At 36.7% G+C, this 137,201-nt stretch overlaps 18 protein-coding genes and 3 pseudogenes across 33 annotated transcripts in view; 14 read left to right on the top strand and 7 right to left on the bottom strand.

Annotated features, from left to right (window-relative positions):
* Positions 1-19,634: 19,634 nt before the first annotated feature.
* LOC112087847 lies at positions 19,635-21,892 on the bottom strand. The gene is made up of 2 exons (XM_024157889.1): positions 21,596-21,892; positions 19,635-21,536 (listed from the first exon to the last, which is right to left on the bottom strand). Exons 1-2 carry the CDS (start codon positions 21,890-21,892, stop codon positions 19,635-19,637), a joined length of 2,199 nt encoding a protein of 732 aa, XP_024013657.1.
* Positions 21,893-28,108: 6,216 nt separating this feature from the next.
* Positions 28,109-30,010, bottom strand: LOC18010320. The gene has a single exon (XM_006392061.1). The coding sequence runs from the start codon at positions 30,008-30,010 to the stop codon at positions 28,109-28,111; it is 1,902 nt and encodes a 633-aa protein (XP_006392123.1).
* Positions 30,011-48,471: 18,461 nt separating this feature from the next.
* On the top strand, positions 48,472-59,248 carry LOC18010023 (probable aldo-keto reductase 6). Of its 2 annotated transcripts, XM_006392063.2 has the most exons (7): positions 48,472-48,500; positions 48,951-48,973; positions 57,744-57,970; positions 58,050-58,253; positions 58,440-58,612; positions 58,699-58,801; positions 58,910-59,248. In XM_006392063.2, the coding sequence occupies exons 3-7, from the start codon at positions 57,749-57,751 to the stop codon at positions 59,246-59,248; spliced, it is 1,041 nt and encodes a 346-aa protein (XP_006392125.1). In that variant the 5' UTR covers positions 48,472-48,500; positions 48,951-48,973; positions 57,744-57,748. The 2 variants fall into 2 exon arrangements, with proteins under 2 accessions (XP_006392125.1, XP_024003909.1); XM_024148141.1 differs by lacking the exons at positions 48,472-48,500; positions 48,951-48,973 and having other exon boundaries at positions 57,749-57,970; positions 58,699-58,805; positions 58,910-58,920.
* On the top strand, positions 50,072-51,785 carry LOC18010238 (annotated as a pseudogene).
* A 1,183-nt stretch (positions 59,249-60,431) lies between the features above and the next one.
* LOC18010015 (probable aldo-keto reductase 4) lies at positions 60,432-62,196 on the top strand. Its single transcript, XM_006392064.2, has 5 exons — positions 60,432-60,686; positions 60,866-61,069; positions 61,358-61,530; positions 61,610-61,712; positions 61,789-62,196. Exons 1-5 carry the CDS (start codon positions 60,468-60,470, stop codon positions 62,125-62,127), a joined length of 1,038 nt encoding a protein of 345 aa, XP_006392126.1. The 5' UTR covers positions 60,432-60,467; the 3' UTR covers positions 62,128-62,196.
* LOC18009935 (probable aldo-keto reductase 4) lies at positions 61,951-64,654 on the top strand. Of its 2 annotated transcripts, XM_024148134.1 has the most exons (6): positions 61,951-62,210; positions 62,816-63,078; positions 63,285-63,485; positions 63,616-63,788; positions 63,878-63,980; positions 64,066-64,654. In XM_024148134.1, the coding sequence occupies exons 2-6, from the start codon at positions 62,857-62,859 to the stop codon at positions 64,402-64,404; spliced, it is 1,038 nt and encodes a 345-aa protein (XP_024003902.1). In that variant the 5' UTR covers positions 61,951-62,210; positions 62,816-62,856; the 3' UTR covers positions 64,405-64,654. The 2 variants fall into 2 exon arrangements, with proteins under 2 accessions (XP_024003902.1, XP_006392127.1); XM_006392065.2 differs by lacking the exon at positions 61,951-62,210 and having other exon boundaries at positions 62,742-63,078.
* A 330-nt stretch (positions 64,655-64,984) lies between these two features.
* LOC18009914 (probable aldo-keto reductase 3) lies at positions 64,985-66,913 on the top strand. The gene is made up of 5 exons (XM_006392066.2): positions 64,985-65,337; positions 65,435-65,635; positions 65,910-66,082; positions 66,165-66,267; positions 66,362-66,913. Exons 1-5 carry the CDS (start codon positions 65,116-65,118, stop codon positions 66,698-66,700), a joined length of 1,038 nt encoding a protein of 345 aa, XP_006392128.1. The 5' UTR covers positions 64,985-65,115; the 3' UTR covers positions 66,701-66,913.
* A 4,496-nt stretch (positions 66,914-71,409) lies between these two features.
* LOC18009740 (probable aldo-keto reductase 5) lies at positions 71,410-73,701 on the top strand. 3 transcript variants are annotated; one of them, XM_024149679.1, is made up of 5 exons: positions 71,410-71,729; positions 71,932-72,135; positions 72,688-72,860; positions 73,082-73,184; positions 73,293-73,701. In XM_024149679.1, exons 1-5 carry the CDS (start codon positions 71,511-71,513, stop codon positions 73,485-73,487), a joined length of 894 nt encoding a protein of 297 aa, XP_024005447.1. In that variant the 5' UTR covers positions 71,410-71,510; the 3' UTR covers positions 73,488-73,701. The 3 variants fall into 3 exon arrangements, with proteins under 3 accessions (XP_024005447.1, XP_024005451.1, XP_024005455.1); XM_024149683.1 differs by having other exon boundaries at positions 73,082-73,201; positions 73,288-73,450; XM_024149687.1 differs by having other exon boundaries at positions 73,082-73,201; positions 73,293-73,450.
* LOC18009900 (probable aldo-keto reductase 3) lies at positions 73,386-76,019 on the top strand. Of its 2 annotated transcripts, none has more exons than XM_024149667.1 (6): positions 73,386-73,701; positions 74,294-74,566; positions 74,650-74,850; positions 75,094-75,266; positions 75,339-75,441; positions 75,544-76,019. In XM_024149667.1, the coding sequence occupies exons 2-6, from the start codon at positions 74,345-74,347 to the stop codon at positions 75,880-75,882; spliced, it is 1,038 nt and encodes a 345-aa protein (XP_024005435.1). In that variant the 5' UTR covers positions 73,386-73,701; positions 74,294-74,344; the 3' UTR covers positions 75,883-76,019. The 2 variants fall into 2 exon arrangements, with proteins under 2 accessions (XP_024005435.1, XP_006392133.1); XM_006392071.2 differs by having other exon boundaries at positions 73,577-73,701; positions 74,304-74,566.
* Positions 76,020-76,080: 61 nt separating this feature from the next.
* On the bottom strand, positions 76,081-79,923 carry LOC18010035. 5 transcript variants are annotated; one of them, XM_006392069.2, is made up of 9 exons: positions 79,602-79,923; positions 79,279-79,492; positions 78,784-78,883; positions 77,810-77,866; positions 77,515-77,620; positions 77,327-77,394; positions 77,097-77,158; positions 76,885-76,981; positions 76,081-76,600 (listed from the first exon to the last, which is right to left on the bottom strand). In XM_006392069.2, exons 2-9 carry the CDS (start codon positions 79,470-79,472, stop codon positions 76,544-76,546), a joined length of 741 nt encoding a protein of 246 aa, XP_006392131.1. In that variant the 5' UTR covers positions 79,473-79,492; positions 79,602-79,923; the 3' UTR covers positions 76,081-76,543. The 5 variants fall into 5 exon arrangements, with proteins under 5 accessions (XP_006392131.1, XP_024005465.1, XP_024005458.1 ...); XM_024149697.1 differs by having other exon boundaries at positions 76,081-76,558; positions 77,327-77,409; XM_024149690.1 differs by having other exon boundaries at positions 77,327-77,409.
* A 2,335-nt stretch (positions 79,924-82,258) lies between these two features.
* Positions 82,259-83,161, bottom strand: LOC112087848 (glutathione S-transferase T3-like). The gene has a single exon (XM_024157900.1). The coding sequence runs from the start codon at positions 83,159-83,161 to the stop codon at positions 82,259-82,261; it is 903 nt and encodes a 300-aa protein (XP_024013668.1).
* Positions 83,162-83,912: 751 nt separating this feature from the next.
* Positions 83,913-84,456, bottom strand: LOC112087849. The gene is made up of 2 exons (XM_024157902.1): positions 84,262-84,456; positions 83,913-84,182 (listed from the first exon to the last, which is right to left on the bottom strand). Exons 1-2 carry the CDS (start codon positions 84,454-84,456, stop codon positions 83,913-83,915), a joined length of 465 nt encoding a protein of 154 aa, XP_024013670.1.
* Positions 84,457-88,799: 4,343 nt separating this feature from the next.
* Positions 88,800-89,494, top strand: LOC18009877 (cytochrome B5-like protein). Its single transcript, XM_006392072.2, has one exon. The coding sequence runs from the start codon at positions 88,939-88,941 to the stop codon at positions 89,302-89,304; it is 366 nt and encodes a 121-aa protein (XP_006392134.1). The 5' UTR covers positions 88,800-88,938; the 3' UTR covers positions 89,305-89,494.
* A 159-nt stretch (positions 89,495-89,653) lies between these two features.
* LOC18010045 (glycine-rich RNA-binding protein RZ1B) lies at positions 89,654-92,786 on the bottom strand. 3 transcript variants are annotated; one of them, XM_006392073.2, is made up of 4 exons: positions 92,734-92,786; positions 92,358-92,497; positions 90,141-90,637; positions 89,654-90,043 (listed from the first exon to the last, which is right to left on the bottom strand). In XM_006392073.2, the coding sequence occupies exons 2-4, from the start codon at positions 92,481-92,483 to the stop codon at positions 89,794-89,796; spliced, it is 873 nt and encodes a 290-aa protein (XP_006392135.1). In that variant the 5' UTR covers positions 92,484-92,497; positions 92,734-92,786; the 3' UTR covers positions 89,654-89,793. The 3 variants fall into 3 exon arrangements, with proteins under 3 accessions (XP_006392135.1, XP_024013267.1, XP_024013261.1); XM_024157499.1 differs by lacking the exon at positions 92,734-92,786 and adding an exon at positions 92,611-92,725 and having other exon boundaries at positions 90,174-90,637; XM_024157493.1 differs by lacking the exon at positions 92,734-92,786 and adding an exon at positions 92,611-92,711.
* A 139-nt stretch (positions 92,787-92,925) lies between these two features.
* LOC18010046 (ribosomal RNA processing protein 1 homolog A) lies at positions 92,926-94,803 on the top strand. 2 transcript variants are annotated; one of them, XM_006392075.2, is made up of 8 exons: positions 92,926-92,970; positions 93,073-93,293; positions 93,408-93,637; positions 93,754-93,840; positions 93,933-94,046; positions 94,140-94,253; positions 94,346-94,405; positions 94,487-94,803. In XM_006392075.2, the coding sequence occupies exons 2-8, from the start codon at positions 93,101-93,103 to the stop codon at positions 94,574-94,576; spliced, it is 888 nt and encodes a 295-aa protein (XP_006392137.1). In that variant the 5' UTR covers positions 92,926-92,970; positions 93,073-93,100; the 3' UTR covers positions 94,577-94,803. The 2 variants fall into 2 exon arrangements, with proteins under 2 accessions (XP_006392137.1, XP_024003640.1); XM_024147872.1 differs by lacking the exon at positions 94,140-94,253.
* Positions 94,804-95,762: 959 nt separating this feature from the next.
* Positions 95,763-97,900, top strand: LOC18010053 (inactive leucine-rich repeat receptor-like serine/threonine-protein kinase At1g60630). Its single transcript, XM_006392076.2, has 2 exons — positions 95,763-97,077; positions 97,155-97,900. The coding sequence occupies exons 1-2, from the start codon at positions 95,766-95,768 to the stop codon at positions 97,805-97,807; spliced, it is 1,965 nt and encodes a 654-aa protein (XP_006392138.1). The 5' UTR covers positions 95,763-95,765; the 3' UTR covers positions 97,808-97,900.
* Positions 97,901-98,502: 602 nt separating this feature from the next.
* LOC18009568 (putative FBD-associated F-box protein At5g56560) lies at positions 98,503-100,415 on the top strand. The gene is made up of 3 exons (XM_024149361.1): positions 98,503-98,587; positions 98,985-99,298; positions 99,600-100,415. The coding sequence occupies exons 1-3, from the start codon at positions 98,503-98,505 to the stop codon at positions 100,413-100,415; spliced, it is 1,215 nt and encodes a 404-aa protein (XP_024005129.1).
* A 14,126-nt stretch (positions 100,416-114,541) lies between these two features.
* On the top strand, positions 114,542-115,858 carry LOC112087851 (annotated as a pseudogene).
* A 436-nt stretch (positions 115,859-116,294) lies between these two features.
* Positions 116,295-117,637, top strand: LOC18009567 (annotated as a pseudogene).
* Positions 117,638-119,140: 1,503 nt separating this feature from the next.
* Positions 119,141-119,602, bottom strand: LOC112087854. Its single transcript, XM_024157909.1, has one exon. It carries the CDS (start codon positions 119,600-119,602, stop codon positions 119,141-119,143), a length of 462 nt encoding a protein of 153 aa, XP_024013677.1.
* A 15,598-nt stretch (positions 119,603-135,200) lies between these two features.
* LOC18009723 (probable BOI-related E3 ubiquitin-protein ligase 3) overlaps positions 135,201-137,201 on the top strand; it is a 2,508-nt gene continuing 507 nt past the window's right edge. The window contains exons 1-5 of one of the 4 annotated variants that reach the window (XM_024148965.1): positions 135,201-135,251; positions 135,747-135,824; positions 136,338-136,520; positions 136,610-136,974; positions 137,053-137,201. The exon at positions 137,053-137,201 is cut by the window's right edge and continues 507 nt beyond it. In XM_024148965.1, the coding sequence (XP_024004733.1) occupies positions 136,412-136,520; positions 136,610-136,974; positions 137,053-137,201 (623 nt within the window). In that variant the 5' untranslated portion in view covers positions 135,201-135,251; positions 135,747-135,824; positions 136,338-136,411. Of the gene's footprint in view, positions 135,252-135,373; positions 135,653-135,746; positions 135,854-136,337; positions 136,521-136,609; positions 136,975-137,052 lie in introns of those variants that run through there. The other 3 variants (XM_024148971.1, XM_006392080.2, XM_024148974.1) reach the window with 3 other exon arrangements.

Here is a 137,201-nt window from a genome sequence, read left to right on the forward strand (position 1 = left end):
TAACGTTAACCTAATGACCCATTAACCGAGCTTGAATCTAAGCCTTATATCTGTTATATGTGCTTGGGATATGACACAAGCAATGATCAGTACAAGATTTTTCGCAAGGTGAGGAGAACCCGATTTGGATCTGTTGAACATAGTGTGTGTACGTTGAGAGGAGGCGGAGGCGAAAGAACTTCCTTCTCCTTGTGGAGGCGTGTCGAAAGTAGTATCCATTATTTTCATCGTACTAAACCATTATGCATCAATGGAGTTGTGTATTATGGAGCTAGTGCATATCCACCGACCAGATATCTGATTGTGAGTTTTGATGTTGGATCTGAACGGTTACTTCTCATGGAAGGACCACCTAAAGAAGAGATGTTAGTTCATCTAATAGACTACCAAGGGAAAGTGGCCTGCTTTTGTGTCACCATTGATAAGAGTTATAGTTTGTGGATTCTTGATGATGTTAAGAAGCAGCTTTGGTCCAAGACTTAGTGTTTTTTCGCCTTCTTTTTGTGATTCATATGGGAATTTCAACCTAAGAATCTGCGGTACCACTGATGCAGGGGAGATCATTTCTTGACTTTGAGCTTTTCTATTGGGATTTAAAGAAGAACAATGTGAGTAGAAGAGTTAGAATCGGTGGTATCACAGAGTATGATGACCTAAGGTCTCATCTCAATGAAATTGTTCATCTTATTTCTATTTCATTTGATCATGTGGACAACATTTTTTTTTATAGTTTAATGAAAGGCTATTCTATTATTACCGGGACTAGGTCTCGAGCCCTTGCGAAATCGCGGGGAAAATAAGGTATATTCAACTTTTAATTATTTTAAATAATTATAAATAAACATACATATAACAAAATGTGATGATACTTAGATGTAAATATCTATTTTTTGAAAAAATAATTACTATTATAAAAAATAAATAGATATAACTTTGAATAATATAAAGATATATACAAAGATGAATGAAATCATACAATAAAATTAACACACATTTATATTTGAATTTATAGTTTACAATTAATATAACAATGTATAACTCAAGATATACATCCATTATAAAAAGACAATTATAAAATTATCATTGAGAAGAAGTTAAACAATGATTATAACCAACATGATTAATTTTATTGATAAGACTCAATTGTTGATAGATATTTTTTTACAATGAGAAGTTTTTAACATTATCAAGATATGAAATGTTAAAATCTTCAAACAATGAGAATAAAATTTTAGTACAAAATCTTGTATGAAAAAAAATTAAATTTGTCATGATCTGTAAAAAATATAGAAAATATATGGATTTCAAACTATTAGTAATAGTTTTGATACATTTTAAGTCAACATTATCTTTTGAAAACCTAAAATTGTCTTGAATTTATAACATCATATAGCATTGGACATATATTGGCTTACCAAATTCTTAATTGTGTGATATTTAGCGATTTTTTTAACTCGTTAGCTATATCAACAATATACATTTGAGAGAACTTTGGTGGCTTACCATCACATGGTAGTATGGACCCAATGAGATAAATAATTTTCACCATGGACTTTGAAACAATGCATCCCATGTGTATTTTGAACAGAATAATCAATTTCTGCACCCATAGAAGTAAAAGCTATGATAGAATTATATGCTCTTATATATCGGAGACACAAAAGCTCACTTAAAAGCTTAACTAATAATGGTGGAGGCTCACGAGCAGTAGGGAGTAAAACACGACTTTATTTGAAATAAATTGAGAACAATTGTCGTTTACTAACTGCATCTATTCAATACATTCTAATGAATAAACCCAAACATGACAATCGAGACATTAAGCTATTATTTGATTCTTTTTTTCGTGGTCTTCATCCTTTTATTTTAAATTTTTTACATTATTAGTTCTAATATATTTAAAAAACAGTTATAATATTATGACTAGCAATAAAAATACTCACTATTCTAACTTTTTTTAGGATAATGATATCGTTTGATATTGGTTGAAAATCACCATCTATTCAAAATAAATTTTTAATTAATGTATGTAAATTAACATTCCAAATGTATTTTTTAAAAATATATAATTTAAGTGACATACTGTTAATCAAAGTTTGTTGTTGGGAGAAAATTTTTAATTCTATTTAATTTCAAGTATTCATTGATTTTTATACTTTCCTGCAAGCAATATATTTTAAAAAATATATTATATCAATTTTATATTAAATTTTTACACCTTTAAATGGAGAATAACACAATAAAAATTCAAATATTATCAGCCAAGTTTTAATTACATCCTACAAGAGTAAAATTTAAAAAATGATAAAGCCAATACAGAATAACTAAATTTAATCATATTATTGAATAAATAAAATGTTCTTTGGTTAACAATAGTGAACTTATAGATCTTATGCCAATAGTATTAGAAAAATTAATTTGTAACTATAGCAAATACTTAACTTTATGGCGTTTAACAGGTAAACTGTATGCTTGATAAATATAATGTTTACCCATCTCTAAATAAAAATAAAAACAAAAACTGTGTTTTATAGTTTTTAATGAAAAGTTGTGCATCTTCAATAAGTAATCGTGTCTTTATTTTGAAAAGATGCAATGCTTCAATATTGAAATATAAATTGTTTAAATTTTGAACAGTTGCAATGGTTTAATACCATTAACTCAAAAAATGTAACGGTTGGTAAATTAACCTTAATTTCAAGGGTTGCAATATTTAGTAGATAACTATAAACTCAAGAGTTGCATTAATGGTTGATAAAATGACTATAATCTCTAGAAATGCAATGTCTAGTAAAATAACCATTACTCAATAACCATTAACTCAAAAAGTGCAATGATTGGTAAATTAACCTTAATTTTAGGAGTTATAATGTTTAGTAATACCTATAAACTCAAGAGTTGCAATGGTTGATAGAATGATCATAACCTCTAAAATTGCAATGTCTAGTAAAATAACCATAAACTCAATAGTTGCAATGATTCACCGAAATAACCATAACACTAAAATCTCCAACATTCATTTCCTATTAAAATGTAATCATAGATTTACTAAATAAACAACATGAATACAAATAAAAAAACCAAAAGACATAACCATACAATGGCTAGAAGTTATATAAAAAATATATACAGTTCAAAATATATTTAATAAAAGACACAACGGTTCATTCGTAGTTTTCCACATAAATGTATAATTAAAAAGAAATAAACGAAAATACACAACTTTAAAATAATTATACCTTTCATATTAATAACTGTTATACACAAAAATGTACTATTAATTAAAAAATAATAATAAATACAAAGAAAAAATGGTTCATTCATAGCTTTTCATATCATTATTCTTTTCACATATTTATGTTTTTTTTTTTGTTCTTCCTAGCCTTTTCTTTTGTCTTGAAACTTTTTTTTTGTGATTTTTCATTTTCTTATTTTCAAAACTAAAATCTTCATCACTTTCACATAAATTGGATTCTTCTTTGTCTTTTTTTTTTTTTACTTCACATCTAAACCTATTAGTTGCATTATCTACTTTAGAAAGTACATCTTTAATCCCCATTATAGTTTGGTATATCATGTTTCCTATGTCAAATAAATTATAACTATCATAGTACAACCAAAAGTAGTGCTACACTTGCATATTGTTGAATTATGGTCTAAGTTTCAATTCTGGTATAACGGCTAGATTGTTGCTCGGGTTTAGGTCGGTTAGTCATCTTAGCTGGTTATTGGCTTTGATCCAATTAAGATGTTCTGATTGATTCTGGTTAAGGCCCGGTTTTGTTGTAAGCCTCTTCTATATATAGAGGATTAGGATTTAGCCGTTAGTACTGTTGTAACAAACCTTATCGTTTTTTCCTCGCGAGCTCTCAGTTCTTAGAGACGTGATTTCTTCGTGTTAGTGGAATTGCCGGATCGAGATCTGGCCCTAGAGACGTAGCTTCCATCTAGGAGGTGAACTATGGGTAATCAAATCGTATGCTCTGTGTTCTTCTTCTTTCTTTCGTTTATGCTTACACAAATCTTTAGATAGAGAGAGAGAGAGAGAGTTCAATTGAGTGAGAGTTTGTCGTTGTTTGAGCTCAATCGAGTGCGATTACGTTTCAACAAGTGGTATCAGAGCATCAGGTTGAGAGCTCATGGCTTCAACGATGACGCGAATGAAGGTTATGTGCTTCGATGGCACTGGAGATTTCTCGATGTGGACCACGCGAATGATGGCTCATTTTGGCGTCGCATGATTAAAGAAGGTGGTGCTTAGCGACAACTTTGACATCACGGTTCCGGTTACAAAGCCTGTTTCCAAGAAGGGATCCGATAAAGGACCCGATGAGTCTGCATCTGATCCCGTTGCCGAAACAAAGGTAATTCAAGATCCTGCTAAGTTGGAGAAGGATGAGAGGGCAAAAGATATGATCATAGTGAATGTTAGTGATCAGGTGCTTAGGAAGATTAAGCATTGTACAACTGCTGCGTCGATGTGGTCTCTTCTTGATAGATTGTACATGTCCAAGTCGTTACCGAATATGATTTTTGTGCAGTCTCAGTTCTATACATTTAAGTGTGATGCGATTAAGTCCATTGATTTGAATGCGGACGAGTCTCTAAAGATAGTAGCAGAGATGAATAGTCTGAATGTTACAGTCAGTGAAGAGATACAGGCAATTGTATTCTTGAATTCACTACCGTTGAGCTATGACCAGCTGAAACACACGCTGAAATATGGTAAAGAGGATCTGGTCTTAGAAGAGGTAATCTCAGCTGCTAGGTCTAAGCAGAGGGAGATGACAGAAAGCAACAAGACAGACTCAGGATCAGCTGCGGCTTTATACTCGAATGATCGAGGCAGGTCACAGAAGAGAGATCAAGGTGATTCAAAGAATCAGAGACGCAGAAGCAAGTCAAAAGGTGGCAAGAAGGTTACATGTTGGTATTGTAAGAAGGAAGGCCACATGAAGAAAGACTTCTTTGCCAGAAAGAAAAGGATGGAGATGGATAGTGATGGTGAAGCAGCTGTTGCGATTGATCAGGTTGAGAATATGAGTGTGCTGAACACCTCCATAGATGATTCTACAGAAAATTGGGTCATAGACTCAGGTTGCACACATCATATGACCTCAAGACATGATTGGTTTGTGGATTTTGAGGAAATAGGATCTCATAAGATCCCCCTTGGTGATTTCCACACGGTTGAGACTCAAGGCATTGGGTCCATAAGGCTTAATACTCATGGTGGTTCTATAAAGATAATGCACAATGTGAGATATGTACCAGGTCTTCGACAAATCTCATTTCAACAAGTACATTGGATAGATTGGGTTTTGTGCACTCAGGTGGAAATGGTCAGATCAGTTTTCACAAGAATAAGTGGCTGGCACTTAAGGGCATTCTAAGGAATGGTCTCTATATCCTCGATGGAGAAACAGTCACAGCTGAGGCCTATCGAATTGAGGTGGAGTCATTGGTTGGAAAGGGATCTCTTTGGCACAGTCGTCTGGGTCACACAAGTCACAAGAATTTGCAGGTACTGGTGAGAGATGGTATTTTGAAGAAGAAGGATATTGGTAAGGATGAGTTTTGTGAACACTGTATAATGGGTAAAGCTAAGAGGTGAGCTTCGAAGTTGGTAAGCATGAGACAGGGCAGATTTTCAGATATGTTCATGCAGATCTTTGGGGCTCACCAAACACTCCAGGATCATTGTCAAGAAGTTAGTACTTCTTTTCCATAATCGATGGTCACTCACAAAAAGTATGGATCTGGTTTCTAAAAACCAAAGATGAGACGTTTTCCAAGTTCTGTGAGTGGAAATTATTGGTTGAAAATCATGTGGATAAGCGAGTTAAGTGTCTAAGGACTGATAATGGGTTAGAGTTTGTCAACAATGCCTTTGATGAGTTCTGCAGGAAGCAAGTGATCAAGCGTCATAGAACATGTACCTATACTCCTCAGCAAAATGGACTTGCTGAAAGGATGAATAGGACTATTATGGAGAAGGTCAGGTGTCTGTTAAACGAATCTGGCTTGGAAGAATCGTTCTGGGCAGAGGCAGCAACAAATTCGGTGTACATCATAAATAGATCTCCATCATCTGCTATTGGTTTCAAGTCCCCGAAAGAGGTTTGGCTTGGAAAACAACCCGGATATAAGCACATAAAGAGGTTTGGTTCAGTGGCGTATGTTTACGCTGATCAAGGGAAGGTGAAGCCAAGAGCTGTAAAGGGAATTTTCATTGGATATCCTACTGAAATTAAAGGGTACAAGATATGGCTGCTAGATGAGAAGAAGGTTGTGATAAGTCGCAATGTCAAGTTCAATAAAGACCAAGTTTACAGGGATCTGCATCAAGGTCAAACGTCCGTTCAAGTTGAGAAAGGAAATGTCACTAATAAGGCTGACCAGGAGCATGAGAGTATAGTGGAGAAGGGTTCAGGAAAAGCTACAGGAGCATCTGATCAAGGTGGAGTTATTCACGAGCTGTCAGATAGCGAAGATGGTGAGGAAGGATCCAACTTCGGCTCTGCAAATGATGTCAGGACAAGTCTTACCAACTATCAGGTGGTAAGAGATCAACCGAGAAAGTTAATTGTGAGGCCAGTTAAGTATCAGGACTATGACTGTGATGAAGAAGAGATCATGTTCGCTTTGACAATGTCAGAACTTATGTATGTGGACGAGCCTCAAACATTTGAAGAGGCAAAGTCAAGTAGAAACTGACCAAACTGGAGTGCAGCGTCAGATGATGAAATAGAGTCATATAAAGAAGAATAAAACATGGGATCTTGTGAATAAACCAACGGATAGAAAGATCATTAGTTGTAAGTGGATGTTCAAGGTGAAACCTGGTATTGAGGGTTTTGAGCCAGACAGGTTTAAGGCTCGGCTTGTAGCAAGGGGTTTCACGCAGAAGGAGGGAATTGACTACCAAGAGGTATTCTCACCTGTGGTGAAACATGTTTCCATAAGGAATCTCTTGTCCTTAGTGGTAAACTTTGACTTAGAATTGGAGCAAATGGATGTCAAAACTGCTTTTCTCCATGGAAATTTAGAAGAGGATCTATACATGTATCAGCTTGAAGGGTATGTAGATCCTGGAAATGAAGATAAGGTATGTTTGCTCAAGAAATCTCTGTATGGCTTAAAACATTCTCCAAGACAGTGGAACAAGAGATTTGATCAAGTCATGGTGTCTCAAGGGTTTGCAAAAAGCTAACATGATTCGTGTGTATACATGAAGGAAGTAGCTCAGGGAAGTTTTGTATACTAATTTGTTATATGTGGATGACATATTACTGGCTGCTAAAGATATGTCAGAGGTTAACAAGGTTAAGAAGGAGCTGAGTTCAACTTTTGAGATGAAGGATTTAGGAGTTACAAGGCGAATACTTGGAATGGATATTTTCAGGGATAGAGAGAAATGAGAACTCAGGTTGTCTCAATCCGAATATTTGAAGAAGGAAGTGAAGAATTTTAGAATGGAAGGTGCAAAGAGTTCTCAGACGTCCATTGGTGCACACTTCAAGCTGTCATCTGTTAAAAACGATGATGATGGCATAGATACATAGGTATTCCTTATTCCTCTGCTGTTGGTAGCATTATCTATGCTATGGTTGGTTCTAGGCTCGATTTGGCGTATGGTATAGGCTTGGTTAGTCGTTTTATGAGTAGACCTGGTCTGATACATTGGGAAGCTGTTAAGTGGTTGTTGTTGTATATCAAGGGTTCTGTAGATTTGCAGTTGGTATACACAAAGGAGAAGGAGTTTCAGATTCAGGGCTATTGTGATTCAGACTTTGCTGCTGATTTAGACAAGAGAAGATCAACTTCGGGTTATGTTTTCACTGTGGGTGGTAATGTGGTAAGTTGGAAGTCTAACCTGCAACCGGTAGTAGCTTTGTCAACAACTGAAGAGGAGTATATCTCGTTGACAGAAGCGGTAAAGAAAGCTATATGGTTGAAATGTCTGCTTCAGGATTTTGGGATTCATCATGGGGCTGTAAAGATCTGGTGTGACTCGCAGAAAGCCATAAGTTTGTCGAAGAACAGTGTATTCCACGAGCGAACAAACATGTTGCTGTGAAGTACTATTTCATTCGAGATATAATTGCAGATGGTGAAGTCGAAGTGTTAAAGATACACACAAGCAGGAATCCAGCTAATATTTTGACAAAGTGAGTCCCTGTGGGCAAGTTTAACTCGGCGTTAGATTTGCTCAAAGTCACCAAGGCTTGAAATAGCAAAGGTGAGCCAGGTGGTGTAGCTGCAGATTGCTTAAGAAGGGAGGAGCTGCAGATTGAAACTAGTTTAAGGTGGAGATTGTTGAATTATGGTCTAAGTTTCAATTCTGGTATAACGGCTAGATTGTTGCTCGTGTTTAGGTCTGTTAGTCATCTTAGCTGGTTATCGGCTTTGGTCAAATTAAGATGTTCTGATTGATTCTGGTTGAGGCCCGGTTTTGTTGTAAGCCTCTTCTATATATAGCCGTTAGTACTGTTGTAACAAACCTTATCGTCTTCTTCCTCGCGAGCTCTCGGTTCTTAGAGACTCATGATTTCTTCGTGTTAGTGGAATTGCCGGATCGAGATCTGGCCTCAGAGACGTAGCTTCCATCTAGGAGGTGAACTCTGGGTAATCAAAAATCGTGTGCTCTGTGTTCTTCTTCTTTCTTTTGTTTATGCTTACACGAATCTTTAGATCGAGAGAGAGAGAGTTGAATTGAGTAAGAGTTTGTCGTTGTTTGAGCTCAATCGATTGCGATTACGTTTCAAAACATATTTAATGATAAACTAAATTTTATAATCAGATTTTAAAATATAACTAATAAATTTATAGGAAAAAATATTATGTTTCCTTCTAAGATTAGTGATAAATTTGCCAAAAGAATTACCATTTTTTTGTTTAGTTCTAATTTTTTGAATTTTCTTCCAAAAATATTTTTCTGGATATTGAGTGGATGTGAGACCCTCTAAATTATCCGAGGCTGAATAGAATTTAAAAAAAAAAATAAAATAGAACTAAAAACTCATAGGAAAAATACTATGTTGCCTTTTAATATTAGTAACTAGATTTTAACTCCGTGCGTCCGCACGAGAATGTTTTTTTTATTTCTAATATAAGTTGTATTTATCATTTTTGTTTAGATATAATTTATTTTTGTTATTTATTTTTTTAAATCAAAAAATTGTTATCATATTTTAATTTTAAACAGTAAAATTTGTATATTAGTAGAATAAGAGTATACGTTAATTAAGTATACATTGATCTAATGTTAATTATAAACTTTGTTATTATGTGAATTTAGATTTACACATAAACAATCTATATATCTATGAATTTGCTAATCCATCCGTTTAGTTGTCTTAAATTATTTTTAATATCTTACATGTTTTGACAAACTAACCCGTATAAGACTATAATTATAATTGTATAACCCTATAAATATTTACTAATATGGAATATTTGGACCAATTGATTATGAAAATATATAAAAAGATATTTATTTACTATTTGTGCTATTAAAAAAATGTATATATATAAAAATATATATATATATATAAATGGGCTAACCTGTTAGTTTAATTGTCTCAAATCATCTTAATATCTTACATGTTTTAATAAATTAACTCATGGACCTTAAATATATATATATATATATATAATTCTAATCAGCTCGATCATATTATTGTATAATATAATTATTTATTAATCTCAAATATTTAATATTTTAGATCGATTATTTATGATAAAATACGATAAAATATTTATTTACTATACATTTTTATAAAAATATTATTTAAATTTAAAATTTAAAATTAAATCTTTTTTGTATTTAGGAAATTCTAAAGTATTAAAATTATTATCTAAATTTTCGTAATAAAATTTACTTATAATTTTTTTGAATTTTTAGAATTTAAATTAAATTGAATGCGAATTTTTGTAACTAAATGTAATTAAATTGAAATTTAAATTAAAGATGACCAAGATTTTAGGAAATCTAAAAATATCTAAATTAATAACTAATTTTTGGAAATTAAATATAAAAATAAAATAAAATATTATAAAAAAAACTTTAGGAGTGTTTGGATGCAAGCACTAAATATGCTTCTGTTTTAATTGAATATATATAATTGCCAAAAGAATTAACAGTTTTAGTCCAAATTATTTGGTTTTCGTTCCAAACATATTTTCTTGGAGAATGAACAGATCTTTCACGTTCTACTTCAAGTTTCTCTTTATTTATGGCTAACCATATACTTTAAAAAAAAATCTAACACCATTTTGGTAAAAATTAGAATTAAGTTAATTTGAGGTTTTTAACAAAAAAAATTGTAGTTAAGGTGTTGTTTTTCAAAATTATAGAGCATTATTAAAAAAAAAATAATGAAGAATGTAACAAATTATATACAATCTTGAAAAGATATAAGCATTAAGAGATGTAAACTTTAATAATCGGTGGTTATGTACGAAATGATACAATTAATAAAATAAAACGAAAAAAAACTGTAGAATTGTAACAATTGAATAAATTAGCAGTTATACACGAAAATGTATAATTAACTAAAAATAAATAAAAAATAAATAGAAAAACACAATGATCCACTCATAGTTTTTATTTTATAGAATTTCAAAGGTTACAGATGAATAGTTGCAATAGTTTAGAAGAAACATAGTTCTAATTGACCGAAGACCCGGCAAGGAACACGTCGAGGACGATGGAGAGCAGGCCGGTGACGGGATCGACGATATTGATGTAGATTTAGATTTAGAGCTGTAGGGTTTTTTTGTAAATGCTACAATTAATTTTAATTTGAAATTTAATTAAATTTTAAATTGTAAATTTTTTTTTAAATTTAAATTTTAATTCGAATTAATTTTTTTTTTAATTTTCAATTATATTAAACGTCGTATAATCGTCGTAATATAATTATTATTATTTTATACAACCGTCGTACTTTCGTCGTAAATAGTACGACGAATTTACGACCAATATACGACGACAAATACGACGATTATACGTCCGTTTTTTACGATGATTTTACGACAAAATGATTTAATACTTTACGATTGATTTACGATGATTTTTGCATCGTATATTTTACGACGATCTTACGTCGATTATTTTTGACCACTTAACGACGGTCCAGGCGAAGACCAAGTCGACGCAATTCGATGTAAAATCGTCGTAAACTGTACGACGCATTTACGACGATCTTTTTCCCTCGATGTTATGACGAAACGTAAACGTCGTAAATTATAAGACGATTTTACGACGATTTGTCTATTACGACGATGAGTTTACGACGATTTTGAAATCGTCAGTAGTCCATCGTAATAGCCCTATTACGACGAAATAACGACCATTTTGGCCGTTATAAAATGATGTTTTTCTTGTAGTGTAACAGTTGCAATGGTTTATTAACCATTAACTCAATATGTGTAATGGTTGGTAAAATAACCTTAAATTCAATAGTTGCAATGTTTAGTAAATAACATAAACTTAAGAGTTGCAATGTTTGGTAAAATAACTATAATCTCTAGAATTGTAATGTTTAAAGAAATAACCATAAACTCAATAGTTGCAATGGTTCACTAAAAAAAGGTAACACTTAAATCTCCAAGACTCATTCACCACTAAAATGTAATCATAGATTCACTAAATAAACAACACATATACTAATAACAAACTAAAAGACACAACCATACAATAGGAAACAGTTATATACATAAAAATATAATTTAAAAAAAAATTAATGGAAGGACATAACGGTTCATTCATATTTTTTTACAGAAATATAAAATTTAAAAAACATAAAAAATACAGAACTTTATAATAATGATAACCTTTTCATATTAATAACTGTTGTACACATAAAATATTAATAAAAAAAGATAAAATGGTTCATTCATAGTTATTCATATCTTTATTTTCTTCATAGATTTACGTTTTTTTTGTTTTTCCTAGCCTTTTCTTTTGTCTTGAATTTTTTTTGCGATTTTTTATTTTATTATTTTTCAAGACTAAAATTTTCATCACTTTCACATAAATTAGCTTCTTTTTGTCTTTTTTTTTCACTTCACATCCAAAGCTATTAGTTGTATTATCTAATTTAGAAAGTGCATCTTTATTCCCCATTATAGTTTGGTATATCATGTTTTCTATGTCAAATAAATAATATAACTATTATAGTATAACCAAAAGTAGTGCTATACTTGCATATTTAATGATAAATTAAAAATAAGATTTTAAAATATAACTAATAAGCTCATAGAAAAAAAATATTATGTTGACTTCTAAACTTAGTGATAAACTTGTCAAAAGAATTATCATTTTTCCGTTTAGTCCTAATTTTTTGATTTTTTCCTGGATATTGAAAGGATGTGAGACTCTCCAATTCAAAATCTTCTTTATTCATGGCTAAACAGAATTTTTTTAAAAAATTTTAAAATAGAAATAAAAAAACATAAAAAAATATTATCTTGCCTTTTAAGATTAGTAAAATAATTGCTAAGAGAATTACCATTTTTTTGTTTAGTCCAAATTTTTTAGCTTTTGTTCTAAAAATATTTTCTTGGGAAATGAACAGATCTTTCATCTTTCATTTGAAGTCTTTCTTTATTCATAGCTAACCATCTACTAAAAAACCTTTCTTGTAACACTGTTTCGATAACAATTGCTTATAAATGAGCAATTTTTTTATTAAGGAATTTTAAGTTTATTTGAAGTTTATCAACAATAAATTAATATATAAGGTGTTTTTTTTTTAAAGTAAGAGAGCATTATAAAAAAAAACTTTAATAAAAAAATAATGAAGAATGAAACCAAATATATATATTCTTGAAAAGACATAAGTATTAAAAGAATCAATCTTTGATAATCCGTGGTTATATATAAAATGGTACAATTAATAAAATAAAACGAAACACAACTGTAGAATGATAAACTTTATATAATTTAGTAGTTATACATGAAAATGTACAATTAATTTAAAAAATAATAAATAGAAAGACACAAGAGTTCAATGGTTCATTCATAGAAGCAACTTTTGATAATAAACGGTTATATATGAAATGGTACAATGAATAAAACAAAACGAAAAGATATAACCATAGAATAATAACCTTTATATAAATTAGCAGTTATACTTGAAAAAATACAATTAATTAAAATAAATAATAATTAGAAAGATACAATGGTTCAATGGTTCTTTCATTGAAGCAACTTTTGATAATCAGCGGTTATATATGAAATGATACACTTAATAAAATAAAACGAAAAGACACAACCATAGAATAATAATCTTTATATAAACTAACAGTTATATATGAAAAGGTACAATAGAAAGACACAATGATTCAATGGTTCATTATATGAAATGGTACAATTATAAATAAAAAAACGAAAAAACACAACCGTAGAATGATAACCTTTATATAAATTAGCAGTTATAAATAAAATAAAAATGTATAATAGAAAGACACAATGATTCAATGGTTCATCCATAGTTTTTCATTTTGTTATTATTAATAGATAACTTTGGGTAATATTGGTTTTGTCGGGGAATCTTTTTCCTCTATGGCATCAGGTAACCATACATGAAGAGGAAATTGTGCGGATTTAGCAATAGGACCCACAAATAATAGAAATGCACACAAAGTAAAGAATAAGAGATTTACTCTATTATTAAAAATGAAATTACTGAATATTTCGAACAAATCCTGAAATTCAAAAGTGCCAGTTATCCAATAAAGACCTAAAATTCCTAATAAGAAACCAAAATCACCTACACGATTAGTTACAAAAGCTTTTTGACAAGCATTCGCTGCAATAGGTCGTGTGAACCAAAAACCTATTAATAAATACGAACACATTCCAACTAATTACCAAAAAAATAAACTTGTATCAAATTAGAACTAGTAACTAATCCTAACATTGAAGTATTAAAAAAACCCATATAAGCAAAAAAAAACAGATATCCTTGATCATGAGACATATAATTATGACTATAAATCAAAACCAAAATTCCAACGGTTGTAATTAATATTGACATAATAGAAGTAAGTGGATCAGTAAAGTAACCGAACTCAAAAGAAAATTCATTAGTTATGGTCCAAGACCATACATTTTGATGAATGCAACTTAGAAAAATTTGTTGAATAGGTAGATATAGTGAAAAGATCATAACTATACTTAACAAAAAATACTCAGAAAAATCCACATACGTCTAAGGTTTTTTGTTGCTGTCGGAAAAAGTAGAAGTCCAACTCCTAGTAAAATAGGTATTGGAAGTGGAATGAAAGGAATGATCCATGAATATTGATATGTATGTTTTTATTTTATTCTTAAATTTATTATTTCTTATTCACTGGTTTGTATATATTTTTTTTCAAAAGGGACAATATAAAAACAGAAAATTTTTCGAATTAGTAGAATCCTTCATAAATCTTTGAAAAGAAATATATATTCCAATCCAAAAATTAGAAGTGATTAAATAATATTACTTAAGTTATTGTAAAAAAAAATAGTTATATTTTTTTATTCCTACTAAAATATAAATAAAATTGTGGTTTTATGCAGATACAGCAAAAGTTAATTATAATTCCTGTTTCCATATCGTATTACTAAACTGTACCGGTTAACAGACGATGATAGATAGAGAGGTCAAAAGTGACAAAAGATGAGTCAGATCCCTAGATCACAAAGTCAGTTTATAACGATATTAGTAGACGATGATCTTCCCACATAGAAAGCTTTATTAACAAAAAAACTAACACGATATTAAGATCTCTATTATTACTGTTTAATTTATAAATTTAATTTATTAACTATATCGTACCAGTTAACTTTTTGTGTTACGGATTCATATGTAATATAGCACTCGTGGAAAGTGACAAAGATGAGTCAGATCCCTAGATCACAAGGTCAGTTTATAACGATATTAATAGACGATGATCTTCCCACATAGAAAGTTTTATTAACAAAAAAAACTAACACGATATTAAAATCTCCATTATTATTGTTTAAGTTACAAATTTAATTTATTAACTATAAAAAAAATATATACTACTTATACTAATTTAAGTTACTTGATTTTATGGCTTTTCACCTAAAATTTTAAATGACTAATAATTATGATTTATATTCATCTATATTTTTTTTACATATGCAAAACATATATCCACATAATCTCATATAATATATTATGCGAAAATGATCGAAAATATTACATTTTGTATATTCGACTTGGAATTGCAATAAATCAATGTAGAAGTTCTTAGTTTTGAATTGTTGAATTTGTTATTTCACTTTTCTAAATTTGTATGTATTAAATTGTACCGGTTTTGCATATTTAATTATAACTAAAAGAAGTAAGAATAAATATGATGAAACTAAATATAATCATACAAAAAATATTAAAATAAATAAATATGATATATTCATTGATAAAAGAGATATAATAAGAATAAAAATGAACATGATGAAAAGAAATCTCATTCTTATTAGAAGATATGACATATAATCATTGAAAAAATATTGAAAAGTTTACACAACCAATGGACAAAAATATATTTGATTCACAAATTTTGTGTGATTCTATTCATTTTATATTCAACTATTATTTTGGTTTTAAATTTAAAGTTGTTATTAATTCAAAGCAATTATTTATTTTTATTTTTTTAAATTAATATATCAAAAATAAAAATTTGTATTGGTTAAACAAGAAAAGAAAAAAGATTAAATTTTAAAATTTATGATTTTTTATTGTTTTTAAAGAATATATATAATTGAAATAAAATTAAAAATGATGAAAAAAAATTATCTTTATGATTTAAAGAAGTGTATGTATAATATTTTATCATCATCTCAATACTATGTTTAGTAAGTAGCATTTGATTACAAAATTTTAATTGGTTTGGGTATATTAACTTATAAGTGTTTGACCAAATAATACATTTTTGAAATATGACATATTGTATATAGATTCAAAACAAAACCGTTAAAATCTCACAATTTAAATAAAAGTTATTAGATTAACACCATAATATTTTTATTATATTATTAAAAATGCTAATCTATATAATTTATATTATAATAAATATAATTGATTGCATAAATTTTTTATCAACAAAATACTCATGTGTAACGTGAAGGCAAAATCTAGTTATCATTAATAAATCTCAACTAATTTTGATGGAAATTATTAACTTTAAAGTTTGAAGAAAGCCTAAAAAGAAATTGGGTTCTCTCATGAATTTAATACAAACAAAATTATATACACATCCATATATGCAAAAATGCAAATATGATATGCAGATTTCTACTTCTTTATTATGAAAATTGTATATCTACTTTTGTCCAAATTTTTTTTATATCTATTGTATTTAAATGGATTAGTTTTGAATTTTGATGTTAAACATGGTTTTGATACTGCATGTAAGACTAATTTACATGAACCAAAAATTATTAACCATTATAGTCAATTACGTAATAGAATCACTAAAGAGGTTGTTGAGGTAAATTCAATCTTCAACGAATCACGTACTAACACATGGTGTCTATAGTTTTTTGCAGGTACGGCATTTCCGGACCAAACTAGGACTCCGGCCCAATACAACCTAACCTTATAGCACTGGGCATCGAATCCAATTGGATTCGGAAGATCTAACACGATAACCCACTTGTTTCCGGATTCCTCGTGTCTGTCAGTGCAGACCATGCTGTCAGAAATAAGGAAGTCGGAAACTGAATGGTCATGAGGAGGAGATATGACATTCTCTATGTCCTAGATCTAAGCTCGGTGATCCGGAAGGGTCGGGATATAAAGAAGAGTGGTCTGCACAGATACTCGGAGAGCAAAGTCTTCCACCCCGGCAGCCCAGTCTCAGTATCAAGGGATCTGAGCCAGGTATGAGTGATTCATTTGAGCGGGAATACTATTCAAATTTCCTTTCATTCGACAATAGGAACATGCCTTAGTCTGATTTGATTGCCCATACCCTTACAAGCCCACGAGAATGACATTTAATGTGTTTACCTTACATGTGTCAGGTGATAGCAACCTTTCGCAGGAATCAGGGGGAAAAGAAGAGGTTTCAGCGAAGAACCATATTGTGTCTGAGCCGCCGACCCAACTCGTACACTGAGAACGAAAGGAACGCACCAAGAGACGGTCTCGTTACAGGCTGAACACGCAAAGGAAAGTTGGTGAGACAATCAGAAGCGTGACGCCATCATAAGATTCAAATGCAGCCTAATCGGGTCATGGGCCGATCGATCCACCCGATTCACCATCCATGGGCCAACCCGTTATACTGACACAGGTCAGGTAATTCCCTATAAATACTTTATCCTTTCCTATGGGGAAGGGGTCCACACTCTTAGCCTTCTTAAGTCTCATGATATCTCTCTAGATACTTGTGGTTCTTAAGTTTAGGCGTTCTACACAATTCCGACCATCTTTCCGGTCATCTCACTTTGTTTCTCCTTCACGGCGGTTCCTATACCGTGGAGCTGTTTCACTCTCAAAATTTTCTTTTCCTTCTTTTCACCGTAAAAACCCCATTCTCATTCCGAGGCCCGAGTAGATCCAACATTTCTCAAGGACTCTTGGCCCAATTTCTTTTACAAAGTTTTCCGACTTATTTTCGCTCTCCGAATAGTAATATTGTGGTCTTTTTCGAGCTGTTTTCTGATTTGAGCGGCGGAGTACCTTCGGAAAACACATCCCCATCGTGTTTTCCGGGTTTTGACGACTTTTTTGTTTTGCAGGAGACTTACCCCTACTCGAGGACCAAAAATCCCCTAAACAGAGCATAAACGGCATACCCTTTTTTACTACTATGGAGAAAGTTTTCTGAAATGGATTCCTGAGTATAAGGCAAATTAAAAACCCTAATTTAATTAAGTGTCGTGTTTTTTATTACTCTTAAGCACCTGTATACTATTATTTAAGAATTTTTTAATAAATACTTTATTTTATAAGATATTAAATAAAATATCATTACAAATAATAAATAATAATTGAAATAGAAAAGGATAGAAATGTTTTTTACATTATTAAATTAAATATAGATATAAATCAAAAGTATATTTAATTTCTTTACTTATTAAGATATTAAAAGGGATTCTATTATTTTAAAGAATAATAAATTTATATATATTCAAAGAAAAAACTATATAAATTTTGAAATATTTTTTATTTGTAGTTTGATAATTAATTTACTATTATATTCTAAAATCAGTTCACTTATTTCTATAAATTAAATTGATGTTTCAAAAATTTAAAAAATATTTTTTTAGGAATTAGTTGAAAAATATTTTAGTCCAGTGAAAAATATATGAAGTAAACGGGTTAGTTCATTTTGACTATTTATATATAATCAGACATTGATAGTTTGATTTTAAATAAAATATTCATAATTAAATTTTTATTTTAACAATATGCATATTTATATTCTAATCATACATGTATATAAATTTGTATATATTAACATCACATCACATTAAAAATTATTTATAAATTAAAACACACCACAAAACTAACTCAAATTTATATTCGATGGATATGTATACACGTAAATATTAGTTTTGTGATGTTTATATATATATATATATATATAGTTAGCTAATTACCATCAATTTTAACTTAGTCAAAATTTTAAAAGTAATTAAAGAAAATTTAAAAAATTTAACCCCTCACTGTAAGCGGGTTAATTCTAAGTGTATATATATACAGATGGAGAAACGAACTAATCCTTTCTCAAAAAAAAAAAGAAACGAACTAATCCTCATGTATTGTTACTAACCTTCCGTTTTTTCCGTTTTTTTTTTAAGTTACTAATCCTAAATGAAGACATAATGGTATTTGTCTTTGTTATTAAAATTTTGATAAATCCAAAAGTTTCTTGTGGTTTCAACTATTTACATACTAAAGGTATTTTGCTTTGCTATTTCTCAAATATACATGATGATTTTTATACAAAGTTATAATAATACTTATATGGTAAAAGCTCTATATAAAAAACTAGAATCCTCCAATAAAAGCAAAGAATCGGATTCCATCTTTTTTTTTCCTGGTTGTATAAATCCTCCAATATGGTTAAGTCCTTATTTAGACAAAGACTATGTAACTTCAACGTTTTCTACTTAATATAATGGTCTCTTTCGTCGAAAAAAAAAAACTAGAAAAAGAAATGGTGTCCATTAAGTAGGTAGCAATGCGGAAATGCTAAAATAATTGCGGATATATTAGCCAAAAAAAAAGCTAGAAGCAACTCACAAAGTTATGTAATCAAGCATTTTTTGTTTTTATTGAGACATATTAAAGCTGTATTGTATTTGTCCTTATTATATTTGTCCTATATCGATAATATGTCAAGATTAATTATATTGTGTATATAAAGTATAGCCTCTCTATTTATATTAATTTGAAATATAAAGAATTTTTTACAATTTCTAAAGGATTTTTGTCATGGTATCAGAGCTCTTCTTTTCGGCCAATACCACCACCACCACCTGAGAATGAAGCTGCTCCTATGAATTTTGATATTGATGATGGTAAACCATCTCATGACAAATGAATTTTTGCTGGTACAGTTGTAGTTGTTGATGACAGCTCAGATAACCTACAGATTGTTCAGCTATCTCTACGATGCATGCACAGGTCCGGAGAGATACCAGAAATATCATCAAGAGAATAGCCAAGAGCTTTGCGAAACTTGCGCAGCTTGCTTAGCAGTAAAGTGAGCTTCGCATTGTTCAAGGAAGCATTAACAATAACAGGATAAGTAGAATTAGGTCCCAAGAATGCATACCTTAACCCTGCAGGAAGCTGTTTGAGTTCAAGCTTAGAAGCTTTTTCTTCACTCCAATCGCTGAGCTTTTTGGCTTTTGCAGGAACTTCTATCGGTTCCTCTTGAGCCACCAACTGCATCACCTGCTCGCTTGCATCCAGCATCTTGACATATGATGCTGTAATTTCGTCCAGGTGCTCTGCTTCAGATGCAGACGAGATCAGGGTTCTCTCCAGTGGGTCTGCAGGATGCATCTCCTGGAACATCTCCTCTGCGAAGCCTGTGAGTGTGTCGACGTAGAAGTTTTGACCATCGATGGTGGGCTTCTTCATCAGCTTGTCCACGTCGAAGTTCATGACCAAATCTCCAACATTCAACGCAATTCTGCCCTTCCTCACATCGATGATAGCACCTGCAGTCGCTAGAAAAGGTCTCCCAAGGATAAGAGGATCCTTAGGTTCCTCTCCATACTCCAAGACAATGAAATCGGTTGGTAACATGCAATCTCCAACCTTGATTGAAACATCTTCCAGCACTCCTTCAGGTGTCCTCGTCGATCGATCAGCTAGGATAAGAGAGATCCTTGTTGGCTTGAAATCAGTCATGCCGAGATTGACAGCGACTGAATACGGCATGAGATTGACGCTTGAACCCAGATCACACAGCGATCTCTTGAATCTCTCCGTGAAGATGGAGCAATCCAAGACAAAGCTTCCTGGATCAGACAACTTCTCTGGAATCCTGTTCTGAATCACAACGCTGACTTGCTCAGAAATCATCATCACTCCCTGTTCATGGCTGATATTATTGGTCACCATTCGCTTCACATAATGCCTGATAACAGGAGTGATTTTCACAGCATCAACCAAGAGTATCTCAATCACAAGCTTTTCCATCAAAGCCTTGCACTGTGCATCATCTAGCTCTTGCTTGGACTTCCTAGGGATCCTTGGGTAAGGAACCTTAGGTTTGTAAACCTTTTTCTCAGCAGATTTTGGTCTTGGAGCAATATCAGCTTTGCTTTGCGATTGGTGACGCGTGACACTGGTTGTGGTGTCACTCAACACCGGCTCTGCAACTTCAGAAACTTCTTCAAGATCTTCCAAATCCACGACCTCAGCAGCTGGAGAAAAATTTTTAGGCTCAGAAATCAAAATTTTACCACTCCTCAACGTGATGGCACTGCAGTGGTGCCTCGGATTGGTGTCAGTCTTTCCAGGAAGAAAACCCTCTTGCCTTTTAACAGAACCTGCAGTTTGAGCAACCTGCGTATCGAGCTGCTTCATATGGGTGTTCAAAGCCTCGATTTTTCCATTCAGATCAAGGTAGAGAGCATCGATCTTTCCATTGAAGTCCACGGTGAGCTTCTGCTGTCCTTCCAGAATCTGTTCCAACATAGACTTCACCTCATTGTCAGGAGTTTGAGGTTGAGCTGAAGGAGTGCTGTAGTTTCTGGAAAAACTGTTGTTGGAATAAGGCTTCTGGTATTGAGGCATAGGCGTGTAACCAGAGAAGTTCTGATTACTGTTGAAGGTGCTCCTCTGATTGTTTCCACTGTAGCTTCTGTTACCTTGCTGATTACCAAACCTCTGACCCTGAAACCCTGATCCATTGACAAAGTTGACATCTTCCTCCTCAGCTTCATCCTCAGGTTCGAAACTCTCCACTTCCTGTGCGAATCTGACAGACTTCTTACCCACTAGAAGGCTATGCACAGAGTCAAGCTTAGCCTTCACCTCAGCAATCTGCGATCCATCCACGTTCCCAGCTTACTTCTTTCGCTCATAATCAGCATTCTTGGTACTATTGCTAGATGCCAAGTTTTCGATGAGTACAACAGCTTTGCTGGGTATCTGGTGTTGAAGTTTCCATTGCTCGCTGTATCAAGAGCCATCTTATACCTCCAATCAACACTTCTGAAGAAAATACCTAACAGCTGCACATTGCTGAAGCCATGATAGGGGCAGTCTCGCTGGTACAATTTGAATCTCACCCAAACAGCTTTGAATGCCTCAGTATGTCCTTGAGAGAATGTCAAGATTTTCAGTCTCAGTTCCTCAGACCTGGCATCATCGTAAAATTTTTGCAGAAAGGCGTTCATGGTCTCTTCCCAAGTAGTCAATGAACCAGGTTCCAACTGCTTCAACCAATTAGCTGCTTCTCCAGCAAGAGAATAAAGAAATAGCTTGCAGAAAAGGATATCATTGGACACTCCATTGTATTTGATGCTGGTGACCAAGTCCTCAAACCTCTCGATGTGATCCATAGTGTGCTCATGAGAGTGACCATGAAAGGGATGCTGACCCATGAGAGTGTAGTACACAGGTTTCAGCTTGAAATCATTCCTTTAAAACGCAGGGGCGCGAATCGCAGATCAATTTGCATAGAATTGCTCAGGCCTGTTGTAATCTCCAATTATTCTTCCACGAGCAGCTGCAGGTGCAGGTTCCCTCACATTCTGTTCTTCTGGAACGTTCCTCTGGTTTGGAACGATCACAGCATTACCACGCGGTGCAGGTGGTGGATTCTGGTTAACAACATTCACCGGTAAAGGTGCTGGTGGAATGATATTACCATCTCCATCAAGTCTTTGGCCTCTCTTATTGCACACATGACCATCTTGGTCTCTCCAGATACCAACATCATCACGCACAAGTCTGTTTGCGTTATCCATCTCTGCCCGTTGCTTTGCCTATCTGTTCGTTTGCTCTAACTCTGCTAGCTCCTTGTTGCTCAAATTTACTAGCGGGATGTCCTTGTTGCTTCTGGTTCCACGAGTATGCATAAACCTGAAGCACAAAAGACAAAGAGAGAAAACGAAATAAGTATATTAGGTTATTAAAAACGAAAGGTATCGCGCGACACCCTCGACACTAAGAAAAACTTAGTCGAAACTCAAAAACTAGGTATAATGGCGAAATCAAGTCCCCGGTAGCAGCGCCAAAACTTGATCTGCTCAAAGTTTAATCCCTAAGCTACTCTGCAAGAGCACAGATGTGCAGTTGTAGTATTGCAGGGGTCGAACCATGATGTCGTATCAACTGCGTGAGGGAACAAGTTTTACCCTTAACAAAAACAAATGAAAGCCGCAAGTGCACAGCTAATCAGTTGTAGTATTTAGGGATCGAATCCACAGAAATTTGTGTGCCTGGTATTCTTCTACGGTTTTTAACTTTATGTCTAGACTAGATTGGTTTTAAAGGTTGGTTGTTTGTCACGAATTAAACTAAAACAAAAAAAAAGCAAATAAATCTATCCTAGAATGCAAGTAGAAAAATCGAATGGAAAGCAAGTAAAGCAAGTAAAATATCGAACTAAAGCAATTGAAATGCAGATCTAAATAAGCAAGTAAAAATCGATTGGTTTGTAAACTATGGCTAAAAACGCTGAGCTTTTGGGAACTCTAAGGGATCATAATCGATTTTGACACTAGGGTAGATAGATTGGGATTGACGGATATCGATATTTAGGTGGTTCTAGAGCTAGAGTACGGCGGTATGACTACGTCACTGTCGTGATCATAACCAACTGTTTCTCGCAACCCTGACCAGTAGGTTTCCACTCTGGCCCTGGAAGGGAGAGAACGCAAGAGCTGCACAAGACTTGTCAATACTCACGATCTCGCCGCAAGTAGGTTTCCACTCCTACGGAAAAATCGCCTGTTTCATTCTAGGGCTGATACTTAATGAAAACTTTCGCAACACTAACTATCTAGATCAGATACTAGGTGATCAATCATGCATACATGCAATAAGAACAAGAATAAACAGAGAACAGGTCGAAATCCCAGATCTATAAACCTAGATGTCTTAATCGATTATGAGAGCCCCTTTCGGTAACCCTAAGCCCAACTCGGGATCTACTCAGACATGGCTGAGGTCGACATCATCATTGGTTTTAATAAAAGTAATGAAAAACAGTAAAGAAAAGAGATGAAGAAAGCTTCTCTATTGAAGAACTCGGACTTGAACAATCTTCTACAAAATCGCATAAAAACGGCTAAAGGAAAAGGGTTTCTGTAAAGTATGAAGGGTTCTGTCTAAAAACGACCTAAATGACAAGTATTTATAGTCTTCAATACTCCATGGTCTCTAGGGTTCCGGAATTGAGGCTGAGAATGACTTTGGGCTTCAGAAATATGGGCTTTAATTCGGAGCTTGATGGCCGCGGTCGGGAGTGACGTGACCGCGGGGATTTGGTGATTGGCCGTGGTCGGGAGGCTTCTGACCGCGGGAAATAGGCTTTTGGCCGTGGTCGCGTGACTTGCTGGCCATCTTCGAGTGGCTCCGGGGATAATAGAATATCTTGAGATCCAACCGTTGGAATGTCTCCAAACCAAGTGCATTTGAAAGCTGGTTGATTCTTCTATAAGTTGTCCAATTTTGAGGGTGATCAGACGGTGAGAAGGTCTTTGTCTCTCCATGAGAGTTCTGACGGTCTGCATTTATCCAAAAGAGTCTTTTTGTTCCAATTTGTGCCTCTTTATCCTAAATTATCTGAAAAGTCTTATAAAATCCGAAAACGTAGAAATCCTTTGAAAACCTTTGAAAATGGAGTAAAAACACCTGTAAAATATATTAAAGTAATCCATAAAAATGGTCAAAATCCGGTGTTATCAAACCACAGAGACAAGAAGTCAGTCAATAAACCTATTAGAATTCGAATTACGCTAAGCAATAATATAAGAAATAAATAGCGATGCAACAGAAATAAATTAAGCAGCAGTAAAAACGTTTGTAAGATTCAGATGGATGGAGATTAGGCTTAGGGTGTTTCTCAGAAAATCAATGAATGCAGATCAATCGATTAGTCAGGGTTCAGGTTTAATCACGGTTCTTGAACTCAAACACACATAATTATAATTAACCAACTTCCGTTGTGAGAATTATCTAGGTTAAAATCCTAGAATTCCAAATTCCTTTGCAAATTCTACAGATTTAAACCAGCTTTAATGCACAAGTTCGATATGTTCACAAAGCATCTAAACCAAATTCTTTTGCGAATAGCTACTTTGCTCACCCTAGGTTCTTTCCAGTTATTCAATTACACTTCCATGTCAATTAAGCAACCTAAGATCTAAGTTCTAGGTGATCAGTCCAAAATTAGCATTAAGAACAATCTATGGTGAAGAACTAATAGATATGAACCCCAACTTAATCAATTAATCAAACATCCAGAGAAAACTTTAATGAGAACCCTAAACCTAACAAGCTAACTACTCAGACATGGATATTGAAACAACACACATGATTGAATAAATTGCAATAAGAAGATGAATAAAATAAATAAAGGGGTTCAAAATCTTCTCTCTAAACGAACAGAGTTCAGACTTGTCTCCCTAAGCTCTCAAAATCGCAAAAAGCCTAAAGCACAATGATGTCTTGCTCGAAAATCTAAGGTGTCCTTCAAAAGAGACTAAAAACCCTATTTATATCTATAAAACACGTATTGGGCTTCTCTGGAAACTTCTGGGCCCAACTCCTTCTTCAAACAGGAAACAAAATCACGTGTTCCTTATTTTTGCGATCGGTGTCGAGCGTCACTCTCCATAGTGTCGAGCGACACTAAAGCACATAATTCATCCTTCACGAATTTGATCCTGATTTAGCTCCAAAGTGCTCCAAAATCTCCAGTTAAGCTCCAAACGTACCTATGACCTGTAAAGACTCCAAAAGACTCGAAAAACACTAAAAAGACTCTATAAATAAGACCTATACCATGGTTAAAAACCATAAAAACTATGATATATCAGAACCCGAATTACTATGCTGTGGGCATCACAAGAAACAATGACCTGTTAAGCTTGCAGATTTTGTCTCGTGGTTACTTACTAAGCCGTTTTCTTCTGTCACACCTTATCCTTAGATACTTATCTCTCTTCATCTCAATTCTCCACCGCTTATGAGACATATGTCATGGCTATGAATTCCGCCATAGAACCTCAAAGCTACAAAGAGGCATTTCTTGATGAAAAGTGGCGTTTGGCTGTTCAAAATGAAGTCGTCTCGCTGGAAGATCTTGGTACGTGGACAGTTGAGGATTTGCCTCCCGTGAAAACTGCGCTTGGCTTAAATTGACATCTGACGGTTTGGTGGAATGATACAAGATTCGTTTGGTTGTTTTTGGGAATAATCAAACTGAAGGAGTTGATTACGACGAAACCTTTGCTCCGGTTGCTAAGATGGTAACAATTCGTACTTTTCTTCAACAAGTTATCTCTCTTGATTGGGAAGTGCATCAAATGGATGTCCATAATGAGTTTTTACACGGAGATCTTGATGAAGATGTATATATGCGTTTTCCTCTCGGGTTCTGGATGAATGACAAAACAAAATTTTTCCGATTAAGGAAATCACTGTATGGTTTAAAGCAAGCTCTTCGATGTTGGTATACGAAGCTTGCATCAGCTTTGGAAGCTTATGGTTTTCACCATGACGTATCTGGGTACTCCCTGTTTATACTTGAGAAGGAGTCTGTTCGCATCCATGTTCTTGTTTACATTGATGACTTGATCATCACTGGTAGCTCGGTTAGTATAATTAACGAATTTAAAACTTATTTGAGATCGTGTTTTCATATGAAAGACCTCGACATTTTGCCATACTTCTTAGGGATCAAAGTCGCACAAAGTCCAGTTGATATCTTTGTGTCAACGCAAATATGCACTCGAAATCTTCACGGAAACTGGTTTACTTGGTGTTAAGGTGGCTACTCATCCATTGGAACAGAATCACAAGCTTGCTTTGGCAAATAGCCGATTATGTCGAATCTTGCCTACTCCATACCGTCATTTGGTTGGGAAACTTATATATCTAACTAATACACGTCTTGAGTTATCCTATATTATTCATATTTTTTCTAAGTTTATGAGTGACCCTAAGCCTGCTCATTGGGAAGCTGCGCTTCGTGTGGTTCGATATCTCAAACAAAGTCCCGGGCAAGGTATTCTTCTAAAGACCGGTACACCGCTAGCTTGTTTTGTCTGCTTGGTGTGATTCAGATTGGGCTTCATGTCCCCTTACTCGTTGGTCTTTAACGGGTTGGTTTATACAACTTGGCGGTTCTCCGATATCGTGGAAAACAAAGAAGCATGATGTTGTGTCTTGTTCTTCTACTGAGGCCGAGTATAGAGCGATGGCAGAGACAGTTCAAGAGCTTCTCTGGTTACGACAGCTACTCTTGGTTCTTGTTATCTCGTGTGACTATTCCATCATCCTTCATTCAGATAGTCAATCGGTTCTCAAACTAGCAGCTAATCCGGTCTACTATGCTCGTACTAAACATGTTGAGTTGGATTGTCATTTTATCCGGGATGAGATCGTTCGCGGTATCATTGTTATTAAACATGTTTCCACTAAGTCTCAACTGCTGATATAATGACAAAGACGCTAGGCCAGAAGGAGTTTGAAGATTTTCTTGGTAAGCTGGGTGTTTATAACCTCCACACTCGATCTTGAGAAAGGGGTGGAGTATTGGACTATATTTAAGTCTTAATGTATTTGAAATTAGTGTTTAGGTTTTTCTTCCCCAAATTGATTTGGAGATTTTCTAAGAATAACAATGGTATTAATCTGACAGCAATTAGCACGTGCTACAGAAAACTAATGCAGTTTCTCGATTTTGTTATGTCTACTAATGACCGTGAAATCTGAAGAGGAAAAATGGAACTTTAAAATTTTTGGGTATTTTTATAGATCGAAAATAGTCTGTGTGGATTTCTGGCAACGCAAAAAGTTTGTTGATGTATTTTTTAAACATTTGTTTTACAACAAATTAATGCTGTTTATGATTCTGTTATGTTTGTTAACGACCGTGAAATTAGACGGAAAAAAATGAAATTTTAAAAATTTAGATATTTTATGGATTGAAAAAATAGTTCATGTGGATTTCTGGCAACATTTAAAGTTTGTATTAGTTTTTTTTCAAAAATTAAATAGTTGAGGTATTTTTTGGTATTTTTCGGATTTGTATAACTGTAAGTCAGGTACTCAGGTAATCATGACATGACATCATACAATTTTCTAAAAATGTCCTATACAGCCTGAAACTAGTCTCCACTTTTTATAAAACAGAGGAAAATATAAATAAATTAGAGAGCAAATTTAAAAGTGAAAAAAATAGTCCGTATAGATTTGATTACAAAAAACAAACAAGCAAACACGGTGAGATTGAAAAACAGAAAAAGAAAAGAAAAAATTACAATGCGTTTTAACGAAAGAAAATGTCAGCAAAACGTAGAGTAAGAGTGAAGATACCTAATAAAAGACAAGGAAGCATATACAAAGATGGCAAATCGATCGGTGGTGATGACATTTACTTAATCTTGATCACAACGGTAAGAACAAAATGTCACGTCCTTCCATTTGAAAACTACTTTGTGTGGACAACGATCTTCATCATGATTATAGCAGAATGGTCGAGACTGGGTATTGTTGGGAAGAATATGATATTCCCAGCCCGAACTCATTATAGTTTGACCAGGTTTCTGCATATACGGTTCTCTCCCAAGCAAACAATGAACATGAAGAGTGATGCAGCAGTCATGGCATTCATAGAACCCATCTTTATTTGAGTATACTATTTTTCTTTCGCATACCTCACACCAGTCTAATTGATCACTTCCTTCTTTCCCTTTCTGAAATGTGAGGAAATGTTTGTCATGCTTATACCTTGCTCTGTATGGTAAAGTAGCACATTTGAAGCATATAACATACTCGCACTCGATGCAATTCAGTTTTCGATGAAACTTTTGTTGCTCTTGGCAGATCTGACAAGTTGCTTTCCATTCTTGTTCTTGGTCCAAAGCTAGGAATAATGGATGCTCATGGCCTTTATATTCAAATGGTTCAGAAACCAAGGCACACCTTATATCTAGTCTGTAATCTCCAATTTCATAGACAAAACCATAACTATAGCGAAAACAAGCATAACACTTGAAGAAATCTTTATAGGATTTCTGTTCACCAGAGATTTTAAGCGTAAGTGGGTGGAGGTGTAATGCATGGTGTATTTTGCGAGGAGCATGCGCACATGCTTCATGGAAGACAAAGTCACATCGATCCATACAAGAATAATAATTACCCTCGTAGATTGGAAGGATGCACGCTTGACAAAACTTATCGTCGTTGTAAACTCTGCTGATCTCGAGTTTGAGATGATGGCTATGAGTAAAATGGAGTATTATTCCATCAGCAATCGTCTCGAATGGCTCGACAATTATATCAGGTTCCTCAGGTACTCCTTCGAGATCCACTCCATCCCAGATGTCACTCCGCAAAGCACATCTTGTATGAACAAAATAGTGACTACATTTGCAGCATGAATATGCACCACAACTGTTGTCAACCTTTTTACGACAAACTCCGCAAGACCATTTTCCAGATGGAAGAGAAGGGATAAAAGAGATACGGTGCTGGTGACGAGATGGTATTTTTATGACATGTGGGATATATATACAACATTGGTGGACTACAAAGACACATCGAGCACAAACATAAGTGGGAAAAGATTTTTCAGTGAGGCCACAAACATCGCAAAGTAAGGAAGCTTGTTTGGGGAATAAGGTGAGTGGGTGGGGATGGCTTTTTGGGTGGTCTATAACAATGGGTATTGGTTTCAGCGCACAAACTGGATGCATATTAAAATTGTATGTGGGACAATGATACACCGTGAAATAGAGAACTAGTTTACAACATATGCAAAAGTCCAATAACGTGGGAGAATGGTAAAGTTGGAGAGAAAATAAGGGATATGAAGGGTGTTTGATCTCAAGTGGAGATTCCACACATTCTTTGTGGAACATTTTATTACATGTGGGACAGAGATAATAGTCTGTGCCAAGCATCGAGTCTATGCATGCACCGCAACTGAATTGATGGTGATCAGGTTCTTTACTGTTGCACCAAAAGATAGGGACAACAGGGAGCTTACAGATTTCTTTATCGTGGTCGGAATCATCGCAGTCCGAATCATCGCAGTTGGAATCATGGCGGTAGGAACCAAGCAACTGCTGCTGGACTTGTTGATCAGTGTTGTGGAAGTGAGGGGAAATCTTGTACGCGAAAAAATCAGAAAAAGTATAGTTCTCCTTCTGAACTATGAGACGTAAAGAAGGACAGAGGAAAAGAGGCTGAAGAGGAGGGAGGTCGAGATCACCGAAATATTTGTGAAATGGATTTCCATCGATTTCTTCCTCACGAAATACACCAACGGAACTCATTTTTGTTATTGAGACGATTTGGGTAGTTTTGTAGTATATATTCTTCTTCTCCTTCTCGGTGATCACCTCCCATTTATATATATGAGATATATACAACTTCAAAAATACAGCTACGCTTGATGTTATTATCTTTTTTTAACAGCTAAGCTTGATTTTTTTTTTTAACAGCTAAGCTTGATATTATTATTGTTATTTTTGGTTAAAGTCTTTGTTATAGAAAGTCATTAATTATTGATTATTTCACATTCTCGGTCTCGTCTTTGTTTACTGATTTGTATATTCTTTTTATATATCGTCAATGCATTATTTTTAAAAACTAGATCTATGCTCCACACGCTCGAGCGGATTAATCATTTTTAAAAACAGATTAGTATGAATCTTTGAATAGTTAATTTGTCAAATTTGTTTTTTTTTATTAGACTTTTTATCTTTATATATCTATACTATTATTTACGAAGTCAAAAAATTATATGTGTTAGCACCACAATAATTGTCCTATATGGAATAGGTTATCATTAATTATATCTGTCGTACTCATATATATTTTTGGGCTGATATGTCGAGAACTTTTATTTTTTTCGTTGACATGGCGTTTAATCTATTTTTAATTGGTATTTCATTAAACTGATGTGAATGCATATGATGACGTATAATTTACTATTTGGGTTTACGCTTCAAAAACTTAATTGGAACTAAATCCAGCCACTGCTTTCGTTAAAAAAACACCTTTTTTTTTTAATTTACCAAACCCTAAATCGTATAACTACTATATGTATATCAGCCTAAAAAGTGTTTGTAGATCATTCATATTTATGCAAGTTAAGTTTTAGTAATTCTCTATCATCCTATGAATGCGAGAGGTAGATTTCTTTGGTGTTTTATGGATACGATTAGAGTTTCTTTCATATTTGTAGACTTGTAGTGTTCATCATTTTTGTGGCTTCGTTTTTTATATATTTAAATTTCGCTTGGTTTTTAATTTTGTTTTTCTTCACTGCTTATAGCTTATAGATCAAAGAATTTTTTGTTTTGTTTTGCAGGATGATTTACTTCTAGGGATATTGGAGTGGTGTATATGCCTTGTTTCTTTTCATTCAATGTAGCGGTTTCCTGTATAATTCATTAGCGGTACGTACTTGGTTTTTTGCTTTTGTTTTGTTCACGATTTGTTCTGTAAGTTTGTTTGCGTTTCTTTATCTGATTTTTTGGGGTTTTCATTGAGATGTAATCGTTGTCTTTTATGTTCCTAGCTTGCTTCTTTCGCTCAAGATTTGCATTCTTGGTGCTATTGCTGGATGCCAAATTTTCGATAAGTTCAACAGCAACACATCGCTGAAACCATGATGAGGGCAGTCTCGCTGGTACGATTTGAATCGCACCCAAGAAGCTTTGAATGCTTCAGTTGGTTCCTGAGAGAAAGTCAAAATTTTCGTCCTCAACTCCTCAGACCTGGCATCATCGAAGAAGTTGTGCAGGAAGACGTTCCTGATCTCTTCCCAGTAGTGAGTGATCCTGGCTCCAACTGCTTCAACCAGTTAGCTGCTTCTCCAGCAAGAGAATAAGGAAACAGCTTGCAGAGGAAGAAATCATTGGACACCCCATTGTACTTGATGCTGGTGACCAAGTCCTCAAACCTCTCGATGTGGTCCATCGGGTGCTCATGAGAGTGGCCATGGAAAGGATGCTGACCCACAAGAGTGTAGTACACAGGCTTCAGCTCAAAATCGTTTCTTTGAAACGCAGGGGCGCGAATCGCAGAACGATTTGCATAGAACTGCTCAGGCCTGTTGTAGTCCCCAAGCGTTCGTCCACGACCAGCTGCAGGTGCAGGTTCCCTCACATTCCGATCCTCTGGAACGTTCCTCTGATTTGGAACGATCACAGCATTACCACGTGGTGCAGGTGGTGGATTCTGGTCAACAACATCCACTGGTAGAGGCGCTGGTGGAATGATGTTACCATCTCCATCAAGCCTTTGGCCTCTCGCATTGCACACATGACCCTCTCGGTCTCTCCAGATTCCATCATCATCACGAACAAGTCCATTGGCGTTTTCCATCTTTGCTGGATCCCTTGCTTTCCTGTTCGTTCGCTCTAACTCAGCTAGCTCTTCGTTGCTCAAATTCACTAGCGGAACGTCCTTGTTGCTTCTGGTTCCACGAGTATGCATAAACCTGAAACACCAAAAACAAAGAGAGAAAACGAAATAAGTAAACTAGGTTATAAAAAGAAAGGTGTCGCGCGACACCACAAGTGGTGTGGTGTCGCTCGACACTAGGTCGAAAAACTTAGTCGAAACTCAAAAACTAGGTTTAATGGCGTAATCAAGTCCCTGGCAACGGCGCCAAAACTTGATCTGCTCAAAGTTTAATCCCTAAGCTACTCTGCAAGAGCACAGATGTGCAGTTGTAGTATCTAGGGGTCGAACCACAGAGACAAGAGATCACTCAATAAACCTTATGTAGATGGAGTTACGCTAAGCCGAAATATGCAGAACAAATAGCAATGCGACAATAATAAATAAAGCAGCAATGGAAACAGTTGTAAATTCGATGTGATAAAGGATAGGTCTAGGGCGTTTTCAGGAGATCAGTGAATGCAAATCAACTTAACTAATCAGGGTTCAGTTATTAAGCACGGTTCTTGAACTCAAAACACAGAACTATAATTAACCAACTTCCATTGTGAGAATTATCTAAGTTAAAATCCTAGAATTCCAAATTCCTTTGCAAATCCTACAGATTTAAACCAGTTTTAATTGCACAAGTTCGATATGTTCACAAAGCTCCTAAACCAAATTCCTTTGCGAATAGTTACTTTGCTCAACTCAGGTTCTTTCCAGTTATTCAATTACACTTCCGTGTCAATTAAACAACCTAAGATCTAAGTTCTAGGTGATCAGTCTAGAATTAGCTTTAAGAACAACCTAAGGTGAAGAACAAATAGATATGAACCCTAACTAGCAAGTTAATCAAACATTCAGAGAAAATCCTAATTAACCCTAAACCTAACAGGTGATCTACTCAGACATGGTTATTGAAACAACAAACATGATGAATAGAAAGCAATAGATTAAATCGAAATAGATAAAGGGGTTCGAAATCTTCTCTCTAAACGAACAGAGTTCAGACTTGTCTCCCCAAGCTCAGAAATCGCAAAAGCCGAAAACTCAGAGTATCTCTCTCTCAAAAATCTAAGGTAATCGTAAAAAGGGAATAAAAATCCTATATATATCTCTAAGACACGTCTTGGGCTTCCTTGAAAACATTTTGGGCCCAACTCCTTCTTCAAATAGGAAACAAAATCGCCTTTTCCTTATTTCTCTGACAAGTGTCGAGCGTCACCCTTCATGGTGTCGAGCGTCACTAAAGCACAAAATCCATTCTTGACGAATTTGATCCTGATTAAGCTCCAAAGTGCTCCAAAGTCTCCAGTTAAGCTCCAAACGTACCTATGACCTGAAAAGACTCCAAAAGACTCGAAAGACACTAAAAAGACTCTATAAATAGGACTTATACCATGGTTAAAAACCATAAAAACCATGATATATCAACTCCCCTAGACTTAGCATTTGCTTGCCCTCAAGCAAACAGAACACTAAACAAGAGAAAAAAGTTTGAAAACACAGAGTCTCAACCTTTCATTGGAACATCGCTTTTGACCAATCACCCTGCAACTCAACTACTGCTTCATCATTCCAAATCAAACCACCATGTACTTCTCCGTAGACATTCACAGCTTTCCAGATTAAGTCCAAAATTCCACAACATTGTCCATAAACCCTCATCGCTGGATCCCACTGATGATTCAGATGCCAAGAACCTTCTAGACTCTTTCCCATTCTGTACTTAAACAAATCAGCCATACAAACTTTGGTATTTTTCTCTCCCCCAGACTTATTCTTTTTGCACATTCATCATCTTTTTCTTCTCTTTTTTTATGGCGCATACTCGATAAGAGTAAAGCTGCGAGTACTGATGGTGTTTGCCACCAAGTCCCCTAGTTGTCCCCTTACCTTGTATCAAAGGTTTTCAGCGAATAGTGGGGTCATGGGAAACATTCCTACCCCTCACTTCCTTCCTTTGTGTGATCATTTCAACTTAGAAGTGAAATAATGGGATCATTGGAAACATTCCTAGCCCTTTACTCCTAAGCGAAAATCATCTCAATCTTTTTGCCATTTTTCTTTCTTTCTTCTTTTTCTTAGCTCGTCACAAGGGAGAGAAATACCAACATTAAATTTCACACAGGCTTTCATTGATCAAGTACGAATGAGGAATCAAGCTCTAAGGCATCAGTCACATCAACGAGATAAAAGTGAAGTTCAGAACTTAGCTCAGGTTAGTGGATTCTGTTGGAAACATGGACGCCTCTAGTCAACTGGTCAGCCTTTGGATTTTTCAAAAGTCGGATCTAGATTGAATCTGCAGCAGTGGTCACTTAGGTGAAAGGTCAGCACAATAATTCCAGGAAAAAGCATCATGATCTCCAACAGGTGTTGACTCAAAAACGTTTTGACACAACTGACTCTTAAGAAAAACAAACACAATGTCAGCAACTACCTCCCCCAGACTTAAACAACACTGTCCCCAGTGTAATCAAATCCGAAGTCGGTGACAAAAGAGAAAGTTAGAAGGATGAATGCAATGGGTTAGAATATCTTACTACCCAGTTACGTCGACCAACACACAGCTCAGATTCAGAGGAAAACAAGCTTAGGTCGAAAGTGCAAGGGTGGTGACGAGCGATACCAAAGATGGTGTCGCGCGACACCACAGTGCAGAGAGCAATCATCGCGAGCAGAGACACATGAGTCCACCGAACAAGACAGAGAATCATCTATGTTAGCACTGTCAGATCACTCAGAGAGAAGTTAGTAGTAACAAAACAACCCATAGAAGCATAAATCCAACAAAGTCTCACAACAGGTGTAGCTGACACAACAGACTCAAGCAAACGGAAAGAAAGAATAAGAAAAACAAAAGAAAAGAAAACAGAACCAGAACGACAAAGGAACTAGTCCTCATCGCTAGTATTAGCATCATCTGAGGGTGTGGGTGAGCGAGATCGCGGGCGAGTAGGGCGAACACATCCGCAGCGAGAGAGAGTAGCGATGGCACTCCAGATGCTCTGAAAACTCTGAATGACATACCGCTGGAAAACAGCAGCCTCCATGGGAACCTCTGGCTCAGTGGGAAGATTAGGGAGAGGTACTGTGGTGTCTGCAGAGCGAGGTATCTGGTCATCCTCGGAAGTGGAAGCACGAGCTCTGGAAGAAGAACCGTGAGACACAGTAATCAAGACTCTCCTCTCTGGCATGAAACGAAGCGCAGCGCATTCGGTGCCTATGTCAGTGCGTGCACGATCAGGGAGCTGAATCTGGTATGAACCAGCTGCAGTGCGAAAAGACCACTGATTGTTGTGGTTGATCCAAGAGGCGTGGCGCAGGTGATCCAAATCAATAGCTCGGCGAGTCGTGACAATGGTGCTGTTCTCCGTGCAGATCCGAAAATGCTGGAAGATAGGGGTCAGCAAGCTACCAACAGACTCAGTCCGCGGCGTCGTACCTGCTCCAGAAAAAGGCTTGGCTTGCAAAGAAACCAAGTGATGAGCGAAAACGGCTCCCATGTTGACATCAGTAGCGTGCGCGGAACTCCGGTAGTGCTCACCATCTGTCAAATCACCAATGCCAACATAGAGAAGAGCCAACTCAGAGAGACGCATCTTACCCGGAGTCGACTTGCACTGAATGGTGTTGCCCAGGACACGGAGGAGGCATCGCAGAACAGGATGGCGCACGTCGGTCTGGGACGTAGTCTTCGAATCATAGCGTCCATTCCCAAAATGGGACCAGAAATCTTGCACATCGAACATCTGAGTAGGAAGGGTGACTCTCGGGAGGTCCTTGCGAAACCCATATATGGCACATAGGTCGCGAAAAGGGAGCCTGTAACGAACTCCGCGGATCATGAAAGTCAAAATGACCTCTTGCGCGTTCGGAGCATGTTCGTTGGTGTAGTAGATGCGAACAGAGGCGAGGAACTGACGAACAAGGTCAGGAAAAAGATCGTAGGGTCTGGTAGCCATAGATCCCAATCCAAGCTTCGTCAACAAACGCAGAAGCTCAGAATCCAAACCCAAGCACCTCATATCCAGAATCTCCAAAAACCTGGTGGGGAGTAGCTTCACATTGAGCCAGGCGTTGTAGAAGAAAGTGTCGTAATCATCCCAGTCATCTGAAATCGGCCTGTGTAGACACTCAACGCTTTCAGCAACAGCTCGAGGTGACTCGTCCCAGATCCTACGTGTTGGAATGCGCAGATTCTCCCGTTTAGGCCAAGGGCGCCTAATCCTCTCGTCAGGTGAATCAGGGATTGCAGGAGGCGATGGTGGTGGTGAGGCAGAGGTTCGTGGTGGTGCAGCAGGGCGAAGATGGGATGTCGGGAACACCTGCAACTCCTGGGGTCAAGAAATTTGACCATGTAGCGAGATCGTGCGAGTACAGCGCTGACGTTTGCACGTTGCCATAAGTCGCCATCCAAAACTTCGACGTGGTCCCCGAGTTGGGAGGTTACTTCGACTGGAGGTTGCGAACTGGAGGCGGCGTCCATGCATTGTCGCTTGCGTGGAGGCATCTGCAAAAGAAGAAACAGAGCAAACCAACAAAAGAGAAGAATCTCAAGTCAGCGAATATGTATAGCACAATCGATTTACTCCAGCAAGCCCAATGAGCAACAGCAACGATTCCAGCTACTCATGCATTCAGAAATCTCCCTAAGTCCAAAACAAATTTCACACCCTAAAATTTTCGAAGTGAAGTTGGCATGAAGAATGAATTTCTCAAATCTAGCCAAATGAACCGTTTAAAGCGCATGGGGGTGGTCGAAATCTACCCTAAATGGATCGCCATAGGTAAAATCAAGCAAAGCATCAACCCAAAAAGAGCAATTTCGACAAACATACCTGGGGTACCGAAATCGAAAAAGTGGAGATTCGAAGTGTGTACCTCGTTTGAATGGCAAATCGATGAGAGAAACAGATAGAAGGTGAAAATCTGATGAGGTTAGGCTGTGGAATCACTCAAATCGGTGAAGATTTGAGTAATTTGGGTTCTGGTGAGGGTGGGTATGGCGAAAGTGTCGAGTGCGGCGAGGAAGAAGGGAGAAAAGGTGTGAGGGTGAGGGTTTTAAATAAACGTGGGAAAGAGGGAACTTACCTGTTTGTGAGTGGCGAGCGACACCAAGGATGGTGACGCGCGACACTTGCAAAGTGTGTATGGTATTTCCTCGTGCCCGATTCGCTCCCGATTCCCTTCCGGTTCTGGAATTCCGGTTAAGCTAGGTCCTAATTTTTTTTTTTTTTAGATATAGAACAAGTGACAGGCGACACCGAGTATGGTGTCGCTCGACACCAGCCCTGTTTCATCTAAAACACGAAAAGAAAAACGAAAATCACTGAAACAAAAGACTTATTTACAGACTCACCAGTGGATTGCCTTCCACCAAGCGCTTGTTTAAAGTCATTAGCTTGACTTGATGGTGATTCAGACAGGAGGTGCACCATCCAGAGGAACAATATGTCTATCCGGAATCTCAGCTTTGGCCCAGTAATGCTTCACCCTTTGTCCATTCACTGTGAACTCCCTGCTGCCATCTGGTGTGAGGAGGACGATGGCACCGAAGGGCGAACCTCTTTGACTGTGAAAGGACCTGACCATCGAGAACGAAGTTTACCAGGAAACAATTGCAAACGAGAGTTATACAGAAGTACCTGATCATTCGGTTCGAATTTCCTGGAGAGGATTTCGGAATCGTGATACGCCTTGGTCCTCTCTTTGTACAACTTCGAATTCTCATAGGCATGGTGCCTGATTTCGTCCAACTCTTCAGCTGTATCAGTCTCCTCTCTGCAGCAGACTTGATGTCGAAATTCATCAGCTTTATCGCCCAGGCTGCCTTGTGTTCGATCTCTACTGGAAGGTGACAGGGCTTTCCATAGAGCAGGTGGAAAGGTGTGGTGCCTAGAGGTGTTTTGAACGCTGTCCTGTATGCCCAGAGTGCATCGTCCAACTTTGCAGCCCAATCCTTTCGAGTTTTTCCCACTGTCTTCTCCAGGATCTCCTTAATCTGACGATTCGAGACTTCGACCTGTCCACTTGTCTGAGGGTGATAAGGAGTTGCAACTCGATGATGAACTCCATGTTTCCTGAGGAGTTTCTCGAAAATCTTGTTAATAAAGTGAGATCCACCATCACTTATAACAATTCTAGGCACTCCAAATCGAGGAAAGATGATGGTCTTGAACATCTTAAGAACCACTGAAGAATCGTTGGTGGGACTGGCAATGGCTTCGACCCACTTTGAAACATAATCAACAGCGACCAGGATGTACTTGTTCCCATAAGAAAAGGGAAAAGGACCCATGAAATCGATACCCCAGAAATCGAATATCTCAACCTCAAGGATGAAATTCTGTAGCATCTCATGTCTTTTGATGATCTTTTCTCTCCTCTGACAAGCGTCGCACTGCGAGATCAATGCATGTGCGTCGCGAAACATGGTAGGCCACCAAAAGCCTGCTTGAAGAACCTTGGATACTGTTTTGAATGTCGCAAAGTGTCCAGCATATTCAGATCCATGACAGTGAAACAGCACCTCTGGAACTTCTGACTCTGCAATGCATCTTCTGTAAATCCCATCAGAACAGTGCTTGTACAGATATGGCTCATCCCAATGATATCTTCGCAGCTCTCGCAGGAACTTCTTCTTCGCGTAGCCCTTAAAGTTCTCAGGTTCAGCCTCTGCAGCGAGATAATTGGCAATGTCAGCATACCAAGGACGTTGGGAGGCAGAGACAGCCGCTGAACTGATCTCAGGAAGTCTGCTTCGAATTTGAGAGGTCTCTGTGTTCGGCTGAACAAGGTGACGCGCGACACTAGTGGTGGTGTCGCTCGTCACTAACGTCCCTCCAATTCGAAAAACCTGCAATTCTTCGTCAAAGCTGCTCTGGAATTCGGTTTCCACATAATATACATTCTCTTCTGGCAGGAAATCGTCTATGGGTACGTCGTCTTCAACCCTGATGCGTGAGAGATGATCTGCCACACCATTCTCAACACCCTTCTTGTCCTTGACCTCAATATCGAATTCCTGAAGGAGTAACACCCATCGCAGCAACCTTGGCTTCGCATCCTTCTTCTGCATCAAGTATTTGAGTGCAGAATGGTCTGTGTGCACAATCACCTTCGATCCCACAAGGTATGGTCGAAATTTCTCAAAAGCAAAGACCACAGCCAACAGCTCCTTCTCAGTAGTAGCATAATTCCTTTGAGCATCATCCAGAGTTCGACTGGCATAGTAGATTGCATGAAGCTTTTTATCCTTCTTCTGACCTAGAACAGCACCAACAGCAAAATCACTAGCATCACACATCACCTCAAAAGGCAAATTCCAGTCAGGAGGCTGCACAATGGGGGCGCTTATCAGAGCATGTTTGATCTGTTCGAACGCAGCGAGACACTCATCTGTAAACTCAAACTTAGCATCCTTGCATAGCAGAGCAGTAAGAGGACGTGCAATCTTGCTGAAGTCTTTGATGAAGCGACGATAGAACCCTGCATGACCCAGAAAACTTCTAACCGATTTCGCAGAATCAGGTGGTGGCAAGCTTGTCATGACGTCAATTTTCGCACGATCAACCTCGATGCCAGCTGCAGAAACCTTGTGCCTAAGCACAATCCCATCTCTGACCATAAAGTGACACTTTTCCCAGTTAAGGACCAAGTGTTTCTCTTCACAGCGAGCCAGAACTTTGCAGAGATTATCCAGACAATATTTAAAAGATGATCCGTAAACTGAGAAATCATCCATAAAGACCTCCATGAAATCCTCAATCATGTTAGTGAAGATAGACATCATACATCTCTGAAATGTCGCAGGAGCATTACAAAGTCCAAAGGGTATCCTGCGATATGCGAAGGTGCCGTATGGACATGTAAAGGTGGTCTTCTCCTGATCATCTGGGTGGATAGGGATCTGGAAAAATCCTGAGTACCCATCGAGGAAGCAGTAGTAGGGATGGCTTGCAAGTCTCTCCAGCATCTGATCAGTAAAGGGCAATGGGAAGTGATCTTTCCTGGTCGCTGCATTCAGCTTCCTGTAATCGATGCACATCCTGTGTCCAGTCACTGTGCGCGTTGGAATCAGCTCATCTTTGTCATTCTTCACAACTGTAACCCCTCCTTTCTTATGAACCACGTGCACAGGACTGACCCAAGCACTATCTGAAATTGGATAGATGATTCCAGCTTCCAGCAGCTTCATGATCTCCTTTTTGAAGACATCTTTCAGATTAGGGTTCAACCTGCGCTGGTGTTCGATCGATGACTTCGACTCATCCTCCAGGTGGATTCGGTGCATGCACAAGTCTGGTGAGATACCTGAAATATCATCAAGAGAATAGCCAAAAGCTTTGCGATGCTTGCGCAGCTTGCTTAGTAGTAAGTAACCTCAACATTGTTCAAAGAAGAGTTGATAATGACTAGATAGGTGGAATTAGAGCCTAGAAATGCGTACCTTAGTCCTGCAGGGAGTTGTTTGAACTCTATCTTAGGCGCTTTCTCCTCACTCCAATCGGATAGCTGCTTCACTTTCGCAGGAGTCTCAAGCTGTTCAATCTGCGATGCTAGCTGCATCACATGCTCGCTGGAGTCCAACATCTTCGAGTAAGAAGCTGAAATTTCGTCCAAGTGTTCAGCTTCAGATGCAGACGTGGTCAGAGCTCTCTCAAGTGGGTCTGTAGGCATCATCTCATGGAAAATCTCCTCAGCAAACTCTGTGAGAGTGTCGACATAGAAGGTCTGACCATCGATTGTGGGTTTCTTCATCAGCTTGTCCATGTCAAAGTTCATCACCAGATCTCCAACATTCAGAGCAATCCTGCCTTTTCTGACATCGATGATAGCACCTGCTGTAGCTAGAAAAGGTCTTCCAAGGATAAGAGGGTCCTTAGGTTCCTCTCCATACTCCAGAACCACAAAATCAGTCGGTATCATGCAGTTTCCAACCTTGATTGGAACATCCTCTAGCACCCCTTCAGGTATCCTTGTCGAACGATCAGCTAGGATGAGAGATATCCTTGTTGGCTTGAAGTCAGTCATACCGAGATTGACATCTACTGAATAAGGCATGAGATTAACACTTGAACCCAGATCACACAGCGATCTCTTGAATCTCTCTGTGAAGATAGAGCAATCCAAGACAAAGCTTCCTGGATCAGATAGCTTCTCTGGAATTCGGTTCTGAATTACTGCACTGACTTGCTCAGAAATAATCATCACTCCTTGTTCATGGCTGAGATTAGTAGTCACCATTCGCTTCACATAACGTCTGATGACAGGAGTGATCTTTACAGCATCAACCAAAGGAATCTCAATCACGAGCTTTTCCATCAGGGCCTTGCATCGTACTTCATCAAGTTCTTGCTTGGACTTCCTTGGGCTCCTTGGGTAAGGAACTTTAGGTTTTTAGACTTTCTCCTCTGCAGATTTTGGATTTGGAACATCAACAGCTTCGCTCTGCAATTGGTGACGTGCGACACTAGTGGTGGTGTCGCTCGACACCGGCTCTGCAATCTCAGGAACTGCTTCAGAATCTTCTAAATCCACGACTTCAGGTGCAGGAGGCGTCTTCTTGGGCTCAGAACTCAGATTTTTACCACTCCTCAACGTGATAGCACTGCAGTGATGTCTTGGATTGGTGTCAGTCTTTCCAGGAAGAAAACCCTCTTGCCTTTTAACAGAACCTGCAGTTTGGGCTACCTGCGTATCGAGCTGCTTGACATGGGTGTTCAGAGCTTCGATTTTTCCATTCAGATCGAGGTAGAGAGCATCCATCTTCCCATTAAAGTCCACGGTGAGCTTCTGATGACCTTCCAGAATCTGTTCCAGCATAGACTTCATCTCATTGTCAGGATTTTGAGGTTGAGATGAAGGAGTGCTGTAGTTTCTGGAAAAACTGTCGTTGGAAAAAGGTTTCTGGTACTGAGGCTTAGGCGTGTAACCAGAGAAGTTTTGATTACTGTTGAAGGTACTCCTCTGATTGTTTCCACTGTAATTTCCACTGTAGCTTCTGTTACCTTGCTGATTACCAAACCTCTGACCCTGAAATCCTGATCCACTGACAAAGTTGACATCCTCTTCCTCAGCTTCATCCTCAGGTTCGAAACTCTCCACCTCCTGTGCGAATCTGACCGATTTCTTACCCACTAAAAGGCTGTGCACAGAATCGAGTTTAGCTTTCACCTCAACGATCTGCGATCTATCCATGTTCCCAGCATGCTTCTTTCGCTCAAGATCTGCATTCTTGGTGCTATTGCTGGATGCCAAATTTTCGATGAGTTCAACAGCTTCTTATGGGTATCGAGTGTTGAAGTTACCATTGATTGATGCATCAAGCGCCATCTGATACCTCCAGTCGATGCCTCTGAAGAAAATACCCAGCAACTGCACATCGCTGAAACCATGATGAGGGCAGTCTCGCTGGTACGATTTGAATCGCACCCAAGAAGCTTTGAATGCTTCAGTTGGTTCCTGAGAGAAAGTCAAAAGTTTCGTCCTTAACTCCTCAGACCTGGCATCATCGAAGAAGTTGTGCAGGAAGGCGTTCCTGGTCTCTTCCCAAGTAGTGAGTGATCCTGGCTCCAACTGCTTCAACTAGTTAGCTGCTTCTCCAGCAAGAGAATAAGGAAACAGCTTGCAGAGGAGGAAATCATTGGACACCCCATTGTACTTGATGCTGGTGACCAAGTCCTCAAACCTCTCGATGTGGTCCATCGGGTGCTCATGAGAGTGGCCATGGAAAGGATGCTGACCCACAAGAGTGTAGTACACAGGCTTCAGCTCAAAATCGTTTCTTTGAAACGCAGGGGCGCGAATCGCAGAACGATTTGCATAGAACTGCTCAGGCCTGTTGTAGTCCCCAAGCGTTCGTCCACGACCAGCTGCAGGTGCAGGTTCCCTCACATTCCGATCCTCTGGAACGTTCCTCTGATTTGGAACGATCACAGCATTACCACGGGGTGCAGGTGGTGGATTCTGGTCAACAACATCCACTGGTAGAGGCGCTGGTGGAATGATGTTACCATCTCCATCAAGCCTTTGGCCTCTCGCATTGCACACATGACCCTCTCGGTCTCTCCAGATTCCTGTCACTTGCTTTCCTGTTCGTTCGCTCTAACTCAGCTAGCTCTTCGTTGCTCAAATTCACTAGCGGAACGTCCTTGTTGCTTCTGGTTCCACGAGTATGCATAAACCTGAAACACCAAAAACAAAGAGAGAAAACGAAATAAGTACACTAGGTTATAAAAAGAAAGGTGTCGCTCGACACTAGGTCGAAAAACTTAGTCGAAACTCAAAAACTAGGTTTAATGGCGAAATCAAGTCCCCGGCAACGGCGCCAAAACTTGATCTGCTCAAAGTTTAATCCCTAAGCTACTCTGCAAGAGCACAGATGTGCAGTTGTAGTATCTAGGGGTCGAACCACAGAGACAAGAGATCACTCAATAAACCTTATGTAGATGGAGTTACGCTAAGCCGAAATATGCAGAACAAATAGCAATGCGACAATAATAAATAAAGCAGCGATGAAAACAGTTGTAAATTCGATGTGATAAAGGATAGGTCTAGGGCGTTTTCAGGAGATCAGTGAATGCAAATCAACTTAACTAATCAGGGTTCAGTTATTAAGCACGGTTCTTGAACTCAAAACACAGAACTATAATTAACCAACTTCCGTTGTGAGAATTATCTAAGTTAAAATCCTAGAATTCCAAATTCCTTTGCAAATCCTACATATTTAAACCAGCCTTAATTGCACAAGTTCGATATGTTCACAAAGCTCCTAAACCAAATTCCTTTGCGAATAGTTACTTTGCTCAACTCAGGTTCTTTCCAGTTATTCAATTACACTTCCGTGTCAATTAAGCAACCTAAGATCTAAGTTCTAGGTGATCAGTCTAGAATTAGCTTTAAGAACAACCTAAGGTGAAGAACAAATAGATATGAACCCTAACTAGCAAGTTAATCAAACATTCAGAGAAAACCCTAATTAACCCTAAACCTAACAGGTGATCTACTCAGACATGGTTATTGAAACAACAAACATGATGAATAGAAAGCAATAGATTAAATCGAAATAGATAAAGGGGTTCGAAATCTTCTCTCTAAACGAACAGAGTTCAGACTTGTCTCCCCAAGCTCAGAAATCGCAAAAGCCGAAAACTCAGAGTATCTCTCTCTCAAAAATCTAAGGTAATTGTAAAAAGGGAATAAAAATCCTATATATATCTCTAAGACACGTCTTGGGCTTCCTTGAAAACGTTTGGGCCCAACTCCTTCTTCAAATAGGAAACAAAATCGCCTTTTCCTTATTTCTCTGACAAGTGTCGAGCGTCACCCTTCATGATGTCGAGCGTCACTAAAGCACAAAATCCATTCTTGACGAATTTGATCCTGATTAAGCTCCAAAGTGCTCCAAAGTCTCCAGTTAAGCTCCAAACGTACCTATGACCTGAAAAGATTCCAAAAGACTCGAAAGACACTAAAAAGATTCTATAAATAGGACTTATACCATGGTTAAAACCATAAAAACCATGATATATCAGGTTGCCTTTTACTTTGGTTTTAATCGTTGTTCGTGGTTCTTCCATACTTATTCATGAAAGGAGTTTTTTTTTTTTGTAGACTGAACTAATTTTTGGGGTATTTGGTACGGTGTGTCCGTCGTCTCTGTTCTTACGAGATATATTTGTTTGGGGATAACAAGTATTATTATGAGTCACGCTTTAGTATTTTTGTTTTATCTTTTCTGGTTTTTTTCTCTATAATACGTGTTCCATTGTCTATTGCTTTCGTTTTGTGTTTGTTTGTGCTTTAGTAGATTGTGTTTTAATTTGGCTTCACTATATTGCGGTTTATAGTATTCTGCCATGGTCTTTTGTGAGTTCTAATTTCGTAGTGCTTGCGTGTGGTTGTTTTCGGCTGTGGCTTTATCAAAGAAAAAAATTATTTTGATGCGTTGTTTGTTTTTCAGGGTTTCTAATTGAATAGGCTATTTTAGTCTTTACTCCATGCAGTTATTTTACTAACTTATACATTTCTTTCTTTTGTTTTGCTTTTGTAGGTGGTTCAGAAATGTCTTAAAGTGATCATGTTTTGAATCTAGGAGTATTGTTTTGTGTTTTGAGGATGGTTGCGACTTGCGAGAGGTAAACCATGCTTGTATCTATATTGGTTTCTTTGTTAGGTGTTGGGTCGCGATCTATGGTTTTCTGGTTAACCGTGATGTATGTCCTTTCTGCTCTGTCGAGGTATATGTACGTTTTGTATGTGTCACGTCTACAAGCTTGTATGGTTTTGGTTTTCTTTGTTCTGATTTCGCATCTATACTATTGTTTTTTTCTTGTCATTTTCTTGATCGAATGATTGACTTATGTGTTCGTGCTTATCTGATTGATTTTATATCGTATTGATCTTTTTTTCTACAAGGTCGACTAATTTGTTTAGATATGGTTTTTAGGCATAGATATTTGCTCGGTGTGTGTGTATCTTTTCTGTTCTACCGAGATACATATTTCCTCTGTATCACTTTATGAACTTGTGTGTTGTTTGTTTGTTGTGTTATGATTTCTTCTGTTTAGCTATTATTTTTATTACCTTTTTCTGTTTGTATTGATCTATTGATTTTCTGCTTTGTTGGTTCATATCGGTTATGAAATAGATCTTCTGGTTTTCGTTTTTGTCTTCTCTCTTTTGTTTTTATTCTTTTGGGTTTGCCTTTGTTTTGCTTTTTACACAAAAGAATCGATATGTTATTCCCTTCTATATATCTTATTTTTTTTACATAATCGTGTTTGTTGTTTTTTATTTTTTGTAGGTGCTGCTTATTTGAGACCATCCACCACCTTGAGGGAAAAGCTAAGGGAAGATAAAGCAAGCACAAAGTTCAGCCTTCACCCAAAACCACTTCTCTGTTTTTCACTTTGCATTGGTTCTCTCTCAGATCCAGTGGTAATTTCTTTGGATCTTTATTACTTATCTTATTCTCATATATTCCAAAGCTTTAGTCACTTCAAAAATCTTGGTTCGCTTGTGCAAATTTATGGTTACTATACTGAAATGATAGCAGTTAAAAACTCATGGCATCAAACGTTTTTTTTTAGAGAGGAACTAAAAGCTTCGAAAAGAGAGTTTATTCAGGCAAATGTGGTTGTAAAGATGCAGAAGAGAGTGTTTTTACCTAAGATCATAGAGAGGTTTACAAAAAACGCTTCTCTGAACTCTGACGATTTGACGAGATGGTTAATGGATAACACAGACGAAAAGCTTGGGGAATTGATACAAAAGTGTGTAGAAGGTAGACCAAACTACAAAAAAGCATCTCAGTTTGTTGTCCGTTATGATTTCTCAAAGGACTTCATGGGAAAAAAAGCCTTACTGGGTTTAAATGGATTTTGCTGGTGCTCTAAGAACCCCCTCAACCTTAATTCTCTCTGCTTTTCAACAGAGTCAACACAAATCCTGTCAACACGATCCAATGGTTTTAAGATATAGAGAAAACATTTACATAATAAGAAAAAGGAAAACGAACAGTACTGTTCTATCAACGTTAAGATGTCTTTGCGCATAAATTATATGTTTCTGAAGATTGTTCTGAAATGTCGGATTTAGGCTCTAACTATAATCAATCCGAATTTACCACTAGAATGCTGTTACTTCTTGTTACCATTGGTCCAAAATTCAAATAATTTAAGAAATTGTTCTATCTGATGAATATAATTTACATCAGCTTTTGGTTTTCAATTATAGAATTCGATTCTTAATGTTTGAGAAATCCAGTGCATGCAAATTGATTTTAAAATGAAAATTTGTTTCGGTCAATTTTCACTCATTGATTTTTTCAGTAAACCGGATTGTCACAAATTAGAACCAATCAAATTATGGATTCTTTTTCATAAATCTTAATCACTTTTAGCATAAATTTTCATTAGTAAGGAAACATTTTCCAAGTTCTGAATATGAAAGTTACACCCGGAAGTTGTAGATATCCCATACATTAATTTTAGGTTACTCAATTGGCTAAGCTCAGGAGCTCACGTTCCTTCCAAAGTATATCCACTAAGATCCCTAAAGAAACACACAGAGATCTGAAAAATCCAAATTGGTCAGAATATAGAGACAATAATGATCCCATTCGTCAACACAAGTAACCCCTGATCAATAACAGAGATCATTACCAGAAACATTCCAATTTGCAAGAGTTCCATGAGGTCCGAGTTCACTCTTTCCCGGAATTTCAGCTATGTGAACCGTAGATTGAATCAGAAACCGTAAAATAGGTGGAACATGTTTTAGAGGCATAGACTGGAATACCTTTGAGAAGTGAGAAGATGAGAGGAAATCCCTGAAGCTTCTCCATCGGCAGCAATACTTAGGCGATGGGAGTATCTACGGTGGATAAACTAGAGAGGGATATGCTTGACGTGGCCATGCCTCAGCTCTGACTTGAAATTAGGTTCTCTTTGAGATTTTGTACATTGGTGGAGACGTATCTGGCATTCATTTCCACATTAAAAAAAAACATTTCCACATTAATATGCCACGTGGCGCTCTCTCCTTGACCTGGGAAGCAGCTGGAGAAAGTTAGTCAAGTTTTATATATAAGATAATCAAAAATAGAATCGAAATTAAAAGAGAAGAAAATGCTTTTATTTAGTTTCTGTGTTTTTCGATTTCATTTGAGGTAATGTAGTTATCTCCTATTGTCTATGGTGTAATTCTACTAAGTTTGTTGTTTTAAACGGAGTTTTTCTATTATACAAACAATTTTTTTATGTTTAGTATTCAAATGTCAATTTTTGTTGAATTTTGCAACAACTATTTGGCAGGACTGGCTTGAGAAACATGGAGAGTATGAAGCTATAGTGGATGAAGCAAATGTTGGGATCTACCACCAAAATTTTGCAAATGGTGGTTTCAGTTTTCCACAGTCTTCTTGATTCACCAAAACAAGAAAAATGAAAGAAGACAGAAGACAAAGAACATTGGTGAAGTCCTATGTTTAATTTTATATTATTTTATGAAAACGTTTAGCATTTCAACAATTTGAGACATTTATTTGAATTGATTTTTGTGTTACTTATTAGACCATGTTATGTAAATCAAATTTGCTTTCAATGTTCTTCTTTTAATCTCATGTTCTTGATTTAAGGGTTGATATAATAAATAGTGACACTTAAAGTCTGCAGAATACAAACATTATTAGAGAGTTGGGAGCCGTATTATACCTAATTTGTGACAATCTGTAATTATTATTGATACCTAATTTCTGAAAATCTGTAATTTTTGACACTAAAGCAGCAACACAAACAACGTCAATAGCGACATGTATAGCTCCTAGCTCTCTAGCAAATATAACAAAAGAGAGAAGGAGAAGTTAAAGGAAACAAGACTAAACATATCTATTGTGGAATTTATCTATCATGAAGGAGAAAAATAAAAAAAATTCTCGAGCAATATTCAAGACAGATCTAAATTAGGATTCTATAGAGAGAGAGAGAAAGATAGTAATGGAAACTGAAAATGGAGTATTTTGATAAAGTTGAATACGGAGGCAGAAGACAACAATGAGATAAAGAAACATCCGACGAATAAGAAATCGGGAGAAAGAATATGAACTCGGAGAATATGAAGATAATGAAGAAATTAAAGGGATCAAGAAGAGGAGGAAGAAATCTTGAAGAATAAAATCGAGACAAAGCTGAAGAAAAAAAGAAGCTTTAGAAGACGAAAACAATAAAAAGGAAGAAGAAATCGAAGATGGCAAAGTAGACGTCAAAGGAGAATATAAAAAAGACGAAGAAGAAGGGTAATGAGGAAGAACAGGGAGAAGAAAAAAAACAAAAGAAAATGACAAAGAAAAACTGGAAAAGGAAGAAATATAAAAATATGATTCAGAGAAGATGAAGATGATGATAAGATGACAAAAGAAAAAGAAATTAAAGATAAAGAAAAGCAAAAAGATGGAAAAAAAATTCGGAAATGACGAGAAAGATGACAAATACAAAGAAAATAAAAAAACATAAGTATAATAAAAATGTAGATTAGACCAAGACGTCAAAGAAGAAGAAAGAAGAAGAGGGTAAAGATTTGGAGAAGATGAATAAAAACTGAAAGAATATGAAGAAGAAGAATAAGTTGGGTACGATGAAAAATAGAAAAGTAAATACGAGGGAGAAGATAAACAAAAATAAAAAATAAGAAGAAGAAGACAAAGCAGAAGAAGTTGAGGTTGAAGACGGGATGGAGAAAAACTGAAAGAATAATAAGCCAGAGAAGATAAAAACAATGAGAAATGATAATCGGTAGAGAAAGACAATGACTAACTGAGAGAGAAAGAAGAAGAAACTTAAATCAGATATAAAAATAAGTTAAAGTCAAAAACGATTAGAAGAAGAAACATAAATCAGATATAAAATATGTTAAACAAGAAGACAAAAATACATGGAATAACTGATTAGAATGACACACACTTACGAAAAAAAGGAAAGAAAGTTCTGGTAAGGGAGAGATAGAAAGAATTGGTCAGAAAAAAACCTTTTGGAATTGCAATGTGTGAGTAGATGGAACAATATTCATGGTTGTTATATTTTTTTTTATGGTTGGTCAAATGTCTAACATTGTTGTTATATATATATATATCAGATGTTGTTATATTTATGTTCGGTTTTTTTATTGGTAACAAAGTTAATAATTGGAAGATGTGATTGTTCTAGAAAACTTTTGTGCCCGCGTCTTACTTTAACGTTGTATACAAGGCCGTCTTTCAGAATGTATGGAAATGATAGTTTATGTTTTAATTTAGACCTTTACTAATTAAATAGTTTGTTTTAATGATACTTTGGTTTACTTATGCATCAGAATTGATATTCTTTTTTTTTTTTTTTTTCTATTAATGGTTGTCCTAATTGTCCAGAATCGATACTTTTATTAAACATAAAGGAGAGTACAAAACCATAATGGTGTTTGAAAAAATATACACTGAAACAAACTGCAACTTAAATATACACGAAGCTTCTGAAGCTTGCTTCAATGGCTGCTGTTCATCACCATTCTCATCCCATTCCGTATCTCAGAAACCAGAAGAAGAACTCGAGTTCTCATTGATCACATCAGGAGCTTCGTTTCTAACCAGAGACATCAAGTTCACTTGCCAAGAATCTCTCCCTTCTCTGCGTACATCTTTCTACGATCTCATCACAGCTTTCCCAGATTACTTGCAGACAACTCAAGCCGATCATCTCCGATCTACAGAGTATCAGAACCTCTCGTACTCGTCTCACCACGTGTTGTTAAACCACACCGGCCAGTAACAGCATTTGTTCTCTTACTCAAAATTCCGACAAATCTCCGAATCGGAATCCGATTTGAATCAATCTCTCTTTACCTTTTCTTGCAAGGCAGTGAGCTCCGGTAAAGAATTGTTATCACAAGCGTGCGAATAATCTCGATTTCAGTCGAGGATGAGGAAAAGAATCATGGGTTTTATGAATCTAGAAGAATCCGAATATCACATGATTCTAACTCAAGACCGTTCCTCTGCTTTCAAGATTCTAGCGGAACTCTACTATTTCAAAACATATCCAAATCTTCTCACAGTATACAACTACGAAGATGAAGCAGTAGAAGAAATGATCAGAATCTCAGAGAAAAAGGGTATAAAACCCGAATCAGCCGAGTTTTCGTGGCCGAGCACTGGATTGTCTCTGAGAAACTGAAGAGGAAAATCACCAAGAGCAATAAGAGAAGAAGAAGAAGAGGGAATGAAGATAAAAGAGGACTCTGTGTTTCCCCTTCAATCTCTGGTCACAGGAGCTTCGTATTCTTACTCGTGGATGAGTTTAGCCCACGAAAACGAATGGCACGTGTTGCTCGACACCTCTGCTTTAGGTTCCAAAGACATGGAGACTTTAGGTCTTTCTCTGTTCCAGCCAGATTTCCTCATCTGTTCTTTTACAGAGGTTTTAGGGAAAGACAATCCTTCCGGTCTCGGTTGCTTGTTCGTAAAGAAATCTAGCTCTCAAGCTTTGTCAGAAGCACCTGAACACGTCACGAATCCGGCGAATCTCACGGCCGTAAATGCCGAACCGGCTTAGAAAACAGAAAATGATGAAATTTCAAGGTTTTCTGGACCACGAGGACCACAAGGCGTCAACTTCCGCCACTGAGATTGATGATATCGAAGAAGAGGATAAAGCAATTATCGAGTTTCGAGGTTTAGCCCACGCAGATTCTCTGGGGCTGATACTGATCAGTCGTAGATCAAAGTCGTTAACTTTGTGGGTGGTTCGAGCCTTGACGAGTCTGAAACACCCAGGCTCTCATCAAACAGAGATGCCTCTGGTCAAAATCTGCGGGCCCAAGACGAGACCGAATCGAGGACCGTCGATTTCGTTCAACATTTTCGACTGGCAAGGAGAAAAGGTCGATCCTTTAGTGGTGGAGAGGCTCGTGGAGAGGGAGAAGAAGATCGGCTTGCGATGCACGTATTTGCAGAAGATTAGGATCGGAAATAACAAGAGAAGAAGCTACGACGAGAAACAGAACCCGAGTGGTGAGTGTTAGGTTAGGGCTTATGACGAATTTCGATGATGCTTTTAGGGTTTGGGATTTGTGTCGAGGTTCTTAGATGCGGATTTCGTGGAGAAAGAATGCTCTTGAGCAAATACAAATTGCCAATTAAACGATTCTAAATCCGTAAGGTGGAACATTTCGGATATGGATTCGGTTACCTTAAACCGTGGTTCGATTAAGAATTCTATTTTTGGGTTGGTTTAGTTTGGTTCATTTTGGTAGATACTTAGCTTGGTTTAGGTTTGGTTTGAGAAAACCCGAAATCAAACGCATGTACATTATATATGTCTCATTAATAAAACTAGGTGAATAGCAACGGACGGGTTTTTTTTTCAACTACTTCAAATTTATATATTTTTTATTTTTCTAAAAACAACATAATCATCAATTGATATATTATTATAAATCAATCAATTTTAAATACAATATCATTAAAAAATTAAAATTTTTATACCAAAAAACCATCAATATTTTTAAATAATTATAACATAAATTCTTGTTCAATATTTACATAAATGTTATTTAAGAATCAATTAATAAAAAAACTTTTCATTTTCTTTGAGTGGTTTAAAAATTATAACTTCAAATTAAAAATTGACACATGTCATCTCCATATTAACTCTAAAATGCTGAGGTAGCACTCATATAGAGAGAGTTTGCCATCTTTTATATATAAGATAATAAATAAATACAAAAATGTGACCAGACTAAAAATCTTGAAATACAAATTAGCTAAAATTTTGTTGAGAAAGGGTTTAGTTTGTACAATAGTTTCTTTACTAAACCAAAAAGATAAAAGAGAGAAAATTTATGGGTGCCGTTTTGCGAAATACCAATAACTACAATGATACTCATTGAGTCTTTTTGTTTTTCTTTTTCTCTTCAAATTAAACTGCTTCATACTTTGTTTAATTTAGTAAACAAATTATAAAGTATGATCGTTAAAATGTGAAATAATGCCACTGAACCAATAAATAAACTGGTTTCACAATATAAGATGCAACAAAATATATTTCACATAACATATTTTAATTAGTCAATTAACAAGTTATTCATTATACACTAACAATTCGGATAAAATCAATTTTTTTCCCAAGTTTACATTCTCTTAATAAGAAAAGGAAATTTGAACAATGAGACTTTAAAATCCATGTATTGTCTTGGAGAGTACTTACTTAGTGAGGAGAAGCATAATGTGTTTCAGGATTTCCAATTGACTAATGAAAAAAGTGGAACATGGAGCTAATGCATGAAAGTGGAAAATCAATGAGAAAAATGAACAACATTTGCACATTTTGTATCTCAAAAGACAATCTCAATGACACTGCAGTAGTTGGGCATGGAACAATATCATAACGATCAACTAAAAGAAGAAGTAAGAAATCTCGAAAAAGAGATGAAGAAGCAATCAGAAATAATGCAGCAAAAGCCAGAGAAAGATGAATCCAAAAAGGTCTGCACACTTCCATTTTGTTTTAAGCTGCATTTACATATCATCTGTATTTATTTTGTTCATTCTATGCAGAAAATTTTGTTTGTGGAAAATTCAAACCTCAAAAGAGAATATGACATCCTTCCCAAATGGTTGTAACCATACGTAGTTCTAGCCGGTTATGTGTCTGGAGATGAACTAGGCACATTCATAGGCAGTTTGATAAGCATCACTGCCTATAATCTAACTTATTCCAACAAGGAACTCAACAAAACTGTGTGTCCAATTTTGCACAAATTTCATACAACAAAAATCTGAAACAAATGTAAGTTTTTGTTTTGTTTCTATTCATTGATTCAAACCAATTTCATCTTTCAATATATATTAATGTGTGTTAATGTTTAGGTGAAGTAAGAGAAAGGAAAGAAGAAAGCCACAAAGGGATTGGCTAAGCAGGTTGAAGATCTGCAAAGAAAGGCTAAGGAGGAGCAGAGGAAGGATAAAGATGAATCTGAACTCCTTATCAAGGTAAGGTTTGCAATTGTAATTTGTTTTAAGCGTTATGCTGAATGAGATTTGTTCGTTCTTTTTTGCAGAAGCCTAATAAACTACTCGAGGAAAACTCCTACCTTAGATTGCATATGATGGCCTCCCCACTTGCTTGCAAAACTTCTTTGCCCCAACAGGTTTTGTTGGGGGAGATGAATTGGGAGAGTTGATGGCAAGTCTTGTGACAACAATAGCTTACAATTGCACTTATGAAACAAGGATCTGAAACAGTTTCTCTTTGTGAACTGTTTGGCAAAATTTCTTGGAAGTGTGGCAAGGAAAATCTTCAAAAACATTATCACCATCATCGCTCAAACCAATGTAAGGATAATGCTTTCTTATTTTTTTGTTGTTTCAATCATAGTTCAATTTTGACTTCAATATTAGATGAAGGATAAAAAGAGAAGAGACAAACTCAAAAAGGGAAGAGACAAACTCAAAAAGGGGATTGGCAAATCAGTGGTATGGATGTTTCTTGGTGCAATCATACCAATGATTGCTGGAGGTTTCATCAAGCCTTACAAATTAAGACTATTGGTGACTGCCATATCTGCATTGATTGTTCAGTTGTTCACAGCAGCAGTTTGAAAACAAGTTTATAATGTTTCATATATCCAAACTGTTTCTACTGTTTTGTTGGGTGTTTTTTGGATTGCTTTAGCTGCTGGTACTACCTATTAAACCAAAATAATATGATAGAGTTATTTGTACTGTTTAAATTGAGTTGTACAGTAGAACCTCTATAAATTAATACTCGATAAATTAATAATCACTATAAATTAATAAATTTTTCTGGTCCCGAGTCTGGTCAGTGTAAAAATCCATCAAATTCGATAAGATAATAAGATGATACTTATTTTGAAACCCTTATGTAAATATATGGTCCCAACATAAACATAAATTAATAATTATATAAATTTATGTATATATATATAAGATATAATATACTAAAATATGATTAATGTGTTGTTTGTTTTTATTTAAGTTTGAAATTTGATTGAAAACATCTTTTTACTTATTTACATTAATAGCTTTTAACATTGTTTTTATTTATCTCCATTCAATTGTGAAAAAAATTTGGATGTGATAATTGATTTGTTAATCGTAACTGTTTCAAATATAGTATGGTATTGTTTTCAATTTCAGCACTAATATTAAGAATTTTAGTCATAATTTTTTTTATAAATGTTGTACGAATAAACATTTATATTCTTAAATAGATAATTTAGTCCACAATTAACAAATAAAAACAACTATTTTATTGTGATTGTTATGATTAGTAGTTATAATATTAAGTTTGTGCATGTTATTTTATAAGTATATGAGTTTAAATTCTTAAATATAACATCATTTGAAAGAAAATTTAAGAAGAAGATGGGTGAAAAAGTGGTATAAGTGTAGACATTCTCTAATGTGCATGCATCTTCTTCTATGTTCTCAATTAGCGGGGGATTGTAAAATTTTTCACAAATTCGAAACCAAAAAATGGCGTCCACTGATGACGTCCGACTTCTTAATAGTGAAGGTGTACATTTGCCTCCAAATGGTGATAGTTGAAATCTGATATCTGGGCCTGAATTAAAGAACGAAGATATGGCCCATTTGAGGAAGGAAGACATGGGCCGTGATGATTTTGCCAAGCCCAACAACTCAAAAGCAGAGATAGCCGTTGCTGCTTTATGCTCTGCAGATGAAGACAAATCGTGGTCTACCTCTGTACGAAGACCTCAGCCAATCTTGTGAGCAATCCGTTCAGCGTTCTTGGATCGTGTGAGATTAGCTGTCTGTAGACACCTGTCATGTGTGCTACTAGGGTTTTCTTTACTGGTTTGTCTATATATACGATGTTATGTAATCATTGGAAATCAAATTTAATAAAGGGCCTGTTCGTTAAGTCGCCGCTGCGACTAAGTTCTGCGGCAATAAAAATAGACACCCAAGGAAGCAAACTCAACGGAAGTGAAAAGAAATGATGACGCTGCGTTTACTTTGATCGATGTTGATGGTGTTGCCGGTGACGCTGTAAAAATCAGCGACTTCCTGCAGTCACCTTTTTAAGTTTTTAACGGTTGTTGCCGATAGATGAAGTTGTCGCGCGTCTCCAAAATTCATGTGTCGCTGGCATCGATCAAACGAACAGGCCCAAAGTTGTCATTTTGTCTTTCCTTCGTCCTTTACTTCTCTCTCATCGAATCGTCCCACGTCGGCGATGTCTTCTCCTCCTTCTCCAATTACCTTCAACTTTTCTCTGTTCTATCATCGGAGGATCGAACTGTGATTGTTCGGCCTTGTTTCCGAAGGAATTGCACAGAGTACTCGTGACAAATCTGGGTAAATGTGCTCTTTCTCTGGTTTAAAGAGGCTGAGCGTTTTGATTGGGATTTCGTGCGATCTTTCTGTGATTCAACTGTGAAGGAACACTCTAAATTTGCATTATCAAAAGATGGAATTTATAAGGTGAGTTTTGTGCTTTGATGTCTTCCCTTCTTGCTGCTGCTGTTCTTTTACATGCTGTCATCTTATAGATAATCAAATCTAATGCCCGTTTTCTAGTTAATGGTTAAAAGAAAAGTTATTGAAAGATGACTTGCATTATAAGTAATCTAACTTATCCTCTTTTTTTCAACATCATCTAACATCTCTAAACTTCGATTCATTATCCTTATGGTGAATGAAGATATCTGTTAACACAACTTAATTCATTCATGGAGTAATTTTGATTATTTCTAACCACACTATTCTTCTTTCATTGCACTTAAATATCCGACCGATGATGATTACTAATCAGTGTTTGAAAAGCAGAAAATTTGATGATTGTAAATTCGAAATCACCTTATCTAGTTATCTTGATATTGTAATTTTTATTAAACAATTTTTTATATATTGTCAATGGTTATTCCAACTAGTTGTGTTTTTTAAGGGACTTTTCTTGGAAAGGTCCATCTCATTATCAAAATTCCAAAACTATAATATGATTATGGAATATTCCAAAGATGAGTGCTGATATGAAATCATCAATGACGTCAATAGATATATAAAATTAGTCTCTTTTTAATCATAACAACTTTAAATTAAAAAATATAGTAGAACCTCTATAAATTAATACTCGATAAATTAATAATTATTATAAATTAATAAATTTATCCGATCCCGAATCGGAACCAATGTAAAAATCAATAAAATTCAATAAAATAATAAAATAATAATTTATTATGAAATCCCTATGTAATTATGTGGTTCTAATATAAACATAAATTAATAATTATATAAATTTCAATATATATAAGATATAATATACTAAGATATGATTAATGTGTTGTTTGTTTTTATTTAAGTTTAGAATTTTATTGAAAACATTTCATTACTTATTTACACCAATAGTTGTTATTGTTTTTTTATTTATTTTCATTCAAAATTTATAAAAAAAAATTGGATGTGAAAATTTTTTTTTTTTACTAGTAACTGTTTTGAATTATATAATGCTATTGTTTTCAATTCCAGCACTAATTAACATTAAAGATAGTAGTCATAACTTTTTATAAATTTTGTATTAATAGACATTTATATTCTTACATAGATAATTTAGTCCAAAATTAATAGAAACCACTATTCTATTGTGATTACTATGATTAATAATCATAATTCTAAGTTTGTGCATATCATTTTATAAACATATGAGTTTAGATTCTTAAATATAACAACATTTAAATAAAATTTAAGGAGAAGATAGACAAAAAACAATTTTTTTATAAATTAATAATTATTAATTTATAAATAAATTAATATTACGATAAATTAATAAAATATCATGGTCTCGATATTATTAATTTATAGAGATTTTACTGTACAATCAAAACGTACAATTCAAATCCTAAGAAGACTACAATTTTTGGTTTACTCCTCTTTGCTTTCTTTGACTAATAATAAATAAACACATCCAGAACACTGAACCGGCAGAGCAATGGCACACCCACTCCACAGTCTCTACTCCTATAAATCCCACTTAGAATCTTCTCCTGAATCCACCTAAACCCATTTTCGTTGAATCTTTCTTTCTTTTGATTAATCAATGGCGGAAGCTTGCGGGGTACGGAGGATGAAGCTTGGGAGCCAAGGCCTTGAAGTGTCGGCTCAGGGACTTGGTTGCATGGGTCTCTCCGCCTTCTACGGTGCTCCGACACCTGAGACTAACGCCGTCTCTCTCCTCCGTCACGCCATTAACGCCGGAATCACATTCCTAGACACATCAGACATCTACGGCCCCGAGACAAACGAGCTGCTCCTCGGCAAGGTAAACAAATCAATGATTTAGGGTTTAGGCTGTGATTAAGGGTTCGTGCCAACCATCGAGCTTTTACATTCGTTGACAGGCATTGAAAGATGGGTTGAGGGAGAAAGTGGAATTAGCGACAAAATTTGGGATCACTGCTTCTGAAGATGGAAAATTTGGTTTCAGGGGAGATCCAGAGTATGTGAGGTCTGCTTGTGAAGCAAGTTTAAGGCGTCTTGGTGTTACCTCCATTGATCTTTATTACCAGCATCGGATCGATACCACTGTCCCCATCGAAGTTACGGTATGGCTTCTTGGTTTTAGTTTGAGATATGCTTATATGACAGGCCTGGCTTGTGATGATTCATCGCTTATTTCATGACAAAACTAATGCTCTGTTTCTTGACCTGCTTTTGGTTTGGTATATATTTTGTTTTGCTCCTTTTTCTTTTGTTGAACTTATGGTTTGAGTGAAATGTGTTTTTCATAGATGGGAGAATTGAAGAAGCTAACTGAAGAAGGTAAAATAAAGTATATTGGTTTATCTGAAGCTTCAGCTTCAACTATCAGAAGAGCACATGCTGTTCTCCCAATAACCGCTGTGCAAATAGAATGGTCCTTGTGGTCTAGAGACGTGGAAGAAGATATCATTCCTACTTGCAGGTGTGCGGAATCAGAATCAGGCATACATAACTTTCCTCTTCGTTTACATGTTTTAAGTCATATCTCATCTCTTGTAATATCTCTAGGGAGCTTGGGATTGGAATTGTAGCTTATAGCCCTTTAGGAAGAGGCTTCTTGGCATCAGGACCCAAGCTTGTTGAGAATCTAGACCAAGATGACTATCGGAAGGCAAGTATATATATGTTCTTTGTTTCTTAAACCAACATTGTAGCACATTTCAAGATTTTGGAGTGATGATCTTAGTATGTTCTGCTTATTGCTATTGCTCTGTCACAGGATCTACCTAGGTTCCAACAGGAGAATCTAGACCACAACAAGATTCTCTACGAGAAAGTTCAAGCGATGGCGACAAAGAAAAGCTGCACTCCTGCACAACTAGCTTTGGCATGGGTTCATCACAGAGGAGATGATGTCTGTCCCATTCCAGGAACTTCCAAGATCGAAAACCTAAACCAGAACATTGGAGCATTGTCCGTGAAGCTCACTCCTGAAGAAATGGCTGAGCTTGAAGCCATTGCCAAACCGGATTTCGTGAAGGGTGAACGGTATGACAACAACATGGCTACTTACAAGAACTCAGAGACTCCACCATTGTCTACTTGGAAAGCAACTTAAAAAAAACAAATATTTGCATTGGAGAAGTTTCTCCGTCTATGTTGAGTTTGTAATCTGTTTGGCTCATTGTGTGATTACTGGTTTGGGTGTGTGAATAAGTTTAGGTACATGGGTCTAAGAGTTTGCAATAAGAAAGAGCCATTGCCTTAGAAAGAAATGTATGTACAAAATGTAATGTTTTTTCTTTTGTAGTTTACTTGTGTTGCAATGTATAATCAATTGATCATGAAATGGTTTAGTCGTTGACCATTGTCACTAATTTTTTCTTATGAATCTAACTTGAATTGGTAAAAAAAAAAAAAAACTCAATTCCACCACCATATGTAACTGTAACATACAGGTCTCAACCATTCTTATAATAGAAAAAACTAATACCTGTAACAAACTGTCAAAATCAAAGACCGGACCGGACCAACAAAATGGTGGGACAAATATAATACAATACCGTGAATTAGAGCAGCTCCAACGGAGTCTCATAAGAGATTCACAAGTGGGGCCTGCTCAATTCTGTGGTTTTAAAAATAATATAATGAGCTCATTTCAATTGATTCCGTATGAGTGGAGTCATACTTTTGAACCTGTATTACCGAGTATCACTGACGACGTGGCGAAATATGAGTGGCCTGGTGGAAAAAAAAATTTCTTGGGTCTTCTCCTTCTCTTTGTAAAATTTCGACTCGAAAAAAAACCCTTCTCCACCTGATATTCGCCAATCGACATCCTCAACACTGTCATCGGTTATTCGAGCCAGTTTTCACCGATTTCAAAACCAAAGGTATGTAGACTATTGATCGAACTTCGTTCTACTTGTTATTTCATTGTTTAGAATTAGGGTTTCGTCATTTGGGGATTATTTTATAATTCTTCGATTTGATAAAATTTAGGAGTTTTTGATGAAATTGGTTGGAGTTCATGGTTGGAGGTGCAAAAATTGGTTGGGGTTCATCCGATTTATAAAAAAAAAACTAAAAAAAAACCTATAAACTCTTTTTTGGAGTTCTGGAGATGCTCTAACAGTTTACTAATAGTCTAATTCCCACCTAAACCAATCACTAAATCGAATTGGATAGAAAACCAATTTGTAAACCGTTCAGTAGGGTTAAAATGGTCAACTTTTATATTCGGCTATTTTCTTCAGAACAAAACTCTACAAGCGTCCAACAACAGAAACCCAATTCAAGAGTCGAGACTCGATCGAGAGAGGGAGAGAGAGTAATCCATGGCGACTTGTGGAGTGAGGAAGATGAAGCTGGGAACCCAAGGCCTTGAGGTATCGGCGCAAGGCCTTGGTTGCATGGGCATTTCCGCTTTCTACGGTCCTTCCAAGCCTGAAACCGACGCAATCGCTCTTCTTCACCACGCAATTGTCTCCGGGATCACTTTCCTCGACACCTCCGATGTCTACGGTCCCGAAACCAATGAGTTGCTCATCGGAAAGGTTTCGAATTTCGAAATATCTGATATTCGATTTGATCATGTATTGTTCGATTTCTTTAGATGATTGATTATGGAGCAATCGTCCAATGTACATTTGATTTTGGAGGAATTGGCCTTGATCCTTTGAGCTTCACGTTCGTAGAAATGAGTTTAATTGTTAGAGATTTTGAATTTTGGTAGGCTCTGAAGGTTGATGGAGTGAGGGAAAAAGTGGAACTTGCGACCAAATTTGGTGCCACTTATGCAGAGGGAAAGCGAGAGGTAAGGGGAGATCCTGCGTATGTGAGGGCTGCGTGTGAAGCAAGCTTAAAGCGGCTAGATGTTGCCTGCATTGATCTCTATTATCAGCATCGGGTCGATACTCGTGTCCCTATCGAAATCACTGTAAGCCCTCCTCTTGCAAATCCTCCTCTATGCCTCAAAGTTCCCAAGTAGGTTCATTTTTGGCTTTGGATAAGATTGAAGAAATAGGTCCTAAGAAAATAGATTGGAGACAAATGATATGTCACTTTTTCCTCTGTTTGTGATACTGCTAGCTTATTCCCTGAGGGGTTTTGCTCAATTAGACTCCTTAAAGGTTGCTTGTTCGAATTGGTTTGCCACATTTCTTGAATTTTATAGAAAGCCAGCACCTTTTTACTGAACTTATCAAGCTTGTCTATCAATTCCAAGATGGGAGAACTGAAGAAGCTGGTTGAAGAAGGTAAAATAAAGTACATTGGTTTATCTGAAGCCTCTGCCTCAACTATCAGAAGAGCGCATGCGGTTCACCCAATAACTGCTGTGCAGCTAGAGTGGTCCTTGTGGACGAGAGACGTGGAAGAAGAAATCGTTCCAACCTGCAGGTATCTAGATTTCATTCTTCTTTATTGGTGCTATATCCATCAATCATGAAACTTCATGTTCACTCTTTGCTTTCTTCAGGGAACTTAGGATTGGGATTGTTGCTTACAGTCCTCTAGGACGAGGTTTCTTCGCATCTGGACCCAAACTTGTTGAGAAGCTAGACAATGATGACTTCAGAAAGGCAACTACTGTTATTTGCATTCAAACAACTTGATTGATGGAACCTTAGATAAGCTCAATTCTGTTTCTTATTGCAGACTCTACCAAGATTCCAACAAGAAAACTTAGACCACAACAAGATTCTGTACGAGAAGGTTTGTGCAATGTCTGAGAAGAAAGGATGCACTCCAGCACAACTAGCACTCGCGTGGGTTCACCACCAGGGAGATGATGTTTGCCCCATCCCAGGAACCACCAAGATCGAAAACCTTAACCAGAACATTGGCGCTTTATCAGTGAAACTCACTCCAGAAGATATTGCTGAGCTTGAGGTCATTGGCCAACCTGAGTCTGTTAAAGGAGACAGATACACGGCCATGGTGCCCACCTTCAAGAACTCCGACACTCCACCGTTGTCTTCTTGGAAAGCCTCATAAAACCGGTTGAGAGTCTCTCTGGTTATGGTGATACGTACATGGGATCGAAGTGGTTTAGCTTATGTCTGCAACTCCAATACGAGGTAATAACATGTTGCGCTTGTTTGTTTTGCATTGCATCTTGGAGAGTTTGAGCTTGCTATGGGGGCTTCAATAATCTCAGAGAATAAAATATGCATATGATTCGAGCGTTAATTCACCAAGTTTTAGGAGACTTTATAAAACTTTGAAATATCTGAATTTTATCATGATCAAGGTTTATGAAGATCAAGTTATTCACAAAGTTTTTTCTCAAAAAACAAAAAAAAAAGTTATTCACACTGTTATATACCAGTAAATAACTACATACAGTAGTAACAGTACTATGTTTATATCATTTTAATGGAAATTTTTTCTTGGACGAATATTAATTCAAAGATATATCTATAATTTTCTTTTGTGTAAATTTAGTAAAAAAATAAAATCAGTAAAAGTAGTAAGAAATATCAACAATTAAATTCTTTTTTTTTGGTCGATCCATAAATTCATGAACTCGAAAAAGATAAAGAAAGACAAATTAAATTGGTTTTTTTGTTGCCTTTTCGGTTGATAATACCATTTATTGATGTTGAAACGGCATTATTTTTCATCATTACCCTTCACCAACCCAACTCCAACAACCTCTCCACTCAATTCAAAACTCTACAAGAGTCAAAGAGACAGAGAAAGAAAGAGGTGTGAGCTAAATCAATGGCGGAAGCTTGCGGAGTGAAGAGGATGAAGCTGGGAAGCCAAGGCCTTGAGGTATCGTCGCAAGGTCTTGGCTGCATGGGCCTCTCCTCCTTCTACGGTGCTCCGAAGCCGGAAACTGAAGCCATCGCTCTTCTCCGCCACGCAATCGAATCCGGCGTCACTTTCCTTGACACCTCCGACATCTACGGTCCTGAGACCAACGAGTTTCTCCTCGGAAAGGTTCGGATTTCGAAATTCCCGATCTTCGATCTGATCATTTTCGCTTTGATTTTAGTTAAATCGAGATGAGTTTTTGAGAGATTTTCCAAAGTATTTGAGCTCTGCTATCTTATTGGAAAATAAAGATTCGACTTTAGAGATTTGGAATTGGCATCTGACTCTTTAGAAATGATTAATTATTTAAAAAGTTCAAATTTTTTTGTCAGGCTCTCAAAGATGGGTTTAGGGAGAAAGTAGAGCTTGCAAGCAAATTTGGAATCAGCTTTGCAGAGGGGAAGAGAGAGATAAAGGGAGATCCTTTGTATGTGAGAGCTGCTTGTGAGGCTAGTTTAAAGCGTCTAGATGTGAAAAGCATTGATCTTTATTATCAGCATCGGATTGATACTCGTGTCCCTATCGAAATCACTGTAAGCCTTCTTACCCTCAAAATGAAATGAAAAAGTTATCTGCTTGGAGTCGCACTTCACTTCCTTGGTAGAAAGAAGACACCTTTTGCTGTTCTTAACAAGTTCTTTTATTGTTTTGTCAATTTGCAAGATGGGAGAACTGAAGAAGCTGGTTGAAGAAGGTAAAATAAAGTACATTGGTTTGTCTGAAGCCTCTGCTTCAACTATCAGAAGAGCGCATGCGGTTCACCCAATAACTGCTGTGCAGTTAGAATGGTCTTTGTGGACGAGAGACGTGGAAGAAGAAATCATCCCGACCTGCAGGTAAGGGAGTCAATGCAGATTTTGCTCTTCTTTTCATGGTGCATTATACTAATACTTAAATGAACATCATCTTTACTTTCGTTCTTTAGGGAACTTGGGATTGGAATTGTTGCTTACAGTCCTCTGGGACGAGGTTTCTTTGCATCAGGACCCAAGCTTGTTGAGAACCTAGAAAATAATGACTTTAGAAAGGCAAGTACAAAGGTTTTGTATGACTTGTAGTCTTGTTTGATTGATGAATCTTATATATTTTGCTCAATTCTGTTTCTTATTGCAGACTCTACCAAGATTCCAACAAGAAAACTTAGACCACAACAAGATTCTCTACGAGAAGGTTTGTGCAATGTCTGAGAAGAAAGGATGCACTCCAGCACAACTAGCACTCGCGTGGGTTCACCACCAGGGAGATGATGTTTGCCCTATCCCTGGAACCACTAAAATCGAAAACCTGGATCAGAACATTGGAGCTTTATCAGTGAAACTCACTCCAGAAGAGATGGCTGAGCTCGAGGTCATTGGCCAACAAGAGTCTGTTAAAGGAGAAAGACACGGTAACATCGCGACCACTTTCAAGAACTCAGACACTCCACCATTGTCTTCTTGGAAAGCCGCTTAAACCCGGCTGAGTTTCTCTGTTGTGGTGGTGCCTGACATTGAAGCAGTCTTAACTCTGTCAGCGAGATCAAGATTGTTGATGTGGTTGCATCTTTTGAGAGTTTCAGAAGAAATGCCTTGAAGAATATGTATAGAGTTCCCCAAGTGAAAACTTCAATTTACATTTTTATACATTGTTGTGACCAATCTCTATAGAAAAAGAAAGAATATGTATAGAGTTCCCCAAGTGAAAACTTCAATTTACATTTTTATACATTGTTGTGACCAATCTCTATAGAAAAAGATCTGTTATGTTCAAACTTCAGAGTATGTTAACAATATGCAAGATGAAGATCCAAATATAAATAAAATAAATAATAATAGAAGAAAAACTAAAAGAAAGTTTGAAACAGAACTTAATTTGTTACTCACCGGCTCACCAAAAAGGCAAAAACTTATGAGAAAGACAAAAAATAAAGTTTCTTGTGTCAAAATTATTATTTAGATAAGATGAAGACAAGATCCTAACTTATGTTTAGACAAAAGGAGTACAAGTCAACAATTTATAAATGTTTTAGTCTTTGTTAATGCTAGTCTTTGTTTATGCTAGTCTTCTTCACCAACCAAAGAAAAATCGATTCTTCATCATCACCAACTCCACTCAACTCATAGCTTTACAAGAGTCACATAGAGAAGCGAGACAGAGAGAGAGAGAGAGTTGTGAGAGAAATCCATGGCGGAAGCTTGCAGAGTGAAGAGAATGAAGCTTGGAAGTCAAGGCCTTGAGGTATCCGCGCAAGGTCTTGGTTGCATGGGTCTCTCCGCTCGCTACGGTTCTTCCGTACCGGAAAATGACGACATCGCTTTCCTCCACCATGCAATTAACTCCGGCGTTACTTTTCTTGACACCTCCGACATGTACGGTCCTCACACAAACGAGTTGCTCATCGGCAAGGTTCGGTTTTTGTGATTGATCTTGCTTTATTTGATCGAGCTTCATATCTGTAGAAGAAAAAAAATTTGATTCTTGAAGTTTTGAAATGATCTGCCAGGCTCTCAAGAACGGGATGAGGGAGAAAGTGGAACTTGCGTCCAAATTCGGAATCATTTATACAGAGGGAAAGATGGAGATAAAAGGAGATCCTGCGTATGTTAGAGCATCTTGTGAGGCTAGTTTAAAGCGTCTAGATGTGGAATGCATTGATCTTTATTACCAGCATCGGATCGATACTAGTGTCCCTATCGAAATCACTGTAAGTATTCTTACAATCAAATGAAATGGAAGTTATATAGTGTTAATCTTTGCCTTGTGATATGTTGTGACTATATTTTTCCCTTGGAACACTATCTCTCTCTGTTTCTGGTGAAGAGTTCTTTGACTTAGATGAATTTAGAATCTTTCTTCATCAATCAATTATTGTTGGTTCTGAGCTTTAATGGGTTTGCCAATGCTTGATGACTTTTATAGAAATTTGAGTTTTTTCCTCACCTTTTTGTTGAACTTTAACAGTTTCTTTTGTCTTTAAGATGGGAGAACTCAAGAAGCTAGTTGAAGAGGGTAAAATAAAGTACATCGGTTTGTCTGAAGCCTCTGCCTCAACTATCAGAAGAGCGCATGCTGTTCACCCAATAACTGCTGTGCAGCTAGAGTGGTCCTTGTGGACGAGAGACGTTGAAGAAGAAATCGTCCCGACCTGCAGGTATCAAGATTTTAGCCTCCTTTCTTGGTGCATTCTTCATAAATCAAGCAACTTCATTGTTCACTTTTTTTCCTTTCTTCAGGGAACTTGGGATCGGGATTGTTGCTTACAGTCCTCTAGGAAAAGGTTTCTTTGCATCTGGACCAAAACTTGTTGAGACGCTAGACAAAGATGACTTCAGAAAGGCAAGTTCAAACGTTTTGTTGTAGGACTTGTTTGATTGATGAGCCTAGCTGAGAATGTGACTGTATATTTTCTCAATTCTGTTTCTTATTGCAGAGACTACCAAGATTCCAACAGGAAAACTTAGACCACAACAAGATTCTGTACGAGAAGGTTTGTGTAATGTCTGAGAAGAAAGGATGCACTCCCGCACAGCTAGCACTCGCATGGGTTCATCACCAGGGAGATGATGTTTGCCCCATCCCAGGAACCACCAGGATCGAAAACTTTAACCAGAACATTGGAGCTTTATCAGTGAAACTCACTCCAGAAGATATGGCTGAGCTCGAGGCCATTAGCCAACCAGAGTCTGTGAAGGGAGAAAGATACATGGCCATGGTGCCCACCTTCAAGAACTCTGACACTCCACCATTGTCTTCATGGAAAACCGCATAAAATCAGACTGAGAGTTTCTCTGGTTATGGTAGTACTTACATGGCATTGATGTGGTTTAGCTTATGTCAGCCTAATACAAAGTAATAATAATATGTTGAAGTTGTTGTGTTGCATCTTCGAGAGTTGCACTTTTGCATAGGGGCTTCAACAATCTCTCAGGGTTTATGCCTTACAAGATTAAAGTAAACTTTGATTCGAGAGTTCACCAAGCTATCTACGAGACATCGAAATAATATATATCTTTATTTTTTTGCTCAACTTCAAGTCTTCAACTTAGCATTAACCAATAGAGTTATACACTGGTTTATCAACCTCAATAGAGCTTTACACTGGTACTGATCCGTCTTAGTCCCAGCAATATGAATCTTGACTTGCTAAACCACCTGGTTTAATTTTACCCACAAGACTTAGATCAGGTTCATGAAGTATTTTGCTGCAGATCCTCTTTTCTCCATTCTCTCTGCTTTGATCATCCATCAGCTCACTGACTTTAGTCCATTTTTTTACTTCATCCTGCAACCGAATAGTAACCATTGAAATATTTGAACTTTTATCAAGACATCAAATTCTTTTTCAACTCTTTTGGGTTTATAAATTCCATTTTTACGACAAAAAAAAAATCCATTTTTAGTTTCGTAAAAAAAAAGAATCAATGGCCAAAATGCCATAATTTGGAAAAGAAAAATCTTAGGTACCATAACTGAGTCTGGATGCCATAAACTATGTATATTCTCAATTTTACCCTTAATGAAAGATTCTTGTGGCATTTGTGAAATTGTCCAAATTTGTTATTGTTTAAATAATTTTAATTGACACTAATAATTAATTTTTTAAATTTTTGGTTTTTTTTTCTTGAGCTCATTTTGTTTCCCGATAGTTTGTTGTCAATGAATCTGAAAACCAGCTAAATCCATCTTTTTCGTCGAATCCTTGTCTTCGTCTCCTTTTCCTCTTCCTCTGCAATTAATTTCTTGTTCTTATCTCCTTTCTCCTCTACCATTGTTGAAGCTTTAAATCTGGGTGATTTGTTCTTATTTAGGGATTTAGGGATTTCACAATTTAGGTATTGGATTTGTGAAAATTATTTGTTTCAGTATGCAAATTGGATTGGTAACCAAGTTTTATGTGATTATTAGGTCTTTGCATTGGTAATTTATGGTCCATAAATTATGGAGTTTAGTTGTTGAATCTCTGTGATTTTTAGGTAGATTAGAATTAGAACCTGAGTTCATCACCACATCTGCAGAAAAGAACAACTAGTACAAATGATACAACTAAAAGATAAAAGACAACTGGTACAAATGGTACAACTAAGAAATAGAAGACAACTAGTACAAATGGTACAACTATGAGATAGATAACAACTAGTAAAAATATGTATAACTAAAACAACTTGAATAATTGCTAATTGAGAATTCTTTTATTCTATTTTCAAGAGATAATGAGCATCAACCACACAAACATTTCAATGGATTTCAAGAAATTTCATCTATGTTATATCATTTACTATCTCATATTTAGAGCATATAACTTATTACATCTATATTATATTGTTAATCATGTTATGAAACAAAAGAGACAAAATATATGATTTTACATAACTTGTAATATGAAAACCTCTTAACTGAAAATTAATAGTTGAAAATCAATGTAAACGCTAAAATCTCAAAAGAACAACTATTAAATTTTCAGACAACTGGACAATTAGGTACAACTATATACAAAAATTGACTATATACATAGGTGCACATGTTTCTTAATTTGACAGACATCTGTACACTTAGGAAAGTCAATTTAGTATAGAGGATTTTATTTTTGGCTGAGAATGCTTTCAGGATAGAAATTAACAAGGTACAACTGGACACTTGTACAACTATATGTAATTCTTTAATTAGAAAATAATAATAATAAAATTATAAGAATCAAAAGAAAGCATTCAGTTAAAAATGCAAAAAGATTAAAAACTATAAGGAATAAAATTAAAAAGATGGATAATATGAAATAATAATTTTTCTAATACATATTATTGGTTTGACATCAAACACCTTTTATGATACAAAGAAGACTTTGATAATGTTAACAATTTTATGGTGGAAAAGATGCAAAATTATGATTTTGCATAAATTGTAGTATGAAAATGTTGTAAATGGACTATAGTAGTCAAAAATCATGTGGACAACTACAAAATAATAATTTATATCAAGGGACAACTAGAAAAATGCTAAAATCGCCAAAGGACAACTATGAAGAATTCTGGACAATTGGACAATTGGGTACAACTATGTACAAAATTGACGACGCACGTGACACTTTGACTGCGCACATGTCTATTTTTGTCGGGGCTTAGCTTCGTGGATGTGAATAAGCAAAGGACAACTGGACAAGTAAGGACAACTATATGCAACTCATTAATTTAAAAAAATAATAATAATTAAACTAAATTAAATATATAAAGAAAGTATATACTTAAGAAATACAAACATGTCTTAAAGTATAAGGAACAATATTAATAACATGGATAAAATAAAAATTTCATTTTCCTAATACATATTATTGATTTCACATCAAACATCCCTTATGATACAAGGAAGACTTTCATAAGGTTAACAATCTTTTGATGGAAAAGATGCAAATTTATGATTTTGCATAATTTGTGTCATGAAAACCTTGTAAATGAACTGCAATAGTCGAAAATCATGTGGACAACTACAAAATAATAATTTATACTAAAGGACAACTGGAAAAATGCTAAAATCGCCAAAGGAAAACAATGAAGAATTTTGGACAACTGGACAATTGGGTACAACTATGTACAAAATTGACGGCGCACGTGGTACTTTGACTGCGCACGTGTCTATTTTTGTTGGGGCACGTGTTCTTTAGCTTAGTGGATGTGAATAAACAAGGGACAACTGGACAAGTAAGGACAACTTTATGCAACTGCTAAAAAAAATTAATAATTAATTTAATTAAACATATAAAGAAAAATTTTGGACAACTGGACAAGTATGGACAACTATGTTCAAAATTGACGACTTACGACGCACATGTTATTTTGACTGCGCACATATTTTTTTTGTCTCCAAAGGATAACTATGAAGAATTTTGGACAACTGGACACTTAGGTACATAGTTGTCCAATTGTACTTAAGTGTCCAGTTGTCCAAAATTCTTAATAGTTGTCCTTTTGCGATTTTAGCGTTTTTGTAGTTGTACCTTGATACAAATAATTATGTTGTAGTTGTTCATAAGATTTTTTTGACTATTGTAATGTATTTACAACGTTTTCATAATACAAGTTATGCAAAATCATATTTTTTTTTCATCATAAAATTGTTAACATTATCAAACTATTCAAGATAACATCTCAAATACAGCCAAAAATTCATAATGGCTAACGCTGATGATGTGATGTGAAATCAATTAGACCACACATGAACCTGTTTCTTGTGTATACGTCCTAGAATAAAGCTTCAGCAACAGCGTTTCTTCTTTGCTTTGAGTTCTTCCCTAAACAAGTGCGACTACTCTCATCTTCTTTTGGAGGTCCACTGTTTGGTGTTATCTTAGCTAAGCATTTCCCAGTCGATATATTGCTGATATTGATCGCTGCACCATTCATAAGCCAATAAGTGAGAACTGTTGGTTTAAAGGGTATGTATCTCAATGTGGAGACCTGCATTTACAAATCTGAAACAAACCTTTATCAAAAACACGTAAAATATAAACTGAAACACTGGTTCGAATATGGTTTAGCGCATTTGAATCATTAAAATTCTATTATGGCTGCTCTGAGTTCCATAATCTGAACCACTATCAGTGAAAAATTCTAAGTGAATGTGTTTATTCATGACAGACATGTAACCTTTGCGGTAGCAGAGAAAGTTGCATGAACTTGAATATGGCATCAAGATTATATCAACTTACCACCATTAACGATTCTGAAACATCAGACCAAGCACAAAACAGAGGACGACCAAATGAAGACGCTTCACTGAAGAAAGATCTTGTCCTGATTGTGCTGCGACCGAGAGCCCCTTGCGTCTCTTCTTCCGCAAATTTTCCTCCCTTTTATTCTTCCTGATCTCAGCCATGTTAAGTCTCTTTATAACACTATCTTCTGAAACTTTTCCTCCAGAAACACTAATTGTCCTTCACATTCACGAGTCCCATAAACAAAAACAAAAATCAGAAATCCATTTCTCAAAAATCCTTTCAGCAATGACTTCCAATACTGTTTTATACTGGGGAAATTGTTGTTATTTCAGGAGCCACAAAGAAGAAATCTTACAAGGAGATCGTGATCGATGGGAGGCGGAGAGAAATCAAACTGCAACTAATCAGAAGCCGAGACGCAACAGATCTGGAAGATCTGCGTTCTTGAGAACCATTGTTTCGGAGATGGAGGGAGCGGCGGCGAAGGATTGATCTCCATAAATCAAAGAAAGAAGATTCAGCAAGATTTTGGAAAAAGCTATAAGATCGTCGAAGAGAAGAAGAACACATATTTTTGTTCGTTTGATAATAAAATATTAATATAATTATTTAATTATTTGAGATAAATAAAAATATCAATAGGTTAAACGGATATTCATGAGTCATTAGATTTGATTAGGTTTAACCCTAGTATTACTATAATTAAAGAAACAAGTAAGGAAGAAGCAAGGATTTTATTAATTATTAGATTATGGCTTCTAAGCCTATTTTTTCCTAAATTATGTAGCCTCTCGCTCTAAAAAAAAGGTGTCACCTTTCTTGTTCATCATCGCCACTCACCAATCGAACTGCAACAAACCACTTCCACTCATCCATGGCGGACTGTGGAGTGAGGAGGATGAAACTGGGAAGCCAAGGCTTTGAAGTATCGGCGCAGGGTCTTGGTTGCATGAGCCTCTCCGCCTTCTTCAGTGTTCCGGAGCCGAAAACTGATCCCATCGTTCTTCTCCACCACGCAATCGAATCCGGCGTCACTTTCCTTGATACCTCCGACAGCTACGGTCCTGAGACCAACGAGTTGCCTCTCAGCAAGGTTCGGTTTTTGAAATTCCCGATCATGTTTTGTTAGATCATGTTTTGTTTGATTGTTCGACAGATTTTCCCAGATTTTTGACTTGGGCAACAAAGATGAAATAACCACTTTATAGCTGGGGATTTCTGATTTCCCTCCTCGATTCTTTGATCATTGTATCTGTAGAAAGGATTCCATTGTTGCAAATTTTGAATTTTATCAGGCCCTGAAGAACGGGATGAGGGAGAAAGTGGAGCTTGCGACCAAATTCGGAATCATTTATGGTGCAGAAGGAAAGAGAGAGATCAAGGGAGATCCTGCGTATGTTAGAGCTGCTTGTGAGGCTAGTTTAAAGCGTCTAGATGTTGCCTGTATTGATCTCTATTATCAGCATCGTATAGATACTCGTGTTCCTATCGAAATCACTGTAAAGACCTTCTTTCCCAATGCTACTTCATGCGATGGTTTTTCAGTTTTTCTAAATGAAAACGGAAGTTATAGTTCAGTGAGCATCACTTCTTTGGCTTGGGATATGTTGGAACCAATATTGTCAAAGAAAATAGATTTGGGGACAAATGTTTTTCTGCTTGTGTCTCTCTTTCTGATATTGTGAATTACTATAGAGTGAAAGGGAAATAGATTGGTTTCCTTGACCATTTGTTAGTTGGGAGCCTTTTGGCTATGGGAGAGTTGGGAGATCTCTGCAATAATCTCCAATATAGTTAGGGTTCTTGATTGTAATCTTGATTGATAAGAAGACGGTTTTGGTAATTGAGTTTTAACATATTGCTAGCTTATTCGTTAAGAACTAATATCTGGTGAAATGATCTTTGACTGAGAGAAATTTACGGCCTTCTCATCTTTCCTCATCTATCATTTAGGGTTGCTTCTGAGCTCAAATAATTTGTTTGTGACATTCCTGACCTTTAGAAAGCATTTTGATGAACTTAACAATTTCATTTTTTTCTGTTATTCCAAGATGGGAGAGCTGAAGAAGCTGGTTGAAGAAAGAAAAATAAAGTACATCGGTTTATCTGAAGCCTCTGCCTCAACTATCAGAAGAGCCCATGCGGTTCACCCAGTAACTGCTGTGCAGCTAGAGTGGTCCTTGTGGACGAGAGACGTGGAAGAAGAAATCATCCCGACCTGCAGGTATCCAGATCTCATCCTCTTTTCTTGGTGCACTATCCATCAAATGTAACGTCTCCTCTTTCTTTCTTTGAGAATAAAACTTAGAAGTTGAAGGCAAATGCTGATTTCTCTACTGGTTTATTTACTGTCTTGAAGTTTGTTCATAGAGAATATCCAACAGAGTTCAACACTCTTTCTCTTTAAGAATCAAATCATGTAATGTCTTCTCTTTCCTTTTTCAGGGAACTTGGGATTGGGATTGTTGCCTATAGTCCTCTAGGAAGAGGTTTCTTCGCATCTGGACCCAAGCTTCTTGAAAATCTAGACAATAATGACTACAGAAAGGCTAGTACATATGCTTTGTAAGCCTTGTTTGATTGATGAACCTTAGATATACTTTAGGTAATTAATCAATCAACCAACTGTCATTTGCTCTTCTGTTTCTTAGTGCAGACTTTACCAAGATTCCAACAGGAAAACTTAGTCCACAACAAGATTCTTTACGAGAAGGTTTGTGCGATGTTGGAGAAGAAAGGATGCACTCCTGCACAACTATCCCTCACATGGGTTCACCACCAGGGAGATGATGTTTGCCCCATCCCTGGAACCACCAAGATCGAAAACCTCAATCAGAACATTGGAGCTTAATCAGTGAAACTCACTCCAGAAGAGATGGCTGAGCTCGACGTCATTGGCCAATCAGAGTCTGTGAGAGGAGAAAGATGCATGGCCAATGTGCCCACCTTCAGGAACTCTGACACTCCACCGTTGTCTTCCTGGAAAGCCGCTTAAAACCAGTTGAGAGTTTTACTTACATGGCAATGAAGTGGTGTAGCTTATATGTCCGCCAGCCCAATACGAGGTAATAATATGTTGAGGTTGTTTGTTTTGCATCTTCGAGAGTTAGACCAATGCTATGCTATGCATAAGGGGCTTCAATAATCTCACAGGGTCTATATGCATTCAAGTATAAATTATGCATATGATTCAAGTGTTCACTAAGTTTTAGCAGACTTTATAAAACTTTGAAATGTCTGAATTTTATGATGATCAAGCTTTCTTAAGATCAAGTTATTCACAATGTTCTTTCTCCAAAAAAAAAAAAAAAAAGAGGTTATTTACAATGTTATATACTAGTACACCCGTGTATATCATTTTAATTCAAAGATTTTTTGTTTTGGAAGCATATTAATTCAAAGATGTTTCTATTTTTTTGTGTAAAGTAAAATACCTTAATAAGTTTAGTAAAATACCTTGATAAGTTTAGTAAAAGTAGTAAAAATATCCAGAACTAAATTCAAGAACTCTAAAAGAGAAAGATTGACAAATTAAATTGGTTTTTTTTTTTTTTTTTTTTTGCATTTTCGTTTGATGTTGATGTTGTACGGCTCTATTTTTCTTTCCCTTATCATTTACCTTCACACTCCTCTCCACTCAATTCAAAACTCTACAAGAGTCACACAGAGAGAGAGAAACAGAGAAAGAAAGAGGTGTGAGCTAAATCAATGGCGGACTCTTGCGGATTGAAGAGGATGAAGCTGGGAAGCCAAGGCCTTGAAGTATCGGCGCAAGGTCTTGGTTGCATGAGCCTCTCCGCCTTCTACGGTGTTCCGAAGCCGGAAACTGAAGCCATCGCTCTTCTCCACCACGCCATTGACTCCGGCATTACTTTCCTTGACACCTCCGACATGTACGGCCCTCACACAAACGAGTTGCTCGTCGGAAAGGTTCGGTTTGATCTTGTTTTATCTGAGTTTCATATTTGTAGAAGAAAAGATTTGATTCTTGAAGTTTTGAAATGATCTGGCAGGCTCTCAAGAACGGGATGAGGGAGAAAGTGGAACTTGCGTCCAAATTCGGAATCATTTATACAGACGTGAAGTTGGAGATAAAAGGAGATCCTGCGTATGTGAGAGCATCTTGTGAAGCTAGTTTAAAGCGTCTAGATGTGGAATGCATTGATCTTTATTACCAGCATCGGATTGATACTTGTGTCCCTATCGAAATCACTGTAAGCATTCGGACTATCAAATGACATTGATGTTATATAGTGTTCATTTTTGCCTTGGGCTATGTTGGGACTATATGTTTTTACCCTTGGAACACTCTTTTCTGGTGTAGTGTTCTTTGACTTAGTGAGTTTGAGTCTTTCTTCATCAATCAATTATTGTTGGTTCTGAGCTCTAATTAGTTTTCCAACACTTGATGACTCTTTCCTCACCTTTTTGCTGAACTTTAACATTTTGTCTTTAAGATGGGAGAACTCAAGAAGCTAGTTGAAGAGGGTAAAATAAAGTACATTGGTTTGTCTGAAGCCTCTGCTTCAACTATCAGAAGAGCGCATGCTGTTCACCCAATAACTGCTGTGCAGCTAGAGTGGTCCTTGTGGGCGAGAGACGTGGAAGACGATATCGTCCCGACCTGCAGGTATCTAGATTTCATCCTTTCTTTCTTTGTTGCAATATTTCATCAATCATGTTCACTTTTTCCTTTCTTCAGGGAACTTGGGATCGGGATTGTTGCCTACAGTCCTCTAGGAAAAGGTTTCTTCGCATCTGGACCCAAGCTTGTTGAGAATCTTAACAATAATGACTTCAGAAAGGCAAGAACAAACGTTTTGTTGTAGGACTTGTTTGATTGATGAGCCTTGTAAGTAACCTGAGAATGTGACTGTGTATTTGCTCAATTCTGTCTTGTATTGCAGAGACTACCAAGGTTCCAACAAGAAAACTTAGACCACAACAAGATTCTTTACGAGAAGGTTTGTGCAATGTCTGAGAAGAAAGGATGCACTCCCGCACAGCTAGCACTCGCATGGGTTCACCACCAGGGAGATGATGTTTGCCCCATCCCAGGAACCACCAGGATCGAAAACTTTAACCAGAACATTGGAGCTTTATCAGTGAAACTCACTCCAGAAGAGATGGCTGAGCTGGAGGCCATTAGCCAACCAGAGTCTGTGAAAGGAGAAAGATACATGGCCATGGTGCCCACCTACAAGAACTCCGACACTCCACCGTTGTCTTCATGGAAAACCGCTTAAAATCAGACTGAGAGTTTCTCTGGTTTTGGTTGCATGACATTGATTGTAACGTATGTCTTTGAGATTTTGATTCATTCCCACGGAGACCTGAATATAAGTGTAAAATGCCTTCAAGGATAATCTATGTGTATCAGTAATAACTAACTGCCTTCAAGAATAAAGTAAGCATTGAAAATATCTGAGCATAACGAACACTAGTTTCAAAACATATGAATTTTTGCCTCAATGTTCTGAGCATAATTATGAAGAGCAAACGTTACAAAGATGTGTTCTTAATACAAACTTAAATAACTCTTCATCTAATACCTTACAGAAACAGCTAATCTATACAACCAAGTCTACCACGGATCTGTGCAACAAATTCATATCTTGGATTGACCACCAAAGCATTTTCGCACCGATAAAGTAATCAGTTTTCGAGACATGAAAGGGTTTGAAAAAGGGTTTTTGGCTAGCCTGCGGTTAAGTGTTAATAACCCTTCCACGCCATATTAGCCGACAGCACAAAGGGTTCCACAAGATCTCCATCTTGTTCAATCTAGTGTGTTTTTGCAGTCGATAAACCAATCGTCTTTCAGTCCAGGTCACATCGAACAACTGCCATTTATCGGTTTCTTGTGCTATTTCCTTTAGCATTGGTCAAAATCCAGTTTTGTCCCCATCAGTTTTTTGGCTCCTGCTTCAGATGGATACTCGAAGGAATGATATAAGATCTCGGCTGAGAGACAATTAAAACATTCTATTTTAACATCAAATATGAAGTGAACCAAACGATACAGTAAGGTTCTCCATAATTCAGCAAATGTTCATTGTACAAGATCACAATCCCATAACATATTAGAATTCTTTTTTTTTTTAAGCGATGAGATATTTTCATGTAACAAAGGCAGATTTGGTAGAGGAAACATCTGAGGTTTTTAAATCCCTATAATAATCAGGAACATCATACCTATATAAGGTTCTTATCCAAACCATGTTCAGGGAAAAAGCAAAATTGCTTACCTGTGGTGTACTCGTCATTAACCTGCTAGCAAGATCATTGTTAATTGAAACGGGCAGAGGTGGCATCCGGCTGATGATACCAGGCATCTCCTTCATGCTGCAGCAATGAGAAGTAAGAGTTCAGCAAATCAAGCTTTTTTATAAAAGAGAAAGAGAAAGACGACAGAGGAAATGCATCATTGGTGATTCATCGTGCTAATAGATCCACATACTCATTCAAGATGGAACTGATGTTATTTCTTGCCAGATAAAACAGACTGATGTTATCCTGTGGCTGTATGCAGAAAATAGGATGTCAGGATGGGAATTCCGCTAAAAAGGAATACGAGATGTACCCCAACAAAACAGTAAGTTTCCTACTCATGCCAATCTCTTTCTACCAAAGCATTTGGCTCAGATTCACCCACTTACGATTGCAAAGACAATAATACAAATCAAATACCTTGCACGCAGAAAGGTTTGAAGAAATTTGACTGAAAGCTTGAGCGTTCTGCCGTAGAAGCTCCATAACTGCATCACTTAAACCTAAGAACATGAGAGTTTGGGATATATACGAAACATAAAAAGGTGTCAGGTGAGAAGAGAAGAAGAAAATGATGCCGACAATGCTGTGATCCAAATAGTACTAACCTTCAAAAGGCATGCGTGCACTCTGGCACATATGGTTCATGACATATGTAGCATTTTGTTGTGGCATGGTGGAGAACATATTCAGCTTTGGTGGTAAATCCACCACCTTAATCAAGAAGAAATCATTTAGTTGTATGTTAGGTTTCTCAAGGAGAACAAGTTTGCTGTTTAAAGAAAAATCCAATTGCGGCCAATAACCTCTTCTAAAGCAATATACAATCTAGGCCATCTACCCTCATTTGTTAACAAAGTTACAGAAGAAGATATAACCATGGGTTCAATTAAGCAAACATACCTTTCTGTAGCTAACCTTGGTCCCGGCACTATGTTCTTCCCCTTTTCTTCGTTTTTGCTGTAAAAAAGGATGCCATTCTTAGCCAAGACAAGCTTAAAGATAATGGATTTGAGTAGTTAAAAAATATAAAACAATAGCAAAGTAGCAGTTATTATAAACATTAAAAGGGCTTATGTTGGAACGAGTCATATGTCAGGTTGTACAACTCAAGTCATAAGATATCTATCCATTTTTCTTCAGCCCAACTTCATAGAAGAAATATGAAAGGGTAGAGACAGTAAGGAAAAGACGATAAGGTAATATTTGGCACTATAATTTGTTAACTTAGTTTTCCCACTTTATTATGTGAATCTAACAATAGCCATACTGCAGAAAATACAAACAATGTTTAATCATTTCTTCATAACTCCCAAGTCGGCCATATGAAATATTATTCTCCATTAAAGGTTACATGTCAAAATCAATTTTAGAAAGTTCAAAAAGACCAGGGATTATCTGACATCACCCATAAAGCGATAATAGTCTCAGGGTAACTACAGAAATAAAATCAAGCTTATCGGCTTAAGGTCAAATCAAGTTCCAACGTGACTCCAGAGCTAACAGAAAGCCCGATCTGTCGTCAGCATACTTGTTATTTCTCTCCTTGCACACTCTTAACAATACTTTACATAACCTTTATGATATCGTACGGTGTCTTTTGATGAATAGAGCAATAAAACTTTAAGACTACCTTATAGCCAAAAAAAATATAAAAGAACTTTTCCTATAGGACTTTATCTTTAACAAAGCATATACACAAAGTAGCATCACCATGTTGGTTCCCTAATACTTTGCATATACTTTAATAGTAATAGAAATATCTCTTGCACCAATATTTTATGACAGCCACACACCGTATTACTACTTTATTATATTTTTCGTTCAACTCACAAGCAAAAGAACAGTTTGAAGAACTCAAGAAGTTAGAAGCTTACCGTCATCCATTTACACCTCATTGCTACATCCCGTACACTTTTATCTGGTAGAGTTGATGCGATCTTTACATACTTCGTGACTTGTGGTTCATTTTTAAATCTACAAAAGGCAATGAAAGTTTCATGCACTAGAAACAAAAGAACGACCTAGATACAGCAAAAAACAATTAGAGGTAGAAACTACCATTCAAGTAGGAGAGATAGAAAATCTCAGCCAGCTTTCCTAGAAATCTAAAGGTACAAAACTGTTATATCTATAAGAACATGACTCGGCTTATGATTCGAGATAACTATACGTGCTATTACATTATCTATGAGACGCAAAGGCACATCCTTTTCTTTTACATCTACATCCTTAAACCCTAAGTAAAATATCTAATGTGTTCACTACTTCTCAAAAGATATAATAATTCTCTACTTTAACGGTGTATACTAGCTAACGAAGTAACAAAACTTCGCAGAGAGCCAAAAAAAAACAAAGATAAAAACACTTACTTTGCAAGGCCTTTCTCCAATATATACTGTTCCTCAACAGACCAGTCAACAGCCAAAGCAGCTTCATGTTTGAGTCCAGCCGGAGAATTTACAGTAAGGTGGAATCCCGAAGAAGCAGCCATGCTCGAATTCGCCGGGAATACTAAACCAGTCGTGCTAGTGCTCGGTACGCAGTAATTATCCATTGGAATCATCTACGGTGAGTAATTTTGAGCTACGAAGCTCGCCGAGAAACATGTTCAATTTAGGGTTTTAGCAATTCGGAATCACAAGGGAAGCAAAGCCAAAAGAAGGAAAATTGATTAGACCCAAAAGAAACCCACCTCGGATTATGCCAAAAGGAAGATGCTTATGCCTCTACGGAGCTAAAAATGGACTCGATTACAAAACCCTAAACCCCAAAGATTGGCGCTGCAAATAGATGATGAAATCGTGAAGAAACACGCTGTGAACTCCGAGAGATCGTAATTAGAAATAGAGCTGAAGATTAAGAGGCGTAATTCGTAGAGAGTGTCAGCGAGATGCGAACTTGGATTTCCAGAAGCCGGCGAAGAGAGAGAGGGGGAGAGAGTAATTAAATGGTGGTTTTTTTTTTTTGAGCAGAACCACTTTTTATTCCATTGTGGTTTTGCTTTTGTCTTGTCCACTCTTTGAAGAAAGAAGGTTTGTTCGTGAATAATTTTTTAATCTTCCGCAATTTGTGAATAACACAGTCACATACACTTTGGAATTCTTTTATCCATATATATTACAACAAGGTATAATAAAAAGTAAATGTATTAGAGCATCACTAATGCTAATATCCATTTTGGGTTTCTTATTATTTTTTAATTTCATTTCACATTTATTTTTTAGTTGGGAAGGACTCCATGTTTTGTACCCCTCCAACCTTGATTCCCAATTTAAGGATTGTTTTAATTAAAATATTAATATTTCGTTTATTTTTTTAATATTTTTATAAATACGAAAATAAAATTACATAAATACATGACATAAAATGTGATTAATATAGGAATACATGATTTATTGAAATACAACTTTTTAAGATTTAAAAAACATACAAACTTAATTTCAAAGAGTGGTTCCTCCAAATTTATGCCAAATATGTTCTACTAAATCTTCCTTTAATTGATCGTGAATTTCGGTATCTCGAACTCGAATCCGATTACCGATCAAATTCGATGCCGTTCTGTTGAGTAACTCATATCAACATATGAAGTTATGCTTCTTTCACCTTGTACGAATTCAGATATATTAAGTTGAGTGTTGGTAGGTCGTTCGTCTTCGACTATCATATTGTGTAATATGATACATGTTCTCATAATCTTCCCTATCTTCTCTTTATCCCACATTAAGGTGAGATTTTTGACAATAGCAAATCGGGCTTGGAAGACTCCGAAAGCTCTTTCGACATCTTTCCGTACAGATTCTTGGCATTGAGCAAATAATGTATCTTTTTCACTTTGGGGAAGAGGAATAGACTTGACAAATGTTGCCCATTTTGGATATATACCATCCGTCAGGTAATATGGTAGACGATAGTTGTGACCGTTGACAGAGTACCTTACTTTCGGAGCTTTACCATGTAAGATGTCATCAAAAACAGGAGAGCGATCTAAGATATTGATATCGTTTAAAGTACCTGGAGGTCCAAAAAAGGCATGCCAAAACCAAAGATCGTATGATGCCACAGCCTTCTAAGACAATTGTCGGTTTTCCTGCACCCCGTGTGTATTGCCCTTTCCAAGCAGTAGTGCAATTTTTCCACTCCCAATGCATGCAATCAATGCTGCCAATCATACCGGGAAATCCATGAGACTCTCCATTTTCAAGCAGCCGTTGAAGATCTTCTCGTGTTGGTCTTCGTAAGTATTCATCCCCGAACAAAGAGATTATTGCTTCGGTGAAATTTTCCAAGCAAGAAATGGCTGTACTTTCACCTAACCAGAGGTACTTGTCACATGCATCCATTGCACTACCGTAAGCCATCATATGAATTGCGGCTGTACATTTTTGTAGCCCATCTCTCCTTTGTTGAAAAAAGGCACTTCTTGTGAGAGTCGATCAACAATACGAATGAACAATGTTTTGTTCATTCTAAAACGGCGGCGGAATAAATTGTGAGGGTATGTAGCATCTTCGCTTAAATAATCATTCCATAAACGAATGTGGCCTTCCTCACGTTGTCTTTCAATATATGCTCTTTTCTTCTTCTTCAGTTTCAGGTTTAGACGACGTTCTATGAAAGAATTCAAAGCATTGTCAAAGTGTTGATCAAAGATTTCATCAAAATTTTCATCCAAAGTTTCATCAAGATCATTATTGTAAAAATCGTTTGATGAAGAGGCCATTTGTGTGATTAGAAGAAAAGAGGAAGGATATGAAGATGGAGATGTGTTTGTGATATGAAAACAAAAAGGATATGAAGAAGGAATTGTGTTCTCAATATGTAAAATTGGAAAGGAGGTGGAGATGTGGTTGCTGAAAAGTGCAAATAAAAGACAGAGGAGAAGCACAATACAGAGAACGATATGTGGAAATAAACTTGGTATTGATTGTATTATATAGGCAGATAGTTTACAAAGAGATTACAAATGAGTGGTTTACAAAGAAACTTCAAAGTCTATGGTTTAAAAAGCGTTCAACGAGATGGCAAATCATCTCTGCTAAAGCGATATATAACATGTGGTATAGCATTTCACGGGAAAGCAAAGACATGGCCCCTCATTCCTTGTCAGCCATTTCTCCATTACGTCTAAAATCTGCAAAAGAAAGAGTTCATTACCAAGATAGCCAATACACATAAATAGAATACAATGCCCATCAGAATGCAATATAGGCAAGTACTAAACAAGTTCACCAAACATACTTCTTTAAATAAACTTCATTAAATAAACTTCAAAGCATGTTCAACAAACACTTAAAAACAACTGCAAAAAGCAAGTTCGTTCACTTAGACACCAAACACTAAAAAAAAAACTTATGACAAAAGGGCAGCAATTAAGTTGTCTTTGAGCACAATTTCGTTCTCAGAAAGTGGCCCTGGTCGAGCTAGTAGTTTTTCGAGCAAGTTTTGTTTTGAGATCTTGTCTTTCCTATCCAGGTCCACTTGTTTTATATCCCACATACTCCTCATGTCCGCATAGGCTCTCGCTTCTTCTTGATCGGATGCTGAAGGTGATTTTTTCTTGCCCTTAGCTGCTTTTGCAGCTTTTACTCCTGGAGGCCGAGCTGATGTGTCCTCTCCACCAGTCTCTGTCTGCGGTGAATGAACCGCACCTTCATCACACTTCCTACGCTTAACCCTTTCAGCATCTCTTATCGTGGTCGCCAAAGTCCACTTTTGATCATGTCGAAGTTCCCTCCAGGCATGCTCCAGTTGAAACTTGAAGCCGTGATCGTTGAGGAAGATCTGGTGTGCAGCTTTCATCACGTCGTTGTCGTTTTGGCCGGATGATTGCTCTTTAACCGCAGTGCCATAGCAGCCAACGAACTTACACACTTGGTCGTTCATCCGGCTCCACCTCTGCTTGCAATGGGTCCCCTCTCTATCTGGATACTCTTTCAGTTTCGGGCTCGAGTTGAATGTGGCCTTGATGCGTGACCAGAAGGCACCAGCTTTCTGGTCATTACCCACGATTGGGTCCTTGCTGGTGTTCAACCAAGCAGAGATGAGGACAAGGTCCTCTGCTGGTGTCCATTGCCTCCTCGGTGTGACTTTGCGGTCTGCAGCTACAACTGTTGGCTCCTCGGCGTGACTAAACCTGGGCACTTGTGGTGATCCTACATCTATTGGCAGTGAAAAGGAGAAAGGATAGTCCTCTTGACTATTCAAGAGGTTTACAAAACCTTGAGAATTACCATATGGGTTTGGAGAGTCCATATGGTTCGAGAGTTAGGTTTAAGAAGATTGTAACGTGTTAAGTGTTTTGAGTGTTTTGAGTGTTTTAAGTTTTTAAGACTGTTAAGAGTTTTACGGTTTTATAATAGGTCAACTGTTTAGTTTTCTTTCCATCAATAAGAGTGCATTAAATGTTCAACCATAAAACTTAAACTACCATTACTTGATATGATTTCTGAAACGAAAGGCAGTCTCTACCATAACCTAAACACTAACTCTGCACCTAACACACATTAATGAACCACTAGCTTTAATTCATAAAAGGAAAAACAAAAGAGATGAAATACCTTGTCAGCCATGCGTATAGAGAGCCTTGGCCGTGTTGATGTCCCATCATATTTAGGACAGGATTATGGAACCTCGGGGAAAAAGATAACGTTAACGTTAGCATTTGGCGAAATCATTAACTATTTAACAACAACTAAAGGATTCATTAATGTTACCTTGCTCAAAGTTACTCTTCAGCTCGCATCTGTCCTTTCATAGCCCTAATCAATGCCCAAACAACAACCAAAAGCAAACAACCAAAAGCAAGACCATACAATCAATAACACAAAATCCATTGTCTTTACCATACCACAACCAAAAACAATACCAACTTCTACCATACAATACATAACACAAAATCCATTGTCTTTAACTAAAATAGCAACTAACCATACCGGTTCTACCATAGCACAAGTGTTTTAAGAAAAATGAACATAGCCGCATAACACTTAGCAACTGCCTAAGCCTACTTAAACATGTACGTAATCTCTGCAACAACACATAAAAAACCTAGTAACATGTAGCTGTCACCTTGGTTAGCTAGGGCCTCCTTCAATCGTGCCACTTCCCCTTGAATCACTCGGACCTCCTCCTTTAATAGTGCCATGCTTGTATCCGGCACTCTCTCAACACTTCCCATGTCGCGTTTTTGATTCGAAATCCTTCTCTCCAGGATGCCAAGTTGCTCTGTGACTGCCTCGTCCCAGAACTTGAAGATATGCTCCCCAGTTCCATACTTAAGACATTGAAAATTGATGGTTAAAATCACGTTCAACAATTTTGAAAAATAAAATATAATGACTTTTCACTCTTACCTCTTCTAACCATGCAGGACAGCTGTAGTATTGCCGACCTGGAGTCCTAACCGCCTCAGCAGACATGCCTTGTAGCTCGATCAGTCGACCACAGATGCACTTCTCCGGGATGCCGAACTTGGCATCTTCTAACATCCAACTGTAGTCCTCAATGTATTCCTCATCAGAAGATGGCTCACTGTAGCTAATGGGCATCCTGAAAACAGATTCATAGTGATCAACATATGCAAACCGTTTGAAGAAACATAGTGATCAACATATTGATCAACAAAGGCGAAACAAACAGAACCATTTGATGTAATCAGTTTTACAAGTTGAAAACACAAAGACAAACAGAAGCATTCGAGCAATATGTTTTACTAAACCTAATTAATACGAACCCATAATTGAAAACGAAAAGATAAAATAGATCGCATTAACGATGCTCGAATCACAAACGGAGAATGAAAACTAAAAAGAAAATCGATTTCCGAAATCAAACGAAAAAGAATAACGGAACCCTAAAATTATTCAGAAATCGACGAAGCCCTAAACGCAAAGCTAATCGATTTCAAATAACCGAGAAAGAAAATCAAATTATCGCCGATTCAACCAACTACTGAACCGATTAAACCCAAATTTCAACTAATTCGATGAACCTTAGAATTTCCCCCAAATTGATTCAAACCCTAATTTCGATTTTAAAAACGATAAAACCCACGAAACGATTGTTACGAGGTCGGGAATCTTTACCTTGCTTGTCGCGACGTTCCGATGAAACAGCTTCGTCGTCTCAGCAGTCAAAAGCGCCGGTAAACCGATTCGTCGGTGACAGAAAAAGACTCAGGGAAAAACACACGACTTCTCTCTCGAAAACAAAATGGGACGGGCAAAAAAAAAATGAAAAAACACACCATTTTCCTTTCCATGCCAGCCACTCACCTTCCGCCACGTTATCAACGATACTGGCTTGAGACGGGCTCGTCGGTCTCATCTGGAAGAGACGGTACGTCCAAATAATTCGGCCCAAAGTTTTTATTTGCATTCTAGCCCTTCGGGCCCACTGACGTATCGCGGATGATACCGCGTTGGAGATGGCCTTAGGATGACTTTGTTACTATTCATAATTAGGTAGATAATAAGATATATACTATTCAGACACTGTGTATTTTTTAATATGACACACTTACCCTTGTATACCATCTCTCTAACTCTTTCGATTTCTGCTGCTCTCATTTTCTAATTTATCTTTCATTTTCTCTTTTGTTTCCTATAAAAAAACAGCTCTCTTCTTCTTCAATGTCACCGTAAAATAGCTCTCTTCTTCTTCTTTAATGACACTGAAGATAATTTACAGTTTTGAAGGTTGCTGCTTCAAACTCTAGTAAATTTCTATTTCTTTTAACTTTCTAGTCGAATTTTATAGACAATATGATGAAATCGCATTTGGGTATTGTCTGTTTCTTTATCTTTCTTTGTCTTTTAACTGGGTTTCTTCTGATTTGATTTCGATTTTCAGAGAAAAACTAATCATAGTTGCTGATTTTATCTAATTCAGAGCTATTTTAGTTTTTTATCTTAGCTAAAATTATGTATATGCTGATGTAAATAAGAAATTATGTTTTTTCTCTAAAATTCTGGATCTGAGATTGGGAAAGAGATTTTTGAAGGCGGAGAGCTCGATGAACATTGAGAAAGAGATTGTTGAACATTGTTAATTATTTTTTTAGTGTAATACACAAGCTCTTAATATGTTAAATTTATTTGTATCGTTTTAAATAAATTATTATCGGACCTTCAAAATAATCTGGATAGCTACTAATGTCTAATCTCTAAAACATAGATAGCTGTCAACAACATAGTTCTAGTTAAGAATTAATGTATTCACAAAACATAACATGTTAACAAATACAAATATTATGTTAGAGATGATAAATAAATTGTTAGCGTATAACAATAAGATATTAGAAATGATAAATAAATTATTAGTGAATACAAATTTAGTGTTAGCAAGATAACATCATCTTTATTAATGTAAATTTATTGTTAGCAAGATAACATAATCTTTATCATACTAACAAAATATATAGCATGATAACAAGTTATATAATTATATAACTTATATGCTAACAAAATAAAAATGATGAGAGAGAAACTTAATATGGGAAAAAATCATAATAAAAGAGGGTAAAGGATAATAACACTCTGAATAGTGAATAATAATTTGACAATAAACACTTTTTTTTAGAAGATAAAAACTTATCACGCTAACAAAATATGTAATTTGTTAACAAGTTATGCAACTAAATAACTTATATTTTAACTAGAATGAGAGAGAATAATATCTCGTAAAAAAATAATGTTAGTAAATAATAATAAAAAACAACAGAGGACTATATGGTAATTGGCATACTGACCAACATTATGTCTTGTCATTCCTATTTAGTTAATTTTGACTAGTTTTTGGTATTTCTAGCTAATTGACTCTATAATAAATCATATAAAGATGAGTATCTATGTTTTTCTTTCTTTTTTTTTTGACCGAAAATATGAGTATACATTTCAGTTAAAATAAGACATGTGTTAATTTTCATTTTTGCAATTTGTTATGACTTCTTAATTATGAGTATCCATTTGTTGTTGTTTTTAATTTTCTACATGTGTTGTTATTTATTATAGCTGATATTAAATTTTAAGTTATTTTTTAAGTGTTATCAAAGTAGTAAAAAATTAAATTAAAATAAAGAAAACAAATGACCACAACAATGTGCAGGAATTTTTTTTTTGTCAAGACTTATAAACTCTTCAAATGCAAATGATTTAAAATTAATCCAATAGCTACTAAACTAGACGTTCATAAGTTTATCCTCTTTACATATATATATGTCAAATCCATGCAACAAAAAGCATTATGCAAGCAAAACTCTTGATTTTTTTTTCTTTACTAAGATTTTCATTGATTTAGTAAATCAGAATCTCGGTTCACAACTGGTAAGAGAAAGGATAGAAAACAATAATACATAGACCATGAATATTTCTTCTCTTTACAATGGTTTTACAATGGTAAATCTTTGTTTACAAAATTCTGATATGCTGGATGTGCTAAAAGTATACTTGTAGTGATCCCTTGACATTCCTCTCCATTAAATTTTTCATGGACAACTTAAAGTTACTATCAGCTATCAAAATAAAAAATTACATATTAGAATCACGATTCTTTGGTCCAGTGTGTTGAATCTTTCTTAACATGTACAAATTTGGTGCATCCAGTTTTTCAATACCCTCTTTTTTGAGCTCATTCCCTAGTCTGCCAATACCAATTTGATTTATATCGTCTTATTGCTTACAGAAATATGCATCTTCAAGAGTGATATAATATAAAATTATATTATAAAATTTCTTGTATAATATAAAATTATTTTATTTTAGAATTTGTAATATAATATATCTTGTATAATTTGTGATATACTATAAACTCATCTTTCAAGAGTTTTATTATTATATTATATAGTGAAACAACTGCTTAAAATATGGTGAAAGTTTGATGAGTTGTGAATTATTGACAATAATACTCACTCGTTTTGATCTTCAAAACTCCATATGATTTTACTTGCTTCTCTTTGTCTCGTTCATTTTCCAGATACATCTTAACCACTTTTGTGATATTTGATCCCATATATTTAGTTGAAACTGGATTTATGCATTGTAATAGTTTTTAAGTCATAATTGTTTTAGATCATCTTCAAAAAAATACTTTATAACTTTAAAATTGAGGTATAAGGCACTCTAAAAACACCTCAAAACCTCAAATTTCAAAAGTTCTGAATAGTAAAATTTCAAATTTAAGTATAAAGACAGGTATTGAAAGAGAGTATTGAAAACGGGAAAACACTAAATCAAACCAGCACTAAATCAAAGAAATAAATAGCCGGGAAAACACTAGTAAAAATGCAAATCATGAAGTTGATAGTTTTAGAATTTTTTTAAAAGAAATTGAATAAAATGCGATCCACACAGTTTTTGGCAACTAGTCGACTCAAAAACCGGTTCGTAAATTCTTGGAGCTATCTATGTTTACTATGTCGTTCGCTTGGTGAAAAATCAACAATGCATCACTAAAACACAACAAAACTACACCAAATAGTAGAAAGCTTTATCCCAAATTCAGAAGAAACATAAAGCCGCTTTCTCTGAATTGGACTTTTTGTTCAAATTCAATCCCATTCCCAACCTTAGTGACAAGATTACGAAGTGTGTAGTGACTGAAAATGCAATCTTCATCAATATACTTGGGGGTATGGCATGACCCTTTAAAAGAGGTATTGAAGCAAACATATTCAATACTCTGTTCCACACAGAATCTGAATCTGTTTACTCTTCCTAATCGAAATCGGAATCCCAAAATCGGTAAACAATAAAGACAGAGACTTTTGTGAACCCATTAGAGGAAACTGATTAGGAACCTCAGGAATTGGATTTACAGTAAAAAAAAAAAAAAAAAAAAAAAGGATTTACAGTACATGAAATTGACTTTTATGCCCCTGATATAAAGCGTCGTTTATAGGAGAAACCCTACCATTCAATCATTTGGGTCAGCTTAGCTCGATCTAATCCACCATTCTCTCCAGTTGTAAAACAAAAGAAACTCAGTTTCATCCTCTGTGGAAACCCAATTCGCTTACTCGAGTAGAGAAGAAGATGATAGCTGTGATTGGATTGCTTCTGGGTTTTCTAGTTTCAGCATTGTTCTTAATCCAAGGTAAGCGAAGAGGATCAAAAGGTGATCAGGAGAAGAAGCGATCCAGTAATGAGCCTGTAGATGTACAGAAGCCTAAATGTTACAGCAAGAGTGAAGTCGCATTACATAACAAAAGAGACGATTGTTGGATTATAATCAAAGATAAGGTCTATGATGTTACTTCTTATGTTGAAGAGCATCCTGGTGGTGACGCCATTCTAGATCATGCTGGTGATGATTCTACTGATGGGTTTTTCGGACCGCAACACGCCACTCGTGTTTTCGACATGATCGAGGATTTCTACATCGGAGAACTTCGTCAGTGAGAAAAAAAAAGATTTTTGTTGTTCTTTTTTTGATTGAAGATTTGAGATTGTGGAATCTTTTGTGCTGTGTTTGTTTGTCTATTTGTCTTTTACTAGTTTAACGCTTTTTCTTTCATTGTAATGCTGAAAGGTTCTTCCTTTACTGTGTTAATTTTGATTAGTTTCAACTTCAGAGTTTTTGCTTCTTTTATTCTGACTCCGCAAAGATGATACCGAGCTTGCTCAAAACTCTGTTTTTCAAGAATTTTAGTACATTAAGAGTGAGAGACTGTTCAGAAAGCTTATTATGTTACCTTGAATGCATTGAGTTTAATCTATTGAATTTCTTGTGGGAATCAACAAGACAAAAAAACATAACTATTTAGTATGATGAAGAATCACAATATTCGAAAGTATAAATGGAGTTATAGCCATCTGGTTGATAACAATTCTGATATAGCCCTAAACCCAAGAACAGAAGCATGGAGGATATCCCATAAACCAAACAAACTACCAACGTTCATATGAAGAAGGTCGGCCTCCAGCTCGGCTAGGACGATCATAAGGACCTGGTCTGCTTCTATAGCCTCTTCCCTCGTCACGTAACGGTCCCATAGCTCCTCCATACCTATCACTTGCACCCCTTGCGTATCTGTCCCTGTCATATCCTCTCTCTCTCCTGCCATAATCATCCTCAAGATGAAGGTGTTCAGGGATCCCATACCTATCACTCACCAACCGGTCTCCAGGTGGACCATATCTACATTGTTGTTAATGCATCAAAAGATCAGGACTTTTCCTAACACCAAATACATGTTGGAACCAAATTGGACCAAAAGTTAAAGAGCTAGACAAACCTCTCCATTGGATAGAGATCACGAGTTTCATACTTGTCTCCACCTTCAAAGCGGTCCCTATAGCTATACCGTCCTCCATCACGACGTACATCCATGTAGCGATCACGTTCACGCTCCAGCTCACGATCTCCATAACGATCTCGGTGTCCACCAAGTTCTCCAAGTCTAGAGTGTATTGTAGGCGGATCTCTGAACCGTCCTCGATCACCACCTGCTGATGGGCATTCTCGAGCCCAATGACCAGGGCGTCCACACTTAAAGCACTCATCTTCAGCTCCTCCATGGCTTCCTTTCCCTCTGGATGAGTAGCCTCCACCCTTATGGAAATGGTCTACATCGTCTCCTCCAACCTTGGGCTCAGCCTTGTTCACCGAGATGACCCTATCACCCAACTCCCTCCCGTGCATGTGCTTAATTGCATTATCAGCTCCTCGGCGATCAGTGAATGTAATAAAACCAAAACCACGTGGACGGCCAGTATCTTTCCCCACCATGATCTGCAATCACACAACAAAGGCTACGAATGTTATGAAATAGCAAAAGTATAGCCAAAATTTGGTACTATAACACAAGAGCAATCATATGGAAAAAAAAGTTGAAGACGCTTGGTTGTGACAACCAATATGCAGAAGAAGTTATTGACACACTGTAACCTACAGAAGAGAAACACCAACATATAACAAAAGGAAAGCATTGATCCTTCATTAAAATGCACAATAGCCTCTGTGTGAAGCGTCTAACTAAATGATGACCAAAAAAGTTACTGCACTAAGAAGTGATATCAAGTCAGTGCCGATAATCTAAGAGCACATTCATTTAATTACACATGAAAGAGTAAGGGGAAAGAACCTTGAAACATCTTACATTATATTAACAAAAATTTGTCAGTTATCCTTGCCAAAATCATTTGAAAATAACAATGAATATAGAGCCAGGAAGATACATTAATTATAATCAGATGTTGCATTAGAGTTAGGAAATAAGCAGATATATTGCATTCCTATCTCTTCTATAGCATGTCCAAGAAATGGCAATAGAAAAATTTCAAGCAAACAGAAGACAGTAAGGCTCAGAACATTTTGTCAACAATAAGACTCAGGAGACATTACTTGGAAATGTTATTTAAGGTTCCGAACCCATATACCAACAAATTTCCTTCACTTGAAGTCCTTAGAATCACACAACGCAATGTCAAACGAGATCTGCGCACTTGTACAAATACAAATCCACAAGGAGTATCTCCCACATCAATCATCCTAGCCTCTAACCAACCATACTCTTAAACCCAACTAAATGTTAACGTGGCCACACAACCACAGCGAAATTTTTTATCCAATCTAATTCCACTAAAAAAGAAGGCTAATATTCTGATCATGACCAGCAGCTTATCATCTTGCTGTAAAGATATATTCATACTGATTGGTTACTTAGAGATGCTTCCATGTGTCAACAAATAGTTCTTTTACAATTACTCCGACACAGCTGCTCATGGTGAATGAGCTCAGAGAAACCGTCTCAGTGACTACTGAAGCAGATACGACAAGCAAGAGAATCAAAGATGGTTAGTCCTGATTGGTATCAAAACTGCTGACACGAGGTCTCAGCTACTTAAATCTACATTTCTACTTCTAATCCAAAATGGAGAACTTGTTACAGAACAAAGCAGCTGACAAAACAAAACTCTTCACAGGCAGAGATAAGATGTCCAGTAACACAAGGAAATAAGGGCCAAACAGAAATTTATACTGACTTGCAACATAACATCAGAAGCCACGAACACAAACTGATATGTATTCTAATACCGCTGACTCAAAGGAAACACAGAGAAACTACTTAGGAATCTCTGATCAGTCTGATGTCAAACATAGTGCTCTCAAACTCAAACATATGATCAAATCAAGTGAGAGAGAGATAGAGATGCGTGTTTTCTTACTAAGGAATCTCTACTAATTCAACGACTGCATCCTTCAACAAGTCAAGAAACCCAACTAGATGAATGTGTTCTCCTTCAAGGCAAATATCTGTGCATAAAACCAATTCTTCTACAAAATAGATGATGGACTTTTAAGCTCATCTAAAGGAAACCATCATAAAATCTCAGAGATATCATTCACTAAACACAAGTTCCAACACGAGCCTCTGGAATCTCTGATCGTCTGTTTGTATCAATCACTCAATGTATGCAGAACAAGCAAAGAAGGAGGTTCGATGGTAGACCTGACACTCGATGATTTTTCCGTAGCGTTCGAAAGTATCCTCAAGCTGCCTCTCTGTGACATCCCAAGACAACCCTCCCACGAAGATTCTGTTGTCAAGATTCCCATCGTTTTCTCTATCTTTCATCTTTGCAACTCTCACTAAACCAAAGAAAAAAAAGTATTGTTAGCTCACAATATCGAGCTCGAAAAACCTTAAAGAACTCATCTTTTTCCAAAGAATCAGTCCCGATAAAACAAACGAAAGTCTTAACTCTTAGTAGACAAGTCAAGAAATTTCTATCAGAACTACGAATCGGGTCGAGAAAGTTGCTGAAATCCGAAGTAAAAGGAACGAAACCCTATAAATTCTGCATTGATAAACCCTAGTAACTCACCGCTAATCCAAAGGTAACAACTTTCTGCGTTTGCTAGTGATGGACAATGAAGCACTGGGGCTATGTTTTGAGACTTTTGACACATATGTACAAATTCAATCTCGAGAACCTAAATTACTAAAACACCCTTGGAAAATTTAGCTAACTACAAAAATAACCTTTAAACCCTAAAACCCTCTCTCTTTCTTTTATCAAAATATCCTCCTTTCAGTCTCCAAGCTCTCTGCGAACCTCACGGTACAAAGTCTCAATTTTTTCTATTCACTCTAATCCAAAGTTTGGTCCTTTGCGATTAATATCCCAGTAGAAGTTTCAATTTCTAATTTTAGGATTTTGCAGGGTTTAATCTTTGCCGAATAGAAAAAAAATGATAAAGAGGAGATTTTACAAGCTTGAGCATGGTGATAAAGACAGTGGATCCGACTCATCTTGCTTCTCTTCTGATTCTGATCCTGAGTCAGAAGAATCGGAGGAGTCAGAATCCGAAGACGCCGTTGAAGAAGTTTCCGAGGACGATGATGATTCCGTCTCTGAGCGTGAAGGAGGAGATGAATCCCCAGGTTTGCTTTCTTCAATTACATGTCTTTTCTCTCTCTGTCAGTGTAATCGATTAGAATGTTTAGAGAATGTAGGTAGAAAATAAAGTGACGATCTTAGTTTAATTTCTGTTGTAGCTGCTGATGTTGATGAGGATGATGATGACTCTGATGGTTATGGCTATGGAAGGAGATTGGAGGAGACATCTATTAATCGTAAATTTGAGTTAGAAGAGCCACCTGAGGAGGTAGAAGAGAACTATATCTTAGGCTGTATGATTAAGTGCAAATCGGTTTACAAATGCAGATATTGTCCAAAGACCATTTGTTTGAATGAGAAATCAATGCAGGAACATGTTTCTTCAAAGGTAAAGTTGCTAGCTTTATCATTAAAAAGGCATTGGATTTAGGACTGAGTATTTAGTCTGTTGGGATTCGAAAGATCTAAGATAATAAGCATGACTTTTGCTTGACTCGTTTTCAGAAGCACGCTCGTTCTGAGAGATTACTGAAAGGAGAAAAGCTCAGAACCGATGATGAAGAAGTCGATGATCCAGAGACTCCATCTCAGGTTTGCTTTATGACATTTGAAAAAATGCCTACAAGTTCTTTAAGTTATTGTGATGAGCCCTAATCAAATTCTTGCAAAATTCTTAAATGTAGGAGAAGCAGAACAAAGGAAACCGAGGATCAAGGAGAAAGGGTAAGAGAGCACTGAAAGGAGAAAAGCTCAGAACCAATGATGAAGAAGTCGATGATGCAGAGCTGCCATCTCAGGTTTTCTTTTTGACATTTGAGAAAATGCCAATAAGTTTTTTGGTTTATTCTGATGTCTCCTAAATCAAATTCTTGCAAAAATCTTAAATGTAGGAGAAGCAGAACAAAGGAAATAGAGGATCACGGAAACAGGATAAGAGATCACTGAAAGAAGGAAAGCTCAGAACCAATGACAACAAAGTTGATGATCCAGAAACGCCATCTCAGGTTTCCTTTGACGTTAGAGAGAATGCCAACAAGTGCTTTGACTTCTTGAGATGAGCCCTAACCAAATTCTTGCAAAACTTTTTTAAATGTAGGAGAAGCAGTTGAAGGGAAACAGAAAATCACGAAGACAGGGTATACAAAAACAGGAAAAGGTAAAAAGTAGAGTCTGCTCATTACTGTTACCTTGTGACCATGCTTATTTTGTCAAAAGCCTTACCATCTCATTCTTTTAGATGAACATCCAAGGTTCATCGACCACAGACGTTGAAAAAGCAGATGCGACGCAAAAACATAAAAAGAAAAGGCGTCAAACTACGGATTGAAACCAGTGTATTTCTCGCAATATGAGAGGCCTGAAAGATTAATCTTTTTTCACTTTGAAATCGATGGACAGATGAGAAAACATAGGAGGGAGAGTGGAGTGGTTTTGAGTCAGATTATGTGCTTTTTTAACTTGAGTTACGTCTACAAAAATGGTTCTTGTAACTGATATATGATTTTGATTATAATTGTGATTTGAGGTATACAATTCTTGTGTTTCTGTTTTGTGCAATTTTGATCCGTCTACGACTTGTGCAATTTACCGCTATTTCGAGCAATTATGCAGGATTACATACTGCTGCATCTCGCAAGTACATGAACTTATGATTGAAACCTTCTATTTTATGACCAGTAATTGCTGCTTTTTTTACTCATTTTGCAGAGACAATGCTCTGTTTTGGCCGTTCTACTATGAATATGGTTCAAGGTACGAACTCAAAGACCTATCTCAAGAGAATTCAACCATTAAGACGCCTTATAATCATTCAAACAATCCGTGGTTCAAGAGCCGTTACATCAAAAGATTCAAATCTAATCCCATCTCTAAACTTTAGAATGATAGAGGAGAGTTCTGCGTTTATAAGCATACATTTAGTAACAAAAGAGATGAGGAAACATAACTCAATAATTGCTTGAAGCAACAAGCCAAAAATCAGATTACTTAAACTGAACATGCAACAAGCCAAAAATCAGATTACTTAAATTGAACATGCAACAAGTCTTTGTTTACTTCAAATTATTGAGAAATTATTTTGCTCAATATCACCATTGGTCGAATGCATTCTTCTTCCCTATTCAGCACTCAGTACTTTGTCCCCAACCTGCCTGAATCATGAGAGAGTTTGAACATTGGAGACTGATAAAAGACAAAAAGAACTTCACTATTTTCTTCAATTTTTTATTCCTTGCTCTCCACTAAAATCCATTATTGAATGATGTACATATGTGTAAGTGTGTGTGTGTAGATATCATATATAGAAATACAATAGTGACTGCATTGAAAAAGACAGTGTGACAAGTGAGATTTGATTAACTGCTCTTCTGCTATTAAAAAAAAGTTTGAAGTAAGCATTGGCTTCACGTGACATCTTAGCTGTTATATGTCCGTGACAAAACAACTTCGATAATAGATGCCACAAGAAATCATCAGTTGCAAAATTTCATCTTCTTCTTCTTCGATTTGATTCTATCATGGTCACTTCTTCTTCTTTCTCCTATATGTTCTTCTTAGTAATGATAGCTTCCCACTTGGTTTCTCCGGTGAGATCAAGCGACATTGAAGCTCTACTGAGTTTGAAATCATCCATTGATCCATCCAACTCAATACAATGGCGAGGAACAGATCTCTGCAACTGGGAAGGAGTTAAGGGATGCATAAATGGAAAAAGAGTCTCAAAGCTTGTTCTTGAGAATCTGAACCTTACTGGCTCACTCGATGAGAAGAGCTTAAACCAATTAGACCAACTTCGAGTTCTTAGTTTCAAAGGCAACTCTCTCTCAGCCTCAGTCCCTAACCTCTCCGGTTTAGTCAATCTCAAATCGCTTTTCCTCAACGAAAACAACTTCTCCGGCGAGTTCCCTGAATCACTGACGTCTCTCCACCGGTTAAAAACCATTGTCCTCGCAAGAAACCGGTTTTCCGGCTTGATACCTACCTCCTTGCACCGTCTCTCCCGCCTTTACACGCTCTGCCTTGAAGACAATCTCTTCTCCGGCTCCATTCCTCTTCTCAACCAAGAAACTCTCAGATTCTTTAATGTCTCGAATAATCAGCTCTCTGGCCAAATACCACCAACACAAGCACTGTCTCGGTTCAAGAAGTCGTCGTTTAGTGGCAACATTGCTCTCTGCGGCGATCAGATTCAACACTCATGCAGAGAAAGGAATGATACCGTTGGAATCTCTTCGAAGCCGTCGGCGATTCCAGTAGCCAAAACACGGCACAAAACGAAGCTCAAGCTCATTGGAATCATTTCAGGGAGCATCAGTGGCGGAGTTGTGATTCTTCTTCTTCTGACGTTGCTTTTTATATCCATCAAATCCATGAGAGGAGAGAGGAGAAGCAAAGCTGTGGCAGAGTCAGCAGGGGAAACAAGAGAAGGAAGAGGTAACAGTGACCAGAGAAACAAAAGGTTCTCATGGGAGAGAGGAAGCGAAGAAGGATCGGTGGGGGCTCTGGTTTTCTTGGGAAGAGGTGAACCAGACATGACGGTGGTGAGATACACCATGGATGATCTGCTCAAAGCTTCAGCGGAAACACTAGGAAGAGGAACGTTAGGGAGTACTTACAAGGCGGTGATGGAGTCTGGTTTCATTGTCACTGTTAAGAGGCTCAAGGATGCAGGGTTTACTCGTATGGAGGAGTTCAAGAGACACATGGAGATCCTTGGAAGGCTCAAGCACAATAATCTTGTGCCTCTCAGAGCTTATTTCCAAGCAAAAGAAGAATGCCTGCTCGTTTATGATTACTTTCCCAATGGAAGTCTCTTCTCTCTTATCCATGGTATGTATTGGACACACACACACACACACTTATGGGTTTATTCTCTCTGATTCATATGTTTTGTCTGTGTTTTTTAGGAAGTAAGGTTTCTGGTAGTGGGAAGCCACTTCACTGGACATCATGTCTGAAAATAGCTGAGGATTTGGCAATGGGTCTGGTCTACATTCATCAGAATCCCAGCTTAACACACGGAAACTTGAAATCATCAAATGTTTTGTTAGGTCCTGATTTCGAGTCCTGCCTTACAGACTACGGTCTCAGAGATCTCCAAGATCCTGACTCAGTTGAAGACACAAGTGCATCATCTCTCTTTTACAAAGCTCCAGAGTGCAGAGACTTAGGCAAGTCCTCAACACAACCAGCTGATGTCTATAGCTTTGGGGTCCTCCTTCTAGAGCTTCTAACAGGTAGAAGCTCATTCCAAGAACTTGTTCATGAATACGGGTCTGATATCTCCAGATGGGTGCGTGCGGTGAGAGAGGCAGAGACTGAATCAGGAGAGGAGCTGAGTTCTTCTGAGGAGAAAAAATTTCAAGCTCTTTTGAGCATTGCCACAGCTTGCGTAGCTATTCAGCCTGAAAACAGGCCTGTGATGAGAGAGGTACTGAAGATGGTGAAGGATGCAAGAGCGGAAGCAGCAGTGTTGTCATCTTTCAGCAGCGATCATTCACCTGGGAGATGGTCAGATACAATTCTGAGCTTGCCAAGGGAGGATCATATGAGCATATGAGGGCAAGTTGTTTGTGAAGTCTCCATTGTATGATTGTTGAAGTATCTAAGGGATCATAGTGTAGAGTGTTTTTGTTGACACCATTCTGATTAATTCGAGGGATTAATCTGTGACTTGAAAGATGACATGCATGTTCTGGTTTAGTCTTTCTAGTTCCTGCCATACCAAAAAGCACCCAAATCAATGCCTGTTGCAATCAAATCTATCAAAACGAAGTATATATTCTATTACATCTAAAATGCATGTAGTGTTACACACTCTAAAACGCAGCTTGATATAGATATATGTAGATATGATCAGAATCTAGCATTAGACTCTTCCAACAAAAACCATTACAAAAAATCTCACGAGGAAGCCCTCAATAATCTCCTAGATACAAAGAAAATTCACAAAAAGTGGCGATCATGGCCTCATGGGTAACATACCCGCTCCATGTGTCCACAGGAATAGACCTAGACCATCTACCGAGTGAGACTAGGGTCAGACCAGGCTGTGATTTTTATTTTTATATATATATATATATATATATAAATATATATATTTTTTCACGAAACATAATTTGGCTAGGGTATTTTTTTTCTCTGTTACATTCCTAAGTCTATATACTTCGGGTTTGTCAAAACTGAGAGCAAAACTAACAAGGACAAACGAAAAATATGGAAAGAACAGTGAAATTCGCCAGAGTAAACGAAAACATGGAGAAAAAGAGGCTCAATGAATTGCCAGATGAATTGATCTTGAAGATATTCTCGTTGCTTCCGATGTTAAAAGAGACCTTAGGCCCGCATCGTCGTGGTCCAGTGGTAAGAAAGGGTTGTGTGGGGTGTTACACCACTTCACCCAAGTTCGATTTTCCCTGAAAACAAAAACAAAATTATGTGGGAAGTCTGGGTTTAGGCCAAAGGGCCAAGCAGTTTGCCTGGTAGTCCAGTAACAGACGATCTGGCTATCCCTGACATTAGTCGGAAGGCATTTCAAACTCGGGACAGGTAGTGTGGTGGCCCATTTGGATCTCATGAATCTCATGGCCCGTTGACTCGAGTTCGCTCGAAGCTCATAGTGTCCGTTGAACCGTTGAACCAAGGAGAAGTCCACACTATAGCACTTCGGTGCGTTCCTACCGGAGCCGACCGGATCAGCCGATAGGATTTATCAAAAAAAAAAAAAAGGACCTTAGCAACAAATCTCATATCAAGACGATGGTCGGAGGAAGATCCTTGGAAACTGGTTTCTAATGTCACGCTTAATGATGATGATAATGAGAGTGTTATGAGTTTTGTTTATGGATCTTTGTTTTCTAACGATGCTCAAACCCTAGAAAGATTGCATCTCAAGCTTGTCCGAAGAAAATCGGCTTCAAACATCGATTTTGTGGTCCAAGTCGCGGTTAATCGATCTGTGAGAAAGCTAAGAATAGACTTGTCTGGAAGAATCCTAGTGTTACCGAGATGCTTGAGTACTTGCAAAACCCTAAAATCATTGATACACTTCGTGAAGTAGGTTTCGTGGTTATTCCGAATGGGTTATGTTTACCTTCGCTCAAAAGTCTACACCTTTTCTCCATTAAGTTCTTGGGCTTTGAAACTGTTTCAAGTCTTTTACAAATCTGCCCGGATCTTGAATATTTGGTTTTAAACAAACCAAATATCACGATGTGCCTCTTTTTGGGGTTAGGTTTTGGTTGCCATCACTCAAAAGTCTCCACCTTTTATCGGTTAACTTCTCTAGCGACCAATCTGCTGCACGTCTTTTACAAAGTTGCCCTGTTCTTGAATATTTGGGTGTTAGCCAGACCAGGTTTGACGTTGCGATGTTTCCGGTTGCTCCTCCTACATTTTATCGGTCATCACTAAAAAGTTTGCACCTTTTATCGGTCGAATTCTCCAGCGATGATTCTGTTGCGTATCTTTTAAGAAATTGCGAGGCTCTTGAAGATTTGGTTATAAACCGAACAGAAGATGACAATGTTAAGGTATTCAATATCAATGTGCCTACTTTGAGGAGTTTATCTATCAATAACTCAAGAAGGAAACACGTTTACGTTGAGGAGGATCTTGGGTTTGTGATAAATGCTCCTGCTTTGGAGAAACTGAACTTTAAGGACACGTGCAGTAACTTTTTCATGTTTGAAGATATGCCTGAGGTGACCAAAGCGAATATCGAGGTTGTTTACAGTGACCAATCTGAGAAGTTCATAGGATCTCTTACCTCAATCCAACGTCTTTCTCTCTGTTCTTCAACTTCAAACACTCCATATCCTAGAGGCACTTTCTTCTTCTTTCTTAAACATCTAGAGCTATGTACATGTACTGAAGGTTGGACGAATCTGCTTGCTGGTATACTCAATAACGCTCCAAAAATTCAATCTCTTAAGCTTGAGTCAAAACATAGTTGTCACCATTACAATGATCTGATGAACCCGTGGATCGTACCAAAAGTTGTTCCTGAATGTTTATCGAAGCATCTTGAGATCTTGGAATGGAAACAATATGAAGGCACAAAGCAAGAGAGGAAAGTGGGTGCGTACATACTAGCAAACGCAACTTGTCTTAAGACGGGACATTCTCAATCTCATCAAGATGTAGGAGCAAATATGCGTCAGAGTTAAAGGAAATGTCCAGAGTTTCAGAGACATGTCAGTTAGTGTTTGGGTGATTTCTAGAAGACTCATGAGGTTCTCAGCTTTCTTCTTCCTTTCTTACTGACCTTAATTTTGGTGTTTGTGTCTTTTGTTCTCGAATCTTCGGATCTTAGCAGAGAATATTTTGTTTACATTATTGATTGGAAATTGGGCTCCTGACAAACAAAAAATTCCTTTCTCAATGAAATCTAATGAAAAATTGATATTGTAGAGATTTCTTTTAACTATGTCAACAAATACAATACAAAATTCTGCGCGAACCGCGGATCAACTCCTTGTTTTTCAATAAAACCTTTCTTATCTTTGCTGTTATTGAATCTAAATATTTTTTAGTGATTTTTTTTTTTTGTCAGCAAATCCATTAACTGAAAAGCCCAATAAGGGGAGTTACAACTTACAAGTTATACAATAAACTCAAATTGAAGCCCAAGAAAATCCAAACCCACAGAGTTAAGCACGTGTCTCGATACTTGTTACAAAGAAACCAAAACAACAACGTGTGGTGAGAAGGATTTCAATCGTCGCCGCTTCAGTATCATCGCAAAACGCCGGTGGAATTCCGATCATCCACATCTCAGCAAGCTGCCGTGACTTGGATTCTTCGACCCTGATTGTACCACTGAAGCATCTTCCTCTCTAGATTTCGCCAGCGGTAATAGATGAATCTTCCCCCAAATCATCAAAATAGCTTCAACGAAAACCTAATCGATTTGACAGCTAATCCGTTGAACAGGAAACCAAACAAAACAAACCGGATTAGAACCGGAAATAAAATCGGACAAAGCCGAAAGGAAATCCGGACTCGTCGGAATTTATTATAACCGGATCAAACCGGAAAGCCGATCCGATGTTAATCGGAATTTACAGCAAAACTGAGAAAAAAACTCTCTCTCTCTTAGTGATTTTAATATTTTTTTTTTGCGTTATTTTTTTGGTTTTTTTTTTTGCGTTATTTTGCATCATCATCCTTTAACTTACTTACTTATAACTGCTCAACTAGTCAGCTCTGAAGATATCAAAACTCTTTGAACTTATCATAATAGCATATAAATGTTACTGATATTCTTTACCTAAATCCTAATCGCTTACTGTTATCATTTAAATTGGATGCAATATATGTGTGAATAAAATGAAAACTTTTTATTGCTTAAATGAAAACTTAAATGTGGTAATTAAAAGAGAAAGAAATCAAAGAAAACTTACTCCCATAAATGCAAATTTTTGGCATAAGGGTGTGTGTTTTACTCATTCAATCCTAAAATACTCTTTCCTCGCTTGGCTAGGGATTCACAATCGCTTACCAACGAGGGTGATCATATGATTTCTTGTACAACGAGAGCAAACACTGCTTGTATCTTATAAAAATCCTATATATGGAGACAAATAATCATTTGTTTTTTTTTTTCTTGTAGATAATCGGAAGAAGTAAAGAAGGCTCTAAGTAAGTGGCTCCTCAAATTTCAATACTCAACAGATTGGCAATGCATCATCGCCATCATCTCGTCCACAGACAAAGATTGACTCCCTCTCTTCCTCAGTAAGTTTTTCAAGCAACATTTAATAAACATTTGGAGAGAATGTCAACTATTGATAAGCATGTTTGTAATCATCTTTCGTCATTTAGATCCTTGGGTAATTCTAATGCTAATGCTTTTAGCCTTTTCACCCTTTTACAACCCAAGATTTCAGCTATGACATTATTGAATGTTTATTTTACAACCAAGTTTTTTTGTGACCACAGCTGAGTTTTGTGGCAATTCTCTTTCTAAAACAAATATAATATGATCTGTGTTTCTAGTGTAAAGAGTTAGATATTTTAAGACTTAAAATTAGAAATTCTATTTTACAAGTTATGCAAAAGATAATACCCAAAAATAATCCAACATGTACAATGTTATAAATAAAAAATTAATATAATATATGTATATATATATTGAAATATACGTATGCGTATCAGCGTATGTATTCATCTAACAAAATGGGTTAATTATGGTGAACTCACTTACATTGCTAATAGTTAGTTTTGGAGTTACTAATACATTAACCAGTAACCACATTAATGCCAAAATTTGAATGGCTCAAAAATATAATAAAATTTAACTTATTTTTGCGACAGTTATGTATCGCTTTCATTTTTGTTAAACAACTTAAATTTACTGCTATGGTTGGAAACCACTAAATATCTTTCTATTTTCAAAATTTTCTGCTAGTAAAACAAAACTACTAACCACAAATGACATTTATAGTATTAATTTAAGTACCTTCACTATGCACTAGCCTTCTTTATTTGGAAATAACTCTTTAGCTATAAATCAAAGAAATACAAAAATATTAAGTATTCAATTATTCAAATTAAAAAATATAATAAAACAGAAGAATTCAAGAAAATTCAATTTTTTTTTTGAAGAATAATGGCTGCATCCAAAAAGAGCCTTACAACCTTTTTAATTGTCACAATGGTGATTATATTATCACTGTTTGGTGGAATCGGAGAAGCAGGAAGATCTTTAGGTTATGGAGCTATAGCAAAAGACACAATTCCAGGATGCAGTTCCACGAATCCAAAATCATGTGGTGAAGTTCCGGTTAACAAATATCATCGTGGTTGTGAAAAGTCTGAACGATGTCGCTCTGATGATTCCATATTTATGAATTTTACTATTAAATATAATGTATTACTATTCTAAAAAAAAATTTGTTAATGTGAAGCAGAGCCGTGCCCAGAGTTATGGAGACCCTAAGCGGTATACAGAAAAATTATTTTTGCTAAAATAATAACTATCGTTATTCCAACTTGATATAGCATTACACTAAAAATTTAATGTAAGTTTTGGGCTAAAAAATAAATTAGTGCAAATTTAATGTTTTATTGTCAAAAAAAGTTTAACGTATTAATGGTAAAATGACTGTAAGTATGATATGTGCGAATAAGATCAACGGATTATTTACCTTATTTTTACAATATTTTCATTTTTAATAATAATTTCTAGTTTTTTAAAACCTCTGAAAACATTATGATTATTTATTTGACCATAATAATACTATAATAACAAAAATTTATGTATAATTTTATTTTTAAAAAATGGTCCGTAAGCCAAAGTTTCTAATTTGTATACATAAGCACGGCCCTGATGTGAAGTCATCAATTGTTACCATCAATTTCTAGTCATTGACTCATTGTACTCCTAATATTTTTTACATATTTTTTGTCGATTAGACAATGTTATTATTATTTTTAATAAAACTATACAATTTATGTCTTACTAGGCATTACTTAATTTTTTTCTTGTAAATGGTTGTTTTTAGTGTTTTTTAAATTTTTTTTTAATTACACTTGTATTTTAACATTTGAATTTTGAAATTTGATTTTTTTTTTTTTGTTGACACTACTAAATTCAGTTGGAAACTCGTTCCACACATTAGTTGCTTTGTAGAGCTTGACACTATCAATCTTATCATATGTGAGCTTTATTACTAAAACATGTGATTTTCGTGTCAAGCTTCTAAATTCTATTTTGAAGGATTATTTCTCCTAAAAAGTATGGAAGTTCTTATCCCTTGGATAAATAGCCAGAAAGCTTCTCTTTCGTCAACGGTTTAAAACGTGGACTAAAGAAGCATTTGATCAAGAAGCATCGTTTATTTAAGACTCATATTATGATCTTGTGGCGGCTAATACCATTCCTAAGCTTGGCTTGTGTTGGGGTCGGTTTCACCCCAATCGGTTTAAACTATCTCAAAAATATCGGAGAGCCGATCTGGCAGGGAGAACTGGCGATCCATCAAATAAAGGCCGAGCCGCGTGTAAGGGGAGTTGGCCAAACTCAAATGGGCCGAGCCGTGAGGAGGAAAAAAATATGGGCCGAGCCGTAAATAAGGAAAGATGGGCCGTGCCGTGCAAAGATGGGCCGCGCCGTGCATAAGAGGAGATAGGCCGCGCCATGCATAAGAGAAGATGGGCCGAGCTGTGCACAAGGGAAAGTGGGCCGAACCGAAGCCTTGAAGGAAGAAAGCCCATAAAAACCCTAGGCGATGCCTCGAGGCGGTGACCACACGAAGCGATAAGGAAATATTCCAAAAATCTCTCCCGAGATTCTTGGCTATGCGGTTTAGAAAGTTAGTATAAATAGACAATGTATCTAATTCATTCAGTAACTTTTTGCAACCCTAAGCAATAAAAGCTAAACACTTTCACCGCAAACAAAACCTTCTTTTGATCTTACTGTTCTTGCGATTACCCTAGAAATTTCGGATCCCTTAGTTTTTCCTTACAAATTTTTGGTTGTGCGAGTTTTGGCTCGCACAATTTCGAGCCGTGAGGAAGAAGAAAGTATGGGCCGAGCCGTGAATAAGGAAAGATGGGCCGCGCCGTGCAAAGATGGGCCGCGCCGTGCATAAGAGAAGATGGGCCGAGCTGTGCACAAGGGAAAGTGGGCCGAACCGAAGCCTTGAAGGAAGAAAGCCCATAAAAACCCTAGGCGATGCCTCGAGGCGGTGGCCGCACGAAGCGATAAGAAAATATTCCAAAAATCTCTCTCGAGATTCTCGGCTAGGCGGTTTAGAAAGTTAGTATAAATAGACAATGTATGTAATTCATTCGGTAACTTTTTGCAACCCTAAGCAATAAAGGCTAAACACTTTCACAGCAATAAAAACCCTCTTTCGATCTTATTGTTTTTGCGATTACCCTAGAAATTTTGGATCCCTTAGTTTTTCCTTACAAATTTTTGGTTGTGCGAGTTTTGGCTCACACAATTTGGCGCCGTCTGTGGGGAATTGAAACTTTCTTACTCTAAATCGACAAGACTTTAAGATCCGAAGAACATGACGAGCAACATCCTCGACGATAACAACAACAACGATAACGGCACGGAGAAGGACGCTCCAGCACCAGGCACAACGAAGGCGACGACCGAAACCCAAGAGGAGATGCGAAACATGATGGCTGCGTTGATGAAGAAAATCGACGAGCGGGACAAAAGAAACGAGGCGATTACGGAGAGGCTCGACGCGATGGCGGCTGAGCGACAACACCCAACTTGGAGAGTCCTCGGTGAACGCTCGATGAACGCCAAGAAAGGACGATGGGCAGACGAACTCGAAGGAGTCCTTTGGTCGCATCGGACGACTCCGCGCCGAGCCACCGGAGAAACTCCATTCGCTCTAGTCTATGGAGCGGAATGCGTAATCCCCCCCCCCCCCCGAGGTGGATTTCCCATGTATTTGACGAAGACTTCTGCTGGGACAAGAGGGCTTGAATCACTTAATGATGCTGGACGAACTCGATTTGATCAACGAAAGGCGTGACCAGGCTCTAATCCGAATTCAAAACTACCAACAAGCAACGGCGAGATACTAAAACAAAAATGTCCGCAGTCGAAAATTTAAAGAAGGAGAGCTCGTCCTTCGAAAGGTTTTCCAAAACACTGTCGAGAAGAATGCAAGAAAGCTCGGAGCAAATTGGGAAGGTCCTTACAAGATTACAAAAGTAGTTCGCCCAGGAGTCTACGAACTTGCGACGGTAGCTGACGAAGCAATTCCAAAATCGTGGAATGCAATGCACCTGAAGAAGTATTATCACTAAGACCGCAACACGTTCAACATGAACTACATGATGGCTTGATCCCTGCAAAGGGTACGTAGACAGCCCGTCCTCGGACGGGTTCAGCTTTCCCCCCTCCTAAAAAGGGGGGAGAGTGGGTACGTATACACATACCTTCATTTAACTCTACAATTTTAGCTCGTCTACCGCCTTCAGGAACATTGCCACTTCGGCCAATTTTCTGTTCGTTTTAAATCAGCTATTTATTTCATCTCCACCTCGGAATTCTAATTCGTTCATTGTCGCTTCGGCTAGTTTCTCATTCTTTTTAAATCAGCAACTTATTTCATGTTCGCTTCGGATTTTTAATTCGTTCACTCATCACTTCGGCGAGATATCATATCACTTCGACAAGTTATCATGACTTGATCGCCTCAGACCTTTACTTGTCCTTATATTCAGTTCGGCAAACTAAGTCTCCAAATGCCTTGTCTCGTTGCTGGCCACAACGGGACAAAAATACAAAGTTCTCTAACAGACTTTAGATGAACTGGCCAAACCGGAGCTATAATGAACTGGCCAAACCGGAGGATTTCATTTGCTAATATCGACAAAGATGTCTTCACAGAAGCTGTTCCATACAACAGCAAAGCAGGAAAACGTTCTGCAACAGAAGAGTTTGAAGAAGAGCTTTGGAGTGACGAAGAACCTGCTAAGCAAAGCAAGGAGATGTCAAAAAAGATTTGTCTCAGGGCAAGGTCTTCTTCATTGTAATAAGTCACGTCCAACACCAAAAGTCGAGCTAAACGACTTAAAACAAAAGCGCTTAATGGAAGGCAACCCATTTAGGTATTGTTTTCTTTAGGATTTTTCTTTCTTTTTCTTTTGATCTTTTTCTTTTTCTTAGTCTCAGGTGTTTTTTATAAAACAAAATAATCAAAAAAATCAAAAAACTCGAAAGACCAAAAAGACCAAAAAGAAAGATGGTACCTGACTGCTCGGCCCAGCAGGAACCAAGGAAAAGCAGGAAGAGGCCGCGAAATAAGCCCCCGCGGTCGCAGGTGTTCGGACCGCGAGAAACATCCCTTCGACAGCGGTCGCGTGATCCTGACCGCGGCCAAGCAATGGTTTGCCGCGGTCGTGCAGCCCCTGACCGCGGCAATTGGTCGTTGACATCCAAACCCGACCCAAACCACTCCTTTCACCTCATTTCACTTCACCAATCACCCTCCACCTCATTCATCACCCTCCACCACCTTCATCACCACCTAATCACCTTCCCAAACCCCTTCGAATGAATCCGGTTCATCTCCACCAGCATCCCGGATCCAGGTAAGTTCTCTTTGGCCTTACCAATTCGATTATTTATGCATTTTTCTCATCCAATCTCGGCTTGTTTCACACTGAGGACAGTGTGATTTAAGTCTGGGGGAGGATTTCATCCCTTTCTAACCATTTTTCTTTCATGAGTCTTGCATTATCTACACTATTTGCATTTTCCTTAAAGTTTTTCAAAACCGCTTTTCAAAACAAAATACGTTTTAAAGGGAATGGTGAACATGAATCAATGATAGTTGACTGTGTGCTTTAGACTGTTCCTAGTGACATGCTCATTCATGATTTAGGACTAAACTAGGCGGTAGCTAAGCACATTTGAAACGAAGTACCCCAGAGGAATTTGAATGATTTCGATTTAGATGAAGGGATACACTAGCTCTGTTTTATTTGGACTTAATTTGGACTTAATTTTCTCATTGAAGCATTAGACCATGGAAACGAATCATACATTCAGGACTCATTTATCCTTTTACCACTCTCTGTTGATCCTGAATGGCTAGTTCATCTTTAGCTAGTTCCCCACCTTAACCAATCCTCTTTCAAACCACATGCACTCTTGTTTTCTATTGTCTTATATGCAGATAAGTGCAAAAACGTTGGAGAGAAAGAGGAACGACGCAGTTTTCAGTCACAAAGGACAGAGACCTGCGATTTGCCGAAAAAGTTCCCGGAAGGATTTAACACAAGAAGAAGCTCAGTTTGCCTTAGAAAAATCTCAAATTTTGGTACAATCTCGTCCTCTAGTCTCTCTCTCTCTTTAAAAGGCATTTCCTTTAAAAAAAAAAAAATCCGAAAATAAGAAAAGAAAGGAAATAAAAGCCTTAGAGAGTCTAGAGAGGTCAAATTCTAAGTCCCAAGACAACTGGTGTTTGATTTTATGGAGTTTTAGAGATTGTTTTCTGATTCCCGGAAAGAATCTAAGTCTGGGGGAATAGCTGTTTACAACAAAGGAGGAAAGACTATGCAACAACATTTGGCAAGAAGAAGTAACTGAAAACTGTGGTCATCCTTATCTCTCTTGCGGTTTTGCATATTATCTTGCATCCTCCAGACCTTCAGGTAACACGAAACACTTTAACTCCACCACTTAAATAGCCCTTTAATGCCAAACGCCGTCTACCCTGGATGATGTCTTTAATGAGAACTCACTATTGAACTTAATGAATGTAGAGAGCTAGTTGACTGGAATCAAGATTTATATTGTTTAAGTTTTGCATGACGGAAAAAGTGGACTAGTATCTCTTGTGCATTGATGAGAATTTTCTAGACTAAGTTGTGGATTGATGCACTATCGTTGGTCCTAGTTTAGAGTTCATGTCTATGAGATTTGTTCATTCCCTATTTTTGTTTTCACTTAACCAGTTTAGGCTTTTGCTTTGTTTGAGGACAAACAAAGGTTTAAGTCTGGGGGAGTTGATAACACCGTAATTTGACCACTTTTATGGATCGTTTTGAAATACTTTTTCTATGTTTTTAATTGCTTTTAAGTAATTTTATTACGTTTTTCTAGTATTTGTAGTTCCAAGACTCTTTTCAGGTAACTTAGGGAAAAGCTTAACAAAATGGATAGAAAACCAGATTTCAGCTCAGAGTCAAACCGTCAGAAGTTCACCCATGATTGAAAGCCTTCTCACCGTCTGATCCAGCTCAAATTTGGAGACCTTAAAGATGGAAGTATCAGCTTTCCAGTGCACAATACAGCTTGGCAATCCAACGGTTCAATCAAAAGATACGCGAAGAGCAAGATGTCCCGTAAACCAGCTGGCCAGCACTTCCACCCGCGGCCAACAAGCATTTTCCCACGGTCAGGAGCATCCCGACCGCGGCAAACCATACATTCCCCGCGTTCAGAGCACTCCCGACCGCGGCCATCAACCTCCGAGCCCAAAAAGCCCATTTCTGAAGCCCACATTTGGAGAAACCCTAAATGACGTCTAGAGAGGTCTTGAGCACTATAAATACATGTCTTAGGAACCCTATATCGTGTAACCTAGAGAACCGAAATATTTACTTTATATTTTTATTGTTTTTGCTTTAGCTTTTAGGGAGAGAGAGATTTGTTCTCTTGAACCCTTGTTCTTTCTTTTTCAATTTCGGTTTCTATTCTACTTCTTAATACTATGTCTTTGATTTCGTTCATTATGTCTGAGTAGTTCTATTGTTGGGATTAAGGGATTTTTGATGGGGATTTATATGTTCGATGAGGATTCCATGAGCTTTTGAGCTGAATCTTATAACTTTTTCTTCTGAATTCGTTTTACTGCATGAGAGTAGCGTCATGAACTACAATCTGATCCAGATGCTTGGTGACACGAAAGTTTTCATCAGGTATCAGATCTAGTTTGGGAGAGCAAAACAAACATAGGAGTGGAAACCTACCTATGGGCGATTTGTGAATTAGGATGAGTCTTAAACATAATGCATCTCTTCTCTTCCAGGGCCAGAGTGGAAACCTACTGGTCAGGGTTGAGAGAGATAGTTGTCTATGATCACGACAGTGGCGTATTCATACGTCCATGACTCCAGTTCGAAAAGTTTAAGCTAAGATCTTACAAAATTTCCTCTGTAGCAATGTTTTGAATCGTTCGTACCCCTGAGAAAACTTCCCTGAACCCCAACGCCTTCTTTCCCATTGATTTACACCGATTTCTTTAAAGCTTTAGTTCAATATTGTCTTTCCTTTTTAGTAGATTTTCATTTAAGCATTAGAATATTTTTTTTTAGCATTTTTAGTCATTTTCGTTAAGTTAAGTTATTACGTCATTTAATTTCCGTATTCTCTTTTAATATTTCGTTTTTACATTTTAAAGACACCACCAAACCCCCACTAAACCGTTTTTGTTCTAGACTTCCTTACTTTAACTTATTTCAAAGGCTTTTTGCAACAAAAGATCCTCCTTCCTTGTGGATTCAATCCCTAAGTACTACAATCGATCAGCTGTGCACTTGCGGCTATTGATTTCAATTAGGGTAAAACTTGACAACCCTCTCGACACAAGTCACCACAGCATCAGTCGGCTCGGTCATTCTTTTCCGGAAGGACGAACTCTACCGCCTCGGATATCCCAAAACGACATCTCAACGCCTCGAGTGAGTCAGGGGAAGAGAGCGTGGAGCCGGGCGGGTCAGGTTTTTGCCTTTTCACTCGCTTTTGCTTCCCTTGCCCAGACGAGGAAGCACCTCGGGATGCCATGAGACGCTCTAACTCAAGCTTCGCCTCGAACAGATCAAAGGGAAATGCTTCCTCCTCAGCATTCACTGCGGCACGATCGGCATCTTCATTATAAGCAAGACCCTGAGGGCGGCTCGTCGAAACCGACGACTCGTTATCAAGAGAGCGAGCATCTGATGGGCTTAGGCAATTCGACGCCTCGTCACTTCCGGATGAACGGTTGGAAGGGGTCGGCGAGACAGACACCTCGGAGGATCCAGTTACACCTCTCACCTCGGCATCTACACGGCTCGGCTCGTAATTAAAGAGTGAATCTAACGAATTGTCAGAACGGTTCGACATGATCTACAGCTGGTACAGAAAATACAATACTACGCGGCGAACTTTCGTCGGAAAAAGATCTGGGATGGCGGAGACCTCGGAACCCTAGCCGAAAAATAAATAAACTAGAGAGAGAAAGAAGAGAGAAGGGAGAGCTACCTTTTAGTAAAAACGAGTGGATTTGAAGATTATGAGAAGGAACAAAGGAGCTCACCTATTTATAGGATAACCGAAGCGCGTGAAATCCGCGTAGACCTCGTGATGATGCAAAAGTGTTCAAAAAGGGCGCGTGAAGTCTGCGGCGAATGCGTAACCTCTTGGCGTGTCCGTCATACACGCTAACACTCAAGATACCTTGGAGAGAACTACCAGCCGCTCTGTCCAGGTAGACCGAGCCCACGACAAAGCTATGGTTATCTAAGAATATCTCATCAAGCTGTGTGAACCGAGCCGTGCTTTGTCGTCACGGCTCAACAATTTCATAACAACGCCTCGTCGTTATCGTTGACGCGAAACGGCTCGGCAACTCTCTTAGAACAAATGCCTCGTCGTTACCTTGAAACACGGCTCGGCATTACTGACGTAAACGCCTCGTCGTTATCTTGAAAACACGGCTCGGCAACTTTCTTAGAAAAAACGCCTCGTCGTTACCCTGAAACACGGCTCAGCATTATTTACACAGACGCCTCGTCGCTACCTTGATACATGGCTCGGCGTCATTAACGTAGACTCCTCGTCGCACCGCGAAACACGGCTCGGCGTTACTAACAAAAACGCCTCGCCGACACCCTGAACGCGGCTCGGTGTTACCTATGCCAGAACGCCTCGGCACAACTTCTGCCAAAACAGCTCGGCATTGTTCCTCATGTCGGTCGCTTCGCCTCCATGACGGCTCGGCAATCTTGTTCTTGATACGGAATGATAAATCTCGTCACTCTCGCCTCCGAAACTGACGAGCTGGGGGGCTAACTGTTGGAGTCGGTTTCACCCCAATCGGTTTAAACCATCTCAAGAACATCGGAGAGCCGATCTGGCAGGGAGAACCGACGATCCTTCAAATAAGGGCCGAGCCGCGCGTGAGGGGAGTTGGCCAAACTCAAATGGGCCGAGCCGTGAGGAGGAAGAAAGTATTGGCCGAGCCGCGCCATGCAAAGATGGGTCGCGCCGTGCAAAGATGGGCCGCGCCGTGCATAAGAAGAGATAGGCCGCACCGTGCATAAGAGACGATGGGTCGAAGGGAAAGTGGGCCGAACCGAAGCCTTGAAGGAAGAAAGCCCATAAAAACCCTAGGCGATGCCTCGAGGCGGTGGTCGCACGAAGCGATAAGGAAATATTCCAAAAATTTCTTCCGAGATTCTCGACTAAGCGGTTTAGAAAGTTAGTATAAATAGACAATGTATGTAATTCATTCGGTAACTTTTTGCAACCCTAAGCAATAAAGGCTAAACACTTTCACAGTAATAAAAACCTTCTTTCGATTTTATTGTTCTTGCGATTACCTTAGAAATTTCAGATCCCTTAGTTTTTCCTTACAAATTTTTGGTTGTGCGAGTTTTAGCTCACACAGCTTGTCTGTTCTATCTTTTCATCTCTTGCAACTTCATTTTTTAAATCTTTTAGAAGAAGGTAACAGCGAGGCACGTACGTGTTTTAATTTCCCCTTGATTTCTTGTGATTTTTATCATACACCCGATCGATGTGTTCACAAGAACCGACTGTAACCACTTGGGATTTGGTAACGCAAATTAAACCTTTTTGCCCCAAGCTTTAACTAATGCTTTGATTCCTGATTATATATACTCATGCTCTGCTCTTTTTAAATTAATCCGGTATGGGATTAATGGGATTTCCCTAACGATTTATTAATAAGTAAACCCATGCCCCAAGTCACGTGCTCCTCACCATTTTCTGATCTTCCCCAAATTGTCTAATTAGAAACCTTGATTTCGATCTTTTCAATTCACGATTCCTAAAATTTCTTTAAGGTGGTAAAACCCTCTGTCTTAACTCCGCCGATGACTCAATGAACGAGGCGGAAGGAGAACGTATGATTTTTCTTGTGGCGCAAGTAACTGTTTAGGGTTTTTGGTAAAAAAAGACTAGAGATTGCTCAGATGAAGGGGTTTTGAATTTGAACGTATGGTTTTTCTTGTGGCCCAAGTGACTTGTAACTAGAAGACAATACATATGATGATATGACGAGGGAAAGGTTCTGTGGTTCTCTTCTCGACCACCATAAGGACTTTACGACAAATGGAATCTCAGCTCTTTCTTTCCAAAAATCTCTTTTTTTTTTTGATAAAGTCTTTCCAAAAATCTCACTCTTTGTATATTCTTCTAATAACTCAAACATAAAATTGCATTTGTCCGTATCAAACATAAAGTTGTATTCTTCTAATAACTCAAATGCAAAGAACAAATGTGACTATGGTTATGTGACGAATATGTTTTGAGATAACATTATATGCGATTATTGATACTGTACTAAGTATTAAGCAATTAAGCATTACAAGTCAATTATTGCATTCTTGTTATGTTGAGTGTTGAGATGATCCAGACTCATTGAGCAGGTTGTATACTCAGGAATCTTTGCATGATCACATATAATTTCGAGACAAATCGTGGGACAGAAATAGAAGATCTACACTACAATAGATATTCTTTTCGGCGCAAGAGAATAAGAATAAGAAGAGAAAATCGAAGCTCAATAAATACACAGTGAGTTATTATAGAACATTAGTTCAAAAATCAATAGAGACATAAGAATCACAGGCCAGAAAAAAATTAGGAACTTTACCGTAAAACGAAATACCAATAATCCCTTTTGAAATAGCCCCTGAAAGTTACCACTACATGATCACGTAGTCTGGTGCTCGAACTTATTTAATTCCATCTGGAAAATGATGAATTGACAGTCTCTTTATTGAATCACTTTTCCCAATTGTATTGCTCATGTGAGCAAGCTGAGCAACACAGACTACAAGGAGAAGAGAAAAACTAACCACATACCGAAGGTAAATGATGATTATGTGCTCGACTAAGAATACACTTCCTACAACGAACATAAATGGTTTAGAGATACAGACCACTTGAAAGCTTAGCCAAATATATAGCCTATCCGAGACTGAGCTAAACGATGCTTTGCAGCGATTTGAGTGATCTAACATAAACAGGATTCAAGCTAGACTGGTTGAATACAAAGTTTGATGATGTTTCCTTGGAGAGGAAGAAAGAAATGCTCAGGCCTGGGAATTCTGGTTAACGAACCGTTCTGTTCGGTTATTTCAGTTATCTCGGTGTTTTTTGGTTAATTCTAATGAAAATTCCACCAAAAAAATTACGGTTCTGTTTTCTTAATTCTAATGAAGCTGTTGCTTAATTGCTCTATGACTGTTGGAATTTTCTTACAGAACCGAACAAAACAGAACCGTAATTTTTTCGGTTCATATGTTTCTTACTAAACCCATATGTTTCTTTGGAAGCTGTTGCTTAACTGCTCTATGACTGATTAGACTAGAATATCTTCATGTACTTGTCTTTCAGAGACGTAGGATTGGCAGATTAATTTTGTTTGTCAGATTTGTGAGTTTCTAATATATAATTTTGTGCAACGTTGCCTGTTTCTTGCAGTTGATGGGTGTTTACACAATTTAACCGAGAAATTTGTGAGCAACTAGCCTTTTGTTGCCTAAGAAAAGAAAATCGTCTAGTTGAAGAGATATGGAAGATCAAAAGCAGACGAGTTTCACGTTTGAGATAGATAACTTCTCCGAGAAGGAAGATGTGATACAATGTCCACAATTCTCAAGCGGCGGTTGCGAATGGTATCAAGAGAAAGATTAAATATATGTTTTGATTCAATAACTTCTCTTAAGGTCGATATTATTAGATGTACAACTGAAAAAGCGTTTCATTAAATCCGTTTCGTTTTTTTTTTCTTTCAGGTTTCTGCAGGTTTATCCCAAAGGATATCGTATTGATGATCACTTGACTCTGTACCTCTGCGTTGCGAATTCTAATTCGTTGCGCTTGGATGGAAAAGGCAAGCTAGTTTTTCATTCTTTCTGATGAATCAATCAAGCAAAGAGATTCACAGAGCAGAAGGTAATCAACTTATCTTCCATGCATATAATGATATATCTGATTAATGAAGAAGAAAATTGAAATTAATCTTTCTGTTTTCTTGTTTTCTTGTCTAATAGAATCGTCGTGCAGCTTGTTCTGCGCCGAGGCCCCAGCATGGGCTTTTCCAGAGGCGGTGCCTCTTAAAAAGCTTCAAGAAAAAGGGTTTTTGGAGAAGAACAAACTGATCGTTAAAGTCCAAGTAAAAGTAGTCGAAGTTGTTGATGATTGATGAAGCAGAAGTAACTGGGAAGGAGACAATGAATCTTTGTGGCTTCCAAGTTCTTTATTCTCAGGTATGATTTTCGTGGTTTTTTTTTTCCTTTTCTAGGATTGGATCTGGTTAACATAATTCTATCTTTTTCTTGTTGACAGGCTATGCCAGTAAGTAGGATTTTCGTGGATCACCCTGACTTGCATTGAATTTCAAACCAAAGAATTAATTGATGAGGTCAACATACATGAATATCCTCCTCGATCTCATGGAGACACTGAATAAGCCTCCACATAGCTTATCCGAAACTGAGCTAAGCAACGCCCAGAGTGAGTTGATCGATCTAACTGAAGCAGGCTTCAAGCTAGACTGGTTGAAGGAAAAGCTTGATAAGGTTTCCTTGGAGAGGAAGAAAGCAAATGCTGATGGTTTTCGATTCCAAGAACTCGAGGAACACATCAAGAATCTCAAAGCTGAGCTGAATACGGAAAAGGTCAAATCTGCTGCTAAATTTGTGTAGCTGGAGCAGACAGTGATAAATCTCAGAGCTGATTTGAACAAGAAGCTGAACAAGAAGCGGAACAAGAAGCGATAACGAAGCCCTTACTAATTCTTCTGCAAATTTGAGTAATCACAGAGAAGAAAGGTCAAAGTCTCGTGGATGTCAAAACTCACATGTGTATCGTTGTGTCGTGTGTTAGGTCTCGATATTTTTGATAAAGATATAAACTCGGTTTGTGTTAGGAAACTTAACCTTTTTTCTGGTAAAAAAAATAGTAGAAAACTCAAATTTGTTAGGTCAATACGAAAAGATTAGGGTTTCTGAGAGGAGAAGAACTGCAACGATGACTTACACTTCAGAAAATTTACGTAATTCTTAATGGATGATGTAATTTTGAGAATAACTAGACAGGATCTCCGAAAATTGTTGGGTAAATAAACCGGTACAAATCCGGTTTAATCTATATAGTTTGTACTCTTGTTACATTAGTAAGAGAGATGATTATCTATATAATTTTACTTTTTCACGTTTCCTTAGTTCTTTCAAATTAGGATTTTGAAAAACTTTATAAATATATATGGGTTTATGGGTGAAGAATTAGCAAAAACACAATTTACAAAGCCTAAGAATAGAATATGGAGGATCAACAACAGCAGACGAGTTTCACGTTTCAGATAGATAACTTTTCCGAGAAGGAATCTGTGATACTATCTCCACAATTCTTAAGCGGCGGCTGTGAATGGTATACAGAAAATATTATACAGATGTGTTTTTTGTTTTTGATTCTTAACTTATTGCCTAGATATCCCTTAATCAAAAATAAAATAAAAATAAAAGCACTTGTCCTCTAATTCAATAAATAACCTTTTTTCGTTTAAAGCTAGGTGTTATTTGATGTTCAACTTAAAAACTGTGTAGTTAAATCTGTTTTTCTTTTCAGGGTTGTTCAGGTTTATCCCAAAGGACATCGTATTGATGATCACTTGTCTCTGTACCTCTACGTTGCGAATCCTGAATCATTGCGACTTGGATGGAAAAGGCGAGCTAGTTTTTCATTGGTTCTGTTGAATCAATCAGGCAAAGAGATTCACAGAACTGCTGGTAATTAACTTATCTTCCATGTATATATATATATGATTGATGAAGAAGAAAACTTAAATTAATCTTTCTGTTTTTGTCTTACAGAATCGTCGTGCAGCTTGTTCTGCGCTCAAGTACCAGGATGGGGTAGGGCAAAGGCCGTGCCTCTTAAAAAGCTTCAAGAAAAAGGGTTTTTGGAGAAGAACAAACTAATCGTTAAAGTCCAACTAAAAGTAATTGAAGTTGTTGATGAAGCACAAGTAACTGGGAAGGAGACAATGGATGTTTGTGGTTTCCAAGTTCTTTATTCTCAGGTATGACTAATTATAATTGAAGTTGTTGTGTTTCTTTTTATTTTTGGTTAAATATTATAAGACTTTGGTTGACAGGTTACTCCAGTAGGTTGGATTTTCGTGGAACATCCTGACATTGCAGTGAATTTCAAACAAAAGAACCAATTGGTGAAGACAACATACATGAATATCCTCCTCGGACTCATCGAGACTCTGAACAAGCCTCCACATAGCTTATCCGAGACTGAGCTAAGCAATGCTCAGAGTGAGTTGATTGATCTAACTGAAGCAGGCTTTAAGCTAGACTGGTTGAAGGAAAAGCTTGATAAAGTTTCCTTGGAGAGGAAGAAATCAAATGCTGCTGGTACTCAAGTCCAAGAACTCGAGGAACAAATCAAGAATCTCAAAGCTGAACTGAACAAGGAGAAGGACAAATATGATGCTAAATTTGCGTTGCTGGAGCAGACAGTGATAAATCTCAGAGCTGATTTGAACAAGAAGCTGAACAAGGAGAGGGTTCAACTAAATTTTTTTCATTGGAGGAGACTATTTGGAATCTCAGAGTTGAACTGAATAAGGAGAGGGTGCAAGGCTGCTCCTTCTGATAATTAATTTCGATTATTTTTTTCATTAAATAAGTCGGTTTCGGTGTTTTTGAGCATCTTTGCTGAAACGCATGATATGGGTCTCAAAGCTAACTAGCTAAGTGTTTGTGAATCTTTTGCACACTGTCGTCATACTCTGTCTCGTGCTTAGTTCCACAATCATATGACTAATTCATTACGTTTCTTCTGTCCTCGACTCAAAAATGTTATTTTTTATTTATATAACTATAAACTTATGTGTTATTGTCCATTACTTAAACTTTTGTTAGTGGTTGTTTTGATTTAAGAAGAAAAAAATCTGTACTTTGACATTTGGTTGATGGAATCTGAAAATATATATGAAGAAGTTGGTTGCCATTTAACTCCTATACTTCTAAATCCATTCGGAAACTCATTCTCTATATTAGTTGCGTTGTAGAGATTCAGATAATCAATCGTAAGACATATGAGTTTCTTTGTAAGATTTCACAACGATATTTGTCAAACTTACTATTATCGATGTTTAGATTCCCTTATCAACATAACAATATGTCCTAAAATGCTAAAACATATGAGTTTGTTAAACACTCACTTTATAAGACTAAGTAATTAAAACACCCATTTTGTTGTGTTAAAATTAAAATTAACTTAGCCACAACCAATTTAACAAATACAATTCCAAACCATATATATCTAACAATATGGACGATTCAGTCATATGTTTTGATGCCATAGCGATTTCGTAATTGAAGTAAGGACAACAAATACTTCTAAATGTGCCTAAACTATACACACAAAAAAAGAAGTAATTCCTGAAAAGATGTCCCAACCCACAACTGTCGCAAAAAGCTTACTAATAAAGTCGTGCCATAATATCCTTTCAGACAATTAATAATTAAGTATATATACCAAAGCCCAAATGACGTGCATATCATCTTATTCAGAGCCGGCCCTTACATAAAGCGAGTAAAGCATTCGCTTCAGGCGCCACAATATTACGTAGTTTTAGGGGCATCAATATAGAGTTTAGTCAATAAGTGAAATGGCCAGGGCTGTGTGTTTTTTTATAACTATTTGCATGGTTCGAAACCCTCCGTTCTATCAAAAAAATTCTATGGCCAACACATTTAGTCAAAGTCCGTAACAAAGTGATTGATACGTTACCATTTTGCTTTAATTGTTACAAAAAATTATTTTCATGCTTTAGTATTTTCTACCCTTCTTTAGAAACTATATAATTCTTATAACTATTTTGTGTAGTTTATAAACTAGGGGCATAATCTTTTTATAATGCTTTAGGCATCAAAAAAGATTGGACCGGATTCTCATTCCAACTGTCTTGGTATCTTGGTAAACTTTTATTTCAATCTACGCTTTCTAAACGTCTCTGTGTGTGTGTGTTTTTTTGGTCAAAATGTTAAGATATATTACAAAAAAAAAAAGAGAAAGTTATACATGCTATTCTACCTAAAGTTAAAGCCCATTAGCTCCATAAGGAGAGAGTTTTTTTTGGAACGAAAATAATTACAACGAATCAGCAAAACAGCCAAAATAAAACTCAAGCAGAGAAGGAGTAGCAATAGAACCCCGAGCCGGGAAGGAGAGGAGTCGATCCCACATTGTGCGATCGATGCGAGCCTTGATATCAGAAGAAGAGGAAGTCACCATGTTGAAGATGCGGGCATTTCTTTCTCTCCAGAGATGATGCACTGAGACTTGAAGAAGGAGCTTTGCAACAGCCTGGGAAAAGCTTCTCGGTTGCATAGAGAGAAGAGGAATCCATTGCGAGATTGATAAGAGACCAAGCGGGGGGTTGTTCCCAAGACGAGAAGCCAAAGAGACCCAGATGGAGCCGGAGAAGGAGCATTGGAAGAACAAGTGGTCATGGGATTCTTCACCGTTTGAGCAAAGAACACAGGTTAAGGGAACTTGTAAACCCCAGCGATGCAACCTGTCCAGGGAAGACACTCTTGGAAAGCAAGCCATAGGTGGAAAGAGAATCTTGGGATCGACTGCTTAAACCACACACACTTTGTCCACACTAGAGGAGGCGAGGTTACCCGTAGCTGATCCCATGTTCCTCTAGAGTAAAAAGAGCTAGAGAAGTTCCTAGATGGGGTTCTCCAGAGATATCGGTCACATCCAGCCGAGGGTTGCGGAATAGCTCTAGAGGCAAGATATATTAGCACGTCCTCCGCTCTGGCAGATCTTGCAGCCCGCAAGTTCCAAAATCCATCCCGAATTACTTCGCAAACCCTGGCTTCATTGTGAAGACGAAGAGAGGAGGGTCCAGATTCACCAAGGTAAGAGATCAAGGGCCCTATAGTTCAGTCCAGTTGTCAAACCAGAAAGAAGCAAAAGTTCCATTGTTTACTTCACACTTTAGAAAGTGTAAAACTATCGGCTTCAAACGGAGAAGACAACGAATGCTCCAAAAAAAATGATCACTATCAGGAGAAAGCCAAAAACTCTTGCGGTCAAACACATTTTTCTTTAACCACGCAACCCATAAAGAGCCCGATCTAGTAAAGAAATGCCAGATTAGTTTGAGATGAAAAACGACTTCAAAATCCTCTAAGCGCCGAATACCCAACCCTCCTTCATTCTTTGGCCTACACACATCAGCCCAAGCAACTCTGGCCCCCAAAGATGTAGAGGATTTGTGTGTGTGTGTGTTTTTCTGTGTGTGTTTTTCTCCAGTTAGCTAAAGAAACCATTTTTGCCATGAATAAAACCAAAAGTTCTTGCATATTGACACTATTTGTAATCTGATTCAGAAAAGCAAAACTTCAGTAGTAAAGGAACCGAAGCATGACAAAGATCAATACTTGCGATAAGCTACACAAATATACATAACTAGGAATTAACCTGAACATTGTGCAGGGTAATATTTATATATTGTCTTAAATTTAATTTTAAAAGTTTTTGGTTATATTAAAATTGATGGCACAAGCCCTTTAACAAAAATATAAATAAATAAAATTAGTAGCAATTAAATAACTATATATTTATAAATATCACACAACCGATATTTACATATATATATCCATCGAATCGGATTTTGAGATAGTTTTGTTATGCGGTTTAATTATTAATAATTTTTAAATGTGAAAATAATGTGATGTTAATATATACATACTTATATACATACCAACCTGGATTAGATTCTAAATATATATATCCATAAAATAAAAATTTAATTGTGAATATTTTATTAGAGATCAAACTCATTTTTAATTAATTAATTCTATAATACTAGGAATTAATCCGCACATTGTGCGGGGTTCCTCGAATCTGACAGCGTAGACCACACTGTCAGGCACAAAGAGCTCAGAAACTGAGTGGTCAGGAGGAGGAGAGGTCACTTTTCTAAGTCATAGACCTAAGCTCAGTGATTCAGAAGGGTCAGGATATAAAGAAAGGTGATCCGCACAGGTACCCGGAGAGCGGAACAATTCAAGCAACCCTCGCAGCTCGGTCCCAGTATCGAGGGATCCGGCCTAGGCATAAGTAAATTCGTAAGTGGGAAATACTATTTAAATTTCCCTTCATTGGACAATAGGAATGTACCTAAGTCTGATTTGATCACACATGCCCTTACAAACTCACAAAATTGGTATTTAATGTATTTTGCTTACAGGTGTCAGGTGACAGTGACTTTTTGGAGGAGCCAGAGGAAAAAGCAGAGGTTCAGCGACAGCCATACCGCGTCTGAACCGCCAAACCAGCCCGTATACTGAGGACGAAAGGGAAGCGCCAAGGAAAGGGACGCACCAAGGAAAGTTGGCGAGACCATCATAAATGTGCTCAGCGCCAAGCTCGAAGGTCGATGGCAGAGACAGGAGAAGATTGGGCGAGTCAAGATCTGGAGGATCAAGTACATGACGACTGTTGTGCTAGCAGACAAATTCTAGAAAAGGTGGTAAATCGAAGACCAACCGCGCCAGTACCAGAAACCGCAGTGACGGTACAGGGTGCCAGACTCTACAGGTGGCAGATCCCCCCATCGGAAGAGAAAGGCGGAAACGCTCCAAAAAAGTTGATAAAGGTCAACGCGAAACACAGACAACAAGCGGAGTGGTCCGTCAGATAAACCGCAAATCCAACCAAAATGAACCTCTATCCAGGAGAGCCATGGAGACATTCGGAAAAAGGAGAGAAACCTTCTGAGCGAAAAACATAGAGTTCATACCCATTGCAACCCACGACCGGGGAGAGGGTTGAGAGCCAAGAAGAGAAAGAAAATCAAAAAGAAAAAGAGAGGGATAGAGAGACACCAGCGAAAAGCCTATTTTCTACATTAAAACCGACCAGTGAAAAACCCCACGGCGAAATATATACAAGACCAATAGAGTGAGAACCTCCCTGTACAAGGGTGAAAAAAGGCAAAAAAGAGATGGGGAGGGTGGAAGTACGCTGAGGCATCAGACGAAGACGGCGAAGTTGGAAAGAGATTAGGAAGTGGAGGGAAATGGTGTCTTCCTCTACGTACTCGTCGAAAATCTTCTGAGCATACTCCAACCTTTGAAGAGAACTCGGGGGCAGCTCTGCCTGGTCTAAGGGAAACTCTAATGACGACATCCCCACTACCTGAGGATGGAGTAGGAAAACAGAATCTTGCAGTCGCGGAGGCAGCTGGAAAAGAGAAGCAAGAAAACAGCGATGTCCTATGTCCTGCAAACCTGTACGAAAAGAAGGAAGGAATGAAGATCAGTTCATGGAGGCAAAACGGAAGAAAGAGGGAGCAAAATACTGGCAAAGAATTGCCAGGAGATCGCCACCGCGCCGGGAACCAAGAAATGTCAGGAGAGGTTGCGAGCACGAAGGAGTCATCGTATGTCTCCTATCGCAGAGCCGAAAAGGAGTCTGGATCGGGGAGCGCGTCAGCGTACTTAAATCGAGTCCAAATCTCAGAGAAGAGTCTGAGATCCAAATCAGCCAAAAGTGTTGGGTAACCATCAGCGCCGTGATCCAGATCCCGAATAAGTCCGAGAAGACCTGCAGGGCTTCAGCAATCTCCATAGGGAGAGGACCAGCTCGATAAGGGATAAGGACACTAGGATTTAATAGTATCCCAGGAGAGTAGGGATCCGCGAAAGCCGATGGCAACATTGATCCGGTAGACTGCCGTAAAGCCGCCTGCGAGATGATGGAAGTCTTCAGAACAACGGGGGAGAGCCACGACACCATCACAAATTTCTCCCAGCAAAAAATAGTGGATGAAAACGGGAGAGCGAGCGAAGGAATTGTTCGGAGCGGCCATGAGAGCAAAGGGGACCAAAGAAACGAAGAAGGTTGAATATAACAAAAAAGAAAAGCAGAAAACCGAGAAGAACGGAAAAACAGAAGGCGACGTGAGAAAATGGAGAATGGTGGCGACGTACCCCATTGAGATCATATATATAAAGGTGAACAGGATAGGGGCAGATGAAGCACCAAAAGTCGCATCGCTCACGATGAAAAGGAATGATCTGGAAGGACATAAGTTAAGGAGGACACGTGTCAAAACAATTAACAAACACGGACGGCTGTGATGTGATGAAAGGATGCGATATGGACAGCAAAGCGACCGTTATTTTGTGTTCCATCACGTGCAGAAAGCCGAAGGCTGGGAGCGACACTTGTCAGGAGAGAGAAGGAAATAGTCATTTTGACCTCGGTGGGATGAGAGAGAAAGCCCGTTGAGAAGCGAGATGGAATCGATTGAGGGCCTACCCGCTTGAAGACGCAATATACGGATGGACAGCAATCCTGATGAAGTAAAAAATCCAAACGATAACAGTGAAACCCCAGGAAGCCCAATAAGCAGAAGAGACCCGAGGGGGTTACACCCAACCAAATCCCAACGGCAGCTGCAAGTTTGAAGAAGAAGTCGGATGAGGGTCAAGCCCCGAGGCCAAGGGGAATTCCAGGAGAGACGAAGGGCAAAGAAGAAAGCGTAGGCACGGCGGAAAAACAGAAGAAAAAAACCGGATATCGAGCAAAGAACGACGTAACTTCCCAGCGAAGGAGAATGATAAGGAGGAAGAAAAAATAACGGAGATGAGTTAACCAAATAAATTAGAAGAATAAGTTATCCCATATAATTGTCTCCCTGTCAAATGCGTCTCTCTTATCCTCTTGAAGAAAACTCAGCTACGACATTCAGAGTGCTTATCCCGACAAAGCCAGCGCAGTGTAAGGTCAGCCTGTCCATTGATGTCGTGTCTTCGGAATGGCACTCCTTAACCAGACCACCCGAGAATATGCTACTCTGCGGACAGTGTAAAACCTTGTTGGAATTCCATCTTGCAGCCTAGGACTGACTCCCTTTGCGGATCAGTTTGCTAATTTCAGTGTGCTTCGCGATGGACGGCTCTCCCTTAGAGAACCTGATATCTCTTAGGGATTAGCTGTGAAGTATTGCTGGACTGGCAGAACGACACCCCTTTTTGGAACTGACTGATGGCTCCAGATCGTAGCCTGTATTTTCATATTACGAGCCCACTGCTCCAGGTCACTTCACGCACGGCAAGTGACTCAGGCATCGTGTTCTTTGTGGCTCACGATCCTAGGTCATTTCACCCACAGTGTTTGAGTCAGGAAAGGCGTCCTTCATTCGGGCTCTCCGTCCTAGATCATGTTGTCCACAGCGGAAGACTCAGGTATTGTGTCCTTCATCGAAAAGGCTTCACGCGTCTCAGGTCATAGGGTGACTTAGGCAACGCGTCCTTTAACAAAAAAGTGTCACACGCTTAAGGCAGGATGTCCAGTCAAGTACAGCTAATAAGGGGGAAAAAGCGTTTATTCTCAGCAAGAATATCTTCCACATCACAGGCTAGCTTTGCTAACCCGCGAAGTAGAGGGCAAATTGTTGGAGATAAATTTGATCATTCCTATGTGGACGAATCACGTGCTTGCACGTGGAGTCCATATTGTTTTTGCAGGTACGACCCTTAGGCCAAATTAGGACTCACATTAGACTTACGGTCCAATACAACCTAAGCATATAGCACCGGATCTCGAATCCAGTCGGATTCGGGAGATCCGACATGATGGGCCACCTATTCCCAGGTTCCTCATATCTGACAGCTTAATATAAGAAAACTGAATGGTCAGAAGGAGGATATGTCACTTTCTCTATGTCCTAGACCTAACCTCGGTGATCCAGAAAGTTCGAAATATAAGGAAAAGTGATTCGTACAGGTACCCGGAGAGCGGAACCATTCAAGCAACTCCGGCAGCCCAGTCCCAATATCAAGGGATCCAGGTTAGGTATGAGTAAATCCATAAGTGGAAACATTATTCAAATTTCCCTCCATTCATAATAGAAATGTGCCTTAGTCTGATCTGATCACTTATACCCTTGGTATTTAATGCATCTTGCTTACATGTGTCAGATGACAGAGACCTTTCGCAGGAGCCAGAGGGAAAAGCATAGGATCAGCGAGAGTTATACCGCGCCTGAACCATCGAACCAGCGTGTACAATGAGAGCGAAAGGGATACGCCAAGGAACGATCTCTTGGCGGGTAGAAAATGCCAATGAAATTTTTTAAGACCATCAGAAGCGTGATGCAAGCATAAGATTTGAACCCAGTCAAACCGAGTCGTGGACCAACCCACCCGGCTTGCTATCTACGGACCAATCCGGTATATTAACCCGGCTCAGGTAAAATCCTATAAATACCTTGTTCCTTCCAACGAGGAAGTGGATCACTTTTTTAGCTATCTTAAGGTTCATATATCTCTTTAGATACTTGTGACCCTTGAGCTCTAGCATCTCATACTTTTCAATCACTTTTCCGATCATCTCTTCACTTCCTCTCCATGGTGGTCTCTAAGGCGTAAAGCACTTCAACCCACAAACTCTTCTCTTCTTCTCTTTTTACCATAAAAAATCCATTACCTCTAAAGGCTCGAGTGGACTTCACCCTTCTCAAGAGCTCTCGGCCCATTTTCTTTCACTCGTTTTACGACTTTTTTTTGCTCTCCGTTTAACAACTTAGTGATCTTTTTGGTTGATTTCTAACTTGAGCGTTGGAGGGCCTTCAGAAAATACACCCCTATCGTATTTTTCGGGCTTTCACGTGTTTTTCGGTTTTGCAGGAGACTTGCCTCACAAGAATTCCAAAAATTCACTAAAGAAACTGATTATTATTTAAAATAATAAAATATATTTTAATATTTTAATAAGTAAAGAAACTAAATACACTTTTGATTTATATTCATATATATTCAAAACAAATATGTGACTCTATATTTAATTATTTCTTATGGAAGAATATTTGACTGAGTTTTCTATATTTGTAAAATTTATTTATGTAATATCTTTCAAGAAAAATTAATTTATGTAATATCTTATAAATAAATAATCATTTATGTAAAATATTCTATAATATCTTACAAATAATAGTTCGTTTATGTAAATATCTATACTATTATTTGAGTAGATATTTATATAAATGAATTTGTAAGATATTACAAAATATTTTACATAAATAAACATTTATTTATAATATATTATATAAATAAAACTTTACTTAAAATATATTACATAAATAAATTTTACAAATATAGAAAAACTCAACTAAATATTCTTCCGTAAGAGATATTTAAATATAGAGCTCATAGATTTGTTTTGAATATATATGGATATAAATCAAAATTGTATTTAGTTTGTCTACTTATTAAAATATTAAAATATTTTCTATTATATGATAAAAATATATGTAAACTTTTTATTTTTTATTTGTATTTTTATAATTAATTAGTATCATTTTCGAAAATTAATTCAATTAAAAACTGAAATATATTTTCAAAATTTAAATTGTATTGTTTACGGATTGGCCAAAACATAATTTAAAAAATTACAAAATAGATTAAATAGACGGGTTTTTATACTTTGGCAATCTTATAGATTATATAGACGGGTTTATTAACACATATTTTATCATTTATTAACTAAAAATGATTGTTTTTCTAATAAACTATTTACAATTAAATTCTTATTTTATGGATATATATATTTATATTCTAATCCATGTTGGTATGTATATAAGTATATATATTAACATCGTATCACTTTCATATTTAAAAACTAATAATAATTAAACCGCATAACAAAACTACTTCAAAGTTCTATTCGATTCGATGATATATATACAAGTATATATCGATTGTGTGATATTTATATATGTATTGTTATCTAATTGCTGCCAATTTTATTTATTTATATTTTTAAAAAGACTTTTGCCATCAATTTTAATTTAACAAAAAAAATTATATTAAATTTAAAGACAATTTAAATATTATTACCCTGCACAATGTGCCTACATAAATGATATAATAGAGATATAGATATATAAATATCATAAATTTGACAAGACGATAAATGTAACCATTCGTTTTTTTTTGTTAAAGAATGTAACCATTCGTTGATTCACAAAGGATTGCCGATCGAAAGAACCAGACCTGAGGATCGAAACGATGCTCAAATGATAGATGAACCGTGAACGTGAATGTTCTATTTTGTTTGATAACTAAAAGCTGTTAAACCCTACAACTCACGTAAACTAAAAATAACCAAAGGGAAGACTCTAATAAACCCCAAATCTAAGAAGAAGATAAGGTCAAACATAAAACATTTGAGATAGATAAGATCAAACGGAGGCAGTGATGTAGTTGACTGAATTTAACTGAGAAAGGCAAATAACAAACTAATTTAAATTAGGGTTTGTTTATTTTCTTACATATGAAATACCAAGTTAAATATAATGAACTGTTTGTTTCTAGTGTAAGAAGTTGGATATTTTAAGAATTAAAACGGAAAAATTATTTTAAAACTTATGCATAAGATTTACCCAAAAATAATTCAATGTCTTTTTTTTGGATCGAAATGTCCTTCATTTGATTAAATCATAAGCGGTCTATGAGTGGCCCGGGTCTCAGAATAGGCCCACAAACAGTTTTTTGCTATACGATCAGCCAAAAAATTAGCTTCACGGGGAATAAACACAAATTCCTCAAAATCAAAAAATCTTTTCATCTTCTTGATGTCTTGCAACACACCGTAGATCTCAGCTATGTTGATCTCCAAATTGATGCTCTTGACGAGATTTTCGGAGTCCGAAGCGATCCACATGCGGTGAATGCCTCTATCCAATGCAATTTGAAGCGACCTTCGGAGAGCCAACCCTTCTGCAACAGAGCAGAACCCACTGGTGCATGTGCTTCCGATCCTTTGAGGAGGGTGTTTCCCTGCTCGTCCTGGAGAACCCAGCCTAATCCTGCGGCGAGGGATGCGCTGTTCCATGCTCCATCGACAAAACATCTGATCGAGTTCATCGGGATTGGTGGCCTCCATGATTTCCTCGTTGATTCAGGTATTGATTGTTTTACTGGTTGTGCTTCTTGCCATTCTCTAGCTCCTTTGATGATGTTGGATATTGTTTCTAGTGGAGTGAACGATCTCTCATTAAAAACTCTTCTGTTCCGTGAGGTCCAAATATTCCACAGGATCCAGGGGTATAGAGATCCACGACCAACTCCTGAAGGAGGGAGGCAGATCAGATGTCGCGTGGCTCTAATCCCAGAAATGATATCCGGGATCTGGGTTGTGTCGATTGAGCTCGAGGTGGGAATCTGGTTCCATATTTCCACAGCAAAGGGACAGTGAAAGAATAGGTGTACCTCTGACTCCGAGGCTCCACAGTGAATGCAAGAAGAATCCGAGATAACTTTTCGTTTGACAAGGTTATCTCCTAGCGGTAAGGCTCCTTTCACTAGTTTCCATAGAAACAGCTTTAATTTCTCTGAACACGCTTCTTGCCAAATCTCCTTATTCCAATCAAAGTCTTCTCTTATATCTGTTGAGAGTGTGTTCGTGGTCGGTTGTGACAGTGATGAATGATATCCTGATCTTGTCGTGTAGTTTCCCGAGGGTTGTGGTGTCCTAAATAATTCAATGTCTATAACGTATAAATATAATGTTAATATACAATATAACAATATATATGTATTCATCTTTTTTTTTTAATATCAAACTAGTATTCATCAAATTACCAATTCATCATATGGTGAACACACTTAAATTGCCAATAATGTTAGTTTTGGCATTACTATAGAATATATATTAGCTATATTAATACCAAAATTCGAATGGCTCAATAACATTATAATTTTTAATTTAACTATGCGACAATTATCTATCGTTATGAATTTGTTAAACAGTTTAAATTTGCTGTTATCCTCTGAAACCATTAGATATATTTCTATATATTTTGAAATTTCCAGTTAATAAAAAAACTAAAAACCTTAAATGATATATTAATAACCACTAAACTCTTTAAGCACAGTCATTATGCACTGGTCTTATTCATTTATAAACAACTCTTTATCTATAAAAAAAACACAAAAGTATTAATTACTCACTTATTCAAATTACAAAATCTAATAATACCTAAGAAAGAAATATAATTTAAAATTTTTTTTGAAGAACATGGCTACATCCAAAAAGAGCCTGACAACCTTTTTAGTTATTATGAAAGTGATTATATTATCACTAATTTTTAGAATCGGAGAAGCAAGAAAATATTTAGATTATACCTATAGCAAAAGACAGAATTCCGGGATGTAGTTCTAAAAATCCAAAATCATGAGTCAAAGTTCCAGTTAACTAGTATCATAGTGGTTGTGAAAAGTCTAAATGATATCGATGATTAGTTCCATATTCATATAAGTTTTTATTAATTATAAAAAATAATTATTCTAAGAATTTTTTTTATGAATGTGAAATTTATAGTTACCATTAAATTCTAGCCATTGTACTCCTATATTCTATACATCTGTTTTTGTGGTTTACATGACAATGTTATTATTATTAGAAAAAAAACTCACGTAGACAATTTTTTTTGTTTATTTTTCTAATATTTTTTATTTCTGAAATACTAATTTATTATATTTTATTGATTTGGATAATTTCCAATACATATTTGCTACATCTTAATAATTCATAGTTTTTGAAATAGTAAATGTGGCGATTGGGAGAGGTTTCTTAATAATTCATAGTTTTTGAAATAGTAAATGTGGCGATTGGGAGAGGTTGGATGTTGTCATCAGAAGCTTGTTTTTCCATTCGTTTCATTTTCTTCTTTATGTTGTTTCTTTCTTTTTCTTTGTTAGTTGATTCTTCTGTTTTCGTTTGAGCTTGACGAAGATTTCAATAATGGATGAGTTACGTCATTTCACAAACTTGAAGGATTAATAACTTCTTCATGTATTACCATTGTTACAAAAAGTTTTTCTAATTGATTTGGGGTAGCCCGGTGTGATGCTTCTTTCATTGCAACTAAATTTTATCCCGTGCATTTAATTTATGTTTTTTTTTATAAATATAATTTTTTAATAAACGATATAATTTTTTTTTTCTTTAGATATAATTTTTTTTCCAAGTATTATTGTGATTACCATGATCATAAAAACATAATTTTAAGTCAGTTATTTTATTAATCAAAAAGTGATCATTATTATAAAAATATATTTTTAACTCGCTCATTTATTAATCCGAAAAAACCATGATTATGAAACCATAATTCTAACCCGCCCATTTCTAAAACACTCTTCTCTTTTAATAATAGAGATTTTCGGAATTAAATTTATATATATTAAAAATATTTTTTTAAAAAATTTTGGAGTGTTTAAAAACACTAAAAATACTTCTGTTTTAATATAATAGATATGCCACTCGTTGTCTTTCTCCAATATTTCCACGTGGGATACTAGTATAATACATTATTTTTGGTTTTTTTTAATATAGATTTTGACTCTATTTTAAATTTGTGAAAATAGGAATTCTTTTTTTAGGACAGAGGATAGTAATTTATAAAATCTTTAATTATTTTATTGACTTTATTGTTGGGTATGCGTGAGTTTAATTTCAAGTGATATTTGTATTAGTTTAAACAATAATGTGATGTATAAAAAGAATGTTTGAAGTCTATGAATATTTTATAATTTTGGAAAAGAATATTAGTGGATTATAAACAGCCTGACACAACAACAATAAAGTATATAAGCAAATTGTATATTGCATCGCCAACTAACCATAAATTCCCTCTATTTCATAATACATGGTGGGTTATACACTGTTTTTTTTTTAAGAACCGTCATATTAACAGTCGATGAAAACTTCATAAGAATTTCTTTAGTTCGAAGCCTATTAGCAACACATTTTTTTAAAAAAATTCATTTTTCTTTTTGACACATCTCATTTTATTTCTGAAATGCATAATCTTAGTTCTACCTTCAAGCCTGCCCCCTCTCTTGACCATCCTCATTAATATAATTACTATTACTATAGCTCTATCTACGGTAATCAAATTCGTACAAATTCTTTCTTGACTTTAGTCTCAAAGACCTTGCTGCGTACACCAAAGTGGCATAACCTTACTAATCCCACACCAACTTATCCTCTGTAAAAGAATTGAAGCGAAATACATGCAAGTAACCATGGGAGAATGTTGGAAAACCAGCAACCCAAACAACCTTGCATATTTTGTTAGCGACTTCAATTGGCATCTCTGCAGATGTAAACGCAAAAATGGCTACACTGTTTTGTCTAGCGTTCTCATCTCTTTCGCAACTGAATAATTGATTAGAGAACCTCATTCAAAGGCAGTTGTGTCAGCTTGAACCTCCCAAACACCCATCTTTATATACTAAAAAACAATATCTCAAACTATATGACATCCATGCATAAAATATAAGAAAAGTAACAAAGGTTTCTCTGCTTTTGCTTTGCATATAAATAGTTAATAATCTGCCTGAGCCAAAAATGATAGTATACCAAATTTGTTTCTAAAATGAAAATGTTGATTAGACTCACCAATCATGAGCTCCTCCACCAGCCTCCTTCATACCATAAGTTATACCGAGTATATTCCAGCTGTTAGCCTTCTCACACCATATCAATCAACACCCAAACCCTTAGTTAAATAAATAAATGTATAAAATCACCCCATTGGAGAGACTCTTTTCATGTTTTTCACCTAAAGACCAACCAATTTAAACAGTAGATACAAGTCTAATCATTAGTTAACCAAATCTAAAACAAAAGCTTATAACCAAACTGTCTTTTACATTTGTTTTACACACATACATATTAATTATACATATTGATAATATGTATACACGTGCATACAAATTTTCGACATAAATAAATAAAGAAAAGTTTGCATTTGTTTGTAAATAAACTTATCAAAACTTACAGATATTTGCTGATGATTTCCCTTGAGAATGCTACAATAAACACTATTAACATAACAAGAATTATATATCTCATCAACCAAATATGGTAAATTTTGTAATTGGCTAATTGCAATTGCGAGACATACTCCCTTTTTGACATTAGATGCTTCGGTTATATTAATTTTAGTTATCTAATCACATATTTGAACTGATCAAAGAATATAGACCAAAATCAACAAGTTTTGTTAAAAATCTCCAAAAAAATTTCACACATTGATATATAAAATTGAAAGTTTGTATAGAAAACTACTTCGTCTAATTGATGCCTTCCAATTTCATCTTCTTATTATTGAACTGAGGCTGATAACCAAAAGATTAGCATTCAAATCATGTCCCGCATTAAGAACAAACAAACAATAGAAAAATAAAAAGACAAATGAGCGAATTCAAGAAAAATAAGGAACTTTCATGTTAGAACTGTTCCCCTACGTCTATCCGTAACTCGGTTCATATTAGTCCCCATAGTCGCTTGCATTCTTGATCTCTTGGCATGACTATGAACAACATTAGATTTCCATATATTGATCTTTCTGCTCACTCTTCGTCTATCTTCTCTCGCCCACATCCATGTTTGGCTTTTCAAGCGGAGGTTGAATTGGAGAGATCTAAAATTGAAATCCTAATACAAACACAAAGATGAGCATAAGTGAGAAAAGGAAGCTGAATTTATTATATAAAGAGATTAAGAGAAAATGAATCGTTGGACGATTTTAATGTTAGGATATGAAGAAGAGAAATCATAGAAATTTTGTTTGACTGCTTACTGTTAAGATGTTAACTTTTTGAAAAATATGTTAAAATAAAAGATACTAATTATTTCAATATCTTCTAAAACTGATAACTGATATGACTGATATGTCAGCTTTGTGAAACCTCAATCACTCTTTATATATTCCTTCTGTTTCATAAAGAGTGTCATTCTGACATTTTTCACACATATTAAAAAAATTATAAAAAGTATAATTTTATCCCTTATTAATACATTAAATAATTTGTTTTTATCTAATAAATACATTAAATTAATAGGATTAAAACTGGAATATTAATTAAAATTTTGTATTGAAAATATAAAACGACACTCTTTGTGAAACAAAAATAAAACCTTAAACGACACTCTTTGTGAAACAGAGGGAGTAATAGACTAGGGGTTGATCCGCGCTTCGCGCAGAATTTCGTATTGTATTTGTTGACATATTTAAAAGAAATCTCTACAATATCAATTTTTTCATTAGATTTTGTATTTCAAAATTTTATATATATTTATAGTATTTAATAATTTAATATATAGTATTTAGAAAATAATCAAATAATATATCAATTAAAACTTCAAATCAAATTTCGTTTGTAGATATATTTATATTTATCTGGGTTTATGATTTTCGAATATATACAATTCTTGATTATTGCATTCAGAAAAATATATGTAATAGGCAATTAATTATTTGAAAATATCTTGATTCTCTAACGTATTTCTAAAATATATTCATAATCTCTCTTTTTCTCTACACCCATTTCCCTCTCCATCTCCATCTCCCTCTCCCTCTCCCTCTCCTTCTCCATCTTCATCTCCCTCTCCCTCTCCCTCTCACTCTCCTTTTCCCTCTCATGTTCTCTCTCATCAATGCAGCATGTTGAACCACACACAACATATTAGACCGGTTGAAATTTCTATCTTTCTCGGGATTTTTTTTTTCCTAGCCACTCTCAATGTCACCTCTCTAACCTAAGCTCTGTATAATTTTTAAGGGGAACTTCACCCATTTTATCTTTTAAAGATTAGGTTGAACATGTTAACATTTTGTGATACCACAATTTGTTTCATAAAATATGCATTCTCACATATTTATGTTATTATTTAAGTAGTCATTTTAAAAAAAAAAGATTATTTGTAAATTATTACATGATATGCTATTACATATAACAAAAATAATTAAAATAGGAAATGATATAATTGTCACTCAAGCTTTTTGAAACTCGTGCGAATATTCTTTACCCGTTAATATGCATTTAATTTAATTATCTATTATTCTATTTTTCTTTGAATTTATATTTTTTGTTATATTCTAGTGTTTATAACGGTTTTAAAACAAATTTGGATATTTTTAGATATTAAAAATTTTGGATCCGAGAATTTGTTTCTCGAATTTAGCAAAACTGGATCCAAATCCGGCTATCTTAAAATTTATGGTTTACTATTCATATCTATCAAATCATATAAATAAAATAAATTATTTAAAATAATAATGAATAAATGCATTAATATATAAATTATTATTTATAAAGAATATCTTTTCATATTCTTCTTAAATTAATAGATAATAGTTACCATGAGAATTAAAGTATAATAACACAAAATATAATAAATTATAAATTAATAAATGAATTGATGATGTGTCAAAATTTTAGAGTGAGAAACGATGTGGCATCATGAGAAGAGAGAACATTTTACTTTATATATATATATATATATATCTTTTGTTATATTCTAGTTTTTATAGCGGTTTTAAAACAAATTTGGATATTTTTAGATATTATAAATTTTGGATCCCAGAATTTGTTTTTCGAATATAGCAAAACTGGATCCAAATCCGGTTATCTTAAAATTTTATGGTTTACTATTTATATCTATCAAATCATATAAATAAAATAAATTATTTAAAATAATAGTGAATAAATGTATTAATATATAAACTATTATTTATAAAGAATATCTTTTCATATTCTTATTAAATTAATGGATGATAGTTACCATGAAAATTAAAGTATAATAACATAAAATATAATAAATTATAAATTAAGAAATAAATTGATGATGTGTCAAAATTTTCTCATGAGAAAGAGAGAACATTTTACTTTATATATATATATTTTTTAAATAAAACTATAAAATTATGTGTTACATAATAACATTGTTTTTTACTGTTTTACTATTATGCATTATTTACATTTCTTATATATGGTTGTTTTTATTGTTTTCTTTTTTAAAATATTTTATCAAACATGTATTACACTTTGTTTTCCCGAATTTTTGATTTAAAATTTAGTCTAGTCTATTGAAAACAAACCGGACCATATCGATTCGAGTTTTTTTTTTGTCGACCTCATAATCTACGTGCAAGGGATGTCTAAGAAACGCGGCGCTTTCGTAAATAACAAAAAAAGTTAGGTTGTTACTGTTAACATTTTGAAATGTTCTGGTTTTTTAATATCAGTCAAATTAATGAATTGGTCAAAAAATATTTAAAAAAGGAAAAATGGAGAGAAGAAAAATGCAGAAGGTGGAGTGAATGGCGTCACCAGAGAGGCACAACTCACGGGGAATTGAGCAGAACCAATACCCACCGGCACCGGTTATTATTTATTCTTGTTATCATCACCCAATTTTTTAAAACTTTCTTAAAAATTAATTTGGATTTTTTTTTCTCAATTTTTCGAGGATTTTGTTTTTTCTAATTTTTTAATATTTTAATTTCGATTTTGCCACCCAACTTCTCCCACTCCTTCACCACTGTGTCCCGCTTTCTCACCTCCATCATTCATTTCATTCGTTTTTTTTCCCATCCGTTTCTTTTCTTCTTTTATTCTTGTTTTCTTCTTCTTCTTATTACCTTAAATTGATTTCCTAACTCTTGGATGTCGTGTTTCCGTGCGTTTCAACTTTCAACAAACCCATCTTTTTCTTTTCTTTTTATTCGTCTCTTAAGATTCTGAATCTTCATCAATTGGCTCCTTTCGATTCCTTGTTTTGCAGGTTTTTTCTCGATTTAATTCATGAAAAGAATCAAACTTTTTTCTCTGGGTCGCTGTGATGATGAAGATTTTTTTTTTCTTGTGTGTGTATTCAGGATCTGAAGGAAGCTATTTTTTTTTTGTTTCTTTCCTTCTGTAAATCGGTTGAATTTTTGATGGGTAATCTCTAAGAGGTATAAATGTTCTCTTACAAGACCTTTGAGTATGTCTTCTTCTTTGAAGTGGCCAAGTTGTTTTCATGTTCGAAAGATTTACCTTATTTGACAATTTTGCTATATTTATTTTGCCTATGCTTTTGTTATTTATTTAGCTGAATCTTTGACCATAATCAATCAATCTCGTTCGTGTATCCAATTAATAGGCGAGATCATAGAAACTCAAATTTAATATTCAATCTTGATTCTCCCAATATCTCTGTAGATTATGATTTACAAGTTTCTCCATCTGAATGTTTATGAAAAATCAATCAACCTCTACTTGCTTATATTTATATATCCAGGCCTTGGCTGAAGGATATTTATTTGAAAGGTCTTAGTTTCTCAACTTTGTCTCTAGTTGGATTGTAATCTGTATTGCTTAGGATAGTTAAAATCTCGGTATGTCTTGGCTCTTCATGTTAGGACTTAGGAGCAAAAGAAGTATGAGTTTTTCATAGCTTTCAGCTCATGAGATTCATTTGCCTGCAGGTTTCTTACTTTAATTCTATTGAAAGTTGAATACTTTACGGCTACATACACAAAACGGTTAAGCACTAGAGAAGATGTTGGGAGGCAACAATGAGAACCCTTTGCCGCAAGTTCTAATGAACGATAGCCAGTTTCAATACCAGACAAGCACATCGTTGAGTCAGCTTCACTTGCTCGGAACCAGTTAAGTATCTGAATTAGTTCTCATTTGCTTTGAATCTTGTCAAAACATAATAGAGCTAAAGCTTTTTTGCTTTGTTATGTGGTTACAGTGAGAGCTGGTTGCGCTATTGATCCTGTAAACTACTTTGCTAATGATAACCTTGCTCCAATGATTCGGCATAATAGCAAACGCGGAAGAGAAACAAAACTCAACAATAATATCCAGAGACAACAGAAGCTGCAGATCTCTTTGAATCATAACTACAATAACAGTAGCGTTGTTCAAGATGAAGCCCCAAAGCAGAACTTAGTGTCAACTGGTCTGAGACTATCTTATGACGACGATGAGCGAAACTCTTCTGTAACTTCTGCAAATGGAAGCGTCAAAACTCCAATCTTTCAGTCACTCGGTGACAATATTAGATTGGACCTTGATAGACAGAAAGAAGAGCTTGATCAGTTTATCAAATTCCGGGTACTAATCCTATCTGCAAAGCTTATGTTTTTCGCTTATATATCGCATGTTCTTGAGATTGTACTCTCTTTTGGACAGGCGGATCAACTCGCTAAAGGTGTGAGAGACATAAAACAGAGGCATGTCACGTCCTTTGTCACGGCCTTAGAGAAGGATGTGAGTAAGAAGATTCAAGAGAAAGACCAGGAGATTGAAAGCATGAACAAGAAGAACCGGGAACTAGTGGA

This window comes from Eutrema salsugineum, unplaced genomic scaffold (genome assembly GCF_000478725.1).
Source record: "Eutrema salsugineum unplaced genomic scaffold, Eutsalg1_0 scaffold_8, whole genome shotgun sequence".
In the NCBI taxonomy this organism is placed as follows: Eukaryota; Viridiplantae; Streptophyta; class Magnoliopsida; order Brassicales; family Brassicaceae; genus Eutrema; species Eutrema salsugineum.

What these genes read in the sequence shown, in the direction of transcription:
- LOC18010023 (XM_006392063.2), top strand. Translation starts at nt 57,749, where the DNA reads ATGGCGGAAGCTTGCGGGGTACGGAGGATGAAGCTTGGGAGCCAAGGC. An exon ending in CTGTCCCCATCGAAGTTACG is followed by an intron (nt 58,254 to 58,439) that starts GTATGGCTTCTT and finishes TGTTTTTCATAG; the next exon opens with ATGGGAGAATTGAAGAAGCT. An exon ending in GATATCATTCCTACTTGCAG is followed by an intron (nt 58,613 to 58,698) that starts GTGTGCGGAATC and finishes TAATATCTCTAG; the next exon opens with GGAGCTTGGGATTGGAATTG.
- LOC18009568 (XM_024149361.1), top strand. Translation starts at nt 98,503, where the DNA reads ATGGAGAAAAAGAGGCTCAATGAATTGCCAGATGAATTGATCTTGAAG. An exon ending in GATGTTAAAAGAGACCTTAG is followed by an intron (nt 98,588 to 98,984) that starts GCCCGCATCGTC and finishes AAAGGACCTTAG; the next exon opens with CAACAAATCTCATATCAAGA. An exon ending in TAAAATCATTGATACACTTC is followed by an intron (nt 99,299 to 99,599) that starts GTGAAGTAGGTT and finishes GGTGTTAGCCAG; the next exon opens with ACCAGGTTTGACGTTGCGAT.
- LOC18009914 (XM_006392066.2), top strand. Translation starts at nt 65,116, where the DNA reads ATGGCGGAAGCTTGCAGAGTGAAGAGAATGAAGCTTGGAAGTCAAGGC. An exon ending in ACGAGTTGCTCATCGGCAAG is followed by an intron (nt 65,338 to 65,434) that starts GTTCGGTTTTTG and finishes ATGATCTGCCAG; the next exon opens with GCTCTCAAGAACGGGATGAG. An exon ending in GTGTCCCTATCGAAATCACT is followed by an intron (nt 65,636 to 65,909) that starts GTAAGTATTCTT and finishes TTTGTCTTTAAG; the next exon opens with ATGGGAGAACTCAAGAAGCT.
- LOC18010046 (XM_006392075.2), top strand. Translation starts at nt 93,101, where the DNA reads ATGATAAAGAGGAGATTTTACAAGCTTGAGCATGGTGATAAAGACAGT. An exon ending in AGGAACATGTTTCTTCAAAG is followed by an intron (nt 93,638 to 93,753) that starts GTAAAGTTGCTA and finishes ACTCGTTTTCAG; the next exon opens with AAGCACGCTCGTTCTGAGAG. An exon ending in ATGCAGAGCTGCCATCTCAG is followed by an intron (nt 94,047 to 94,139) that starts GTTTTCTTTTTG and finishes TCTTAAATGTAG; the next exon opens with GAGAAGCAGAACAAAGGAAA.
- LOC112087848 (XM_024157900.1), bottom strand. Translation starts at nt 83,161, where the DNA reads ATGGACTCTCCAAACCCATATGGTAATTCTCAAGGTTTTGTAAACCTC.
- LOC18010035 (XM_024149690.1), bottom strand. Translation starts at nt 79,472, where the DNA reads ATGATTCCAATGGATAATTACTGCGTACCGAGCACTAGCACGACTGGT. An exon ending in TGAGGTGTAAATGGATGACG is followed by an intron (nt 77,867 to 78,783) that starts GTAAGCTTCTAA and finishes CCTTTTTTACAG; the next exon opens with CAAAAACGAAGAAAAGGGGA. An exon ending in TAATGACGAGTACACCACAG is followed by an intron (nt 76,601 to 76,884) that starts GTAAGCAATTTT and finishes ATTGTCTCTCAG; the next exon opens with CCGAGATCTTATATCATTCC.
- LOC18010015 (XM_006392064.2), top strand. Translation starts at nt 60,468, where the DNA reads ATGGCGACTTGTGGAGTGAGGAAGATGAAGCTGGGAACCCAAGGCCTT. An exon ending in ATGAGTTGCTCATCGGAAAG is followed by an intron (nt 60,687 to 60,865) that starts GTTTCGAATTTC and finishes GAATTTTGGTAG; the next exon opens with GCTCTGAAGGTTGATGGAGT. An exon ending in GTGTCCCTATCGAAATCACT is followed by an intron (nt 61,070 to 61,357) that starts GTAAGCCCTCCT and finishes ATCAATTCCAAG; the next exon opens with ATGGGAGAACTGAAGAAGCT.
- LOC18009740 (XM_024149679.1), top strand. Translation starts at nt 71,511, where the DNA reads ATGGCGGACTGTGGAGTGAGGAGGATGAAACTGGGAAGCCAAGGCTTT. An exon ending in ACGAGTTGCCTCTCAGCAAG is followed by an intron (nt 71,730 to 71,931) that starts GTTCGGTTTTTG and finishes GAATTTTATCAG; the next exon opens with GCCCTGAAGAACGGGATGAG. An exon ending in ACAATAATGACTACAGAAAG is followed by an intron (nt 73,185 to 73,292) that starts GCTAGTACATAT and finishes TTCTTAGTGCAG; the next exon opens with ACTTTACCAAGATTCCAACA.
- LOC18009935 (XM_024148134.1), top strand. Translation starts at nt 62,857, where the DNA reads ATGGCGGAAGCTTGCGGAGTGAAGAGGATGAAGCTGGGAAGCCAAGGC. An exon ending in GTGTCCCTATCGAAATCACT is followed by an intron (nt 63,486 to 63,615) that starts GTAAGCCTTCTT and finishes TCAATTTGCAAG; the next exon opens with ATGGGAGAACTGAAGAAGCT. An exon ending in AAAATAATGACTTTAGAAAG is followed by an intron (nt 63,981 to 64,065) that starts GCAAGTACAAAG and finishes TTCTTATTGCAG; the next exon opens with ACTCTACCAAGATTCCAACA.
- LOC18010045 (XM_024157493.1), bottom strand. An exon ending in GAAAAATCATCGAGTGTCAG is followed by an intron (nt 90,638 to 92,357) that starts GTCTACCATCGA and finishes GTGTGATTGCAG; the next exon opens with ATCATGGTGGGGAAAGATAC. An exon ending in GATCTCTATCCAATGGAGAG is followed by an intron (nt 90,044 to 90,140) that starts GTTTGTCTAGCT and finishes ACAACAATGTAG; the next exon opens with ATATGGTCCACCTGGAGACC.
- LOC18009877 (XM_006392072.2), top strand. Translation starts at nt 88,939, where the DNA reads ATGATAGCTGTGATTGGATTGCTTCTGGGTTTTCTAGTTTCAGCATTG.
- LOC18009900 (XM_024149667.1), top strand. Translation starts at nt 74,345, where the DNA reads ATGGCGGACTCTTGCGGATTGAAGAGGATGAAGCTGGGAAGCCAAGGC. An exon ending in ACGAGTTGCTCGTCGGAAAG is followed by an intron (nt 74,567 to 74,649) that starts GTTCGGTTTGAT and finishes ATGATCTGGCAG; the next exon opens with GCTCTCAAGAACGGGATGAG. An exon ending in GATATCGTCCCGACCTGCAG is followed by an intron (nt 75,267 to 75,338) that starts GTATCTAGATTT and finishes TCCTTTCTTCAG; the next exon opens with GGAACTTGGGATCGGGATTG.
- LOC112087847 (XM_024157889.1), bottom strand. Translation starts at nt 21,892, where the DNA reads ATGAACGCCTTTCTGCAAAAATTTTACGATGATGCCAGGTCTGAGGAA. An exon ending in AAACTTGGCATCTAGCAATA is followed by an intron (nt 21,537 to 21,595) that starts GTACCAAGAATG and finishes GATGGATCGCAG; the next exon opens with ATTGCTGAGGTGAAGGCTAA.
- LOC18010320 (XM_006392061.1), bottom strand. Translation starts at nt 30,010, where the DNA reads ATGAGTTCCGTTGGTGTATTTCGTGAGGAAGAAATCGATGGAAATCCA.
- LOC18010053 (XM_006392076.2), top strand. Translation starts at nt 95,766, where the DNA reads ATGGTCACTTCTTCTTCTTTCTCCTATATGTTCTTCTTAGTAATGATA. An exon ending in TCTCTTCTCTCTTATCCATG is followed by an intron (nt 97,078 to 97,154) that starts GTATGTATTGGA and finishes TGTGTTTTTTAG; the next exon opens with GAAGTAAGGTTTCTGGTAGT.
- LOC112087849 (XM_024157902.1), bottom strand. Translation starts at nt 84,456, where the DNA reads ATGCCCATTAGCTACAGTGAGCCATCTTCTGATGAGGAATACATTGAG. An exon ending in GTCCTGCATGGTTAGAAGAG is followed by an intron (nt 84,183 to 84,261) that starts GTAAGAGTGAAA and finishes CAATGTCTTAAG; the next exon opens with TATGGAACTGGGGAGCATAT.
- LOC112087854 (XM_024157909.1), bottom strand. Translation starts at nt 119,602, where the DNA reads ATGGCTTGCTTTCCAAGAGTGTCTTCCCTGGACAGGTTGCATCGCTGG.